This window comes from Dryas octopetala, chromosome 3, assembly GCF_963921425.1.
Source record: "Dryas octopetala chromosome 3, drDryOcto1.1, whole genome shotgun sequence".
Taxonomy (NCBI): Eukaryota; Viridiplantae; Streptophyta; class Magnoliopsida; order Rosales; family Rosaceae; genus Dryas; species Dryas octopetala.
In genome coordinates, this window is record NC_141368.1 from 6578587 (window position 1) to 6718984 (window position 140398).

General features: G+C 36.1%; 17 protein-coding genes and 3 pseudogenes across 28 annotated transcripts; 7 read left to right on the plus strand and 13 right to left on the minus strand.

Annotated features, from left to right (window-relative positions):
- The first annotated feature begins 741 nt into the window (after positions 1-741).
- On the plus strand, positions 742-1781 carry LOC147290207 (serine/threonine-protein kinase-like protein CCR1 pseudogene; annotated as a pseudogene).
- A 14656-nt stretch (positions 1782-16437) lies between these two features.
- Positions 16438-19809, minus strand: LOC147290208 (putative serine/threonine-protein kinase; annotated as a pseudogene).
- A 2354-nt stretch (positions 19810-22163) lies between these two features.
- On the minus strand, positions 22164-25273 carry LOC147290209 (uncharacterized). Its single transcript, XM_086235783.1, has 3 exons — positions 24989-25273; positions 23957-24591; positions 22164-23544 (listed from the first exon to the last, which is right to left on the minus strand). The coding sequence occupies exons 1-3, from the start codon at positions 25271-25273 to the stop codon at positions 22164-22166; spliced, it is 2301 nt and encodes a 766-aa protein (XP_086091909.1).
- Positions 25274-27304: 2031 nt separating this feature from the next.
- EMB1997 (para-aminobenzoate (PABA) synthase family protein) lies at positions 27305-35685 on the plus strand. Its single transcript, XM_086238615.1, has 14 exons — positions 27305-27520; positions 28353-28744; positions 29217-29348; positions 29557-29624; positions 30082-30146; positions 30327-30393; positions 30723-30983; positions 31071-31197; positions 31660-31988; positions 32343-32422; positions 32643-32745; positions 33366-33448; positions 34204-34821; positions 34929-35685. Exons 2-14 carry the CDS (start codon positions 28405-28407, stop codon positions 35407-35409), a joined length of 2754 nt encoding a protein of 917 aa, XP_086094741.1. The 5' UTR covers positions 27305-27520; positions 28353-28404; the 3' UTR covers positions 35410-35685.
- Positions 35686-36584: 899 nt separating this feature from the next.
- EMB1144 (chorismate synthase, putative / 5-enolpyruvylshikimate-3-phosphate phospholyase) lies at positions 36585-42736 on the plus strand. Its single transcript, XM_086235257.1, has 13 exons — positions 36585-36946; positions 37463-37613; positions 37986-38062; positions 38177-38235; positions 38943-39026; positions 39119-39211; positions 39866-39946; positions 40071-40202; positions 40348-40450; positions 40606-40700; positions 40867-40932; positions 41824-41908; positions 42270-42736. The coding sequence occupies exons 1-13, from the start codon at positions 36799-36801 to the stop codon at positions 42452-42454; spliced, it is 1359 nt and encodes a 452-aa protein (XP_086091383.1). The 5' UTR covers positions 36585-36798; the 3' UTR covers positions 42455-42736.
- Positions 42737-51393: 8657 nt separating this feature from the next.
- Positions 51394-58312, minus strand: LOC147290212 (patatin-like protein 6). 3 transcript variants are annotated; one of them, XR_015121333.1, is made up of 4 exons: positions 56736-58312; positions 54760-55060; positions 52428-52731; positions 51394-51652 (listed from the first exon to the last, which is right to left on the minus strand). XR_015121333.1 is itself a non-coding variant. In XM_086238012.1 (3 exons), exons 1-2 carry the CDS (start codon positions 57876-57878, stop codon positions 54791-54793), a joined length of 1413 nt encoding a protein of 470 aa, XP_086094138.1. In that variant the 5' UTR covers positions 57879-58312; the 3' UTR covers positions 51394-51652; positions 54760-54790. The 3 variants fall into 3 exon arrangements, 2 of the variants coding, with proteins under 2 accessions (XP_086094138.1, XP_086094137.1); XM_086238012.1 differs by lacking the exon at positions 52428-52731; XM_086238011.1 differs by lacking the exon at positions 51394-51652 and having other exon boundaries at positions 51665-52731.
- Positions 58313-63524: 5212 nt separating this feature from the next.
- LOC147290213 (uncharacterized) lies at positions 63525-66204 on the plus strand. Of its 4 annotated transcripts, none has more exons than XM_086237329.1 (8): positions 63529-63721; positions 63813-64044; positions 64233-64623; positions 64800-64937; positions 65030-65189; positions 65336-65489; positions 65587-65727; positions 65864-66204. In XM_086237329.1, exons 1-8 carry the CDS (start codon positions 63591-63593, stop codon positions 66059-66061), a joined length of 1545 nt encoding a protein of 514 aa, XP_086093455.1. In that variant the 5' UTR covers positions 63529-63590; the 3' UTR covers positions 66062-66204. The 4 variants fall into 4 exon arrangements, with proteins under 4 accessions (XP_086093457.1, XP_086093455.1, XP_086093456.1 ...); XM_086237330.1 differs by having other exon boundaries at positions 63531-63721; positions 63816-64044; XM_086237332.1 differs by having other exon boundaries at positions 63590-63732; positions 63816-64044.
- Positions 66205-66448: 244 nt separating this feature from the next.
- LOC147290214 (V-type proton ATPase subunit G-like) lies at positions 66449-68755 on the minus strand. Of its 2 annotated transcripts, none has more exons than XM_086237800.1 (4): positions 68704-68755; positions 67653-67765; positions 67166-67266; positions 66449-66760 (listed from the first exon to the last, which is right to left on the minus strand). In XM_086237800.1, exons 2-4 carry the CDS (start codon positions 67738-67740, stop codon positions 66617-66619), a joined length of 333 nt encoding a protein of 110 aa, XP_086093926.1. In that variant the 5' UTR covers positions 67741-67765; positions 68704-68755; the 3' UTR covers positions 66449-66616. The 2 variants fall into 2 exon arrangements, with proteins under 2 accessions (XP_086093926.1, XP_086093925.1); XM_086237799.1 differs by lacking the exon at positions 68704-68755 and adding an exon at positions 68497-68693.
- An 850-nt stretch (positions 68756-69605) lies between these two features.
- LOC147290215 (WPP domain associated protein) lies at positions 69606-73738 on the minus strand. The gene is made up of 5 exons (XM_086238036.1): positions 71078-73738; positions 70721-70963; positions 70379-70505; positions 70178-70279; positions 69606-70089 (listed from the first exon to the last, which is right to left on the minus strand). The coding sequence occupies exons 1-5, from the start codon at positions 73528-73530 to the stop codon at positions 70024-70026; spliced, it is 2991 nt and encodes a 996-aa protein (XP_086094162.1). The 5' UTR covers positions 73531-73738; the 3' UTR covers positions 69606-70023.
- An 877-nt stretch (positions 73739-74615) lies between these two features.
- On the minus strand, positions 74616-75974 carry LOC147290216 (caffeoylshikimate esterase-like). Its single transcript, XM_086238678.1, has one exon. The coding sequence runs from the start codon at positions 75726-75728 to the stop codon at positions 74742-74744; it is 987 nt and encodes a 328-aa protein (XP_086094804.1). The 5' UTR covers positions 75729-75974; the 3' UTR covers positions 74616-74741.
- Positions 75975-76061: 87 nt separating this feature from the next.
- On the minus strand, positions 76062-78320 carry LOC147290217 (uncharacterized). Its single transcript, XM_086238680.1, has 2 exons — positions 77967-78320; positions 76062-76250 (listed from the first exon to the last, which is right to left on the minus strand). The coding sequence occupies exons 1-2, from the start codon at positions 78232-78234 to the stop codon at positions 76213-76215; spliced, it is 306 nt and encodes a 101-aa protein (XP_086094806.1). The 5' UTR covers positions 78235-78320; the 3' UTR covers positions 76062-76212.
- Positions 78321-81609: 3289 nt separating this feature from the next.
- LOC147290218 (putative aquaporin PIP2-5) lies at positions 81610-84633 on the minus strand. The gene is made up of 4 exons (XM_086234747.1): positions 84245-84633; positions 83845-84140; positions 82145-82285; positions 81610-82049 (listed from the first exon to the last, which is right to left on the minus strand). Exons 1-4 carry the CDS (start codon positions 84537-84539, stop codon positions 81930-81932), a joined length of 852 nt encoding a protein of 283 aa, XP_086090873.1. The 5' UTR covers positions 84540-84633; the 3' UTR covers positions 81610-81929.
- A 7860-nt stretch (positions 84634-92493) lies between these two features.
- On the minus strand, positions 92494-96987 carry DCP2 (decapping 2). Of its 3 annotated transcripts, none has more exons than XM_086236808.1 (9): positions 96862-96987; positions 96000-96165; positions 95661-95812; positions 95334-95461; positions 95013-95108; positions 94051-94203; positions 93690-93793; positions 93541-93608; positions 92494-92937 (listed from the first exon to the last, which is right to left on the minus strand). In XM_086236808.1, exons 2-9 carry the CDS (start codon positions 96077-96079, stop codon positions 92753-92755), a joined length of 966 nt encoding a protein of 321 aa, XP_086092934.1. In that variant the 5' UTR covers positions 96080-96165; positions 96862-96987; the 3' UTR covers positions 92494-92752. The 3 variants fall into 3 exon arrangements, with proteins under 3 accessions (XP_086092934.1, XP_086092936.1, XP_086092935.1); XM_086236810.1 differs by having other exon boundaries at positions 96000-96097; positions 96862-96976; XM_086236809.1 differs by having other exon boundaries at positions 96000-96149; positions 96862-96976.
- A 1352-nt stretch (positions 96988-98339) lies between these two features.
- On the minus strand, positions 98340-101296 carry LOC147290220 (CASP-like protein 5A1). The gene is made up of 3 exons (XM_086237197.1): positions 101034-101296; positions 99950-100082; positions 98340-98803 (listed from the first exon to the last, which is right to left on the minus strand). The coding sequence occupies exons 1-3, from the start codon at positions 101252-101254 to the stop codon at positions 98612-98614; spliced, it is 546 nt and encodes a 181-aa protein (XP_086093323.1). The 5' UTR covers positions 101255-101296; the 3' UTR covers positions 98340-98611.
- Positions 101297-101824: 528 nt separating this feature from the next.
- Positions 101825-104810, minus strand: LOC147290221 (CASP-like protein 5A1). The gene is made up of 3 exons (XM_086236620.1): positions 104433-104810; positions 103402-103534; positions 101825-102306 (listed from the first exon to the last, which is right to left on the minus strand). The coding sequence occupies exons 1-3, from the start codon at positions 104651-104653 to the stop codon at positions 102115-102117; spliced, it is 546 nt and encodes a 181-aa protein (XP_086092746.1). The 5' UTR covers positions 104654-104810; the 3' UTR covers positions 101825-102114.
- A 206-nt stretch (positions 104811-105016) lies between these two features.
- On the plus strand, positions 105017-112463 carry LOC147290222 (Zn-dependent exopeptidases superfamily protein). The gene is made up of 13 exons (XM_086236619.1): positions 105017-105455; positions 105565-105803; positions 106046-106202; positions 106452-106529; positions 107112-107186; positions 107284-107403; positions 108274-108438; positions 108628-109150; positions 109254-109410; positions 109969-110078; positions 110219-110331; positions 111141-111498; positions 111985-112463. Exons 1-13 carry the CDS (start codon positions 105135-105137, stop codon positions 112314-112316), a joined length of 2748 nt encoding a protein of 915 aa, XP_086092745.1. The 5' UTR covers positions 105017-105134; the 3' UTR covers positions 112317-112463.
- Positions 112464-113072: 609 nt separating this feature from the next.
- On the plus strand, positions 113073-115362 carry LOC147290223 (Acyl-CoA N-acyltransferases (NAT) superfamily protein). The gene is made up of 3 exons (XM_086236989.1): positions 113073-113317; positions 113744-114140; positions 114722-115362. Exons 1-3 carry the CDS (start codon positions 113134-113136, stop codon positions 115008-115010), a joined length of 870 nt encoding a protein of 289 aa, XP_086093115.1. The 5' UTR covers positions 113073-113133; the 3' UTR covers positions 115011-115362.
- A 1381-nt stretch (positions 115363-116743) lies between these two features.
- Positions 116744-122940, minus strand: LOC147290224 (phosphoglucosamine mutase family protein). 3 transcript variants are annotated; one of them, XM_086236140.1, is made up of 18 exons: positions 122716-122940; positions 121534-121758; positions 121202-121268; positions 120912-121095; positions 120605-120657; positions 120340-120428; positions 119907-120140; positions 119603-119667; positions 119389-119449; positions 119191-119308; positions 119031-119112; positions 118855-118927; positions 118717-118778; positions 118000-118095; positions 117639-117793; positions 117443-117539; positions 117281-117358; positions 116744-117200 (listed from the first exon to the last, which is right to left on the minus strand). In XM_086236140.1, the coding sequence occupies exons 1-18, from the start codon at positions 122720-122722 to the stop codon at positions 117090-117092; spliced, it is 1857 nt and encodes a 618-aa protein (XP_086092266.1). In that variant the 5' UTR covers positions 122723-122940; the 3' UTR covers positions 116744-117089. The 3 variants fall into 3 exon arrangements, with proteins under 3 accessions (XP_086092266.1, XP_086092268.1, XP_086092267.1); XM_086236142.1 differs by lacking the exon at positions 121534-121758 and having other exon boundaries at positions 122716-122939; XM_086236141.1 differs by lacking the exon at positions 122716-122940 and having other exon boundaries at positions 121508-121752.
- Positions 122941-126000: 3060 nt separating this feature from the next.
- Positions 126001-129668, plus strand: LOC147290225 (putative L-gulonolactone oxidase 6; annotated as a pseudogene).
- A 5453-nt stretch (positions 129669-135121) lies between these two features.
- On the minus strand, positions 135122-138557 carry LOC147290226 (auxin response factor 18-like). Of its 2 annotated transcripts, none has more exons than XM_086236824.1 (4): positions 138301-138557; positions 136818-137994; positions 135630-136510; positions 135122-135502 (listed from the first exon to the last, which is right to left on the minus strand). In XM_086236824.1, exons 2-4 carry the CDS (start codon positions 137916-137918, stop codon positions 135463-135465), a joined length of 2022 nt encoding a protein of 673 aa, XP_086092950.1. In that variant the 5' UTR covers positions 137919-137994; positions 138301-138557; the 3' UTR covers positions 135122-135462. The 2 variants fall into 2 exon arrangements, with proteins under 2 accessions (XP_086092950.1, XP_086092949.1); XM_086236823.1 differs by having other exon boundaries at positions 136818-137997.
- Between the last annotated feature and the right edge of the window lie 1841 nt (positions 138558-140398).

The following is a 140398-nucleotide window of genomic DNA, read 5'->3' on the forward strand; positions in this document are numbered from 1 at the left end:
AAGTTTGAAAAATTGGCAGTTTCGGGTACCCTACTTTGGGGTCAATTATCTTGAGTTTTAGAATTCCAATTTGAATGATCTTTATATGGTTGTAAAGAAGAAATACATAGCTTTAAAACAAGTATATGTTTGCTAAATTTGGATAAGATTTGATAGGGTAAAAGACATGCCAAATTTGAGAAAACAAATCTGGACCTTTATTGAACAAGCGGAGCAATTAATGGACCAAAACATAACTTAAAAAAGATTGTGGACTAAAATTGAACTAGGTATAAAATAACTAGACTAAATCTGTAATTTCCTCTTAATTTTTACTGAGAAATTTGATGTTCAATTCGAGCCGTTAGATTACTCATCAACAGTTTTTGTATTAGTTGATTACTTTGTGGAACATGAAAGTGGTGATTATTCTACACTTTATTTTATTTTATTTGGGCCTGAAGTTGGTTTGGATTAATGGTGAATTGGTGATCAATATTGTTCTAAATTTAAAGATAATAAAAATAGGGACCCAATTGTTGTTTAAATTGTGAAATGTGTTTTGACAATGATCTTTTGCTCAGATGGTATTCTGTTTCTTTCTTTGATTCTGCTCTCTTGGTATGCAATTTTTGATCAAGTAAATTTTCCACTGCCTGTCTCTCCTTAAGTATCTATTAGACATGATGTATATTAAATTTTCTACCAAATTCAAGTAATTAAGCTTGAAACTAAATGATAACAAACTCATTTGTTCAGAATATGAGTGCTTTGATACGGTAATTAGATTGCATTGTTTCATAAAATCGACCCTTATTAGCTCACAAAAAAATAATATTTATAAAATTTGGAGATGGGTTTCAAGACTCACAAAAACTGATATGCGTTTGTAATTTATGTGGCATTCTCTGCTAAACCCTAACTTTGCATCAACCAATTGAAACATCTCTGCCTTATGAATGTTTCTGTTTTACAGTGCTACCTACTTAGTAGGAAGTTCGACACCCAATATTGATGGGACTATTTTGCCCCTTTTAATGAGCTCGGCCGGGGAAACTTTGGATTCGTCTACAAAGCTGTTCTTGCTGATGGTAGGCAAGTAGCAGTCAAGAGGGCTAATGCTGCCACTATAATTCACACCAACAGCAGGGATTTTGAAGCTGAACTTGAAATCCTCTGCAACATTAGGCACAACAACATTGTCAACCTGTTGGGCTATTGTGCTGAAATGGAGGAGAGGCTGCTGATTTATGAGTTCATGCCCCATAGAACCCTCCATGACCATCTCCATGGAGAACTCTCCCCTCTGGATTGGAACCTGAGGCTAAAAATCTCATTGCAGGCTGCAAGAGGGATTGAGTACCTTCACAATGAACTTTAACCCTCCAATTGTCCATAGAGATGTGAAGACTTCAAACATTCTTTTGGACTCTGAGTGGGTGGCAAGAATTGCAGATTTTGGGCTGCCAAGTGCCAACATTGATAGGGATTTGAATGGAGATATGGAGACTGATGTGTACAATTTTGGGATTGTGCTGCTTGAAATATTGAGTGGAAAAAAAGCTCATGACAGGGACTGCTCACCTCCAGACATTGTTGAGTGGGCACTACCATTGATAAGAAGAGGGAGGGCAGCTGCAATTTTTGATAGGAATGTGGCTCTGCCAAGAAATGTGGAGCCATTGCTTAAACTTGCAGACATAGCTGGCCTCACTTTGAGGGAAGATCCCAGCAACCGTCCTACCATATCTGAGGTGGTAAGTACGGTGGAGCAGACTGTGAAGAATAAATTGACATTTTAGCATTTGTAACATACATATGTTGCAAGCATGTGTTATATTTCATCATGTTGCCTCAGTGACATGGATTACCATGTAAATTAAGATACTTGCCATATCAGATGTTGTACAAAATATTTTACACTTATCAGTCCAAACTCCAAACACTGTATATTAACCATTCTCTTCCCCATTTTCCTTTTATTTCCAAAACTCATCATTCAATTGCTAAAACATGAAACGAAATACTCTAGATTTCCATTCCCACCTCCAACCCAGCAGCCCCACCCTTCCTATAGACATCCTTACCGGCAGTCCAACACCTTCTACCTCCACCGCCCGCGGAGCCTAACCACATAGTTCAATAACGAATCATTTATCAAAATAATAATAAAAACAAATAAACTCTGCACTAAGTATGAATCTATGTGAATTTTCTGTCATCTAGCTGTTATTTTCACATTGCAAGACGATGAATTCTGAAACTGTTTTCACATTGGTCAACAGTTTAGCATCCTTCACATAATATATGTTGAACTCAAGTTAATTTGCTGGTTTCTTGAGCAGAACTCAAAAGGGGTACAAGATTAATAGCTAATAGATAATGAAGAGGTATTGAGGTAAACAGGTTTTGATTATGTAACCAAAACATAATCACTTTTTTGACTACATACACAAAGAATCACTTTTTTGGCTACATAGACAAAAAAACAAAAAAAAACTGTAACTATATAAATTATATAAATGTATACGTTACATACACCAGCCAGAATGTGAGATCAGTTCATCATCCATGATTAACTCATTAATTGTAGCTAGCCCACAGATCAGCATCAGGACGAGCTCCAGGAGCTTCCCAAAAATGCCGGGTGCCAGACAGGCCCAAAGAGATCAGGACCGTGATGACAAGAAGGAGAAAAAGAAACAGCATGAGGAAACCATTAGAGAGAAGAGACTGAAAAAAGAAGAGAAAGAAAGACAGGCTTTGGAAAAAAAAAAAAAAAAAAAAAAATTCAGGCATTGTGATTGGAGCACAAGGGCCTTTCTCCTTGGTTGATTCATTGGTGCCGCCTTGCTACTCAGTCTATTATTCCTTGGCGCCGCCTTGCTCCCCCTCCCCAGACCCTTGTGCTCCATTCACAATACCTGAATTTTTTTTTTTTTTTTTTTCCAAAGCTTATCTTTCTTTCTCTTTTTTTTTTTCAGTCTCTTCTCTCTCATGGTTTCTCATGCTGTTTCTTTTTCTCCTTCTTAGTTCTGATCTCTTTGGGCCTGTCTGGCACCCGGCATTTTTGGGAAGCTCCTGGGCTCGTCATGATTCTGATCTATGGGCTAGCTAGAATTAATGAGTTAATGATGGATGATGAACAGATCTCACATTCTGGCCAGTGCATGTAATGTACACATTTATATAGTTACACTTTTTTTTTTTGTCTATGTAGTAAAAAAAGTGATTCATTGGCTATGTAGCCAAAAAAAAGTGATTCATTGGCTATGTAGCCAAAAAAGTGATTATGTTTTGGTTACATACTCAAAACCTATTTACCTAATGTCTAGTAAAAAAAGTGATTCATTGGCTAGCTATGTAACAAAAAAAGTGATTCATTGGCTATGTAGCCAAAAAAGTGATTCATTGGCTATGTAGCAAAAAAAGAGTGATTCATTGGCTATGCCAATAAGCCAAAAAAGTGTGATTCATTGGCTATGTAGCCAAAAAAGTGATTCATTGGCTACGTAGCCAAAAAAAAAAAAGTGATTCATCGACTATGTAGCCAAAAAAGTGATTATGTTTCGGTTACATAATTAAAACCTATTTACCTCAATGTCTCTTCATTATCTATATTACTTTAAAGTCACACTAATGGTTACACATCAAGATTATAGATTCATTTTCATAAGTGAATTCTATTCATGCCAAAACAAAATTAGTAAATTAATGCATGTGATACATTTTACATTAGTCATTAATTAATCAAAGAGATGATAAAAATTTATTAGCTATTAAATGTTTACTCAATGTTTTCAACTTTTCCTGCAAACTTTTTTTCTTTTTTCAATGTTTACATGAGTATTGATATTAACAATCAAAAGAAGAACTATTCCACAATGTATGTATGTATTCATTTTAATCAGCTAATAAAATCAGATCAAATATTAATTGTTCACAGGATATGTGATCAAACTAACATGTATAGGAAGTCTACATCCCTTTCAAACCGGCCAAGTCTATAAACTACCAATGCAAATCCCGGTGACACCTCTAGAGCTGCTATAGTCCAGACAAAGTGTGCTTCACAAGAAGAGCCATTATTTCTTCTCCAACCCATTTGTTTCCTCTATTTTTTTCACTCACACTTTGTGTTTAGTTTATAAGTTTTCAATTCATCAGAAACTAGGGGTGGGCACGAGATGGGGGGGACTGGACTTACCTCATCTCGTTCCCATCTCATGATTTGAGTTCAGGATCGGTATGAGACGGGATGAGAGTTTTGGGATTATGGTACCATCTCGTCCCGTACCAAACTGACTCGGTACGAGTTCGGTACCATCCCGATCCCAAACTAAAAAATAATAAAAATTCAATTATTCAATTTTTATTCAAGATTCATCCTCAAATAATAACCTGTAAACATAACAAATGACCTTGTAAACTTAGTCCATAAAACTTACAAAACAAATACAAACTTACAAAGCAAACCAAATAAAGTTTAAGACAATAAACAAAACATTACATGCTTCAACACTTTCATAAAATTTAAGTTCTTCAAGACAAAGTTCATCTTCTAAATCTAAGTTAAAAAATGAATTGGGCTTAGTGATATTTGAGCCTATTAAATTAAATAAATAAATTTTTAATTAAATTTTAATTAATTGGTACGGGATGGGACCATCTCGGTATTGAACCTTCAGGACCGATTTCATCCCGTTTGAGATCGGTACGGTACGGGATTGAAAAAAAAAAAAAAAACAGGATGAGACCAAACGATACGGAATGGCACGGAACGGTATAATTTCGGTATTTTCGATCTTAATGCCCACCCCTATCACAAGCACTGCCAATTAATATTAGGAAATATACTCCATTACTATACCTCAGAATCCCACCTAGCTATAACTAGACCACAATCAAAATATCAATCCCCAAGACAGACATCTTGAGCCAACTAATATGAAAGGTATCACATGCAAGCAGTGTACATGATATTACAAATTTAGCCTTGACTTTGACAACAATTTTAAGACAACCATAACAGAGAGAATCATCACCTTGGAAAAATCCTTGATAAAAGTTCATCCATTAACAAGCTACGTACCTATCATAAGGCAACAATTACAGCTGTCCATAACAGAGAGAAAACTAAGCATCAAGGCAACAACAAGCAAGACAAACCAATTTTTGAGGCTACAAAGTTCAAAATAATATTGAGGAAACTATTGTCGAGGCCACAGGTTTATGAGACAAGAATTGTCAGATAATGATCTGATGATAGCATTATGAAGCCACAATGCAATTTTAACATTGGAAACGAGTTAGGCAACCAATTTAAAAACGATTAATATGAGGTGACCAATATTAACATATTTCCAAATAATATGAGGTGACCATTGTCTAAACTAAAAGTTTAAGAAATAACGATTATAGGATGCCCCCATATGGAGATAAAAATAAGCATTGGCCATATGTTTGCGATAATGCAATCCAATTTGAGGCAACAATTCCTAATCGATCAAAACCAATTCAACCAATAATGAGTTAATTTTAATGAAGCAATCATTTTCAGAAATCAAGACCACAAATTTTCTGAACAATTATAGCAGAAACCTTCACCGAGTTAACAATCATCATGAAAACCAGGAAATTATCCAGATATTAACCATTAACAAAAACAAAGCTGCGTGATCAAATCATTAATCAGAACGACACAAGCAGGTTCAGTTACTTGGAAACGCAGACATTGAAATGCCGAATAAATTAATCTAAGAGGAAATAGCCAAATAGAGCAAGAGACCAAGAAGAAAAAATCACCGACAAGGACGATTGTACGAACAAGGAGATCATCCATGGCAGGTGGACTCACAAGCCAAATCCCTAATCTTTCGCTCTCCCGCGGTTTCGCGCCTTGGTTCCCAGATAGCCGTTGTTTGGAAATTACAAGGCGTTGGCCCATTGCTTTTTGTTTTGTGGAAGTGGGCCTAAGCCCAATGAAAACGGCCCATTGTGTTTTCCCTTTTGGAGTACTTTCGAAGGCCCATTAAAATTACACTTTGACCCAGGCAAAATTCACCACCCTCAGCTACTAAATTCACAACCCTAACATATTTTTTCCTATTTTTTTTCCTTATTTTACCCTCTCTTGCAAAATGATAATGAAATCACCAACACTCATTCGGTAGTTATCTACCAAAACCTCCACCAATGTTCAGCAGATAACTACCGAACAATCTACCAAGCTTGGCAGATACCTGTAGAATGACCATTCGATGGTTATCTACCGAAGGGTAAAATTTGAATTTTTAAAATAGGGTGGTGAACTCAGCAGTTGAGGGTGGTGGATTTAACCTGGGCCACTTATGGAAAGTTAAAAAATCATCATATAATAATCCATAAATTGCAGTAGAAATGAAAAAAAGGGAGATTTGCACTTTTTATTTTATTATTTACATTTTTTGAGTCTCGCATCATTTTGCATTATGCATTTATGCATACCCTGGGGGATACAAAAGAAAGAAATAATTTTTTTTCTCAAATCTTGGTGAGCCACATGTCACCCACGTCTTGCACAATCATCTTTGACCGGTCAAATATTGAAACTTGTAATTTTGTGCAATTTTTTTTTTCACCAAAATTTTATGAAAAATGCTATCTACCTTCTCTACCAACCCTTTTCTTATTATTCTCATTTCGCATTTCGCATTTGTGGGGTAATAGACTTGGCCAGTTTGAAAGAGATGTAGACTTCCTATACATGTTACTTTGATAACATATCCTGTGAACAATTAATATTTGATCTGATTTTATTACCTAATTGAAATGAATAAATACATTGTGGAATAGTCGTTCTATTGATTGTTAATAGAAAGAAAGGAGGGAATGTTCATGGTGGTCCTGTTCTTACATATTTGGGAGCTAATGGGCTCTCACCTTCTAGGATTCTTTAATTATTTATTTTTAGGCCCAACCCGGTCAGGAGTCTCCTGTCTTGAAATTTCGGGTTCTCAAGTTTAATCCCTATTTGTTTTTTCCTTTTGGAGCAAAAGAAAATGTGCCACTAGCCAAATTACAAAACGTTAATTCTGCCTTTATTTACTTGAGATTGCAGTTAGTGCACCATATATGGAAGTTTGAAAACACTTGGGAGTTTCTGTAAACTTACCAGAAAATTTTGAATTTTTTCAATCTGCATCCACTTATAAGATAGTCGGGTCAATACGAAATTAAACATTCATATAAACATTCATGATAATAGAAATATTCATGTAAACATTGAAAAAAAAAAAGCATGCAGGAAAAGTTGAAAACATTGAGTGACATTTAAATAAGTTTAAGCTAATGTATCCGGACTGCAAGAACACCTGAATAAGTGTAGATTGTGAAGGATCATCTTTATTTGCATATCTGTTACCATTTTAATATCGGGTTTCAATTTTTGTGCACCATCAATGTATTTTACTATCTAGGAACCCTTAATGATTCTGTAGTACTAGTACTAATTGCTTGCATCCTTGCACCAAAACCCATGAGTGGAGGCTGTGGAGCTGAAACCCTCTTCATTTATTTTGCTTGAAACCTTAGGTCACCTCACAGAAACTTGGATATGGGTTGTCAATTTGCATAATAGATCAAATAATGTACATATATAGTTAGGGTTTTGATCAGATGGGGGAGAATTAGTTAGGTTTTTGAGGTTGCAGTGGGTAGCTGGACACAATACAAAGCGTGCTGATTAAGAGGCAGAATTCTTCTGCATATGGGGAGGGTACAATACAATAACCACAACCCACAACATGCGTGCTGCTTGGGTTGAATTCGAGAAGCCAAAAAAAAAAAAAAACTTTTTTATTTTCATTTTTATTTTTGCAAAGCAATGAAATCACTACAGCTTGCTCTTGCTGCGCAGTAGTAGCACATGACACTCTGCACTAACTCTGCTGCAGCTGCAGCAGCCTCCATATATCACCATCCTTCTGATATACTAAAAACCCCAATAAGCTGCGTGCGTGAATGTGTTTGCTTGTGTGCAGTTCGAGGCGTATAGAAGCAGATTGATCAGAAGCTTACAAAGCCAAGAGGGTCAAGTCCACACTCCACAGCAGGTACTACTCACTCACTACTTAATTGGTTTTGATTTTTTTAAAAACAGAGACCAAGATGAAATATTTCTACTTTAATTAATATGGTATTGTCATAATGTGTAATGTTGTGTTTGTTTGTGTAAGATGGGGGTTGGAGTAGAATCTAACCGTGAGACACTTAAGATTAGGCACATACATACAAAAACCAACTGACCAACAGGAGGGAGAGAGAGAGAGAGCTGAGAGTGCACAAAACCAAAGGGGGCCAATGTTTTCTGACACCAGGATTCCCACACTTGTTGCTTCCAACACTCTACACGATAAAGCTTTTAGTTTTATTTTTTAATTTTTTATGAGTTTTTAATTTCATTTTGAATATATGGGTTTGGTCTCCTTTTTCCTCTTTTTCTTTTCATCCTTTGCCAACTTATACATACAAGGAAAGTTAAAGCCCTACTAATAAAGGGTCAAAATTATTCTTGCAGCTTTTCTCAGATATGGAAGATAGATTGCTCTCCTTTAAGGGGCCACACCCTCCCCTTCAATCTTCATCATCAACTTCTCCTTTTCGTCTTTTTTTGACTACCATTAGGTCCATTACCATTCTCTCTCAATCTCTCAATCTCTCTCTCTCTCTCAATAATACTACATGAATTTTTGTTGCATTCCAAGTGGGCAAATGGGGGTGCTCCCTCTAACCAGCTACAGCATGCATTTGAATACTCATTTTCCCATCCCTAGCTAGCATTCTCTTTAATTTATGCTCAGCATTTGTTTCTTTAACAATTATATATATAATACTATTCTTTTCTCATGTCTAGCTAGCTATACGTATTGTTTATTGTCCCCAATGGCATGTTGTACATTAACCGTTGTCCATATAGTTTAACTTTTGTGATGGTCATTGTATGCCCAAGAAGTATGTAGAGAAAGAGTACAGTTTCTGCTTTCTGCCCCATCTTATGTATCTGCCTGCCTAAGTGCTTAGCTTACTAATTTTGAATTTTGGTATTTTCAGAGCGACCAATGGGTCAGAATATTGCATTACAGGCTTTAATTATTAAGTATGGCACAACCTTTTCTATGTATGGGGGATTTCAACCTTTCATCACACTGCTATTAACCATTCAATATTATTTCAGACCAAAAATATTAACCATTTAGTATTTGTTGGGTTATTTTATTTTATTTTTCTTTCTTCTCTTGCTTTTGGTACAATTAATGGTAAGCAATATATTCATTTCCTCTGCTTGTGCTATGTAGGATGAGACTCAATTAGATGTCAAAGTTTGATTGATTGAATTGTATATATAGTCCTTTAATTACGGCCCAAACCCTTTATTATTTTTCTCATCCCGGCCATGTTTTCCAAATACAATCGATGCAAGACCTAAGTAAGGCGGGATATTTACTTGTGCTTGTTGCATTATCACAATAGTAGTATTCATTTTATATTTATTATGGGTTTCACATATATATTGTGAGAGAAATATTACATGTAACGGTCAAGTATAATAATTTTACAGTTGAAGTATATTTTTTTCCAAAATTAGCTTTATCTATATTAATTGCTTGCTTAATTTTAATATGCTAATTTAGGAATATATAAGCTTAAATATGGAATGTAACATTTGGAAACTATAAGAATGTATATAATGTTATAACAAACACTACCTAAAATCCAACTCATATATCATATTCATGTACGTTTATCTACAGTCCACGTCAATGGTAATATTAGGTAATCAAACAAAAGGCAATCCTTTCCTCTTTCAACTCTCGGTCCTCTTGAAAGGTCGCATCATTGCTCCTCCACTTGTGTACAACATACAAAGGTCCTGGACACTACTGTCAATTAATTTCTTTTACAGTGATAATATTTGGGTAATGTTAATATTGCTTGGCACTTCAATTCTAGTTCCTTGCATTTCAAAATTAATATAATAATAAGTTTTAATAGTCTTATAATGTGGACTGCTACAAGCTAGCATAGTGTGAATAGAAATATTTAATTAATTCTCTGATATTTAAAACCACTAATCAATATATATACATATATTCACACAATTCTAGATCACTTGGTCCCTAGCTATTCATCATAATGTTCATCAACATATTGGACTAAAATTTAATAGTTATACTTATTAATTTTAAAAAGTAAAATACATTATTGGGATTTGAATAGAGTTTGAATGGCAGGTATTAGATTTTGATCAAAGCAGAGCTAATTAGTGATTTTTTTTTTTTTTCGAAGAAGCTGGGAATCCAAACGGGTTGTGTGTGTCGAACTCGGTCCGACCCGGCCCAATGTACACATGGACGGTCCATACGAAAGATTCATGTCAAATTCGATCATCACATAATTTTATCCGTTAATTAATATTCATCAAACAAATTAACTAGTTCAATAATAATAAAAAAGATTACTAGTTACATTCTTTTTCTACATTCTCCTGTACACTTCTCTCTTCTCAATAATTAATTTTACTATATAACTGAAATAAGATGAGTTATGATCATAGTAATAATAATGCAAGACAATATGCATATATATTTTTTTTTGACAGCAGGGGAATTTTTATTTATATGTCAACCCTAAAATATTTGTGTTGGTGGTCAATTTGGACAGCTAGAGATTCTCATGTAGATATTGACTATTCGTAGAAAAATCGCATAAGGTTAGAATATCATTGCAACATTTGGCACAAATAGGGACATTCACTGTACGTGCTAACTCCTAAGCCATGCATTTTAAATTCAAATCTGCAAAATATTACAGAGCCAAAATAATAATAAGAATATAGAATTAACTATTTTATTTGCTATCAAAATCAATTGGCTTAGTGGCAAGTGGCAACTGGCAAAGTATATATGTAAGACATGATTAATTACTAATTATGAACACCAGTTTTACCTAAGGGACAAATGTTGAACACTAATATATAAACACCGGTTATAATTAATGGATTAATGAGTTATTAATTTTACTAGTTACAAATTCAATCCAACAATAATTATATATTTTTGCTCATGGTTCTCTAAAATTTATTCTCATTTGAACGATTTTCAGTAAAATATATATTGTGAGATAATCAAAGGTTTCTTTTGGGAAATTAATTATTAATTAAAAGTTGGTCATATATATTGGAGTTAGAAGTTGGTCACTCTAGATTAGATAACAACATGTATGTGGTGAAAAAGATCAATAATTAATAAATATATCAACAAGTTTGTTTGAATTAAGTGGCATGCTATGGGATTCGACCTGTATAGACAGAGGAAAAGGTGAATTAGGTAAGAGCAACATGTCATGGATTATTCTAATTTTAATATCTAAAACCAAAAAAAGTGGTTAAGTACAAATCTCTGTTGCACAAGCAAAATAGTAATGATTTAATGAACTAGTAATAAAATATATATATATATATATATGAAGGATTGAAGGGTATGAAAAAGGCAAAAGGAAGGAAGCTGATAAAAAGAGGAAGTGATCGATGGAGCAAAAAGAAAAAGATGATAAATAATTATGGTATGTTTTCTCCTTTTTCTCTTTTGCACTTTTTTTTAATGTTTATTTAAAGGAAAAGAATTAAAGTAAGGGGGATGAGGAATCCATGTCTTCCAAGCACTCCCAGACAAAGTGAGGTTCAGAGGGGAGAAAAGCAACCTCTGCTTTACGACCCAGAAAAGGAGATTTCAAACACCATAAGGCCTAGCTTAGGAAATTGCGTGGTTCCTAACCCAACCCCCAAGTCCCAACCCAACCCATGATTTCTCTGTCTCTCTGTCTCACGTTCTCTCTCTTACTTTCTCTCTCATCTTGTTGGTGCCTATATTTAGATGCAAAGAGCTGGGGGTGCCAACACTCAACTCCAACCCCACATTCCCCTTCTTTCCCTCTGTAAACCCCACAACAAAATTAGGCTATATGCATGCCTCCTCTAATCCCCTATGTTTAGGCCACTGGTTTGCTTGTTTTATGCCAATTCAAATGGGTCTCTGTGGGGCTTTGAAACTCTATTTTGATTATGACCCAATTCAATTCCCATCATCATCATCCATATATTCATCTCTCTCTCTCTCTCTCTCTCTCTCTCTCTCTCTCTCTCTCTCTCTCTCTCTCTCTCTCTCTCCCCCATCCCTCCCTCTTCAATATATACCTCTCTCCCTCTCACACTTGCTTTGTCTGATACCCACTATAACCATAGATAGGAAAGCAGGTTCTCTAGTTCTCTAGGGAAGCTAGTGAAAATCTTATTCGATCAGCCACATATATGCATCTTCAAATCCATGCATTATCTATTCACTCTTACAAACCCCCATGTTATATCCCAAAAAGCTTGCTACATACATATCCAAATTCATGGAGCTAGGGTGTGTGGGTTGGCTTTAGATTAGGCTTTATACAAATCTAGTAGATAGCTATACACATATACTTAGTTATATATACGTGTAAGCACACATACATGGATGGATACATCATGTTGTTGTTCACAGACACATACACATACAATTAGTATTATATATGTGCCTGGCTCCCTGTATGCCATTTGCAGAGCCCACCGAACTTCGATGGCCTCCGTGGATGGCGTATGAGGAGCCATGCATATAAATTTATGTATCCCATGGGTATAATATATACATATATATGTGTGTGTGTGTGTGTTTAATTCATTCATTTTCTTCTAATTTCTTCCCCAATTTTCCAGTAGTCTTCATTTCAAATCAAGGGGTACCCTTCATTTCATTTTGCAGTCTCCATGACCCATGTTGGAGCTGTACTTGTAATATACACTTCCACAGGGCCACAGGGGCAGCATTATAATTTGGCAAGTTTAATTAGTTTGTGCAGGTTCTGTGAAGAAGACCAAAATGTCTGAGAGACTGAGAAAGTAAAGGTACGCGCGTTATCTTGTTCCTTGTTCATAGTTTATTAGTAGATATATAGATGTTAGGGTTTTATCATGATGTGATGCTTAAGCTTATTTTTGCAGCAACAGATGAGAGAGAGAACAATGATAGCTTGCTTGTTCTGATGGGATGATCAGAAATGTTTTGGCATTACTGGGTTTGTCACATGTATTTCCCATGACACATTAATCATTTCGATCAGTGACCACACATGTAACGAGGGGGTGAACTCTGCAAAGAAACTGTATGTGGCCCAAATTACGGTAAAATAATTAGTACTTAAGAAGGGGGCATGAAGAAGCTGATCCCTGACACACATGGAAGTTACAAATTTACTCATCACATTACATAATACATATGTTGCTTCTCGATCATGAGGCATGAGATGATCGATCATCACAACTACATAGCTAACTTCTACTCATCATCATGTGCCTTCCATCTTCTTCTTTGCAAGCTTGTCCCATGCTTTTTACTCTTAATTAATTATCATATATTGACCTAAAAGGAGGCTAGTTAATTGTTTTTTTTTTTTTTTTTTAAATTCCTTGTGCTCATTTTTTACTTAGTTTTTGTTAAGCTTATGTTTCCATTATTATAGAGTACTTACTTTTGTCTTTTTGGTTACATGGGAGAGAACCAAATCTTAGATCTAACCTAATCATAATCATTACCCCACCAACTTTGTTTTTTACCCTAATTTTAAACCGACTTTAAACAAAAGATAAAGTTTGTTTTTTAACATGCAAAAACCCATTAATATACCCAATTTAGATGTTGGCCGGTTCAATATACATCTTGTATATTATTGCTAATTTGCTCGGCCACTTGCATAAAACGGACAAGCCCATTAAATCGAGGCCGTTAATTGGTTCATAAATCAATGGCAATGGGTTGTATTAAACAAGTCGTACTTTGCTAGCTCGATTGGCCTAGGATTTTTTTTCTTCTTTGTTTAAGGATGGGAGTACGTGTATATTTTAAACAAGTTGTATGTGGTGTCGTGATCATATTAGTATGAAAATCAAGGATTATTTAAAGAGAGAATTAAAATCTTTTATCGTAACTTTAATGGCAAAACTAAAAGTGGAAGAAATTAAATAAAGTAATTATAAGAAGATAATTTTGGGAATTAAAGAGCCCTCCTAAAAAAGCTTGGTGTTATCAACAAATTAATCGGATAAGATTTTCCTAGTTCCTAGACATTTGATCATATATGATTATATTCCTTGTCCTGCATGCGTACGCACAGCTAGTGGAATTCTGAGCTCATCTTCAATTCCTAGCTACAATATATATATATATATATATATATGAACAATGTATATATTATAGGGAGACTTAGCTACCATAATATATAATTATATATATAAATGTATAGCTAGGCTTATCTGGATGTATGTTATATTTACACCAGTAGGGTTAGGTAGCTTGGGGCTTGGCATATATATATATATATATCTCATAGTGACCATATATTGCTCTCTCTCTCTCTCTCTCTCTCTCTGAGCTCTGTGTCTGTGAGGTTTGTGAAGCACACATAAAGACTAGAGAGTAGAGACATACAGAAAGGTACGAATGGGCAGGGATTGAAGAAAGAAAAGTGGGTGTGGCATGGATTCCAGGAAAAGTAAAAGTAGTGTTTGCAGCTGCAGCAGAGGATTATCATAATGCCTAGCTATATATTAGGAATCTCTCATACTTTCTGCATGGACCACATCTCTCTCTCTCTCTCTCTCTCTCTCACATTTTCTCTTTTCCATTGGGCACCGGGGAATATGGTATACGGTCAAAGCAGGTCAAAAAAGGACATTCGTCTGCAGCTAGGCATCACAATGGACCACAATTCAGATCTCCTGGGAATTGAGATCAATTTCTTAGTTGGGCTTTTTGGGAATTCGATACGCATCAATGTTTCAATCAAAATCATTATATCTAATTTCTAATTTCTATTGCTCAAAAATTTAAAAAATATTATAATTTCTAATTTCAATTTGTAAAATCCTATTTACATTCTCCAATTTACTTAGCTTCACTACCGATTTTCTCCTTTATTATTCTTATTTCATTTTGAAAATTTATAATCGAAACCGTTTATTTTTTAGATTTAAGTATGAAAAACATTTTTGCAAAAAATTAAACAAATTGAAAATTGTTTGACTATGTAACTGTGATTAAATAAACATACGATTTTGATAACAATTTGATTCATCGTTAGTTTATTTGATCACGATTACATGACCAAATAATTTTCGATTTAGTTAATTTTTTGTAAAGATAATCTTTAAATAATTATCTAAAAAATAAACGATTCGAATCATAAAAATACACTTTGGAATGAAAATAATAAATAAAAAGATCCATAGAAAAGTGCATTGGAGAAGTTAGATATATAGCCTTCCTTTTTCAATTTCACTGCTTGCGTGCATATAGTCGAATTTTATGCCCTGCCTCATATAAATTCACACAAAAAACCAACATTCTCCTCGAATATTATTACTTGCCAGGGCAGGGGTGTATGGCTTATTTTAAAGAGTCAAAAAAAAAAAAAATACAAAAAAAAGAAAGAAGAGATGAGAGATCATGTGTACAGGTACTGGCTAGTGGGACGCACCTATATGTACGTACCTTCTGGTTCTGGGTTTGTGCTCCTCTAGTTGTATATGCATATATAGGTTGTACGTACGTACGTGTACACTCAAGAATAGATTCTCTCCTAATTTCTGATATTGAGTATAGATCGATCAAATGATGTTTTTTTGTTGAAGAAGAGTATAAAATTAATGATCATTAAGTTAGATTGGTTTTCAAAAGAATTGGTAAGAATCGATCCTGTGGTTGAAATCATAAAAAATCTCTCATTATTAATTACTTGCATAATTATATATAATTAATTTGCTTCCTCACATGCACGCATATAAGATTTGTACATTAACTTGAGAGGAAAGCTGAAAGCCCAGCTGACTAGCGAAAACCTAAAATATATGCGTGCACATGAATCCTCTCCTAATTAACCTAATGTTAGAACACCAAATTTTTTCATCAAATATCTAAGGATGTGTGGTACGTAATAAGTACGTGCACATGTCGGTCAATACTAATATACTATAGTAGGAAATAAATGAAATTTGAAGCTATATATGTAACCCAAAATAAGTAAGTGATCGAAAGCAGTTCCATGCATGCAGATTATTTGGTGATCAATTAACGTGACTTAATCAGCAAATTTAATGTATTACCGATACAAATTTTATATACATATATATTAATTAAAATCTAAAAGGAAATATTTGTGGGCTTTGCATAGTGGTAATTTGTGGTGAGCTTAATTGTAGTACTTGTTAGAGGAGTACTAGTCAAGTGAGTTTGACATGCTCCAACGGGGCATCTCTCATAATGAGCTGAGTCCCATGTGTTATAGTCGGGACCTACTTTATTACGAGAGATGCGGCGAGACTCCGGCAAGCATTCTAGTCTATTTTTGGTTGGCTACAATTTTGAGGTCCATATTGCTGGTAATGACTCCAGGCTGCAAGATCTCCATGTTATCAATGTTGATCTTATTCGTCATCATCATCTTAATGGCCATGGACATGCGGGGTCTGAGGCTGCTTTTCTCTTGTACGCAAAGCAGACCCACCTTCAGAAACTGGAGGGCCTCTAATTTTTCAGCTGACGAGTAGTACGTACTTATCAATTGCTTCAAGAGTAGAGTCCACTAGATCTGCAAGCCTGTTGCCCTTTTACATTAATTTCCCATGCCTGCATCAATCAGTTGTACCATTTATGCCAATGTCTCAGTACTTACTTAATTAGTACATATATCTCATCAAGTATATATAAGCTAGAAATTTGGATAATTAAACCACCAATGCAACAGTTTTAATTGAATAGATTTGGATTTTTTGCTTGTCTTGCATGTATTTTCTTGTTTCAATTCTAACCATATGAAATAAATTCAATAGTTGATGTAAGTAACTGATCACCTTAATTTGACAATAACACCACATGATGGTGTAATAAATCCACTCATTGATTATAACACCTATATGTACAATTATAATGGTATATAGTATTTAAAATTTAGGGTTTTAGATATTAGTTATTTTACACGTGTTATAACTTGTATGGATTAGTTATACCACCACATGGTATTATAGTCACATAGAAAAATTTGTCATTATTGAGTGGCACAACAAAAATTCTCCCAAAAAGTGTTATAAATCTATTTCATATTTTGAGAAAACCTCAATGTCCTCAAAGATCTCACTTGATAATAAATATATGGTTAATATTAAAAGTCAAACAAAAACAAGTAGAGTACTACCAAGTAAAGAATCTAATCCCTCTTTGTGTAATACGTACATATATATGTGGTAACATTACAATATTCTTTTTTGTTTTTGGCCACCAGCTAACATTACAATTTTCAAATGTGTATATTACAAACATACTATATATATGTATGTCTTCAGTTATTTTTGTTATATTAGAGAGAATTGAACTCTAAAAGTAGCATAATTATATAATATTTATTCCACGTACCCTCCCTCACCACTTGGGCTAACTCAAAGGCTTCATGTCTTCAGTTATTAAAAGATCGAAAACATGTCTTGCAATTTGATGTATCTATGAAATAATATACAATGGAATTATTAGATATATATATATATATACATACATACATGCTTGTATTTTGCATATATTATTATAGCGTACCTTTTGGACAAGAAAGTGTTCTCCAAGCTCTAGGTCGAAGTCAACTGCCGATCTTCCATAGATTATTTGCAGAATAAGCACACCAAAACTGTACACGTCTGACTTTCGCGTTAGATGCCCAGTGATTGCATACTCCGGAGCAAGAAAGAAACCCTCTTCCTCATCATCAACAACATCAAAATTGGACACAACTACTATCAATACCTTTGAGAATTCATTAATCATGACCAAATTAAAAATTAAGAGCCAATTAATTAAGCTATTGGGACCGATTGACAAATTAATTACTATTATGTTTCCACTTACAGTGTTCCGGCGACTCGTGTAGTGATGTGAGAAATGTTTTCTGGGAAAAGCTTTGGACAGTCCAAAATCTGAAATTCTTGGATTAAAATTCTTCACCAAAAGTATGTTGCTGGCTTTGATATCTCTGTGCACAATGTGGGGTTTAAGCTCCTCGTGAATGTGGACAAGCCCCGTTGCAATTCCTACACGTACAGATTTCTCGCCGCACTCTCCAACCCAATCTGATTTTCTCCTCACCTAATGAACAATCAAGTCATGATCAACTACACACACACACACATACACATATATATATATATATATATATATATATATAACCCATGTAGGTGATGATAATATATGTTGATTTATTATACCATGACTCTGACTAATACATTCAGTCGAGAGCAAATATAATCAATTCAATATTGTACGTTAAGTATGTTGTTAGAATGTCCCGATGGGAGAACATTTTTGATATTTTTATATGTTGTCACATATATATGACATATAACATTGTCAAATTAACTACCAATCATGACTGTATTTTCAGATATTAATTAATAGTTCATATTAACTGAGATAGCATAACATGTTAAACTGTTTAACAAAATAACATATAGATTTATAAACAAGAAGAAATAAGCTAAGTTATGTACTTAACAAGATGTGAGCAAAGGCTTTTGTGTTCCATGTAATCATAAACAAGAATTCTGTGGCGGCCTTCGATGCAACCGCGGTGCAGCCTCATCAGATTTTGATGGCCGGCGAATGTTGGAGAGTGATGCTAATTCCGACATGAACTCTCTATCTCCTTGTTTTGATTCTGCTGAAAGCACTTTCACGGCCACATCCCTTCCGTCATTTAATCTCCCCTTTTAATTAAAACCATATATACATGAATATCAGTGATCGATCAGTATGCATGCATGCATGGTAATTCATTTTTTTCTTACTGATCGATCCATACTTAATTTTAGTAGATTTAATTATAATTAATTACCTTATAAACAGAGCCAAATCCACCTTCACCTATTTTATTGCATGGATGGAAATCATTGGTGGCGGCTTTCAATTCCTTGTATGAGAAGGCGTGGACATTTTGAAGAAATTGCACACCTAATTTTATTTAATTCAATAATCAGTAAATATATAGCCAAAAACTCACGCTATAATTCTATCAATAAATATAGGTACCATTTGATTTAAAAAAAAAAAGAAATATTAATAATAACATGGGCAATGCATGATGCATTATTAATTAACATTTAATGTCAACTACATATAATTCCAACTAATCAATTATTTGAAAGGGATATTATCAATTAATCAAATATAAGACATATCATTCTTGCTACAAAAAGTGAAGTTTTGACAGTTTGTTAGAATTGTAACATTCCAAATAGTAGTATTACTATTGGATCATACTCTTGGTGGTGGAAATTAGAGCAATGAAAACCAAGAAATCCAAAAAAATAAATAAATAAAAAGTGAAATTAGTTGGTCTATGATCGGGTTCATAGTTCTTTTCACTTGGTTTAATTAATTATGATGAATCAGTGAGAGAAAAATAAAAAAGTATGATATATTATATATATATATATATATATATATATATATATATATATATATATATATAGCTTGGGAAAGAATAATCTCACAAAATGAAAACCAAAGTTCTTTGGGCTTCGACCCCCACTTTACCAAAAAAAAAAAAGTTTGTGAATGCAGAAAATTAGTAGAGAAATTGTATATGTATGTGCTCACCATGTATCTTATTATCATCGATGATTCCAGGTGAAGAGAAACACTTTGAGCATGGAAAAGCGATCAAGTACTTCATTTCTAGAAATGTATATATGTTGATGATCGATCGATCGATCTCTGTCCTGGCTAATTAAACTGACTTTGATCGATTTTCTCAAACCAGCACACATGCATGTCACTTCTGATCGATCAAGTTCCATATATATATATATTAGTCATATTTGATGATGTCATTTAAAAAACAAACGTAGATATATAATTAAGGCTCAATTATAAATGCACCCATCAATTATAGGGGGTATTTTAAATTGGTTTATGAACAAAAAAATGTTTCAAATTAGTACACTAACTAATAGAAAGTTACAAAATAGCACATATGTTACAAATTTCGTCAAGAAAGACGGTTAAGTGCCACTTTGGACAACAATGACGTTAATTTTTTTTAATGATGTGAACACCAAATTTGCTCTACATGGATTTATAATGTCATATTGATAAAAAAAACTTAAAAAAGAAAACTACAAAAACTTTTAAGCCCTTAAAAATAAAATAAAATATGACATCATTAATCTATGTAGTGTAAATTTAGTGTTCACATTATTCAAAAAATCTTGTTAATATTGTCTACACTAGTATTTAACGCCCTTATTGAAAGAATTTGTAACGTATATGCTATTTTGTAACTTTCTATTAGTTCGTATACTAATTTAAAATATTTTTTTGTTTATGGACTAATTTGAAATACCCCATAGTTAGTAGGTGCATTTTGTAATTGAGCCTATAATTAATGTCCTGAAATTTGGGGCACTTACATCTTGCACTGATATATATATATATATAAAATTGTTGATGTGTATATATTTAATGCTATTATATACAATTTCCATATATATGGAGAGCGTGGGGCGGCTGGAGTACAATTTATACTACTTTTTTTTAGGTCAATGGAACATTCTCATTCGGGTACTGCAATTTCTACTTACGTATTAGATCGACAAAGGGGTCTGATATATATTCTATTCAAAACTGCGGGCTCGTTTGGCACTGCTTTTAAAATTGTCAAAAGCGCTTTCAAATTTGTAAAAGCACTTTTGATAGCGTTTGGCAAAAATAATTAGAAGTGCTTTTGAGTTATAAAAGCACTTCTAAGGGGTTTTTTGAGAAGCACTTTCAAGTGCTTTTGCATAAATAATTTAGAAGTTTTATAAAAATTTATATGTGCTTCTTAACATAAGCGCTTCTGATAAAAGCGCTACTAAATAAAAGTGCTTCTAAGAAGCAGTGCCAAACGGGCCCTGCATGTGTTCAGAAATTTTATTCCTTAATTATTAAAGATAAAAACAAAAAACTGTTTTTTAAATGACATAATACAGAAATATTCACCAAAATACAGGGACGAATCTAGCTTTTCATACTAAATGGGCTGGAATATTTAGGTAGACTGAGCTGGGCTAAATTGGGATAGGATTATAATGAGAATGGGTTGACACTTAGAAAAACTTGAAGAACAATAAAAAAATTGCATGGGCTAGCTAGATCCCATGCAGCCCTAGAGCTAGATTTGTCCCTGCCAAAATATATCCAAATGAGTTAAATTGACCATTACTTTTAATTCCATTATTGACCTAGAAAAGCAATGAAATATTTCACAACAAAATCAAATACTGTGATTTTACACAAGCCAAAGTTGCTTCATCAGAATCGTGAAAATCAAACCCCTTATAACACATTGGTGTTCCATTAGCATCTTTAATTGAGCTGTCAAAAATTTTAATATATATTACTGAACATGGCCGATTTAACCCAATCTTAGTTTGCATTATAAAATTATAATGCAGGTGGTTTAATTAGTTGCATAATCATCATTGGTGACGGAAATAAGCTGTGCATTTTTCCATATATAGTAATTAATTCTTGTTCTTCAAATATATATATATATATATATTTTACCAGTATAAGGCCTTCCACTATGGTAAAGCCATTTTTTGTGACCCAAAACCCATTTTGGGTCACAAATAGTGCTGTGACCCAATTCTCCCATTTATGGTGCTGTGACCCATTTTGGGTCACAGTGTTTTATACATATTTAAAATATGTCTAATATTGATTAAGTGATATTTAATTGATAATTTTAAATTTAAAGTATAATAAAAATGATTCTAGTGATCTTATTTTAATGAGATCTTTAAAATAAGGTCAATATTGAATATATTTAAAATAAGAAAATTTCATAAATTAGACAACATAAGCCTTACAACATCGGGACTTCAACAACCACAAACAAGAAAAACAACACGATGATTTAAAGGAAAAACAAGTACAACATGATCACTAAAAGGAAAAAAAAACAAGAACAATACGATAATTTAAAGAAAAAACAACAACAACAATCATAATGAGAACAATATTGACGAACGATGATCCAGGTCGTCAATATGTTGGGGCAAGTGGTGGGTTCCCCTCTCGGATCCAGATGTGCTCAATCAAATTAGTTTTTAGGGATTCGTTGACATTTCGGTCCCTAAGCAAATTCCGACGAACATTCATCTCAGGTAATGATGATGGAGCGGCACCGGTCGGACATGGTTCTACACCTTCGTATTCAGTTTCTGCCCTTCTAGTGCTCGCTTCTGGGTCTATTGGGTCATCCCTACCGTCATCCTCAGGGCGCTCATCCTCCACGATCATATTGTGCAATATTATGCACGCCTTCATGATATACCCAAGCTCAATCGGACGCCAATAACGAGCAGGTCGTTTTATAATCTGCCACCGGGCTTTTAAAATTCCGAACGCCCTCTCCACATCCTTCCTGTATCCCTCCTGTCTAGCGGCAAACAACTTATGGTGGGGAAGAACGGGACTGTGCAATGTAGTGATAAGAGTTGACCATTGAGGGTAGATCCCATCTGCAAGAAAGTATGGAATGGTGTAGTCTATCCCATTCACAGTGAATTTCACCCTGTGGTTTCGGCCGGAAATCATATCATCAAAGAGATGAGAACAGTCCAGCACATTGATATCATTATTCGACCCAGGTATACCAAAATTTGCATGCCATATCCACGTGTCGTACCCAGCAACGGCTTCAAGGATAACTGTTGGGACACGATAATGCCCACGGTACACAGCTTGCTCGGCCATTGGGCAATTTTGCCATACCCAATGCATGCAATCCAAGCTACCAATCATACCTGGAAATCCTCTACGGCTCCCCTTTCGCAAAAGTTTCCTCAAATCGGCCGGAGTAGGCCTCCGGAGATACTCTGGTCCGAAGACGTCAGTGATGGCTCTCACGAACTTCAAGAATGATTGTCGTATGGTGGTTTGGCTAATGGTCATTGACTCTGAGACCAAATCATATGGAATGCCATATGCCATCACCCGCAGTGCTGCAGTCACCTTTTGGTGAGGTGTGCAACCCACTCTACCGACGGCATCAACTGTTGGCCGGAAATACTCATCCTGGAGGCAGACCGCTTCGAGAATTCTATTGAATAGCGGTTGGTGCATGCGGTATCGCCTGCGGAAAGTCACGGTGTCCTCGATTGGCGAGGGGATGAAGTAGTTGTCCATGAGACGTTCGTGGGCGGCTTCTCGATTCCGGTGTGTGTACCGGCGATTTGAAGAAGTACCGCCATGCCTTGGTGTACCGGCGACGACGGTATGACCCATTGACACAATCAACTTACCCACCATCTCCCTTCCCTCCTCTTCCCTATCCCATTCAGCATCAGAGTCCGAAGACGAGGAGGAGGATGAATACACATACAAAGTATTCATTTGGGTGTTTATGGAATGAGAAATGATCCTGAAATAAGATTGAGTGTAACATGGTAAATATAGTGGTATTTATACTGAAACCACTTGCATTTGAGATAAGGAATGAATGGTCCACATTCATTTGCTTTATGATGGTGTAGTCATTTCATGCATCAGTCTTATCTACTGTAAAGCATGCATCAGTCTTATCTACTGTAAAGCATGCATCAGTCTTATCTACTGTAAAGCATGCATCAGTCTGTGGTTAATAAGGGAGAATCCAATGTTGGGTGGAAATGTAAACATTAATTGAATAAATAGCAAACCATGACTTAAAACAAGATTGACGTTCAAATTAAAGGATACAATTAAAGAGTAAACATAATTTAAAACAAGATTAACATTCAAACTAAAAAACACAATTGAAGAGCAAGGTCTAATTCTAATTATTAGGCGGGTACCCCTGGTTTGAGTGAGTGAGGTTGGAAAGATCCGGGTAGTATCCAGATGGAGTGGACTCCGAATGGTGGTTAGCACGCATTTGCCTCCTTGCAATGACTTCAGCCATCTTTTGCTCCCAATACATCCGTTGCCCATCATTCATTTTGGAGAGGTCTTGGCCCATAATATTTTGTTCTTCCCATTCTAGCTGCCTCTCGATCCTCATCCTTTCTCTTGCGTCCTTTGCGGCGTCTCTTTCACTCCTTGCACGCTCTCTGTCAACTCTCGTTTGTATGAAAATCCTTGAATTTTCATTATAATGATCTACTGCCTCAACCATATGAGTTTGGACGGGCTCGGCTGCCTTGGCCCGTTTTGCATGGTTTCTCCCTGGTGGCCTTGGCCGCGAGGAACCGCATGGTTGGAATGGTGGTGGGTTTTCGTCCTCGCCAAGTGGTATGACTGGATCGGTCTCCTCGGGATCATCATCGGCGGGAGTGTCGGCATCGTCGGTGGCGGGGGTCTCTGAATCACTAACCCGAACAGGAGCATGAACGGCAGCATACTTTGCACTTTCCTTTATTTTTTCCCAAATGTGCACCCATGGAAACTTGAATCCAGTCTTGTTTCGAAAGCCTTCAAGTGCTTGCGTAAACTACAATAATAAAATAAAAATTAAAATATATAAATTTTCTTGTGGAAATGCAAACATAACTTACATAAATAGTAAATTTGCTACATTTATAAACAAAACAAAAACCAACATCATACAAATATATAAATATGCTTGATAGATAAACAAAATAGTGGAAATACAATATAATAATATCATTATACAAATATGCTACATTTATAAACACAACCAAAAATAATCATACAAATATATAAATATGTTTGATACATATACAAAACAATAAAATAGTAATACCATTATATAAATATGCTTCATTTATAAACAAAACATATAATAATTATACTACTATATAAATATGCTTGATAATTGGAGGATACAAAAAATAATCATGCAAATATATAAATGCATAAAAACTTACCACATTGGCATCATTTGCACCGCTTGCACGCATTCGCTCGGCCTCCAATAAGCAAGCATAAAATTTGTTGCAATCACGCGCAATATCTTTGAATCGTGCTTTAACACCGCCAACCTTACGAATTGTTTCACCCCCCATGTTACGCTTGAAAATTTCATAAATTTGTTCCCAAAGCATGGCGGCTCTAATTTGGGCACCAATACAACCGTCGGGAGACCTCTCTAGGTATGCCATCACTAGGGCTTCATCTTCAGCTACCACCCAAGCACTTCCTCTTGGAGCCATGACAAAGAAAAAAAAATTTCCAATCAATTTGGTAAACAAAGGTTGTAAATTGTGATGAAACCATATGAGTGTTGTGTGATATATATAGACATCCTTGAAAATATAGCTGTTGGAGGGTTTGGGGAATTTTTTAAAATTTTTTTGAAATTTTTTGGCAATTTTTCGGATATTATATATATTTTAAATGATTTATTAAATATTTGTTTAAAAAAAAAAAAAAAAGGCCGATCTGGACCGTTGATTATCAACGGTCCATTAATCCCAGCCGTTAGATCCATCCCCGGCCCATCTAAAAAAAAAAAAAAAAAAAAAAAAGCCCAAAAAGCAGCAGCCGTTGATCACCAACGGTCGGCCGATCTGGACCGTTGGTGAGAAGGAAGCCAGCCACGCGTCAAGCTTCCAATTCCCCAGCGCTGCAACCGAGCCAGCACGTGACGTCATCCGACAGGCGCGTCAGCAACTGCAGCTTCCGTCAGCAGCAACAGGCGCGGGCCCCACCTCCTGTTCAGCTCAGCAGCTCTCTCTCTCTCTTCACGTGGGCTGCTTTTTGGATTTGGGTCACAACACAATTTGGGTCACACATGAAACCCACTTCTGAGTTACACTTTGGGTTACACCCCATTTTGGGTCACACATTCCGGCCCGTAGTGAGGAGTTGTGACCCATTTGTGGCCCAAAATGGGTTTTTGGGTCACAAAATCCGGTGCATAGTGGAAGGCCTAAGTCTACCTATATATAGAACCAGCAATCTATATGATTTCAGATAACGTGTTGCATGCATTGATTCATATACATACATATGCTCTAAATATATGTGTTTATAATCGTATATAAGATAATATTATTTTCTCAATACATACCGTTTGCGTTTGAAGTCACCTGATATATATATATATATATTTCAAGAACAAGAATTAATTACTATATATGGAAAAATGCACAGCTTATTTCCGTCACCAATGATGATTATGCAACTAATTAAACCACCTGCATTATAATTTTATAATGCAAACTAAGATTGGGTTAAATCGGCCATGTTCAGTAATATATATTAAAATTTTTGACAGCTCAATTAAAGATGCTAATGGAACACCAATGTGTTATAACTTATAAGGGGTTTGATTTTCACGATTCTGATGAAGCAACTTGGGCTTGTGTAAAATCACAGTATTGGGCCTCAAAAAGGGCCGATTAGGGTTGAGATGGACTTTACCATTTCTAACTGAGGGATACCAATTTGGGCCTTTGGAATCTGTCCTTAACAAGCCTCCTTTTTGGATCTGTGATAACGTGAGTGGGCTTGTAGCCTTGTACTTAATTAGGGGCTTTGGAGGATTATCACCCAACAACGTTAATGTCGATGTGTATAAACTGATGACCAAAGAGCTAAAGACAAATACAAGGGTCTGCACAATAAGTCCCTGAAACTGCATCTTTGTAATGAAAGCTGAGAAGTAATGGACATACAAGAGTTTCTTGATCAAGAAGTTAAAACTTAAAAGCAGCCCAACATATATATATATATATATATATCAATATCAAAGTAGGTTATATATGTTTTGTTTTTTTTCGTTTTTTGGTGTTAGTAGGTTATATGCTGGGAGACAAAGATTTGGTTAAGGTCACATTTTAGTTTTAAAATTTCTCACAAACAACTTGTCTACGTTTGGTTGAATGTTTGGATCCAAATATCCCATAATAAAAAAATAGAATAATATATTAGTCCCGTTTGATATGATACTCAAATTTTTTTTTTTTTTAAATTAAGATTTTTTTATTAAATATGAATTTTCAAATTAATTTTTAAAATTTGGAAATGTATTTGGTATGAAATTTAAAAATAATTTTTAAATTTTAAAAATGATGACAACTTTTATAGAAAGAAGTGTAAAAAAAAAAAAATCTAAACAGAGAATCTTAGAGATTAATTAATCTCAGTAAGGGACAGTCCAAATCATTAAAAAGAAAAAAAGAGAAAAATTGTGATAAATGATAAAATGAAAAACAAAATATAGGGGGTGCTCTGGCTGCGGCCGAGGATTCGCCTAGAATGAATCTTGTTTCTGGACTGACTGGTTCAGTCTGTCCGTGTCAGGAAGATGGTGGGTCCCACAGTCGCACTCCTTACGTTCCTCTTTCCAAGTTTAAATGGGCGTCTGCGTCTCTCTTCCTATCTCCACAACTGCTCCCATTACATAGCCCAACAAGGATCACAACTCTCTGCAGCTTCCTCTGACTGACTCTCAGGTTCGCTTCTCACCATTCTTCCTCTTTGCTTTGCCTTTTGTTGTGCCTGTCTGTTTGCAAGTATTATGTTTATCAGTCTGGGCCTTAGAAACAAATAGCAGAATCAAATAATGAATGGTTGTTTTAGTAAGCTTTGTAGTTTGTTTTCACTTTCCTTCTAATGGCTGAATCTCAAGCATGGTCATTAAGTGTATCAAAGTGAATATGTTGATACTGGGTGATGGAAGTAGATGAACCCATTTGCCCATTTAGTTCATTGGTTTACCAGTCTTCAGTATGAATAACTGCGTTTCCAACCAATCGGTTTCACCAATTCAAAGCCGTAGATACTGCTAGATAAATGTTGCTCCATTTTCCAAGTTTGCTCCATTTAGTGGTGCTTGAAGAGTTGGTTTTGTATTGTCCTATAGAATGAGTGTTCATTGATTCATCTTCATGTTGCTGCAATTTCATATCAACCTCAAAGTCTAGAATTAATCCATTTGAGACCAATTTTTCTTACCACCATAGGTTTTTTATTAATAGCATGCGGCATATGTTGAATGGAGAGGTAATTTCATGTGGTAATGCTATACTATACATGCATGTCTTGTGGTAATGCTACACTATTCATGCATGTTGTGTGGGAATATTACACTATACATGTATGTCCTGTGGTAATGCTATACTATTCATGCATGTGGTGTGGTAATCTTACACCATTGAAGTGGCCATGCTGCAAAAGAATAATTTTTTAGTACATTAATAAATTCATATAGGTGTATAGACAGAGACTTAAAAGACCAAATTTCTTTGCATGGCATATCTGATTGTGTACATTTCCGTGTTGCAGAAGCTGTGTTTTGTGTCTTGTGTATAATTTGACATTCTCCATCATAAATAAAATGAATTTCACTTTGTGTTCGTCATCTTCTGAGCTGAGACATCCTTTTGTTGAGGGGTTGCGATGTACAAACAAAAATATGCTAGAGTCTGAGCCTTCTGTGAAGATTGATAATTTCATTAAGAAGGAAACTACTCAAGTTTCTAATCATGATGCTAGAAAGCTGGTGATGTCTAGCAATTTGATGCCTCAGCACTTAAAAGGATCCTATGTATCCCATGTAGGAAAGAAACACCTGGAGGAACCTGGTCGGAAGCTGGAATTTGTGAGGACATTGTTGATTGACAACTATGATAGCTACACATACAATATATACCAGGAGCTGTCTATCATTAATGGGTGTATGTTAGCTCTCTCTCTCTCTCTCTCTGTATCTATCTATCTCCTCAATGTGAAACCACTCATTACTGCTTGGGGCTATAATATTTATTTTTATTATCTGTAACCTGCTTTGATCCTCTCTGATTATGCATGATCTGATATCTCTAATAGATGAGGATATATTTAATGTTTGCCTACTGAAGTCTTGGCAGATTCTCCTAAGGAGCCCTGATGAGGTATGCTGAAAAGTATTGAAGAATGTCAATCATGCTACCAAGATAGCCATAAAGAGGACATTGCTTCTTATATGAGAAATTTTTTCCTTGGCTAGATATATTAATATATTTCTTCATAAACCATATGGATAGATAAATAGGATTGGGCAGTAATATAGTTGACTGACATTTAATACAGATATGCGTGATTTAAAATTAAAATTTGATTTGGCCTTAATTGTTACTGTTCTGACATTTTGGCTTCTAACTATGCCAGTGCCTCCTGTGGTGGTGCGAAATGATGATTTGACATGGAAAGATGTCTGCTATTACTTGTATGAAGAAAATGCGTTTGATAATGTTGTTATATCACCTGGACCTGGTTCTCCAACATGCCCAGCAGACATAGGTGAGAATGTGTATGCATTTGATAATGTTGTATAATTTTGACGACTTGTATTGCATTCTGTTTCTGTTTTTAAATGAAGTTTTATTTGGAAAAACATCAGCTTTGTAGAGTTCGTTTTTGTTCCCGATTGCAGCCCTTTTTGCTGTTTGCTTTAAATATTCAAATTCTATTATGATTTTTTCATTTAGAAACTATTTGAATCTCTCAGGAATATGCCTTCAGGTGCTGCTTGACTGCTGGAATATCCCTATTTTGGGTGTCTGCCTTGGACATCAGGTATTTTAGTTTTATGCTTTAAGTTAACATTCCGTAGCTACATACTTACTGAGATTTTTCAGGGAAGCTTATAATATATCAATTGAGTAAATGACTCTAAAGACTACCTTAACAAATACATACATGCAAAGGGATCTTGACTCATTCTTTTAAGAGTTTTGTATCCAAAGTTCCATGCCAAAAAGGAAAGTTGGCTCATATACAAATATTGGGGGTTTGCATTCACAATTTCTCAATCCGAAGAGATTTTAGATCCTGCAGGAAGGTTTTCCCTTTACGTATGTGTAAATAAATATTTGGTTCTGGTGCGTTACTTATATATTATATTTGATCTGAATCAACAAATGTTTGCATGTGAGTGTAAGAAGGGGATATCATAATGCATAGCGTCAAGAATGATAGTTCTCCTAATGTGATTTTATTTTCACCTTTCTCCTGGATGACTTTGATTTAACAGGCTTTAGGTTATGTGCATGGTGCTAAAGTTGTCCACGCATCTGAACCAGTCCATGGACGGTTGAGGTATGGCTGTTTACTATTACGAGATCTGGTTTTGTGAGTGTTTCCTACTGATCTCATAATTATTAATCTGAAACATGCTTTATAACAAAGTTATTTTGGATTGAAGCTTTGGTATTGTGATTTTATGGGTTCCCCTTCTATTAAATTTCTACCCCTTTTTTTTTTTTTTTCTGAATACAGTGAAATTGAGCACAATGGGTGCAGACTTTTCAATGACATCCCTTCTGGCCACAACTCAGGATTCAAGGTCAGTCTCATCTTAAAATTTGAAGTTGAAATTAATGCTTTTCAGAAAAAAAAATGATAAGAATACTTTTCAGAACAAATTAATACTTGTGAGATCTCATACTTTTCTGTAGAACCCAAGTTAGTCATTCTTCGAATTTCGAATAGTGGATCTACACTTGTCAGGAAAAAAATTCTTAAAACTAGAGAAGGTTGAACATGTTTTCTTAGAACTTTGATATTTTAGTGTGGTTTTGCAGCAACTGCATGCTGCAGCTTCCATGGACCTTTAGGGTGATTGTGAGACTTATTCTTAACTCTAGTTAGCTATATGCCTATACCTAATTGCAGGTGGTTCGCTACCATTCACTTGTCATAGATGCTGAATCACTCCCAGATGAACTCATTCCTATAGCATGGACTTCTTCCATGGATACACTTTCTTGTATTGAAACCCAGAAGTCTGATGTTGCCTCAGAATTTGCAGCGGGTTATTTTTCAACAGAAATGAAAAATGGAAATAATTTGCCTTTCAGGCATTCTGCTAGAGTGCAGAGCAAAAAGGTTCTCATGGGCATTATGCATTCTACCAGGCCTCATTATGGTGTGCAGGTGTGCTGCATGGTTAATGCATTTTTGATTGTTGTGGCTTTGCTTTTCCGTGCAATACTCTCTTGACTTTATGTGTTGACCCTTCAGTTCCATCCAGAGAGTATTGCAACCTGTCATGGAAAGCAAATATTCAAGAATTTTAGAGAGATCACAGAGGATTATTGGGTGAATTCGAGGACATCATTCATCAACCATGGAGATTTTCATCAACCTGGTAAACTGGAGCTCTTTTCTAGAAATACCTGTTTATCCTTCTTCTTCCTTGGTGAACTACCTTTATCAATACTCTCTCTCTCTCTCTCTCTCTCTCTCTCTCTCTCTCTCTCTCTCTCCTTCATGCAGTCTCACTTGCTCACACACATGCTTAGTCTCATGCTGACATTACATACTTTCATATACATGCCAATTACCTTTTCTGACCACTCTTGGAAGACACCTAATTTCAGTTTCTATGAGGATGACTCTGGAATGTCAGGTGTTTTTTATGAACGTTTTTCTGAAGAAAATTTTTTGCTTTACAAACCTGAATGTTATGTGATGGCTTTTATTGTAAGGAACTAAAGATCTCACAGAGGACCTTCAGCTTTGCTAATGTCTGCTGGTTCTAGTTTTATATGCTTTATAATAAATTTTTTTAAAGAATAAACTGCCTGTAATTTACAGTGAACTTTTTTAGCATGCATGCAGATGCCCCATGTTAATCGATTGTTCACAGAAGTTCCTAGACATAGGCAACTAGTAAGTAATGCAGATGCTCAACTATACAGCAAGGCTTCTAGAAGTGGCCGTTTAGTGAACAATGAAGATAATAGAAGTTTTTCTGGAAAGGCTGATATGGTAAACCTTTTGCATCCAAGCATTGGTAGTAAATATCTGAAGTTGAAATGGAAGAGATTTAAGCACTTAGCTGGTCAAGTTGGTGGAGCAAAAAATATATTTTGCGAACTGTTTGGACATCATAAAGCTGAAAACACCTTTTGGTTGGACAGTTCATCAATAGAAAAGGTCTGTTGCTTGCTCAATGACTTCTCTTTCCAATTAAACAACTCAATAATACGTCTTTTATCTTTCTTCTGCGGCTTTGGATTTTAAATGTTTACTATCATGCCTATACCCATCTTAAAATAATAATGTTAGTCCAGCTTGTTTTGTAAGTTGTTTGGTAAGTTTCACTTGCTCTTGCTTGCTTGTTTCAACCATTATGATGATTTTTCCTTCTCTCATGAATGTGTTCCGAAGGTTTTAGTTGAAACATTTGTCATTTACATAATCTTTTACTCTTTTTATGGTGGTTTGAGAATGTTCATAACACTACTATTTCTTACGATGGCTATTGTCCCTGTTTTCTTGAATATTCAGAGAAGAGCACGCTTTTCATTTATGGGAGGAAAAGGTGGAACTCTTTGGAAGCAAGTGACCTTTAAATTGTCTGATAAAAGGTTTGACTACACATTGATTTTAGAAATTTTTATCATCAATCATTTTAATTCTTTTTGTTTTTTTGGGCCAATGGTGGTTTTAACATGCAACTATCAGTGCATAACTACCTTGCTATTCATAATATTTACTGATAGAACTATTTATAATTCTCTTTTAGAATAAAGCTCTTATGAGTATTGTGAATCTTTGAATTAAAATGATATATACTGCAATTTTCAGTGATATGACTTTGAAGGGCAGAGGTCTTCTCTCTGTTGAGGATGCTCAAGGCTCTACCAGCAACACATTTTTGGAAGAAGGTTTTCTTGATTTTCTGAAAAAGGTATTAGTGGAATTACAACTTGTGGTGTAATCTTCATGTGTGTGCCGATGATATCTTCTTAAATGACATTTTTGTTTTTACCAATTTAAGTCTACCTATCAAGTTAAAAACATTATCATCTGGGAAGCATGAACGCTTTGCCAAGTATCCATGGCAGTGTTGCAGTGTCATGGTGTCCATGTGTGTTGTACTTGTACCAGTGTCACGTGTTGACATCTGTGCTTCATAAATTATTGTGTGTATACTTTTCATTGAATGTAGCAGATACTGTAGTGCACCAATTGAATATACTTGTTAGAACAATGAAAACACATTTGGCTGTTAATCAATGGTAGTGTTTTAAAGAGCTCATGAATGGTGCTTCCAAATCATAAGGTTGTTTCTGAATGCCTCTGAAGTGTGTCTTGATTTTTTGAATGCCTCTGAAGTGTGTCTTCAGTGTTCTTGTACATCTATCTTATTGTATTATACTTTATACAGAGATCATCTTAATGATCAAAAACTCATGACAGAATATACTTTCTGCTGTTCATTTGAAAATAAAAGTTGTTTCTGATTATGTTACTATGTTCACAGTGCCCTAGTTTTAAGTGATATTTGTTGCTTGATCTGTGTTTCAGGAGCTCCTGTCATTTTGTTATGATGAAAAAGATTATGAAGGGCTTCCATTTGATTTTCATGGTGGATATATTGGTTACATTGGGTATGCAGTTAATTTTATTTGAATGTAATATCCTTGGACCATTGTTTCCTTCTTATCCACTACTCCCTAGTGCATGAATTGAGTTTTTTTTTTTTTTTTTTGGTTTTGGCTTGTGGAAACCGGTTTCTCGGAAAATTGATTTTTTGTAAAAGCATGACAGAAAAGTTGTCATTAAACTCTACCAATGTTTTCATTGGCTCTCTTCTGCTTTTCTGTTTTTCACCACGCTCCGCGAATACTTTTGGGGTAAAGAAGTTTTAATCAGTAGGCTTGGTTGTTCTAATATATGTCATATTTGCACGATAAATTTATGGCCAGCTGTTTCTCAATCACAACCCATTCAACTTAAATGGAAAATGCAGTTTCAGTTTGTCTATGCTCTTGTGTTTCCTTATGATTAATTCAAGTCTGGCATCTTTAAAGAAAATACCTTGGAGTAATGCAAGGACCATTCCAATAAAATGCTGTCTCCTTGATTGAGGAAAAAAAAAAGGTGCTGATGGCTCAGGTAGTAAAGGACTGTAATCCCGAGTAAGAGTGTGACTCAGAAGATTTTATAGTAGACATCTTTTTACTTTTTTAGCTGTCCTGATTGCAGTGCGGTTGTAAGAAGTTATCATCTCTCTCTCTCTCTCTCTCGGGCTCTGGACACAGATGCTTAGATTGAAACTAGCACACAAATATTTCATTGCCACGGCTTTTTTTATATGGCTCTTAAATTTGGTGGCTAATGTTATATATCTCTTGTAATGCAGGTATAGCCTTAAAGTTGAATGTGGTGTGGCATCTAATCGCCACAAATCCAGGACTCCAGATGCTTGCTTTTTCTTTGCTGATAATCTTGTAGTTATTGATCACTACTACGACGATGTTTACATACTTTCTATAGATGAAGGATGCACAACCATGACACCATGGTTGGATGATACAGAACAGAAGCTTCTCAGCTTAAGAGCTTCTGATACAAGGGAGGGAGAGGGGCCAAGTTTACAGGCTCAAAGATCTTCGCAATGTCAAGGAAGTTTTCTTGCAGATAAATCAAGAGAGGAATATATAAATGATGTTGACAAGTGTCTGAAATACATAAAAGATGGTGAAAGCTATGAATTATGCCTCACAACTCAGATGAGAAAAAGAATTGGGGAAATGGACTCATTGGGACTTTACCTTCACCTTAGAGAAAAAAATCCAGCACCATATGCTGCGTGGCTTAATTTTTCAAAGGAAAACCTATGTGTCTGCTGTTCTTCCCCAGAGCGGTTTTTACGGTTGGATAGGAATGGTATACTGGAAGCAAAGCCCATTAAGGGTACTATGGCTCGTGGTGCAACACCGGAGGAAGATAAACAACGCAAACTACAGCTGCAATACAGGTATTATAATTCTCTTCTTTTTCAACAGGATTAAAATCATAAACGCATATCTATGAATTGATATGCTCTGCCCTCTAATATTGTGAGTTTCTTTCCCTTGCTCTCAGTGAAAAGGATCAAGCTGAAAATCTGATGATTGTTGATCTTCTAAGAAATGACCTTGGTATTGTCTGTGAGCCTGGCTCTGTTCATGTGCCCCATCTTATGGATGTGGAATCATATTCTACTGTTCATACCATGGTGAGCACAATTCGTGGGAAAAAGCGGTCAGATGTAAGTGCAGTTGATTGTGTGAGAGCTGCCTTTCCAGGTGGTTCCATGACAGGTGCGCCGAAATTGAGATCAATGGAACTTCTTGATTCAATTGAAAGTAGTTCGCGAGGTATCTACTCAGGCTCCATTGGGTTTTTCTCATATAACCAGACATTTGATCTAAATATAGTCATTAGAACTGTTGTTATACATGATGGTGAAGCTTCAATAGGAGCAGGAGGAGCCATTATTGCTTTATCAAATCCTGAGGATGAGTACGACGAAATGATTTTGAAAACTCGTGCTCCAGCAAATGCTGCAATGGAATTTCTTTAGGGATTGGCATGTTTTCCGTGGGAAATGTTGTGGTGTTAAAGAACAGCTCTTTAACACCAGGCAATATAGCTTTACTGGTTTCATGATTGATTTCTCATACAATAAATGGTTGTTTCTTGTTATCAAAAAAATAAAAGGCTGTTTCTTATAAATCTTATTCCAATTTCACTTGGTAGTTGACTGGTACAGAAAACAAATCTGTATGCAGCCCCGGAGGATCATAACTTCATGGTCATATGTTAGTGACTAGAAATAAGAAACTTTTGCTTGTGAGTATCTTTTTTTCTTTTTGATTACTCATTACACACAGTTCTCTTAAAATTTCCATCCACTCCCATTTATAAAATTTACTTAAAACCAGCCATGGCCAGTATTACCCTTTGCTCATATTCCAAATGATGTAAAAGTCCATTTTGCTTCACACTAATAATGCTAGAAATATCATATTTTGGAATTATATTGTGGTACCAAATTGTTGTATCCCTAACATTACTCATACCCAGATCATGTTCCCAGAGGATTGGAGCTGGCAAAATGTGACAAAATCAAACATACCACTCCTCACCAGTACACTACCTACCCCACAGTCCCACACAAAGTACCAAAGCACCAAACAAAAGAAATTAAATAATGAACTTTTGAGGACTTTGGCGTAAAACGGAAATTTGGCTATCAGAGCAAAAACAACAAAAGACAATTCCTCTATCAAGGATCATTTAGAAATTATAGAGGTATTTCGAGTAAAATTAATTTAAACTTTATAAATAATGTAAATAAAATGTAAGTGTGTGGATGAATTTAGGTCTGTAATTGTTTGGTAACTTAGTTGAAAGACTCGTATAATTATTTCCAATTTATTCAAGTTCAATTCCCCTCCCAACAACTGAAAAAAAATAAATAAAAAAAGATGAATTTGGGCCGGTATGATTTCTAACATCCCCTATTGACCGTAAGTTGTAATTGAGTAAGATTAGGTGTCTAGTTCCAAAATAGTTCCAATTAAAAATATAATTGCATTTCTTGGTAATCAAGTTTTAATTAAAAATTTTGATAATTAAGTTTTAATTAGATTTGTATAAAAAAAATTGTAGTCCTATAAATACCGGGAAGAATATTATATTTATATCTGAAATTTGACAGTACCAACCAAACCACCAAACCCCGACGGACAAAAAAAAAAAAAAAACCACCACCAAACAAAATAGTGAAGGAAAGGAATGAGAGGAGTGGTGGGTAGGTGAAGTGGGTTGGTGGGTTTTATTGCATCTACTTGTTTGTTAATCTTCTCAAACACATCGGTCATCAGCAGCCATTTTGTTGATTTTGCTTCCTTCTTTTGTTATTGTTGTTGTTGTTGGTGGTGGTGAGCTGAGAATTAGTGAGAGTTCAATGGCGTCGTCTCTCTCGACCAAACCATTTCTCGGCACATCTAGGACCGATGGGCTTTCTGGGTTCTCCTCTCTCCCCTCTGATCTTCGAAGCCTCTCTTCCCCCTCCGTACAATTCGTCATCCGCCCTCGAACCCTCAAGAAGCTCCGTTAGTCTCTCTCTCTATGATTTTCATTTGATTTTGCTTCTGCCCGATTTGATAATTTTGTTTCTTCAAATTTCCATTTCGCTGCGTTTATATTTAATGCATCAATCATATATTTCTTATTCTGTTTCATTGCTTATAATTGTTTAGCTACATCATTGAAGGCTCTACATGCTGTGCGTTAAGCTTTTTTCCGTTAGCAATGTGTTAGAGATTTATAATATGCAATGCAGCTCCTGCATTTACTTTCTGCTTACCGTATAATTTTCAAGTAATTATCATGAATCATTCTCTTAAATAATAAGTCATTGGTATTGTGGTGACTTTAAGTAGCTTCTGCAAGTACTACCCAAGTTCTAAAAATTAAGCATCCATGTTTTTCATTTAGTCCAATTGAGCACGGGACTGAGACACGGTTAGTTCTAATGGAATTTTTTAAATAAATGGGGGTTGGTATGTGAGGGATTGTTGTAGTCAGTTAGAACTTTTAAATCTGAAATTTTTGCTGCTGAATTTCAGAGGTGCAGGCAGCTGGAAATACTTTTGGAAATTATTTTCGTGTTACAACTTTTGGAGAATCTCATGGTGGCGGTGTTGGTTGTGTAATTGATGGGGTTCCTCCTCGGGTCGCCCTCTCTGAAGCTGATTTGCAAGTGGACCTTGACAGAAGGTATGTGATAGAGGGCTCCCCCTTTTCATGTGCATTTTAAAATTTTTTGGGGAGTTGGAATTGGAAGACTCTCTTAACTTGTGCTGCGGCATTTGTATGGTTGATATTGCCTATTTCATGCTCATTTTCAGGATTTTTGATACTAGTATGTCTTTTCCATGTTCATTTTCATTTCAAAGTTTTTGAGGTATTTGATCTGTGCTCATCAAATGCTGACACAATTAGTTTCCTTGGATATGGACTGTTTATATGGTTTATATTAGTTTAGTGTATTCTCCGTGATAATCATGGAAAGCTTCCTTTATAATTATTGGTTTCTGATTGTTTTGATGCAAAAATTTCTATTGTTAATCATTAGAGTGCTGTTATCAGGAGGCCAGGTCAGAGTCGAATTACTACGCCTAGGAAGGAAACTGACACATGCAAAATACTATCGGGAGTTTATGAAGGTTAGATCTTTGTGGACTTCGTTGTTTGTTCCTTTTGTATTCTCTCTTCAGCTAAGAAATTTCATCTCAACTCATCATTGCGTACTCTGATTGGTGATATATAATTAACTTCAGGAATGACTACTGGGACACCAATTCTTGTGCTTGTACCCAATACTGATCAGAGAGGACATGTAAGTATCTAGTGTCATGGGACATATATGAATTTGTTGATATGGTAGACTAATCTTTCTTTGCCATGTGCTTTCTTTTTACCTTTTTTTGGGCCTTGAAAATTATAATTTTCAATTAGGTTATGAGTGACTCCAAATACTTGAGAACCTGTTAAGTAGTCTATTTAATCATATAAGTATTGCTTAAAACTAGACGAAGCTTAAATTTGTTTATGTGCATAGCTAAATATGGATGTCTCATGGAGACATAATCCCTCCAATGCTTCTTAGTTCTTACAGTCTATACAGCATTTAAAATGATTTTATTTTGAATTTCGTAGCTTTCAGAAGAATCTGTATCATTTACTCTGTAGGATTATGGCTGAGATATTTCAAATTGATGCTATTCTAGTATTACATAGATTTTTGCCCTTATGTGACACAAGCATATGATGGATGCCTGGTGCTTCTTTGGGGTGCCCAAATACTTCTGATAACAGATTAGATTAGTTGGTAAACACAATGTGAGGGCTGTAGAACTGATTAAGTGGTTTACTGTAGTGTTTGTATATGATTTACTGACGCATAATATATAGGATAATTTAAATTGACTATCGCATTTATACTTTTACAAGCCAATGACTTGTACATTTGAGCAGTGTTGTACTCAATTCACATTGTTTATGGTGCATGGGAGGTTTCTGATAATTATTTTGTTGGATTCTTAGGATTATAAAGAAATGTCGACAGCTTATAGGCCTTCACATGCAGATCTAACTTATGATAAGAAGTATGGTATCAGATCAGTGCAGGTAATGTCTTTAAGCTTAAAAATTAAATGTTCACAAGCATACATGTTTTTGGAATTGCATATATTTAATCTTAACCTGATTTGTAATTGAAGGGTGGTGGTAGATCTTCAGCTAGAGAAACAATTGGAAGAGTTGCTGCAGGAGCAGTTGCCAAGAAAATCCTTAAGAAATTCTCAGGAACTGAGGTGCGTATGTACTAGTGTGTGTGGGTGCATATTTTGCTGTTAGGTGGGTGAACTTTCTGGTAATCTTGACCTACTGTTACTTGGTACTGAGTAACTTACGATTTGAGGACACTTCTTCCTTAAATTTTTCTGTGTGGGGACACAACACTCATGTCCACCCATGTCAGATACATCTTTTGACGCACAAAAATTTGCAAACTTATCTATCTTTTAGCATGTTTGCAAGAAAATTAAACTTTATTATTCTTGTAGTCTAATAATATGCCTCTTCTACAAGTAAAGGTGTGCTTAAGAATAGGTGATATTTGTATGACTAAAAAAAGTACACATATGTATTGGCATGACCACATGTATAGATTTTTGGAAGTGGGTGTGCCAAACATGCCATGTCTGTATCAATACATAACACCCATGTCTTGTCCTCAAATCATAGTGAACAAGTAATTGCAATTTGGAGCTTTTAATACCAGTTGTCTTGCATGTTGATGGAAAAAGTTTCACAACTTCTCTTACCAATCTTGCCTGTCATAGCTTTAAGAATATTATAGGAAACAGTGAGTCCATAAGATATTATTTGCACTTACTTTTACTGATTGAAACTCATGTTGTTTTGTAATTTCTAAACCTTTTCCCTAATGTTTGTCACATTTTCAGGTTCTTTCTTATGTTTCAAAAGTTCACAAGGTTGTTCTCCCAGAGGATTTGATTGATCATTACTCTTTGACACTTGATCAGGTGCAATAATGGATATGACACATGAATAGCTAACTTTTTTAGATGTCAACTAGGAGGAATTACATTCCAAGCTATGTCTCAATTCCATGTTAGCTTATCTGTTCTTTCTCATGAAAATTGCCAGATAGAGAGTAATATTGTTAGGTGCCCAGATCCTGAATATGCAGAGAAGATGATTGAGGCCATTGATACTGTTAGGGTGAGAGGGGAATCTATTGGTGGTGTTGTCACGTGCATCGTTAGGAATTGCCCATGTGTAAGTTCTCTCTCTCTATGAGCTTTTGTGCATGTATGCATATGCATGTCACAACTGAAAACTTAGTTTATTGCTCTTTTATTAATATTCTAAATCTTCATTAAGTTATCTATAGAGTATTGAAAATCTAATTTCTTATTCTCAGGGTCTTGGTTCGCCAGTTTTTGACAAACTTGAAGCTGAATTTGCTAAAGCTGTTATGTCATTACCTGCAACGAAAGGTTTTGAAATTGGAAGTGGGTTTGCAGGTTAAGATTCACAAACTTGTGCTACTTTTGGATGGTGGTTGCCTATAAAGTTCTTAAATTGGACTTGGTGACTGAAGAATGATTTCTAGCATTCTCATTATTATGGATATTTTCCCTCCCGTTGTATTTTGAGTAGGTTTTTACTGTTGATGCAGGTACCTCTTTAACGGGGAGTGAACATAATGATGAGTTCTATTTGGCTGAACAAGGACAAATCAGGACAAGAACAAATCGCTCTGGTGGGATACAGGTAGTTGTTCTACATTTCAAATACTTCTAAATGTAGATTAAGTTGGTAAAATGTTTGTCTTGAGTATGTCCGGTGATTTCAAATAGTTACTTCTAAAAGATTAAGTTGGTAAAATGTTTGTCTTGAGCATGTCTGGTACACTGACATTGTATATGCTGACAATCAGGGAGGAATATCCAATGGGGAAATCATAAACATGAAAATAGCTTTCAAGCCAACAGCTACAATTGCAGTAAGTCTGACATCTCCTCACCTCACCCCCCTGGTGTCTCTCTCTCTCACCCACACACACGCACACACTCTCCCTCACTCACTCACACGTACACAGAGACTATGACACTGGCCACTATATGCAGTTGGCACTGCTCACTTCATGTGAGAGGCTATAAGTGATTTTCTGTTACTAATATGTGATAAAGATGTGTTTTGGGCCATTCGAGTACTAATTTGAAAGGGCTATTGTTTCCTCCGGCTACTTGTTCATTTCTTATATTACAGCCTGGATTTATTCCTGTTGTATATATGCTCCAAAAATTTTACACAACTTTTGGTGCAAAACTAGTTAAAAACTTCCTGCTTGACATAGATGATAAAATAAGCTCTCCTGTTTTTTACTTGTAATCCTGGGCTTATAGAATATAAGTTCAATGTGGTTATGTGTATATTCTTATTTTTCTTTTTCTTTTTTGGGCAAATAAAGTTAGAAACACATCACCTTATTCCCATTTTCAAAGCAATTTTGTGGCAACTATATAAGAACTGGCCCTCTCACATGCGCTTCGTGTCTCTAACATTGTTTAGGGTTTTTAAAAGAGAAAGTGTGCAGTTATGACTGAAGGTGGGTGATTGGTCTCCTTTGTTCTTAGGTTTTTTTTTTTCTTTAATAAAAAGGGTAGGTAAGCCTAATTTTAATAAATACTTGTCTCAATAAGGGATGCTTTTTAAATTTTAAGCTTGTGAGATAAGTTATTTAGTCAATGGGAGAATCTTGAACCAAATTCAGGTCTTTCTGTTTTTTTTTTTGGTCGAACCTCAGGTGTTATCTTTATTATTTGTAATTATTGTCGCAACAAAAATTGTAATTAGCTGACAAAACTGTCATGATTTTGTGATATTTGTGCAGAAGAAGCAGAATACAGTAACTAGAGATAAAAAGGAGATAGAATTAATAGCCCGTGGCCGTCATGATCCTTGTGTTGTCCCACGAGGTATGTTTGAATGATATGTAAACTCTCATACATCATCTTGGCCTCTCTTGTACATTCCTTTTTTCAGTAAAGTAATCCTCAGATGCAAATTATAACTTAACACATAATGGTGATTTTGTAACTTGTTTTCTTTTTTTCCTTCCTACTATTATTATATTACAATTGATTATTCAAAGACAAGACAAGTCCTTGAGAAATGTGATTTGGTCTTCTATGGTTGGGTTTTAATAGAAAAAGTTATATTGATACATTGTATATACGCCATATTCTATTCCATATTTTCACTTTTTTTTTTTTTGGCTTACATATGTTTGAGAACTAAAGATATCTCACAACAATTTGTTTGGTTGGAATGGTGCAGCGGTGCCAATGGTGGAAGCTGCTGTAGCCCTGGTGCTTGTGGACCAATTAATGGCACACTATGCACAATGTAATCTATTTCCTCCCAATCCAGATCTTCAAGAACCACTGTCATTGCCAATGAGCGAGGAAGGCGAGGCAGCTGAGGCAGCTGAGGCCGCTGAGGCAGCTGCTCTGCACAGTTAAAAGTTGACAAAACTGCTGTAGCATTGTCTACATTTTGAATCATGTAGTGAATATTCATTGTCGTGAAACATTCGCATGTGTGGGATGGCAAGGTCAACGTTTTCTTTTCCCTGTTTTCCATATGTCATTTATCGGTTTATGCAAAAATGAGTTTTGATTATATGGGATGTGTTGACAAAGGTTTACCTTATGGTGAGACACTAGCATTCATGTGAGATGTGTCAACTATCGATTTGTAGAAGTAATATCAAGCCAATAAATTTTTCTTCATTTTACAATTAATTTTAATGTGTTCATTGTGAAATAATGTTTAGCTCAGTCAGTTAAAACTCTTAACCATCTTCACTGTTGGGATAAAGAGCAGATGCTATCTCTATGTATGAATCACAGAGAACCCAAAAGGATCAAGCACAAAATAAAATGAGAATATAGAAGACAAGAAACACCGGAAAATTTATCGTGGAAAACCCTCCAGTGTGGAAGGGAAAAAACACAGGACAAACTCCGAAAAACTTCCACTACAGAAAATGGGATTACAAGCACCAATCTCTCCAGATCACTAGAGGAAAAACTCTCTAGTTGAGGAGTGCTGTAAAAGGATCTCACTTTTCTCTCTTTTACAAGGAGCTCTCTCTGCTAGACAGCCAAACCACAAAGAGATATAAATCTTGTTGTCTTCCAACGCCAACCCCTTTTCTGGAGAAGATGAAGGGATATACAACAATCAATTGCTTGAGACGTTTCTTGTTCCCAATGACAGCTGCACTCTTACTCAGTTAAGGCAACTGAACATATCTCTTTCTTTTTTTTTCCTTTTCTCAAGACAGTCCCATAAAAAATATGAGTCTTAAAAAGTCATTTAATTTGAAGGAGTCATGCATGAGGAGGGAACTTCCAACGGTCCTACTCTGTTGATGGTTACGGGTTACCTTTCTTTTGGGGTCAGAAGTTGATGGTTACCTGAACATCCTTTATTATATACAAATTATGCTTCAGGTTTCATGTTGAAACAATTTATAATTTGCGATTGCAGCTTGTTTTTTTTTCTCTAGACCTCATATTTTGTTACACAAACACAACCTTGTGGACGAATTTGTTTTAGGTTCTATGGTCAATACTTCCATACTCTTAATTCTCAAGCAATAGTAAAAGAAAAGGCACTTGTATTCTCTCACTTAGAATCATCACCATCACCAGCTATCTATCATTTTCATTTGGGAAAATTTAAGATACCCCTGAAAGTTTCAATTGATTGCCCATGTTTGCACTATGCCCTTGTCAAATCCCATCATGTAGTGAAAACCCTATTAACTGAAGATTGGTCACAACCAATTTGAAAGTGAAAGTGAAAGAACACTATGACATCTATTTATATGCTCAATTATTATGGCTTTATTATTCTTTTCAAACTTTTCTAACTCCATGCCAGAACCATGGTTGCAACCACTGTATAATAAAAAGCCCATTTGATTCATGTTGTTGTCAATTTCACTTAATGTCCCAACAGACTGTTTAACCACCTGATTTGATCTATAAACCCAAGCTAGTTGCCTTTTTTTATTTATTATTTGTTATCAGTTTCCAATTGGTGTACATCCAGATATAATATGCACATTCCTCTATATATATAAATAGATTATCACCAGCATCATCATTATGAAAGTTTGTTTTCTACTAGTTGTCCCTTCAATCATCCTAATCCATTATGCAAGGGAAAGGACAGGAGAGTTGAAGTGTGAATCTTTCTCCAAAATATTGAGTGAAAAGGAGCAATGTGTGAATAGGGGATGAGATGTGCAAAAGCTAAGCCTATTGTATGGTAATAGTGGAAACAAAGCTAAAGCAGATAGATTCCTTTATAAAGTTTGGTCATCCATTGTGGACGAAAGCAAACCAACTTTAATTTTGTCATACATAAAATGGGCAACCAGGCATTGTGTAAGATAGGTGACTAAACAATGGCATTATTCAACCTTCAAGCAAGTTCATATTAGAAAAAGAAAAAGGGAAGAGCAAATAGAACCAGACAATAAAGAATTTTATTAACTTTTTGTAGGGATTTAAAAACAGAAAATTGACTTTTAGACTTTTAGTGGTGGATTATATTCAGGCATTGTTTAATTGTTGAGACTAGACAACAAGATTATATTTCTTGAATACATTGGTTGGGATTAGAGTAGACTTTGAGAGCTATGTTCCGACCCATTTCTCAGTTTGAGACTTTGAGTCAATTAAATTAAAATATTGTGTACTTTGATCTAAAATTATAGTTCAGCCCCCCTATTTTTTTTTTTTAGACAGTCCAAAATCTTATTACATGCATCAAAAATGGATTATGATTGTTATCCATTTAATTGAATTTAGCATGTCTAATTCGAACTTCCTAAAGTTTATACATATATATATGTAGTATTAATTTGATTCCTAATCCTTATTTTACAATGAATAGTAATGTGATGACTACAGAGGGCATACATATATAGTGCTAATTAATGTGATGTGAATGAGATTACTTTTAATTTGGCCGTGTCCAATTTCACATTTGTGAAAGAGATGGTGTTGCTTTAGCTCTCAGACTTTCTACAACAACAAAATCCAAAAACCCAAATCCAAATTCATTTTGGCCCTCAATTTTGGGTAGAGTCCTTTTCTACCCAATTAATAATATCCCTTTTAACCATATATTTTTTTGGTCGGTTGCTTTCTGAATCTGAATGTCCACGCATGCAAAAATATCCATTGAATATGTAATGCTAAAAATAGATATATATGTGAGGTAACAACTAATTATGCAATGTTACGTGTTTGGACTGATCGAATTAATGTTGTTATCCTTCATTTGAAGGAAAAAAAAAGTCGTTATCCTACATACAATTAGGTTTATGATCTCCAATTTATATTCAAGCTTTTTATTAATTTTCAAAATAAATATGATATTAGTCCCTTTTAATGAATTGATTGATTAATTGTCCTGTTGAATATATGTTTTAACGGAAAATTACTGTTAGCTAGCGACACTGACATACTAATGTGCATCCAATTAATATATAAATCTATAAATATATGATTTGGATATATATATATATATATATACATGGCCCAGCTCTTTGATTCAATGTTTGTCACAATTGTTGATTGATCGATCGGTACATGGCAATTAATATATCAATATATAAGAAACTTAATATATCATGCCCCTTTTATTAGAAGATTCTTTAAATAATTTCATTTAGGATTCATTATTAGGCATATTCTATATTATATTTCAACGATCCGAGCCGTCTATTTTGTAGGTTTCTATTTAAGATTATCTATGTAAAAACTTAGACAAATAAAAAACTATTAATATATCTAATTTTGATTAAATAAATAGGCGAACAAAATATTTTTGATAAACACTTAAAATGATGATTATTTAATCAACGGTCAAATATTTTTGATTTACCTAATTATTTGCAAAGACAATTCTTCAATAAAGACAAAAATACAATAGACCGTTCTAATCATTAAAATACAATGTGAAGTGAATTCTACAAAAAATCTATTAAATAAGTTTATTTAAGAAATCTCTCAGAATTTGCTTAATATATATATACACATATATTTAAGAATATGACCTAATTTAATTTGTATGAATAGAAAAATTGATTCATTGTTCACAAGTTAGTTAAAAGTGTAGACAGCAGCACCAGGCATGCATGCTGCATGCATGCTCGGTTTGAGCAAATAATTAAATGATCGATATGAAGCCAGCCAATTAGCCAAATATATACGACATTAATTAATTAATTAGCAACTACGGCACGTAACTTAATCGTAAGATGGTAAGAGATATATATATATATATATATATATCACACATGATTCATTTCATGATTGTCATGTTTAATTATTAATTGAGATTAATATCATTTTGTTCCCTAGATTTCTAATTTAGAAAATTAAGGATCCTGACTTTTTTCAATTTTACCAATTGAAGTTCTTTCGTTAATTTACACATTTTTCATTCTAAATGTCGGGAATGATAAACCAAAATTTTGCGAGAAATGAAGGAGAGAAAAATGATATATGAGGAAAAAATTGTAAGATTTAAATAGAAGATACCATTTTGCCCTCAAAGATTTGGATGAAAAATGTGTAAATTATCAGGAGAATCTCAATTGGCAAAATTGAAAAAGTCATGATCCTTAATTTTTCAAATTAGAAATGTAGGAAGCAAACTAATACAAGTGTAATAATATGTGGAACAAAATGGTATTAATTCTAGTTTTAGGTTGTCATGAAACGAGTCCTCGATCATCATTTTAATTTTATATGTTGTTGGTAATGATGGAGTTATTAATGTCATGGCCATCGATCTTCAGCACATATAAGTGGCATATAACATCTCATTAATCACATCGATCACTAAATTAGGTGTTATGGTTGGGAATTAGGATCATTTTTATTAAATTAGGTGTGCCCTGTGCAAAACAAAGCGTCGACCACATAATTAATGTACGTCCTATTTTTAATATTTAATTATATATGATTTGTGATTCGTGTAGCTAGCTATAAGCCTATAACTAGCTAGCAAAGATAGCTAGTGCTCTTATTTAAAGTAATTATACATATAGATGGCATCAATTAGCTAGGATGTGGATAGGGGATGAGGTCAGAGTCTATAGCTAACTAATAATTGATTGGATATATATGAAAGGAAAGCTAAATTAAGCAGAATTCCCATTAATTAATATAAATTAGTATATATGTGGTCATCAGCTAAGTTTTATACTTTGAAGATAATATTATACATTGGTGAGAAGAAGAATATGACAATTAGAAGGAAACAAGCATGCATAATTGATAATACCCCGTATTTTGTTGGTTTGGAATAAGGACTTGGCACCCAACTAATTAAGAAATGACTTTCAAACAAGAACTATGTATTTGGTCCATACCGTTGCCTATAAGTTTGACACATGGTTCATGTTGCTACATTTACATTAGAAAAAAATTTATAACCAGGACACATATATTGATGGTTGTTTTATTTCAGAACACTAATTTTGTTTTGTGTTAATGAAAGACATATACTTTCATTTTGTATTAATTAAGAACCATATTTTTTTTTCCAGTTTTTATCTCAACTTTGGCCCGACGTTGGACCCATCAAAACTCCATCAAATTCAGAAAAATTATACTAGGTTTAAAGATATGCATCTCTTCTTTACAACCATATAAATATCACTCAAATCAGATCTCTACAACTCTACATAATCAGTCTCAAAGTAGGGTACCCAAAACTATCCGATTTTCTAACTTTTTTTTTTCAAATATCCGTTTGAATAGTTTCGGGTACCCTACTTTTGGGCCAATTAACTGGAGTTGTAGATGTCCGATTTGAGTGATCTTTATATGGTTGTAAAGATGAGATGCATAACTTTAAACCAAGTATAAGTTTGCCAGTTTTGATAGCTCCAATATCGGACCAAAATTGAGATAAAATAAGATCATTAATTAACACAAAATAAAAGTATGTGACAATTATTAACACGAATCAAAATTAATGTCTTGAAATAAAACAACCATCAAATATGTGTCATATTTGTAAATTTTTTCCTTTACATTAGCAACCCATATTCCCATCTGAGAGAGAGAGAGAGATAGAAATTTAATTATCTTCGTATATAAACTCTTCTTTGTTTCTACTCTTAATTATATTATTATAGGGTTAACGGTCGGTATATTTCCACATAACACCACCGATAGATACAAATAGGACCCAATTTCTTTCTACATGCATGCATATATATGTTACTTTAGCCATAGTGGTTGAGCTCCTTTTGAATTTTGAGTCTTTTGACACTCCCACACCGTGTGAATGATTTGAAATTAATCCAAAGAGGAAATTACAGATTTAGTCCAGTTATTTTATACCTAGTTCAATTTTGGTCCACAATTTTTTTCAAGTTCTGTTTTGGTCCATTAATTGTTTCACTTGTTCAATAAAGGTCCAGATTTGTTTTCTCAAATTTGGCCTGCTTTTTACCCTATCAAATCTCACCCAAATTCAGCAAATATATACTTGTTTTAAAGCTATGCATTTCTTCTTTACAACCATATAAAGATCATTCAAATTGGAGTTCTAAAACTCAAGATAATTGACCCTAAAGTAGGGTACCTAAAACTGCCAATTTTTCAAATTTCACCAAATCTCAATTCTCTTAGATTATAATACTCCAAATTTGTTTTTATGACTAAGAAATAATGAAATATAACTTATACTTCAATTATAATTGAAGAAAACACAACCCAAAAGATTTAAAGTCACAAATCTGGACCTTTATTGAACAAATGAAACAATTAGTGGACCAAAACAGAACTTAAAAAAGATCGTGGACCAAAATTGAACTAGGTATAAAATAAGTGGACCAAATCTGTAATTTCCTCTTAATCCAAATTAATTAAAAGCCATGGTATTATATATATATATATATATATATATATATATCTTTAGCCATAGACATTCCTTTTGATAAGAAGTAAATAGGGTTACATTATTGGGACATCCGCAATTGATAATTCAACTATTATAACCGTCTAAATTTTAGATTTTTTTAAAAATTATCCTTATGGTAAAATTTAAAATTATTTGACAATTTAATTATTATAATCATTAATTCAATATTTATAGGAAACAATATATTCATCTATTTATATTGTGATAGCTAGATGAGTAAATGATTTTCAATTTAATTGATATTTTTTAAAAATAACAATGCTTGATTAAAGACTTAAAAAGTGAATTTTTTGAATTATTGGATTACATTGAAAGTCGTGTCTACATTTTGTTATTATCAAAATGGTTCCCTCTTTTGAAGTTTTTCATATATAATAATATATACATGTCTCTCAGTTAAATTTTAGGTTTTAATTTTCTAGTTTTGGGTTATTCGAGTATTAAAACCTAAAAGGCTAAAACATAACCTCAAACAATAATTATATACTCTAAAATATTCCAAATCTACCTTTTATTACTGTTGAATTTTATTTTAATTATCTTTCAGCAATGATTATTTTTTCTTAAATTCTCTCATCATTATTTAAAAAATAAAAATAAGTAATTTTCTCTCCCCCTCGTTGTATCTTCTTCATATTGCATCTCTTTGCCTTCTAAGCCATTTTTTTTTTCATTTGTGAACCAGTAGTATTCGTGTTTTCGATCATCATTCTATACTTTCATTAGGAAAATATTTAGTCTGTCATATTTTTTTTTTCGTTTTCTTCAGGAAGGTGATGATTTATGTGAACCAATTTTGTACGTGTTTTCAATCATCATTCTATATTTTCATTAGGAAAATATTTAGCCTGTCATATTTTTTTTTTCATTTTCTTCATGAAGGTCATGATTTATGTATCTTCTTCTTCTTCTTTTAATGGTAGGTTTTGTGTTATGAAATTAATTGGGGTTTTCAATTAGTCTACTCCCTCATTTTTGGGTATTTTGACACTGCATAGCAACCACTACTAATTTGTAGCATATTTGATTTAAAAAAAAAAAAAGAATGTCACATGATAGCTTAATAAGAAAAGAGAGCTAGGTGTACTATATATCAAGAAGACGAACATAAGTGTAGAGAATTACATAAGTTTTTCTTCCTTTTTAAAAAGAGAGTTATAAAAATAGATATATTATTATGACAATTTTAAAAAATTAAATGCGTACGATTTAATGTTGCATAAGTGACATTCTATAATTAAAAGCTAAAGGATATATGTGGAAAATATATACGAACATTTAAAAATAAGGAGTGCAAATGGAGAAAAAATGAGTGCGAAAATCATATTCCATAAAAAATAGTAAAAAATCATTAAAAAAAAAACCCCTTCATCCGTTCTTCAATCATCCTGTCTTGAGAAAAATTGTGTATGCATCTACATTAACATCTAGGCATCAATAGGCATGAAAAAAAGGGTGCCAAGGCCAAAAATGGAAAAAGGTTTGACCCATCATTTCATCATATACACACACACACATATATATTAATTAGTGGCGAAATTTAAGGTCATGGAAAAGGATAAACTATCAAGGAGTGGAAGTGGATTCACTTTTCATACGTATAGGCCGGAAAGGGAAATAGCCTAATAGGGTATATGCTTGCAGTCTTGCACTTTGAATAATAATCTTACTCAAAATGCAAAAGGGGAGGCGCCCACAATATTTTTGTGACTACATATATACAGCAACTATTTATTGGTTCAGGTGAATTGAAACTACTGGGTCTGGGTCATCATCATGATTGATTAATTAAATCTTCAAAAAGCCTGTTTATGTGGAGTAATATCGGTCTATTCATTAATCTTTGTGTCTTTAATTGTGTTGAATATGTACCCAGCATACTAGCCAGGCATGCTATAAATAGTGGACAACTTTTATGTTATGAAAAGATCATTTAGCTAGAGCCATTACTTTATCACAAAAGTTTTTTTTTTTTATAAAAAGATCGTTTAGTGGAGGCATGGAATGTGAAACTGTGAAAGCATTATTACTCATTTCACATAATTAACGATGGCATGTATGCAACAAGGTTCCTTTTCAATTAAGTCCAACCACTTGCATTTTGTTTTCCTTGGTCATGAATCATGATCAAATGGATGGTGAAAGCCACTTACAATTTGCTAGCTATCAACTTTTCACTTTTTACTTTTCCTTTTTTTTTTTTGTTGGAAAATAACTCTTGATTTTCTCGTTGATCAACGAAACTCCTCCTCTATAGTTGGTCTCAACTGAAGATGAGCTGAATAGTACTATATGTCAATAGTTCTGAAAACTACTTAAAAGCTACATAAGTTCCATCAACCAAAATGTACCTAAAGAATTAACAATTCATATGAATATATCTTTATTTAACTCCACTTATGAAGTGATCAATCTTTGCTTTGAGTTGCAGTGTGAACTTCACTATGGTATATTCAAGAATGAAACAATATTATTGAAGGCGAGCCGTCAGTTAATCCCCTCACAGTCACATTTTAGGATCATGATCACTCTTGTATTACAGGAAGAGCTGAAAACCACTCTAGTGTATAAGGATCACCTGGTGTGGAGAGTAACTGACTGTGGTGATGAATTTTGTTGAGTGTGTGAATAAAATCACTCTTGTGTTAAAGGTAGGGCATGTTTGATTGTTTTGTGCAGCAGCTGCGCTGACCCTTCTACATGAAGATATAAAAGCCACTTATTATATATACATGTAAATAGCTCCTTCATCAAAAGGTGGGAAAAGCCAAGTGAGAAAAGTCTGAAACCAACCAACCCCTATCATTTGCTATTAGTCAATAAGGGGCAAAGTAAAAGCAAACCCCATGAAAGCTAGCTGCAAGAAAAGTAAAACACAGCCCAAGGGAACAACCAAATTTCATGCACATAAATACGTAACACCCACCAATAGGCACCACCACTTAAATTACAAACATGTACAAAAAGAAGTTGAAATTTTCCTTCTTCAAACAATCATGAAAACTTCAAGCAGAGGACCTCCATTCCTATATTTATACACTTCAACATGCAAAAACACTAGTTTGTTTTCTCCCTCTAGAAAGTCCCTCCCAACAACTAGTCCCCCATGAAGGCCCACCCAGGAAATATGCTCAGTTGGCTTGAAAAAGATACCCATGCTGAAAAACTCCTCCACCACTACAATATTCTAATATTCTATATTCAAAAGAAAATATATTGAAGAAAAAAAAAATGCCAAAGACAGGACAAAGAGCTTTGGCTGTTTTTCATTCTGGGTTTTCATCAAAAGGTAGCCCCCCACCACCACCCACCCACCTTCAAGTTTCTCGAGACTAGCTAGGATGAAAAGACAGAAAATGGGAAACATTTGGGAGAACTGGAAAATATAAAATAGAAAAAGGGTATGGGAAGAATTATGTAAACAGTTTTCCCACCCTGACTACTCTCAATTTGAAATCAATAGATTCACACCTGAATATATATCTGATTCTTGTTTGTTTGACCTTAAAAGCTTTTAATCTCTCTTTTGCTTTTTCTCCAACTTAATTTCCTTGCCATTGTAGAAAGGTAGAGTGGAGACCACCATGCATGTCCTCTGGCAGGCAAAGAATCCCACTAAGATCTTCCACCCTTTTACAAACTACTTGTCCTTTTCACTCAATCCCCTGACTCCCTATTCTCTTACCATCTCCACTTACAAAAGTAAAAGCTGTTACAGTTACTTTCCTTGTCCTTTTTTTTTTTTTTTTTCTTCATTTGATGACTCTATATTCTCCTGCAATGTTTGGGACAAAATTTACTGTTATATTAATTTCACTTGCTGAAGATAAATGTAAAAAAATACATTTCACTTGCTGAAGATAAGTGAAAGAAACAACAGATAGCTTAAAATCAGAAAGCCATATTACTGTGATGTTCAAACTTTGAGCCAAGGTTCACACTTTATGTTAATAATTACTACCTTCCATTTTGGCTTTTCCACTGGTTTACCCCTTGTCTGTTAAAAGTTAGTTGGGAAATGTACTGACACATAATTGCTAGTCTTTATCCGGCTACCAACTCTTTAACATTTTTTACTCCAATCCATTGGAATGGATGCACTCCAGCACCTTCTGGACAGTGGACACCACCCAAAACTGCTTTTGAAAAAAAAAAAAAAAAAAAAAACGCGTGCCTTAGTTTTTCATTAATTCGACATTTCATTATAAATAACTTATTTGAAGTGTCATACAATTGGGTTACTGCATAAGACTCCTTGTATGCAATATCTTTATGCCATGCTCTACCTAACATACGATTCTTAAAGGATTTTGATTAAAAAAGGTCTCTGCATGGTCCAATGATTGTACACATAAAATAACATTTCCTCTATGTTAAGCAAAGAAACTTAATTATTATCCTTAGATATTTGAAAAATGCATGGACCAGTGGACCACAATGCACTACGTGTACAGATATTGAGTGTGAGTGACATAAATCAAACTCGATTATTTGAAGCAATATATAAATCTAAGGAGGAGAAAGTTTGAGGGGTAAGGAAAACGCAGAGGAGGCATCTAAATAATGTAAAGAAGATGATGTTTGACATTAGTTAGTTGGATGGTGTTCACCCAAATAGGCATGTGTGATTCTGTAGACCAACATCCATGGCAGCACAGCAATGAACTTTGCTACATTCAAACCATATATAATCACTAGCATAACCTTTTATTTTTCAGTACTACAGAAGTGCCTTTAGAGTTAGGACCACAATGATTTGATTCCCCTCCAAATGACCACAACACCCTTCCAAGTTCCATGCCTTTTCATTTTTCATCATTGAAATATCCAAAATGTCCTTATATCTATTCAAAATTGAAAAAACAGTGTCGGTAGGCCGACGACAGATGGGGCATTGAGTTTGAGCAATCATCTATTTTTACCCCTCTCTCTTTGTGTTTTTTTTTTTTGGTTGAGCAACAAATAGGTTGGTATAAAGAAGGACGAAAATGACAAGACCAACCCACAGAAAGAAATTGAAAATGTTGATTACCCTGCTGGTGACTACGTGTCATGATAATTACTTAAAGTCACTGTATTTGAAGGAGAAAGTCTTAAAAAACAATGGACATCATCGCGCTAAGATAATATAATAAACCAATAATGAAATAACATGTAATTACTATTAATAGACCCGTATTATCTAATAACGAGATTCATTCCAGCACAGATTTCAAAAAATTTGAATTTATTAATATGAGGCATTATTAATTAATTTGTTGTACCATGCTAGCATGATGACATAAAAATTAATTAATTTGTGGCATTATTAATTAATTTGTGGTATAAAAATGTGATAAGTGTAACATTACTGAATATATTAACATTTTATCTATCTATGACTTTCTCCATTCGAACAGTACTGCTATTACAAAATTGTTTCTATAAAACTTCTTACCGGTAATCGTATCAGATCTAACCTAAATTTGAGTTGTTTAGTCAGAATTGGTCATATGTAATACATGAGTCCAACATGGTACAATCAATTGTACAAAACGTAAAATAAGTGGACATGGCCATGTTTAGCCGATAGTCAATGACATGGACTGATGGACATTCCTTTTTAATTCCAATGGGTTGGAATTTCAATGTTGAAACATAGTTTAATGATCACAAGGAAAACACTGTTGATTTTTTTTTTTTGTGACGAGAACATGCATCAAAATGTTAGGTTAACTTCAAATTTATGAGGCATCTTTGGACATATGTATAAATATGAATGAAGTTAATTTGAACATAAACAGAGAGGGCAGTACTTAATTACCTTTTGGTTTTGTTGGTGGTAGCAAGTCTGTCTAAGTGGTTTTAGGAGCAGCTTGCTTGAAGGCAACAGTGGGAGCTATTCTGCAACTCCTCCTCTGATGCTCCAGCACCAGTTCTCCGGCAAACCAGTCGAGCTTCTCGAAATTGCTCTGCTCACCAATCCTCTTGCCACCAAAAAGCACAGATTCAACATTCTTCTGTTTCAGCATTTCCTCTGCTAGTCCCACCAGCATCTTAACATTGTTGGGGCTTGGGTCTGTATCTACATTTGGTCCACACCTCCCCAAGCTTGTCCCATTTGCCTGGCACATACCAAAATTGCCAAAATGCGAGCCTTCAATTACACATAATTAAAGAAAAAGTAATAACAATTTCCAAATAGTTTATTAATTTGTTAATGCTTGTTTGAACATTGATTCAGAAACTAGACATGCAGTAAATAAAATCAGCTCCTAGATGTGTTGCGAAAGAATAAGCTAGCCCAACCTAACATCAGCCCCACTTAGAATTTAAACATGAATAAATAGGCATGCATAAGTGGGTGTGGATCAAGATATTCCATACAAAAATAAACAGGCATGCATAAGTCATTAGATGGGATCATATTAAAACCAAGCAATGCACAAATTAGGAAAGATCCAATTTGATTGAATGTATTGCTAATAAAAAAATGTACCTAACAGTAGAAATCATTGGGGTGGCAGCTCTAATCTAGGACCACCTCTGAAATAAAATATACCCTAAGAGAGAACAGAATATGACAAAAACGTTGTGGGTCAATGATGGTAACCTTTTTATCCAAGAGTTGGAGAAGAAATAGATTAGAATAATGTCCATTTTACTTGCCAAAATGAAGAGAAACCACCACAGCCAGGCTAGAGGTTAACCCCACATTGTTTCTATAGATATTAAGATTCAAGAGCCTCAAGCAGAGATATGCAAAATCAGAGACCTAAGTTCTGATACTTGGACATTACATAAGTAGAGTCTTAATAATAAGGGCTAAATCTAAATCTAAATCTAATAATGGGAAGTTATATTCCCTCTTATTAATCAGATGCAAGCAAATTGTGACCACGGGTCCACCCCTACCCCAGCTAGCTATCCAGCCATTTGTATCAACTTAGTACTTTCTGCAACAATGGAGGGTCAGGGATCCCCAAAAGAATGGTTAGGGGGTTTCCACAGCAGGACAAACAGGCAGGCTAATGGGTTTAGAGAAAGTAGACTAAATAGTGAATAAGGAAATGCTTCCTAGTGTGGGAAAGCAAAACCATTATTAAAACTTAAAAAGAGCCTACCCCAAGAACCAAACGAATTAAAGCCAGCAAGCTCATAAAGAAACACAAAGAAAATCTTTAATTAATCAGGAAAAATGGAAGATCAAGAGAATGCAGTGGGACCAAAATTGTAAAACAAAGCAAAATTTTAAAGAAGTCAAGAACCAATTTACCGAGACAATGATTTCTCAGACAAACCCCCGTCAACTTTAGCCTTTAGGCCTAGACAGCAGCTATATAGCTATATAGCTAGTTGGGTCTAGAAGACAGAAAGTCTTAATCAGCTACGCCGGACCAACCAGAATCCATTTCTTGGTCCCAAAATTAATTGAAAAAATTAAAGAAGGAAAAAAAACAGAGGTCCCCCAATTGCTTCACTTGGTCTGTGCACTTGCAGCATATAGTATACGTTACAAAACGCACCCACATTTAATTGCTTGAACCCAAACTCCGGCGCACGTTAGCCATTTGAATTCTAGTGTGTATGTATGCTTTTAAATTTTACAATGTATTTTTCTATCAGATTAACGAAAAATTATCCAAATATCCGAAACAAAGCACAAGTTGGTCAGACCAGACTGGCCAACAGTGTCTCATGCACCAGAAACGGCAAAACCCAGACGCAAAAATAAAAATTTCCATGACACAACAAAAAAAATTAAATGCGCACAGTGCGCGCGTTAGCAAGAAACATTACCTGAATGCGCACGTAATTACTGCTCCCGGACTGGCCGAACGCCATGGCCACCGACTGGTCCACCAGGTCTGCCGACCCGTCGCCGGAGATTCGGGCCATGGGCCGAGCCCATTCCTTGGCCTTCCACTTCCGGACCTCCTCGTACTCGTGGCTGGCTTCTAGAAACTGCCCGCTCCCAATGGAAAGGACCAAAAGGTCCTCCACCCCCCGCACGAACGGGAACTCCTGCTTGTTGTGCAGGACGTGCGTGATCGCCGCCGCCGCCGGGTTGCTCATGGCTAAGCCGCCGTCCACAGCCACGCACCGGGTCTGGTCGTTCACGGACCGCATTTGAACCGGCTCGAACACCCCCGGCTCGGCTGACGTGGCGCGGCACACCTCCCAGAGCCGGAAGTCGTAGCTGTCGGTCTCGAGCGCGTCGGCTCGGGAGAAGAGAAACGGCGCCGTACTGGACAGGTCGTAGCAGGGGATTAAAACCGGCTTCAGCGTGTCTTTGAGAGTCAAGCTCCGGTCGCCGTCGTTGAAAGCCTCTTTCATCGCTTTCTCCAAACCGGTCGTGCCCGAGCCGGTCGAACCGGAACCGGAGCCTGAACCGCCTCTGATGAACTTCCGGAGGAAACCGCCACCGGAACCGGCGGAGGAGCGGTGCTTGTAAAACCGCTTGCCGTTATCGACGAGAAAGCGCCACGTGTCGTCGGCTTTGAACATCGGACGGGAGTGGTCCCTGGTGGCGAAGAGCATGCCGGTGAAGATGCCTCCGACGCCGGCGCCGGCGGCAACGTCGAAGTAATCGGCGATTCTGGCGTCGGGATTGCCGGATTTGAGCTTGAGCGCGTGCTCGAGGTAAGCCAAGGCCTTGCCGGAGAGGACGCCCCGCATGCCTCCGCCGTCGATGCTGAGAATGCAGATTTTGCCCCTCTGGTTCTTGATGGCGGAGACGGCGGCGTTGTTCTGATCGGGTTGGGGGGGCTGGGAATCGGGTTTGGGGTCGGAGGAGGGCGGCGGAGAGATCTGCTTGGGGACCCAGAGCTTCTGATCGTCGTAGCCAAACAGGAACTTGCTCTCCAATATGGAGAATATCTCGTAGCTCAGCTTATCGGTGTCGATGCTCGGCTCTTGCATTTCGGACCTGGTGGAAGTCATTTCGGGTGAATGTTTATTTTGTGACAAAATTAAAACTCGGTCCTCCTCCTCAGTTGCTTCTCGTAATATCCATATATAACAAGGACCCCTTGTTTCAATTAGACAAAAGGAATTTTACCCAATTCATGAAATAAACGAATTTCAATTTGTCACAACCCACTCACTCACGAGTCACGAGTCACGACTCAGTACTCTCACTCTGGCCCATGCACCCCGGAAAAGAGAGAGAGAAATTAAAGAGGACCCTCAAGGCCTTGAAACGAAAATGAAAATGAAACGCTTTTGGGTCGCTTTGCTTGTCCTTTTAACAGAGCACGCCGAAGCTAGAGTTACACACAGACATACACAAACCATGAAAAGCTCAACCAAAACCAAACCGCACCGAAACCCGAGAAAAAGCCAATGAAGCAGAGGAAGAAGAGGAGGAGCAACACAACAGGCAAACACACAGGTTGTGCAGAGCATGTCTGTTTTTTATATAGCTTTTATTTTAAACATCACTCTCTCTCCTTACCCACCTTAACGAAAAACGACACCAAACGACGTCGTCTTGGCTCATAAAAACCTGATTTATGTTACCAAGAGGTCACCGACGGCTGAGGCCGTTCGTATTTCCCGTCTCGTTGATCCAACGGTCAGAGTTGGCGCTCGCTGTTGGTCCGTGATCAACGGTCAAATTGGGGCCAAAAAGAAGATTTCCATCTTTTCTTTCGCGCCCTATGTCGTGTTACTACGCGTGGGGCCCCCCGTCTTAGCGCCACGTCCGTCGGTGAAGGAATGGAGACGCACTACTTCTACAACTACGACTCTCACTGCCGTTTCTGTTTTTCTTTTAATCACGAATTTACCCCTACTCAGACTAGGTACGGCATTCGTGGTGGGGTCCAGTAGATTTGTCTTACGTGATCAGTTGTGGGCCCACGTTGGGTCGTGGCCTTGAACAGTGGGCTTTGCCGGTTGGTTGGGGCCGTTGGGCTCATAGGTGAAAGGTGAATTGTTTCCAACTGTCAAATGGTAAACATGGATCGGGCCGAAAATATTAATACTATAGTAAAGAGGATAGTGGATAACATTTGTTACCCAATAGCAATAGATTAAAAAACAACAAGGAATTGAGTTGACTGAGTAATAATCAACTGGACCATGTGGCCCGTCAGTTATGCTAAATTGACGAGAAACTATTGTGTGAGGTAATATTACGTGAATAATGATTTGGTGTTATTTATCCAACACGTTTATAATTATTAATTCTAAAATTATACACGTGTTATAATATAAATAAATTAATAATATTACGTTATCATGTTATATGATATTACGTTCATATATAATAATTTTTTAAATTTGACAACTTATATAAATTATTTGACAGCAGTGAATTGTGAAAATTTTTGTCAAAACCCAAATTAACTATTTACAACGTTTTTAGGATGTCAGAAATTACATAATCAAATAATTAAAACGTTGTGGATCTATACCTACATATGTTGTGGCAATGAAAGAGAAGAAGAAATGAGCCTTTCATTAGTAGTGATCTTTATTAGTTGTTACATTTATTTCTCAAATCTCTCAAATGCATGCTCCATTTTCTTCACAAAAACAATAAAGAATTCAACATTTCTTATAATTCTCGCTTCCTCCTTTAATGGTGTTTGTCAATCATTTTTTTAATTTAAGCACTCTTTATAATCGCTACATTTATTTCTCTAGCTATTTTTTTATATTTTTTCTTTTCCTTTTTTTTTTTATTTGCAATTTTGCTATATATTCTGTCAAGTTTTAGATAGAACAAAAAACCCTTGTCTATAAGCAAAAGCATATATTGGACAAACTTTTTCCTTCAGTTTAGCTTTTGTGTACTGCATTTCACTCATGCTTATTTTCAAAGCAAAGGAACAAATTTTATCCCATTAGAAATCTTTTTTCACAACCTATATACGCAATCACTCTTACATGGTAGTGACCATATATAAAACCAAAACCAAAAACAAAAACAAAAAATAAAAGGTATTAAACAATTTAAACCTATCGTTCTCTCTTACATTTGATATTCCATAGCACCAAAAGTCCAATCATATATAAACTAAAAAACTTAAAAATAACACCAATATATAAACAAATTAATGTCGGCATTTAATATGAATTTAATCTATAATTTTCTCTCTTCAAATACATATATATATTTGACTTTTAATTATTCTCCTCTAGCAGTCTAGCTCTCTATCTGTGTCTCCAACTCTCAGCATATATATATATATATATAGACTATAGTAGTTGTGGCCTTCAACTAGAGAAGGCCAAATGGATGATTTCAGGACATGTATATTATTCTTAATTCTTTAATTACTTCTTTGCATGTTGTTTATAACATGTTAAGCAAGAGATGAAGAAGTAGTTTCGTCGAAATCACACTAGTGTCACCTCGTTAGTTTATATATTTTGTTTCGTAGGTTTTTTTTTGTATTATATTTGTTCGGCACTCTAAGCAGCTCATCCAACACACCAACTTCACCATCCAAAGTAAACTTTTATGACTCAGCCAATTTAGAGCATTAACAACACTTTTAATTATCAAAAAACATGTATATATAGTAATAATCAATTGGTACAGTATAGTAGATGACATGCATAACTCATAGACGATAGTTACTGATTATTTAAAAAATATATATATAGTAATAAAAAGAAAGTATATTTTCTCTTTGGGTTAAATACAAAAATAGTTCACAAACTTTAAAGTGAATCTCAATTTAGTCCACTAACTATAAAAAGTGTCAATTTAGTCCATGAACTTTTTCAGTTGTACCAAAGCAGTACAAACGTTAACTTTTACCGAAAAATTTAACAAAAAGTAGTCATGTGCAGAGCAAGTGACCAAATTTTCAGAGACATTTCAGTCCGTTCATCACATTTTTATGTGACCAATTCCGTTAATTTTTTTATGAAAGTTAGCATTTGTACTACTTTGGTACAAATTGAAAAGTTTGTGGATCAAATTGACACTTTTTATTTAGTGGACGAAATTGAGATTCACTGTAAAGTTCGTGGACCATTTTTGTATTTAACCCTTTCTCTTTTATACCCATAACCGAAATTACTTAGGTAGTGTTTTGAAATACAAGCACACACTTGTGCGAAAAATCTTGTTTTTCATTAGATTAGAAGTCTATGAAATTATATGGGTGCTTATTCTTCTTTTGACTCTCGTATTGAAAATCAAAATAGGTGTACTAGTAATTGTATGATTAGAAATAGAAATATCCGCGAGTTCTTTATTTATATATATAAGGGCAATCTATGATGGATCTTGTGCTTCAAAAATGTGGTCAACTTAATTAAATGACTTATTTTTGTGATTGGAAACATAGTCACCGCAGCTCATCAACCTGAAAGCTGATTGTGATTTGTGAGAGGGGAATCAATCCACCACAGAAAATGCGGGCTAATTGTCTCATTGTGTTGCCAACTGATAGGCTTTGTGTTTGGATGGGAGGATAAGTCTTGGAAACACTAATTTGTGTTATGAAATATTTGCCCAAAACCTTGAAACAATATTGATCAGCTTAGCTAGCTAGGCAGTGCCATTATGTCTTAAATCAAACAGTTGACAACTTTGATCTTATCTTCAATTGTGAGTTTTGTTTCATAGGTGGGTTGTTGATTAGGCACTTCCATTATGTCTCCTCAAAGACTTTGTGATTGTAATTAGAGATAAGGAATTAAGGGAGGGACATAATTGGCCCAAACTCGATCTTTGGAATATTTCATTAATAAACCTGCATTTGAAATAAACCCACCTATGCAAGGATTGATTGAGAGACCTCTAATATTTCACAAACATCGTTTTAGTGTTCCACTATTTCTTAGTGCTTGATAGTGCTAACCTAATCCCATCATGTGGATCATGAAGCAAATAAGGAAGATCTTTGTACATGATTAATAATTGAACAAAATAACTTATCATAAATCTATGAGCTAAAAACAAAGGATTTACTGTCGATAGTTGTCCATACACATATAGATCACTCATATACATTAATAACTGATAATCGTTCATACACAGTGAACGAGTACTATCATTGGCATTCACCGTGTCTTCTATAACCTGAAAACAGGGTTTATGTCTTCACTTCCTGAAACTAACTATATTTCTAGGTTGATCCAGTTGCCTAGTTAACTCATGCATTAGTACGTACAGTAAGTGTTGTGCAATCCAAAACCTTGACAAACCCAAAACATGAAGGATATATGTATAAACTAGCCACAGGGAAACACTAGTGTAAGGATTATAAATGTGTTTTGGCCTCTAGTGAGAGCAGATTGTGAGGCCATGGTAGTGACTGGCCAGTGAGTATTTACTCAAGGGGACAGAAAAACAAGCTGTAGAAAAGTTCAAAGCTAGCAGCTAAACAAACCCTGTATATACACATACATGCCTCTCTCTCTCTCTCTCTCTCCCTCTCTCTCTCTCTCTATTATATGTTGTACTGCATTAACTGCCTTTCCCTCTCTTGGCTCTCTGTGGTTGCAGCCTCATGTTTGATTGTCACAATCCCCCCTCAAATTGCTACCCATAACTCTATGGTCCTTTTCATATTTATCTCTAACCCATTCCTCTCTCTAGCTATATATTCACCCATAAATCCCATGTCATTTTGCTAGCTATGGCCTATACACCACCATACATTTACATTTCACATTGATATGCCTGCCCCATCATGGCGCAAAAATTGGATCTATGCCTCAGCCTTGCTCAATAGCAACCTAGATAGATATGTATATGCCCTTTTCATCACAATTAAAATGGGCAAATTAATATGATAGGCAGGCAAGGCAACAAAACTAGGTAGTAGCTAGCTCTATTTTAACTTGAATATCTTCTTTCATATTTTCAGTAGAAGGGACATAGCCTATTGTTGGTAGCTAGCTACTCCTCTCCTCCCAATTTAGAGGCTATAACTTAATGTTATGTGTGTTACAAAAATTGGTGTTGACATGTTTATCAATCAACTTGGAATGACAAAAAATAATTCAAATAAGATTATCACACTACGTGACATGCTGATGTAATAAAACATACAATCAGTTCGTGACACTTATCAGATTCAGAACCCCTCGTTCTCTAGTTGGAGAGGCAATTTCAGTTTTGATATCAATGGGTCAAATGATGATGACGCAAATAATTGGTGTAATTTTTTTATCTCAATGTTAGGAACCCAAAACTTCTTAATAAGTTGGGCTGCGGCCCAAGGTCGTGACAGGCCATTTAATTGATTGTTAGAAGTTCATCTTGGTATATCTGAAATGAGGTCCACAAAGTAATGTGGCTTATGGCTATATCTTGGAATAGAAGTTCATCTTCATAGCCTTTAGTCCATACTTATGGGCTTACATGAAGGTTGGCCCAATCAACTTCTATAGGGCTGCAGGGCAGTATCAAACCAAAAGCAGATTCTTATTTTCATTGTTTTTGTACATATACCAACACATTTTCCATGCCAAGAATGACATCTTAGAGATGAAAAATATCTTCAAGTGGACCTCTTTTTCTTGCCTTATTTAAGATCTACCATAGAGTGACCAATCATGTTGTAATAATAGGGTCCACCTCCAAGATTATTGGGGAACTTAAACCTCAACTTATAGTTCATCTCCTGAATATCTCTCTGATCTCTCTCTCTCTCTCTCTCTCTCACAAACACACACAGACATATGGACTCAAAATGCATGACTTCATCTACCTCCTTGCATCCCAGAACCTACATAAACCCAAAGACAATTATTCAATCATGGGCAAGAGCACTTCAACAGAACAACACAAGTAATTGCATAAAATTCAGGATGTATGATGCATGTAACTCCCATTCTCTTGTTCCTTTACATTCCCATTCTCTTCATTTCAAATGCTTTACCATAAACATCTCTTCCTCTCAGCAGTAGCAGCTATCATGCTTGCTCCTATCACCAACAGAAGCTGCAGCAGCAAAAGTCATGGTTTACTCAAAAGGCCTCTACAAAGAAGGCAAAGACAAGTCTCATACATATGACAGTAAAGCCTATCAAGGAGCCCAAGAAGAAAGGGACTATTGCTGGGGCAGTTGCTTTGATCATTGGTACTAGTATAGGCTCAGGGATTCTTGCTCTCCCAGAGAAAGCTTCTCCAGCAGTAACTACCTCCCTCTCACTCTCAGCTAAGAAATATATAGTCAATGCTTAAAGTTTAACATAATTCTTAAGTGTTTCTGAACAAATTTAATAGACATCCTGTTTGGTATTTCTTCAAAATTTTAGTATTATCAAAAGGAGAATCAAAGTTCAAGTAATCACAAATCCATTTACATATATATATGGTAGGGGTTGCTTCCAAGTTCAATATCCATGGTGGTATGTTGGGGCTTTCTCCTGATTGAGGCACTTTTGCTCATTGAAATCAATGTAAGCATGAGGAGGAAGAAGAGAAAGGAAGACAAAGAGAATGAGTTGGAGGTCATTTCCCTTAGGACTATGGCCCAAGAGACTCTAGGAGACTGGGGTGGAACTCTAGCCACTGTGATATATATTTTCTTGGGCTACACTTCCATGATTGCTTACAGTTCCAAGTCTGGAGAGATCCTCTTCCATTTGATCAATCTTCCAGCTCCAGTTTCAGGCTTCTTTTTTACTTCACTTTTTACTCTGCTCATCTCCATTGGTGGAACTCGAGCTACTGATCAAGTTAACCAACTGCTCACTGCTTCCATGATAGGTTACCATACAAACTAATTTCTAGATTATATTGTATTTCTGTAGAACACATTTTATTTTCATAAATCACATGATTGTGTTACATGTATATACCTTTCAACTTTATAATTTTCTAGTTTCTAGTATTTTCAACATTGCCATATTATCTCTAAAACTGCACAATAATATGATTCACAGGCTTACTATTAGTAATAGAGGTGCTAGCAGTTATGTTTGAAGGGTGGTCAGGACTAGAGGGAAGTGGAGACTGGGGAAAAGTCCCAGCTACAATACCTGTGATAATCTTTTCTTTGGTGTATCATGATCTTGCGCCTGGTAAAGGAGACCATTTCTTGATGAATTGAACATTCTCTTGTTGAGCAATATTGACACCTCCTGTGCCATATGATATTTGTCTATCTTTGCAGTTCTTTGTGCTTATTTGGGCAGTGATCTCAGACGCATAAGGATTTCAGTATTTCTTGGCAGTCTTGTTCCATTGCTGGCACTGCTTGTTTGGGATGCAATTGCGCTTGGCCTCTCTGCTCAGGCTGACCAAGTTGTTGACCCTGTTGAATTGCTTATGAGGTAGTCCAATTCATGGAACACGATCATATTTCGACACAATATGGTTGACACACTTTGATAAATCCAGTTTAAGTTAATATTCTCTGATATAATTCATGGGACAGTGGCCCACTAAAGTTAAATTCCCTACTTTGAACTTGGTTTAGGGTGAGATGGAGTGGGGTTTCATATATGGTAGAAGCTTTCTCACTCCTTGCAGTTGGAACATCACTCATTGGCACTCTTCTTGGCTTCTCTGAGTTTTTCAAGGAACAACTTAATAGTTTTTCATGGAATTCTCCCCCCACCCAAATGCTACAGGTAAACTTGAAGTCTCCCCCTATAATTAACAGTTCTCTAATTCACAGGTTGAAACATGCCTTTAACAGCACTAACACACTGCTTAACTATATTGCAGAAACCAGACATGCTCTTTGAGCTGAGAACATGGTGGGGAAGAAATAAAATTAGCTTCACAGCAGTGGCAATGGCTGTTGTTCCGTCTCTTTTTGTGTCGACTACTGTTCCAGATGCATTCTCTACTGCCACAGACATTGCTGTAAGTAGAGGAGAAGAAGGATTAAAAATTGTGTAAACTGCAAAACTAACATATAGAAATATATAAAAACAACCAAATCTTTTCTTCCACAAGATGGAAACACTTGCAAACCTATGCTGACTTTGTTGTGGACTAGGGAGGGTATTGCATGACAATGCTATATGGAGTTCTGCCACCAGCAATGGCGTGGGCAATGCAGAACAAGGAACGTGAAAATACTGATCAAAAGACTTTATCGAGTGCAAGGCCTGTACTTCTTGGTGTAGGACTCTTCGCTTGTGCAATAGTGGCAGAGCAAATCCTGCAGGATATCCTCACATTTCATTCTAGTTAGGCCGGCCATGAGAATCTCAGTCATTTTGTATGTGTACAAAGTAATATACTAATATGGTATATTAAGACAACTTTTAACAGAGACTTTCCAAGATTCAAATTTTCAGCTCTGACAAATAAGGGGTAATTTCAGCTTTTGCTTTAGTTTGCTATTGATAATGATGGTAAAATGTCCTGACATAACCTTGATTAAATTGGGTCTGGTTTCATGAACATTTGCATCACATCAAATTTCCACATTTACTGTTTGAGCACATCTAAGGAATGTCACCAATTGATTGCCACACTACAACACCAATTTGAAGCCCTCTGACAAAAACAAAAAGTGTAAATGGGCTAACTGGGCTAACTGGGGAAAGAGAGAGAGTGCTGGTAATGTTGAGATTTCATAAAATGATCACAAACTGATCTTTTTATTTTACAAAAAGAAACATAATCAACCAATAAAAGTTATTAATGCATCTGAAGCATACGAGCACAAATCCACTTCCGATTAGGGAAAAAATACAAAGAAAACAATAGGGTATTTTAGAGGTCAACAAGCTTTTGCAGGGTCTTAGTTGTTCACAGTCGTCACATATTTCAGAAGCATCTGCACAATGTCATTTGATATTCTTGTAGCCTCATTCTTCACATGATGGATCTTTGCCTCTGTTTCATGCTCAAGCTGCTTCACATTAGCACCTGAATTCCCAATTCCCTGTTTGATGCACACAAAGTAAATTCTAATTACCATGTGAAACATACATATAAGTAGCATTTACATTTTCTAGAATTCACCAACATCATGTGCATGAACTAATCACACTTGTAATGACCAGACTTCAAATTTATATTGAACTGGTGACAAGCCACATTGTTCATAGTTGAAAAATATAAGATACTGAAAAGTTTGGCCAAAATCCAGGAGTTATTTAAGACACTCAACGAACCAGCATATAATACTAATCTTCCAAAAATTCAGAATTTATGCTGATTTCCATGAATCGCTCAGAGTAAGCAAAATTTTTAATCCTGGTGATAGGTGGCATTAACAATACTATGTTGCTCCCTTATACATGCAACTTACCAAATAATTTTCTCTCATTCTAACTTATGTGCCTACCTCTGCAAGTTTTCTCTGAAAGTCAACTTCCATTTGCACACGAACTTCAGCATTCTCCCTCTCAGCTTCTTCTTTGGCCTGCTTTAATCTAGCCATTCTAGCTGGAGAGAAAGAAGCAAGCAAGTTTAGATCAGTTGCAGTATCCAGAACAAACCATTAATGAATGCTAAAATTGTAGCAGCAACAGACGCACCAAAACACATATGTCATGTTCAGTTTTAGACCTTCAAAGAATCATGGCAGCGCAAGACAAATGTAATAAATATATTTAAGTATCTTAGATAATGGGTGACTTAATTTGAATCAAAGGAACTAAAAAGGACAAGGACAAGGATGTCAGATGAAATGTGATCAAAGCAGAGAAAAATAAAAGAGTATGCTCCTAACTAGATAAGCAGTGTGACTCTGCAACTGCCCCCCTCCCTCAAAACACATATACACAAAAGAAAGAACTGTAAAGAAGATAGCAACTAAAAGTTGTAGTTACCATTTCTGGAAGCATTCACAATATGCTGAGCTTCTTGTTCCACAGTTAGTAGTTGTTGAATTCCATTCTGTCCCCTGTTGACTTCCATTGCTGATTTCACTAATGTAATGACACTGAAATATAGATTAAGATTAGTACTTGCAGAAACAAGATGCTTCCTGCAGTAACGTAATGTGTAGGTACAGTAGGTTACTGTGCAGAAACAAACATAACTCAACTAAACCATCTTCAACGACCAAAACAAAAAGACATGTCAACTATGAGAATTTAGATTTTTTTTCCTTTTAAAGTAACCTATTCAGAAAACGAGGTATGATCAAATTGCTTCAAGCCATGTACAAACATGATAGCAATCCATGCAAACCAACAGATCACCTCATCAATCGAGTTTTTCTACTTGAATTCCTTTGTTCACAAAATGACAGTTATATAATTCAAATACCATTAGATTATTTTACAAAGCAAATGATGTCCACAACAGACAGTAATTCTAAGTACAATATAGTTCTAGAAAACCATTTAAATTAGAGTTTTTGCCTCCCATGAAGCAGCAGAATTTGAGAAATTAAACCATCCTGAAAACTAAGCTCTCTACAACCTTCTGATAAAAATGAACCCAGTTTGTGAATTCTGATAATTTCATTACATTATTTTTATTTTACTTTGAATGTGATTTTTCATGTAACATATATCTGATCAAAAGATTCTATCACCGATCCGACAAATTATCTTATCAAAGAGCATACATTATGTGAACATCAATGAAGTAATGTCAAAGACACAATATTCACGAAAACCCATCAAATCTTGGTCGAAAAAAACAACACCCATTAAACTTTTTCACCTCGAAAAAACGAAGAGCTCACAGTTGCAGTCAAAGCCCATGAACTGAATTTAGATCACGGGGTCAAGAAATGCTTCATGACCTTCCATTATAGAAAATGGGAATGAGAGTAACAAAAAGTTGCTAGTAATAGCAGAGCTGCACGACGATAAGAGAGAGACGACACCGTATAGGCAACAGAGAGACGGAGAGAGAGGGAAGACGTACCTGTTACCTGAGGAACGACAACGTCAGCCACACTTACGTTGGACTTGCCGACTTGGAAACTTTATTTACACAAAACAAAAAAGGATATTCAAATAATTATTTTATCATTATGTAGTTATGTTATTATTTTCTTTTCTTCTTAAAAAGACCGGTCATGAAGGCGCTACCATAGCTACTACGACCAAATTGCCATGGCAATAGGAAGGTGAGAGTATTTTATTTATTCACCATTTGACTACATTTTGAATTTTATTTATTTTTAACAGATAGAATATTAATATGTTTATTGACATATTATTTGGTGAATAAATTTAAAGAATAAAATGGGATCGATGTGCTGAGTTGAGGTAGCTGGAAAATTCATAAACAAACTAATATTAATGATATGACAAGAAAAACAATTAACGCAAAATGATTGTTAAGCTCATGGCAAATGCAAGTTCTTGACTATTGAATAGCAATCAAAAAGCCTCCATACAAACATGGAAAACAAAACTTGAATTATTAACGAATGTAGATGATGCATGGTCTCCCATCTCAATTTTCCAACTATGTAAAGATGTTCAAAGAAAAGCTCTCCTGGCTGCAGCTCCATAGCGCCCTCTTCTGGTGTTATCATGGCGTTTCTTGTACACCACTCCAACAAACCCGAGCAGTGCTACCCCTATCAGCACTCCAATCACTATCCCTGCCTTCTGTCCACCACTCAGCCCTCCTGATGAAGACCCTTTTCCCTTGGGAGGTGGAGCTGGATTGACTTCTGGATCGGTTGCTGGCGAAGGTGGTGGTGGCGATGGTGGTGGTGGCAGTGGTGGTTGCCCTGATGGTGAGTCATTGGGTGCAGGGCTCGGTGAGGTCACATAAGAGGTTACAAGGTTAATATAGAGAACTGAAACTAGCAGAACAGAATAGAAGCAGAGGTGAAGCAGGGTGGCCATGAGAGCTTGGAAATGAAACAATCAAGAAACTTGAAATGGGGGTTCAAATATGGGGTATAGGACTTTAAGAAATGCTACTGAATCAGAAAAAGACAAGAATTGGACGGCGGACAAACCTGTTTGAAAGCATCGAGATTGAATCATCAATGACAGCTTGTTTTGGTTTTGCTCTTGAATCTTCCTAGATCATAGTATGGTTCGCCAGCTTATATTAAAATGGAGAAATGTTGTGTTTCTTTTTTCCTTTTCCTACTTGTCTTCTCCTGCAGCCTTGTGTTTCTGTTTGTTTTGGCTGCCTTCTCATTAATAATTCCATTTTCTCTTTTTCTTCCATGCAAAATATAAGGATGAAAGGCATAACATAAATGGTTTTATGGACATGTCAGTTCTTAGATGCATTGACAACTCCAATTAACTCCTTCTTGATCGACTGTAAGATGTCCGATACCTGCACGAAAATCGAGTGAGGATCACTACATTTCAGTGTAAAACAGAAGGTTGTCTACTTCAAAATGAGAAAAAGAAGCATTGCTTACCTCAAAATACTGCTGCAGAACTGGGGAATGATGATACAGTGTCTTGTATATTTTCTCAAGAAGGGCTACAAGCACATCCACTTGATCACCCAGAAGATCTACCTATATATGACACACATCAAATTCCAACCAATATTTAACTCAATGTGATCAAATTCACAAACAAATCAAAACCAAAATGCTATTACTAAAGCTCAGAACCTCGGTTTCAGCCTTCCGGAGATTTTGACATCTCCTGATAAAAGCATCCTTATAAAGTGATTCCTTTTCTCTCAAGGAGGAAACAAGTTCAACAAGCATATCTAAATGATGCTTCATCTCGTCCAATCTGTAAAGGAGTAGCAGAGCAGTGCAGTCTGCTTAGTCTACAAGAAATACAATTATTTCCAGGAAAATATAGAATGCAGGTTAATATAAGACACCAAAACTGCTTTAAGTTTTGAAAATTATCAGATAAGGCATTAGCAACCCCACAATTTAAAACTATTTAGACTAATCAAAACTTTAGCGAGCAATTACTTGTTAATTGTTGCAGAACAATACCTCAAAAAGTTCATTTGTAACTTTTCTTTTGTTGTTTGCTCAAAATCCACCAACACTTCTGAAAATCTGAGGACAAGTGTAAACATAGAATCAGATGGGTTTGATTCCATCTCTTTGTTTGCATTTGGTTGGCAATAAGACAGCTCTCTGTAGTTTATGGAACCTACTGCAGGAGTCATTTGATTACAAACTTTTTCTGAATCACCAACTACTGTGCCTAAACTAGATCCCAACTGACCTACCAGAGCCTCATTCATTATTAACTGCTGCAAAGGCTTCTCTAGCTTGCTACGCTCTGAACTGAAAGTGTGTCCTTTAGTTAACAACTCTTTCGAAATATCGCGCTCATTGGACTCTTCACATTCCAAGACTACAAGATCAAGTTGTGCATCAAGTTCTTTCATTTCAAAACTTGCACTTACCATCAGATCTTCCTCCACTTCCAAACAGCTTAATAGAGAATCTACCTTTTCATTCAAATTCTCCTCTGCACTGACCTGTCTACCATGGTGTAACTTGTTAGCAGAGAGCATGCCTTTTGAGAATTTGTCTTGATTCTCAGACTCAGCTTCTCTAAACAGAATAAATGCATCTTTCACTGCCTCAACAATGACAAATTGATATATTTCTTCCCTAAAGAGATTCTCCATCTTAAAAGCATTTAACTCCATCTTCCATTCCTTTATAGTTTCTCTGATGAAGAACATATAGATATCCTCCTTGAAAAAACTTTCTGTGCTCTGAAGGAACTCCCTGGTAACAATTTCTTCATATTGAGCCGATGAATAACTGGTAAAAGCATTTAACTCCATCTTCCAGTCCTTTATTGTTTCCCTGACAAAAACCATATAGATATCCTCCTTGACAGAACTTTCTGTGCTCTGAAGGAACTCCCTGGTAACAATATCTTGATACTGAGCCAATGAATAACTGGCAGTGTTAACAAAATCTTTGATGGTCTCATTAAAAACAAGCCGGTCTATCTCTTGTCTAATAAGGCTTTCAGTTTCATAACCATCTACGCATTTATTCCAATGCTTAAGCATTTCATGCAAAAGGATCAAACATATATCCTCTCTTATTGTGCCTTCTAAGTAACATAACTTGTCTATGAATGCTGATTCTTCCAAAGAATTATTTTCAGCCCTCAAATTCTGACACTCAGCTAATAGAAAGTTACTAGTTGAGCCAGAATCCTTGATTGCCTCGCCGAGGACAGTGCAGTATATCTCTTCCCTGGTTTGAGATTCAAAGTTGTTACTTTCAATGTTCTCCTTCCACTGATTGATCACTTCTGTGAGGAGAACCTGACATATGTCCTTCCACATCAGGCTCTCTAACTCATAATTGTGTAACTCAATATAATTTTCTTTGATTAAACCTTCAAGAAGAGCAACATAGGTGTTTTCCATTATCACAGCTTTCAGATTTTCTTCTTCTTGTTCTTGCTTCAGCATCCTCACTTCATTTTGTAGTTCTTCATTTGCTGCATAAGGTGCTTTATCCATCTTCTCCCATACATCTGCCAAAGTATCAAGTTTCAAATTTTCATCATGGTTTGCATCAGATTTCAGAAACCTTTTCTCTGAAGGAGTACCTTCCTCATGAAGAAACTCATAATTACCAAAAGTTTCACCCAGCCTATCATCCCAATCTCTTAATTGGTCCAGTCTTAAAATAATTTCTTGGATCCTTCTTTTCAGGTTACTTTCTTGCATCCCAATCTCTTCTCTCCTGCTAGCTAAACTCCCTTTTTGTCGAAGAATTTCTCGCTTCAGCAAATTCAGCTCTTCTGCCTCTACACTTTTCCTCCGGATGATGGATTCATGATTCTTTATCATCTTAGAAACATAGTTTCCTCCCTCCTCTTCTGTTTCCTCTTCATGGAGTACTTGCATGACCTCTTCAGTCCTTAAGGACTGCTGCTTTTCAGGCTTCCGATGACTAAAATCTTCAGGTGAATGCTTTTCATTTGCTTTATTTGGAATTTTGCATCCAAGGTTTGCCTGGAATGAATCATTACTTTTCACTTGCACCTCATTTTGATCAACGAAAGACTCTAGCTCATGGCGCAAGTCTGCAACCTCATTCATCAAATCAGACCAGTACTCCATCAAGCCAAGAGAAACCAGCTTCTCTTGCTTCCACACTTGTGCTTCAACATCTTCTTGGAAATCCCTCATGAACCCTTTTAGCAAAGTAGACACTGTATCTTTCTCAATAGTCCTTCTCCATTGCTGCTCCATTGGCCCAACCTCAGATGAGAAAATGGCACTCTGCATTTTCCCAAAAGCAAGATCCAAAGTCTCCTTCAATATCCCAATGTCTGACCCCATCAGCTCAATCTTTTTGTTGTTTATCCCTTCTACCACTTCAGGGTTTCCTTCCTTATCTTTGAACTCATAATCAGGCTCAAGCTTCTGCCTGATATTCCAAACCTGCTGATCCACAGAATTCTTCAACTCACAAAACTCACTATCACTATCACCATTATCAGGCTTGATGTTGGCTTGCAGAGAAACCAATTCTCTGTCCTTCTCCTTGATAGCCATCTCACACTCTATAACTCGTCCCTGAAGGCGGTTTCGAATCTCAGTCAAGTCTTCCAAAAGCTGTTCATGGCTGCTCTCAAGGATGTAGCTGTCTGTCTCTTGTCTAACAAACTTCAAGCAGCCATCTAATTGCATGACTGCCAATTCATAGAATTTGGATATCCCATTCAAGCGCTCGAGAACCCCTTCTTTGGATTTCATCTTTTCATGAGCATTGTTCATTGCATGGTTCACCATCCACATCATGGTCGAATCCATTGTTCTTTTGGTTCAGAATGTTGCAGGAATTAATCAGCAACAAATAAAAGTGAAAGGAAGAAATGAACTTGGAGCTTAAAAGCAATGTTGAATGACTTGCATCATCATAAATATCATGTATAGCAGCATAGAGACGAAGTAGATGAAATTAACACAACCTTATTGACAAATGACATGCACCTACGAGTAAAAATCTGGTTTGTAGATGCTTTTCAGGACTCCATCAAAACCATATTAGCGACAAAGAAATTAAGTGGTAAGTTTATATTAGCAAGAGTAGAAACTGTTATTTTTCTCATGATGATAATGAACATGCCCAATAAACATGGGTGATCTACTGATCTGGATCAGTATGACCAATTCTCAGATGGCATACATACATTCCACACGTCCCTCGAGCAGCTTTGGCTCTATCCCTCCATCTCACAATACATGGACGTATGGATATCTATGTTGGATTGTTCATATAGACATTGTGGACACAAATAAATGGGATTCCCACCAAATATTGCTCATTTCTACTACTAAATACATTATTATAGCATGTTACGTGTTGTTACATTAACTTTTTTTAATGAAGTTCACAATTCACATGAGTGAAACCTTCACCTCCACCTCCATAAGTAAGTATATAGGGCCCACATAGGTATTAGACCCAATTGCATTTGTTTGTATGGAAGTCAATTCTAGTTGTATTAGGCCCAATTGACAGCTTGTTCATTGGAATTTGAGAAACTACAAGAGCTTAGCCCAGGATTGGGTTGGTCTTTTAACTTTCTATTGCATGACCACATCAACATATTGGAACTTTGATGTCTCACCAAAATACATTTCTTTAATTCAAGTTTCATCAATTTCTATGGCCGTTGAATCCAAGACTAGTTCTCAAATTGTCATTATTTGGGTCTTGGTTAGTTGAACAAGCTTAATTCCACCAATACTAGCTCTTTAATTTTAGTTATAGCATAAAATTCAGGATTATAAATTTTTGTGGCATTTTAGAATGTCCAGCAAATGACGACTGGACACGTGCACCGTATACAGATGACATTATTATGGTATAACGGTAAACCAACCCATACCCATTTTCAATTTTAATTAATATTCTTATTTAAACATCTGTTGACATGGCATGTTGCGAATGGCTTATGCTTCTTCCTCATACCCCACCTAATTAACAACGATGTCATCACTCACGAAAACAACTAGGACTAGGCGCCACCATTACCCGCAGCGCGTGAGGCGCGTGAAGCTCGAGTACGAAGCCAGTCCACCATTTCTCCGAAAACCAACTCAACGTTCTCCGGCTGCTCGCCGACCAACTGGTGCCACATGCCCGGGTGGATCCTCAGCGTCTTGTCCTTGCTCGACGCGCGTCTATGGAGCTCCTCCGCGCACGCGGGGTCGCAAACGACGTCGTCGCCGCCGTGGACGATAAGTAGCGGAACCTCCACCTCCTCAAACCTCCCCTGCAGCTCCTTGCACACCCTCAGCAGCTCGAGCGCGGTAGCCGCGCGAGGCCTCGCCACCGTCCTCCTCGGGCTCGCCAAGGCCAGCTTGCGCTTCCACTCCTCCTTGAACGACAAGTCCGGAATGGAGCCCCGCGTAGGAACCACGCGCCACGTCGGAACCACCGCGGCGACGAGGAAGAGCAAGTGCTCGAGCGGCCACGGCGGCTTGAACTTGGCGCTGATCCCGCACATGGCGCCATTGAGGATGAGGCCGTCCCAGGGCTTGTCGGAAGGACGGAGCGTGATGAGAAGCGCGATGGCGCCGCCGAGGGACTCGGAGTAGAGGAAGGAGGGGAGCGACGGCGCGTGGCGAGCACGGAAGGCGTCAAAGAAGGAGACGCAGTCGTCGACGACGGGGTTGATGTCGGGGATGTGGGCGACGAGGCCGTCGGAGAAGCCGTGGCCCTGGTGGTCGATGGCGCAGACGGCGAAACCGGACTTGGCGAAGTGGACGGCAGTGAGCTGGACGAGCCAGCTGGACTCACCGGTGAAGCCGTGGACGATGGCTAGGGTTCCGATGATGGTGGCGGGAGGGAGTGGGGTCCACCACTGAGTGAAGAGCTTGAGGCCTCTGGGGTTGGTGACGTAGTCGGAGGCGTGAGAGACGGAGTGGCGGGAATAGAAGTCGTCGGGAGTCAAGGAGCCGAAGGGGCTCTGCTCGTTGGCCTCCGCGATCGGGTGCACCATTTTCGCTACAATACGCCGGGTGCTGAGGAAGCCAAGCGAAAGAGAGTGTCGGAGTGAGAGTGATTGGATTGGGGTCGTTGGAGTTGCTTTTATTGCATGCTTTGGGTGGTTGGCTTGGGCTGGGGTGGGCTGGGCCGGGCCGGGCCCGGCTACCAAACAACCAAGAACCAACCTCTATCAATACTCAATAGCCTCCTCCATTAATAACATCTAGACAACCTGAGTGACAAGATTTTTGAATTTTGGTACAGACAAATTTATGTCTACAAACACATTTAATAATAAAAAATTGTGGAAAGATAAACCCGTCAAACCTTCAAAGGTTAAAAAGGATTTGCATGTACAATTTTCTTGATTAACTTTCATTCAACAATCAAATACTACTAGTAGTAGTTCTCTTCACAAATGAAGACTGTACATGATATCTCCTTAATATTCAATTCCTAAAATTCTTGCTTGTCATTAAAAGATAGGATCAACAACATTATACTACTGTATAGTTCGCTTCTTTGTCTTCACAAGCTGAAAGAAGAAAACCCTTGTATCAGATGACCCAATTTTTGTAAATCAAATCATTTCACACCAAAGTAGGCTTATTAAGAAGTTAATATTGGGAAAGACCAGATGAGAAGTTACAGCTAAACAGTGGGTTGTTGTAAGATAAAGAAACATGTATAGGCAAGGAAACTGATTTAGTGTGTCATCTGAAAAACAACTGCTGTGAATAAAAATGGACATGAGCAGACATCACCAATTTGAAGATAATAGATATACAATTGTATTAGCAAACAAGAAAAGAACCCCACACAACCCCCCAACAGAGATAGACCGAGAGAGAGAGAGTAATCATAAATCACAAGTGTTTGAGAAAGATGCATGCTAATTGTTATAAAACATAGCCAATGCAGAAAATTCCATGTTCATCCTCTGCTACATGACAAAGCAAAAACAAGAAATTTCATAATATATATCCTTAATCAGGACCCAACCATATAACCTGATCACTGATTCACTGTCAATACTCTGCCAATACTATGTTCTCTTCATAGAACACCCTGCCTCTTATCATTACAGTCCCACAGCTACCCCTCACACATTTCATTTACTACATCCTACAGATTTAGCCAAAGAATATCATTCATATTGTTTTCCTACTGCACCAAAGATCGATATACGACCATACAGACTATTCAAATTAGAGGCTTCTTGGTTATTCCTTCTTTGTATATATGCAGAGATGCTTTAGGGGATAAATCCATGGGAACATCAATGAGTTTTGTGAGGACAAAAGTTTTGCATTGCATCAAGATCCTCCCCAAAAGTTAGACTCAAAACTGTTAACCTCTCTAATGAAAACTTCTAATGTTCAGGCATAACCCAGAGCCCATGCTATACTCCTGAGTCCTGAATGAAGCTTTTGAAGTAAATCTGTATCTAATTTTAACTAATGATATCTCATCTGCTCACCTTAGTAACCAGGCTCTCAAACAAAACACTTTATTTCATTCTTTATTCTTTAATATAAACAAAGCATCCTTTATATAAAACCATAGACACAAGAATCGTTGTCAAACTGATGAAGTCTTAACTCAACAAGCCAGAGCCCACCTTTTACAGACTCCCAAAAGAAGGTAGAACCGTCCAATTGATGAATTCCTAGAACTAGAAGATTGGACTGATCTTTCTGGGTACTAAAAATGACCTTATGTTTATACTAAGTTACTAACCAAGATAACATTCCTATAAGAAAACTAATGAAGAAAATATATGAAATGATAGGACAAAATTCCAGCTGCATCTTCTATTCAAACTACAAATCAATATGAAGGCGCACTGCTTGAATCTGCAATACTTTTTCAATTCTAACGCACGCAAGTAGTTCCACTCCCCAAATTAAATCCCATATCCGATACAGAAAAAAGTTCAAGTATCCATTCTACAGTATGTGCTTAACAGTGCCTTTACTATCAAGAAATGTTCTTTCTCATAGAAAACTAAGAGAATTTCACATTAAACTCCCTAAGCATAGAGTATTTTAGCATGAACCCTCAAAAAATTAAACCCAATTTTTCTTGACAAGTTAAAAACACTGGTCTCTAAAATTTAGCACATACCCCCCACAAAACTAAAGACACATACAATGAAAACCCATATCATAAAACTTCAATTCCAACACAAATTTTGAAACAAAACCATGTGAAAGCAAAAGGGGTTGAGAATTGAGATAAAATAAGTTACCTCCACAGCAGAAACAGCAGAAACAGCAGGAGAGAAGCATCAGTGTGTCTCTAAAAAACACAAGGACCATTTTATGAGCCTTTGGTGAATTTGGTGTTTCTGGTACGTTTCCATTGACTGCTGCACCTTCTTGGCCGTCCAACAGGTTCTGATTGATTGAACGTGAAGATTCCTTTTCGCGCTTCATTCTCTGGAGGTTCCATTCGAGCTTTCTCAGGTAATCAAGCTTGAAGGAGTCTCTGATCCTCGTTGAGGGCCAGAGATGCATCTCTTCTTTCTCTGTCTTTCCACAAGGTGATCTTCAGCCTACGAGAGAAAACAGAGGATCAAATGGAGGGAGTGAGTTGGGTTCTAACTCCAACCAATGAAAAGACGCGTCTTTCACGTTGGAGACTCGGTCATAGGCAATTGGCAACTTGACAGGTTCCTCCAAACGACGTCGTCTTCCTATTTCCTTATGTTTTTTTTTTTTTTTTAGTTTTATTCACATTTCACAGGTGTTTTCAACTCAACATACTTAAGGAATTTATGAAATTTCTTAAACTTTCCATTTTACTCATTAATTTTCAATCTTTTTAAATTCTTTACATTTATTATCACTTTACTACTAGTTATTAATCTAGTGATATTTCTTGTTGAAAAAAAAATTTGAAAAATTAAAGTCTTGTATAATAGTTTATAAGTTGTTGAGCCTCTCCACCCTTTATCAATTGATTTAATTTAAATTTGGCGCTTAAACTTTTTCCATGGTACAAAGCATGCAATCCACATAAACGGAGAAGTATAGGTAAATTTTTCTTGTTACCCACGTGTACACATCCAAGAAATTAAAACCTTACATACACCTTTTCATTAGGTGTTAAATTACATAACAAGAAAAAAAATATACATAACAATTTGTTCTTAAACATTATGGTATGAAATTGTATAGTGTTTTGAGCAACAACTTGAGTACAAATAGAATTACCCTTCTCGTTTCTTGGGCATATTTCACTTTACCCACTTGATTATTAATAACATATCAGCGCCCTCAAACTTAAATTTTGTTACTTAACTTATCTGTGTGATTGTGGAGTACTAAGTTGAAATGTTAGATATTCCTTTGAGACTAAAAAAAGGTAGCTAGAAACTTGTGCATGATAGGAACTCTGCTTGTTTTTTAAACTCTCACCATCACAATTTCTTTTATATATGTTATTTAAAGCAAACCCTACAAAATTCAAATACCTTGAGTGGATGGACCCCTTAATGTGGATTGAGATAACCATGGGCGTGGCTTTAATATGGGCATGGATATGCAGGTTTGGGTATGGAGGTGGGGTATTAGTTTAAGTTGTGAGTTTGGGTTGATTTGTAATTGGGTGTTGGAGAGATATGAAACCAGAAGAGATGGTGAGATGAAGCATGGTGTGGAAGTGATGGTGCACAATTGACACTTTGACAGTGATGTGGCATGACTTGATTGGTCAGATACTTCACGTGTACCACAGTACCTCACATGCATGCCCATACTGAAATAGAAGCTGACCCTTCATTTGAGTCTATGATCACTACAAGTCTACAAGCTAGCTAGGTAGGCCAGATACAAATCAAAGCTTGAGTTGAAGGTGGTGAATGGTGATGTGTAGTTTGGCCTACCTAGAGGGTGGTATGGTAAGGTATAGTAATTAGCTAGCTCTTTGCTTTTTCTTCTAGGCAACTTCATCCTCATGCTTAAAGCGAAAACAAGGTAGTGCATATCTAAACTCAAATTGTCATAATAAGAATCAATCTGAAATATGAATATGACCCAATGGAGGATTGGAGGAAGGGGGTGTAATTCATTACAATAGTGCTTGACATTTACATGGTGCATAAAACAAATCCTATGCATAAAAATACATTTATATGCTAATCACTACACCACCTGCAGCTCCAAAACCAGATTAAACATGGCCTTCATCAAATTCAAACCCATGTGGAACCAAGAGATCCTAGAAGTCCATGAATGCTTTTGAAGCTAGCTAGCCAACTATTGCAGCACATAATTACACAAGCATTGTTAGATCAGGGTGTGCAAAACCATAACCCAAAGGGGAGAGGCCAAGGGGATTTTCATGCCTGAAATTGTGGAATGTGGGTGTCCAAGGAGTCATTAGGAATCGAAAATGAGTGAGAAAGAAGAAGAGAAGAGTGGTGATGGGTGCCATGTAGATATGTTGGTTGCAGCAGTTGATGTTTGAATTGCAATGATATTCTAAATTGCTATGGGGTTTTATATATTATGCCTGAGGAGTGAGGAGAAGAAGTGTTGGTGGTTGCTTGCCTTTGAAGGGTAGATGTGCATATATATACATAAACATGCCGTGTTATTAGACGCAATGATAGAAGCGTGCACACCACAGCAGCATTGCTTATTCGAATAGGTCTATTAATGTCTTAATGAGAACATTATGGAGGGGGTGAAAAAAAATGAATTTGATCACAGAAAGAAAGTGGGTCGGTCCACTCATGAGATGTACAAGTAACATGCCAAGTACCACTAATACATCAGAAAAAGAATGATGCATATGTGAATGTAGCAGATGTTAAATTTTGATAATATTTTGATAGATAGAATCTTGCATCCGAAAATTTATAAGATGTTGCTGTTCTTTATTTCGTTATTAATTGATTTTAGGTTAGATATTCAAAATTTTTTTTATGGTATTAGAGTCAAATCATTTACGTATTGAGTATTTGAGTCAAACGGCCACACATACTCTAATTTTAGATTAAATATTTTAATTTCTTTCAAATATATATGTTTAATTAAAGAGCAGAGATTCTTACCATAAGTAATGGGATGTTGCCTTTTGGCTTTATCCATAGTCTAATAGTTCAGTAATTCACTTCTGGTATCCAAATATTTATTACTTTGGTTGAAAGCTAGGTACCAACGTATCTGATCTCTATGTCCCTCTTTTGGCATTTATAGAGAGAGCTCTTGGATTCTAGCCTGATCTCTCAAAGAGAGAAAACCCAATGGCAACTCAGACCCATAGTGGCTGAGGCAGGATAGAATTGTTGGCTAGCTATAGCTAGCTTGATCCAAAAACAGTTTGCTACTGGCTACTGCTAGCTGCTTAATCGAGATGGATGATATGGGCCTTATGGCCTACCTACATTTTGGGCTTTTCAAGGCACCAAATTAAATGGACCCTACAACCACATAAGACCTATCCCACAGTCCCAATTATAGCTTAACAAGGGCTGTGTATGCACCCAATGATCTGCTCATTGTATATAGTACCTAATTTTTTGTTTTTACCCCAATATTTATTGAGCAGAAGACTAAATAGAGTATTAGAGCTCATGGGCTGATTAGTTATTATCTTCATTGAGGTCGGGCAGTACTATTTGCACTACCAGAAAACTTCTCAGTCTCATTTATATTTGAGATGATGCATACTGATGTGATATTGACTTTGAGGTGCTGTTATTATTATTACCCTTTTTCCTTTTGGTGGGTGCACACTATCATTTCCCTTTCTGCTTTGGACAGTGCCAATGCACCATCCACTATAAGCTTCAAAGTTCATTGAGAAATTAACAAGCAAGACTGACCCCATAGTTTTAACTTTTCTTGAAAGCATAATGAGTACAGAGAAGAAACAAGGAGAGATTAAACCAGAAAATGACAATAACATTAATTGAGAAGTGAATACCAAGGCAGGTGCTTAATTTAGAGAAACAGTAAAGGGGTACAAAAAGCTCCCCCTTCTCAAAACCTGACTATATCTACAATTTAATGGCCCTGATGATCAACCCCTCTTCTAAAAGGAAATTGATCAGAGAGCAGCAACAGAAGAAAAGCTTCATACACAAGCATAAACCCTGTTATTCTTCTTGAAATACCATAGCCTTTGTTCCAATGTTTCCCACCCTTTAACGCTCAAACCATGATGAAGGAAGAAACATGCATTAGTAGTCTCTGAAAATGTTTCAAACATGAGGGTTGCTCCTGAAGGACCCAAGAGCTTTGGCAGCTCCTGCTCTCAAGATGAATTGGTGGTAGAAGGCTGCAATTGCTGCACCAATGAAGGGTCCAACCCAGAAAATCCACTGCAAACAAAATGGAGAAGGTATAAGACACATTAATTAGAACATTTACAAGGAAAAGAATTAAAAGATAAAAGTGGATAATAATGTATACATACTTGGTCATCCCAAGCCTTGTCTTTGTTGTAGATAACGGCAGCTCCAAGACTTCTAGCAGGGTTGATGCCGGTGCCGGTGATTGGGATGGTGGCCAAGTGAACTATGAACACCGCAAATCCAATTGGAAGTGGTGCCAAAACCTTCAAATTTAGAGCAGTACACAATTTAGTTCAACACATGATAAAATCAGTTCAAGAAAATATATCACATAAGTGAACACAGTATGTTATACAAACAAACTTTTAACCCTTAAATAATAAGGGGTTCACTTTTCTACTACTAAATATAAACCCTGCATACGTTAAGACATGGAATGGAACATAAACTAGAATCTCTTTCATTTTCATGTTATGAAAATGAGAGTAGATGGATGTCTATTCTTTCTGTCAAATCTGAGCAGGGACTAAAATCAGCAAAAAGACACTTGGAACAAAGTGGAATACTCGGGAAGGACCATAACAGTACTCAAAGACATGACCGTGAGTCCGTGACTTAGATACACAAAAATTGACAACTTTCATTCATTTGGGACTACTATTTGAACTGTGTTAATAATACACTTACACTGTTACACATGAAACAAATAGGACTTTAATCCAACTTTAACTATTAAATAAACCTAATGGGTCCTCAAGTCACACAAAAGACATTTGCCTTTACAGGAATGTGAAGGACCCACTGTTTGACGTTAAGACCTTCAGTCATGACTCATGAGTCGTGACAAACTGACAATACTTAAGAAGGCAGGGCACGTCAGGAGGATATATACAGAAGAAAGTAAAAGTTGGGCAACAGAAAATGAAAAAAAAAATAGAATCAACTTATTGAAATTTGAAAGCAAACAAAGTTAGGTGACCCCCCTGAAGCATCTATTGCATATTTGCATGCCCCCTATGAAATGCTAACCACAAAAGCCACTTAGCTAGGCCAGCCCATGGTTTTATCCTACTCATTTGGGACATGTTACGTCTACACTCTACATTATGATACAATCGTTAATCATGGGTGATTAATTTACAATCGTTGTTAATCGGTGTAGATCTTACAATGAGCACTGTATGGCTAACTATTCATCCAGGTAATTAAGTCAATGTGGTAGTGTGGGGCACACCTATATTTGTCCATAGATTAAATGATACTTCAACAGCCTTATCTTTTGTATGAGGGTATATTTTTCCATCAAAACAAGTTGAAGGAAAATACAAGCGTTTTTTTCTCCATTCGTAAATGACTAAATGATGTTGGCTTAAAGTCTTTGTACAGTTAAATAATGCACTGAACACTCAGCAATATGCCAATATACACATATATATATATTATTAGATACAGATATTTTATTTCCTATACAATAAAACATCTCATGAAAATCCAAAGGAGGCAATTTTTGACCCACTCACAAAGAAAAAAATGAAATGAAATCTCAAAAACCAAAAACATGTAATTAATTTTTCCAATCCTCTTGGGCTAATTATATCAGCAAACTCTAACCCAAAACAATTCTCCCCCAATTTAAGATGGGTTGTAAGAAAACTTATCACAAACACAAATTAAAATCCGAAAACATGTTGGTGGTGTGGATCCTTTTCTTTAAGACCCTAGCTAAAGCGAACACACCAATATACTAAGAAAAGCATAAAAAATAGCTATAAATGTATTAATTGCATGATGAATAATAGAAGGAAGGCATGAAAGTATGTACCGGAACATGGGAGTCTCTAGCACTCCTCTTGGGGTCAGTGGCAGAGAAGACAGTGTAGACCAGCACAAAGGTCCCAATAATCTCAGCAGACAATCCAACCCCCTTGCTATACGCTTTATCGAGCTCATTCGCCCCACCACCATGCTTGGTGTACAGAGCCGATTGGAAGGCCTTGACCAAAGCCACACCAGCTATGGCCCCCAACGACTGAGCCACCATGTACATCACCGCTCTCACCAGAGACACCTTGCGCGCCAAGAAGAGCCCAAATGTCACCGCCGGGTTAATGTGACCCCCTGCAGAAATAAACCCAAACCAAAATGAATCAACTATATATTTTACATTTTAACCTGAGACGGTTACCTCCTTCGCCTATTATTAAAGTTACACGTGTACGGACCTGAAATCCCGGCAGTGCAGTAAACGAGGACGAAGATCATGCCGCCGAAGGCCCAGGCGATACCGAGAACGCCAACGCCGCCACAGGCGTCAGCTTCGGACTGGCTCTTGTAGCCAATGACAGTGAGCACAGTGATATAGAGGAAGAGAAGGGTGGCTATGAACTCGGCGATGAGAGCCCTGTAGAAGGACCACTTGGTCAGCTCCACGGCGTCGAAGAGCGGAGCAGGAGGTGGGTCATGGTAGTCCTTGGCGGAGAAAGAGCCCCGCTCTGCAACTTCCACGTCCTTGGTCATAGGGAATAAGCTTAGCTCAGCTTAACTTGAACAGAGCTTTGGGTGTTAGAGAGAGAGAGAGAGAGAGAGAGTTGGTGTTGGTGTGGGAGAGGTGGTGAGGAAGGAGATGGGGTATATATGGTGAAGGATTTAGGGACTCCGGACTCCGAACCCAACCCCCCACTATTCACTATTCACTATTCACTATTTTTTTGTTTCTTTTCTTTCGCTTTCACCGACTGTGTCCCACCACACCACCTCCCCTTCCACTTACTCCAAGTCTTTACCAGTTACCACACTCTAGATTTTTCTTCTAACTTCTAAGTTCTAACTTCTAACAAATGTTTATTTTCCTGTCATTTTCGTGTTTATGATATTTGAGTATACAATTTCTATTTTTGAGCTTCCCTAGGCAATAAAATTTGTACCATGCAACAATGCATGTGTATTCATTACACCTCCCTCTCGTTTGACCAAACAGTGGACGGAGCTAGACTTGGATTCTACATATATTGCCACTATTTCCCAAGTGGCATGAACCTATAATACAAAGAAAAAAAAAAAAAAAAAGTATGCATGATTCGATAAATGGAACAAGAAAAACAAAGTAAAGGTCAGATTAAGCGGGTGCTGTGCAGCACGTGAAAAAATAAAAAAGTAAATAAAGGGTGAGTATGTATGTAATAAGCACTATGAACCAGTGGGCAAAGGGCCAGACCCATTAGTAGACAGGAGATAATGCAGAGAGTGGCTGCTGTCCCAGTGTCCTTGCCTCCTCCTGCTGGGCGCAGAGCCGCAGACCCACGAGCCACACGTAAATGACTGACCACTGTACCACAGCAGATGACTGAGTCCACTTGCCTGACTTAGAACCTCACGTGGCGCCTCTCTATTGGCTCTACACATAACGATGAGGGTTTTGGAAGGAAGGACACGTGGAGTGCTGTCAGCCATACGTCCCACGATTGATCCCCTCACATGCTGCTTCACCGTGAAAACAGCTAATTAGCCCAACAATAAATGGGTGGTATGAGATGGCTTGGCGGATCTTGAACGTTAAGGGGCGCGGGGGTCAGGGTCTGGGTGGGGGACCCACTCATGCCTTCTAAGTCTACTTTAGTCAGTGTCTTTCTTACGGGATAATGGTCATATAGTAAGAGTTATTTGTATGTACGATACACTGAAGTGTATCGACCCGACTTTTCACATAAATTTCGTAAAATTTTAAAAATTACACATATATTTTATAAGTTTTTAAAAAAAGTTATTATTTACACATGTTTTGTTTTCTTTTTGTACACTCTTTATCACTTAATTAGTAATTTTATAAATTTATCTCATTGTGAAAATACCTTAAAGCTCTCCCCAATACACCCCCCCATCTTCTTTCTTCCTTCCCTCCCAATTAATCGTGTCTTGCCCAACCCTCTCTCCCTTGCAATCTTTGTCTGCGACCACCCCAGTCCAGCCCAACCCCTTTCTGGCTCTTTCTCTCTCTTTCTCTGGCTTTTCTCCCCTTCTGCTTGCATCACCACCGCTCGCAGCAGCTTCCTCCATAGCACCTTCCAGCCACCGCGTGCAGCACTGTTGAAGCCACCCTACCATCTTCCACAACACCTTCCGGCCACTGCGTGCAGCACTGTTGAAGCCACCTGCGCATAGCATCGTCGAAGCCACCCGTGCGCAGCACCATCAAAGCCACCGCGTGCAGCACAGTCGAAGCCACTCGCACTCCCTTCTGCTTGCACCACCCCATCAAGATCAGCCACCACGCCACCCCCTCTCTCTCTCTCTCTCTCTCTCTCTCCTTCCCTTTCTCCTCTCGCCCAAGCAAACAGCCAAAAATATATATATTTCTAGCTAGTTTGGAAGTATAGTGTCGAACATCAAGAAATCATTCGAAAGTATAGTGTCAAACACTTTCAGTATGTTCGGCAGATGACTGTCGAATGAAGAGAAAAATTTCAGAAGTGCAATGTCGAACGACCTGTGACATTAACAATCATCCACATAAAAATTAAACCCTAAACTTTAAAAAACCCACACTCCAAATCATCTCAAAGATACCAAATCATCTCACATACAAAAAATTAACCAAAGGACTCTTAATTTTTGGTGTTGCGGGGAGTGGAGAGAGAGAGAGAGAGAGAGAGAGAAAGAGAGAGAGAGAGAGAGAGAGGAGTTGGGTGTGTGTGTGTGTGTTTTTTTTTTTTTTTTTGAGTAGATGGGGTGTGTTGGATAAAATGGGGGTATTGGGATAATTGGAGGGGTGTGTTAAAAGATAAATTTTAAATTTTAGAAGAGAGTAGGGGTGTGTAAGAGAAAAATGTGTGAAAAAAGAAAAAAATTGTGTGTAAATAGAAACACTCTTTTTAAAACTGTTGCATATAATTTCTATAAGAGAAAATAATAAATAAACAAAGAATACAAATATTAAGCTATTATATCCTTTAACAAGCTTTTTTATATATTTTTTATTATTTTTTATTTTATTGTAGAAAGTTATATACTTATATATAATAATTTTAAAATTTTTAAAAAAATATGTAAATAGACTATAAATTTTAAGAGAAATAAATGTAAATAACTCAATATAGTAATATACGACGTCGCTTTCCACCTTTCCAGCAATGCAAGAACCTGCTGAGGCTTTTAAGCCCTCATAATTACTCCTTGTCCCTTACTCCCTTACTCAATTAAAGCCAAGAAACAAGAAAGAAAATCAATAGCGAATGATTAGCAACTGAGTTATAGAGAGTAGAATAATGCTATACTTACCACATTTCTTATACCACATTCTTATACCATCTCACGTGTCATTACTTTATTGGACAGAGTTTTTATTTTTCTTTTTGGGTTTTTCTTTTTATTATTTAGTATCCAATGTATGAATGCCATGTAAGTTGCCACATAAGGTGGTATGAAATTATGGTATAAAAATGTGGTATATCTAGCACTACTGATAGAGAGTACGCCTGTTCTCTAGAGCAGTTGTTTGTACTTTGTAGGGTATCCACAAGAGGCCGTTCAATTCTACACTTTATGGTGTTAAATTCATCGGAAAACAAAATTAAAAATAGTAATCGCTGCAAATATTTTAGAAATGTAACACTAAAAAATCGGAGTGCTTATCGATCACTTAGTAGTGGGAATCCACAAAAAAGAAATGTTGTTAAATGTACTTATGTACTTGATCAAAATTCTTCTATAATTAGAATAGATTAAAAGTTTAATTTTCTATAACGTAAAAAACAAATCAAAACTACAAGCATGATGTAGAAATGAGAAAATGACATTTCAATTTTTTTTTATTAGCTAAAATGTTTCTATTGTTAGATTGTATATCTAAACTATGCATTTAGAAAAAATTTATTTCACACGTCATACATTATCAAATTATTTGACAATTGAGTATTTGAGTATCTCAATAAAATCACATTAAAAAGAAGAAAGAATATTTCTACATAATTATAATAAAATAAAAAAACTAAATAAAAGCCACTATAATAATTTGATTAAAAGAACTCCTCGTCCCTCGCACATTTATTTAAATATTATTAATTTTGTGGCCTACCATTAATTAAAATTAATGCTAGTGAGCTTTGGGAAAGTGGAGGAGATTCCTGTTAGGTACCAACGGACTCTCCCATGTTACTTCCTAGAAATAGAAATTAGCAAAACTCATTATAAAAATAGTGATGAGGTTGAGGCCTTAAACTGTATTAAAAAATGGGCAAATCAAGTGGTGAGAGCGAGGCGCAGACTTTTTGGAGTATCCCTCACTAATTGACCGGTATCTTCTTCTTCTGTCCTGATTACACAAACTTACGTGGATTGGTAAACAAATCAGATACGGACAGCCACACAGAACAAATCAGACAGAGCCATATGTCATTGGTCGGTTTAGCCAGCGGAGCAATGACTTGCACAGCTCAGCTTCTCCCAAATTATTTTCAATCACAACAATATTCCATGTTTTCTTTGAAGCAAAATAGATCAATTTGAAGTATATAGAGTTGTTTTAATTTTTCATTCAACTATATATGAGGAATTTTCTATCAATCACATGTACAATTGTTGTATACTTGTATGATATACAATTATTTTTAGATATTGAATATTTATAGACGAAAATACTAACATGCGAATACCACATGTGATGCACACGCATTTTTTACTTTTGCATTGACGAATTCACATTTTTCATTTTGAGAATATAAATTTTGGGATCACTAGGTCTAACTGATTACAATGCGTTGTGTGTTCTATAATAGCTAGTGTCGTTAATAGTTTCATTTTTTTAATATTAAAATATATATTTTTCACTATCAAATATAATTGTATGTTATCTAACCATTGTATGGGCTACCAAAGACTGAAACATTAATGAATAGGACAATATTGAAAAGAATGAAGCCAGACATGGATGTTCCACATCCAATCAATGTGAACCAGAAGGTCCCCAACAACGTGACCTAGGAAAATATTTTTTGCCAAAACGAGAGACATAACTTGAGGCAATAATATTAGGCCTGTTCTAGTGTATTGATTCTCTATGGTAGGTGAATGCATCATGCATGTATGTGAAAGAAAACTATGATGGATTCATAAAAACTTCTTATTAGGTATGCATGTGGGCAAAAGTGTGAGTGCATTAATCCGGTACCAACCAACATTGCATGACCCCACTACTTGTATTCCAAAATTAGTACGGACATTGTTCCAACTTAATCACTTACACGGTTATGTCTAGTATGAAGTTGAATTTCAAAATATTAGTCTTATTAATAAGATCACTCAACTTATATATTATTAATATTGCAAACTTTTTTTATTTTTTATGTGGGAATAAATTCATCAACATCCACATCTTGTATCAACCCACACAACTTTAACAAGAAATATAATTTGTTTTTTTGAGGAAAAACAAGAAATATAATTCAAGTTAATATACAAATGCGCTTTCTTACTTATTTTCAATCTTTTAGAATAGAGTTGTGGTCCTGTGGAGTAATTTAATAATAGTAAATACTTTTAAAATTCATTAAAAAAAAAAAACCATGAAAAATAAAATTAAAAAACATTTGGACCATTTCAACATTTCTCTCCTATATCAACGATAACCAAAATTTCTTAGCTCACTTTCAAAAAATAATTAGGGTTGAATACAAAAATGGTCAATAAATTTTATAATAAATTTTAATTTAGTCTATTAATTATAAAAAATATTAATTTAGTTAATAAACTTTTCAAGTTGTATTAAAGCAGTACAAACGTTAACTTTTATCAAAAAAATTAACAAAAACTAGTGATGTGCACAGCAAGTAACCATATTTTCAAAAATATTTCAGTCCGTTCATCATATTTTTATGTGACTAATTTTATTAATTTTCGTTTGCATTATTTTAATACAACTTGAAAACAGTTTTTATATAAAATGAGAATCAAAGAACAGTTCCATAAACCTAAAATAGAGCAGCTCCATACTTGATACTTGTCGACTGGTTTCCTGATAAGCACAAAAATCACGTTTATGATGTGATGGACCGACCAATGATCATCATTCACATATCGACCGCCCTGGTGTAATTTACATAAATTAGTCACCCAACCAATTAACGCAAGCCACGTGTGGCGGCACACCGGCTTTGTAATATTTCTTGTGCAATTATTGCATCACGGACGTCACAGCCGAATTTTTTTTGGTCTTTGTGAGAAAGTGAGAGGAAGAAACTGTTCAATGCAATGATAGTGCATGATCTCACCACGTGTCAAGAAATCAGACATATCTCAATCAGCCGTCAGGTTTTAATTTCACTTTGTCATGGCCCGGAATCTGCGGTTGATGTTTTTTCTCTTTTAAAAAATAATTTCCGCTTTTCTTAAAGGTAAAATTTTATTTATAATTCTTAACAAAAAAAATAAAAAATTTATTTATGATTGCGTTCATGATCATCTTATTATTAGCAATTATCTATTAATTTCACTCTGTCTTTGTCAGTGATTTAATGGCTTATATAACTATATAAGTCATTATAATTTTATAAATATCAATTCTCAAGAAGAAAATACTTTAGAAAATATATTTTGTTGTTTACTTTTAAATATGTGTGGTACCTTTCAATCACTATTTGATTAAAAAGAAAAGAGAAAAATAAAATAAAATCTTATGGCACATGACTGAATCACACAAACTACAGAAATATTGGAATAAATGAATAATGAATGAACAAAAGTCGCAACTAGTTTATGTAGGCATAGACACTAACAAGGAATAAATCCTACCCTCTTAACAATTAACAAGGAATAAAGTATACATAGACACTATGATTAAGCTTAAACAAACCATAACCAACTGATTTTGCAAAGTCATAAGAAAATGTTAGGTTTAACTATGACATAGTCGTTAACAACTTGATATTGTATTGTCATAAGCATAATGCATTGTTCTTGCAAATTAATTATTGTGGTATAGGAGAAACAAAAGACATTATGCGTATTGCAGTGCACATGTGCAAGAGAGAGACCTCAATAAATTTGAAGCCAAATTTTTGGAAAAATGGTGTGTTTCACAAATTTGGCAGCCACAAAAATAGAAAAAGTGAAGGCCCAAAACTCTTCGCAACAAAACGTCCCTTCTCAAGAAAGCACAATAAGGAAAGCAAAATGGGTATTTTCAAAATCATCAAAGTGATCCTACATGTCTCTGCAAAGTCCAAAAGAACTGCACCACTTCACAGTGGGGCACCAAAAATCAAGGTTGTAATGTGCATGATACAAAAGGGAATAGTAATACTATGATTTACCCCACTAATAAATGGACATGAATTCTTGGACCACTTATATATTCTAGGCCTTCTCTCATTGTGGTGGCCAAGGAATTAGAAAGAGCTTTCTTAGCAGTCTCACCTTGGACTAATATAAGCGACTTATATCAAACATCATTTTTTAATCCTTATGTGGCATAGACATTCAATTCCTATACTCATTTTCTCTACTCCAATAATTTTTCCCTAAAGGGAGTCTAAGTTTGATTATATATATACTGCATATTCAAGGATGTTGGTCCATGATGCAGATGGAGACATAAAATAGAAGGTATAGCATCTGCAATCAATTTCATATAACATGCCCATCAAACCCAAACAAAAATGAACATGTAAAGCCAAGAACTTGATCCCGAATTGGGATAACCAAATCCAACAAGCAAAAGGCAGTACAGTAAACCATGAACCTCATGGCCAACCCCACAACTCAACGCAGATAATATCCATCCAAAAATTGGTCCAGGGACACTGTATACCACAAGGACAGTGGTCAGTAGCATATCCTCACATGGGTGACAAGCATACCATTGTCCGCACCTTCATTGTAGAAGACACAAAATGGCCAGCCCTTATAGAGGTTGATAAATGCTATATGGCTAACTTTTCTATCTAATGGCCAATGAAATTCAGCAAAGCAGATTGGTTATTTAACTTTTCATTATTAAATGTCAAAACAAGCATCCTTCCTGCACAAACTCACGAATCCATCCCTAACTATGACTTGAAAAACATTTTAAAAGACCACAATCCACAAACATTTCTAAAAGACAAAACACAACACCAATCCACCATATAATGAAAGAACACAAAATCATGTCCATGTTGCTGCAGATATAATCTGGTTTTCTCATTTATCATATCTATATCTGAAAGCCAAAGACCATACTGCATACACCATTTGACTACAAAGTACAAAATCAACAATGATCATGATGGACGTATGAATAATATGCACAACAATCATATAACCAAGTTTTAGAAGCGCAGATATACAATATTATAGCAATCGGATCTGTTAAGTCAGTAAGTTTTGATTGATTTATCCAATTGCCAACTAACCGCTACAGCCATACTGGGTCCGCCAGAAAACAATCCCTTTTCCCAGTGATGGTGAAAAAAAAAATATGCCCAGAAAACCCAAGTAAAACTTCTGCAATGTCCAGCTAATTTGCATATGGTGCTTTTCCCCCATTAACAATTCATTTACTAACAAAGAATGAACAGGGAAAAATGCATGTCTTTTGCAACAGATGGGTTTCTATACAAAATATACATAAACCCAAACCTGAAAATCTGACAGAAACAATGTACATCATCTGACATGAGGGCAACTCCATGGTATTCAGTAATACAAGTGAAATGGGGAATTTAACCCAGCTGAACCACTTTACAAGAAGTCAGTTATATTCAAGCAGAGAAATCAGCTTCCATTGCTTGGAAGATTGGACCAATGTCAAACCTGAAGTTTTTGAAGCTCTTTCCGGGTCCTGTGTCAGGAGGATGAACATCAGGTTCTGGTTTAGTTGATTGGCTCTCCATTATTATGCTGCTACTCCCTGTTGAGTTGTTTTTTGCTTTCCACACGCTGATTCCTAAAATGGATGAAAATGAAACTCATCAGCAAAAGCAGAAAAGAAATTTCCACTACCACCTGGGTTTCTATAAAGATCAAAGACAACTTGGTATCAAAACAAATATGCAAATGTGCTGATGGAAACATCAGAGCATTCAGTTTGGGTGCTAAGCTGGATGATCAACTCAACCCCAATTTCAGGATACACTAGTGTGATTCTCCTCAACACTAGCTTAATTTTCTCATCACTAGGATTTCAATTCCAATAACATATATGACTCCAGTAAGGGTTCTGTAAGTTAAGCTGTCAAATGATATGATCCATTTAAGTATATGTTTTTTGCTCTCATTTTTCTACAACTTTCTAATATGGACACGAATAGAATATTTATAATTTCTATAGCATAAAATGAGAACTGTATACTAAAATAGACCAGTACCATTGTATATGACACTGATAAGAAAACAAACACATATCTATTGGCATGCTATTCAAGTTCATATGCTTTGGTTTGTCTAAGCTTGTTCCATTCATCTTTCTTTTTCCTTTTTTCATCCCGCGAGTTAAATATAAACTAGAAGCTTATAGGCAACCAAAAGACTTTAAAGGAAGGGAGAGAACCTCTGAGAGGCATATCAGGTCTTGAAGCAAGAGGGGACTGATGTGCAAAAATCCATGATTTCAATGATCTGCATGAAGACATTGGTCCTATTAGACATTATAAAAAGTGTTGGATCACTTGAGTAACTTTATATGCAAAAAGAACTTACGCCAGAAAAGGAGACACCATGTAAAGCTTGAGGCCAGTGACACCACGAGATATCACATCATCACTTGCTGGCTGAAGGTCATCCAGCCGGTGCCACGCGATTTCCTGCAAACAGATAACAAAAGCTGTGAACTTAAGATATGAACACTCTTTAAAATGTCCATGAATCCAAGTTCAAAATTCTTAGCCACAATGACAGTAAACCATATCTTGAGTGATCAATATCTCACTACCAAATTATAACTTTAAATGAAAACTACAAGTTGCTTTATTTTTTTTTCAAAAAAAAATTACACCAAGTATAAAGCTGTATGCAAAAATAGAATCAGTAGATAAATGTCGTTACAACAAGAACCACATACACTGATCTCCTTTTTGGTCAGTGGTGCAAAGGCAGTATCCTCCCTCACACCAGCAATAATGTAGAGCCGCACCCTTTGTTGTCCAAATATAACTTCAATGTATTCATCTTTGTTAAGAAGTTTTGTAACATCAAAACCTGTTTCTTCAAGGACCTGCATTCACCACAAAGAACCAGGTTATCTATAACAGAAGGGGGAGGAGGGGAAGAACTGTCTAGGTTAGGAATGCCTTCAGAGGGGGCAACACTTACTGATGTAAAGTGTCATCCAATAAAATTCCTCATATCCGTAGAAAAAATAAGCAAAGAAGCAAATTTATCAATCTAAAATTTTATCAATAGTCCCAAATTCATTAATCTCAAAAAATTATACCTAGTAAATTATGCAATTGCCCATAGGATGCTGCTATAAAACCCAACTATGTTGTCAACCTTTAATCCAACTCTCTCACATGAAGAACGTCCCACAATATCATGGGTCCTGCCCCATGTGAAAGATGGAAAAAAAGTTCGGTTCTAAAACAATTTCCTTTCCCATCCCTGCTCCTAGTGTGACACAAAAGAATAGGGAAGAACATTGTTATGGAATGGATACGAATCCTCCAGCCATATCACAAGTAGGTTTTTTTTTCCTGCTCTGCCTAACAGCAGTTGATCTTATTACCTCGTGAAGATGAACATGCATATGTCATGCAAATATAAGATGCAAGATTAAAACTACTAGTTGCGTTCACACCACCCACCCCTCTCCCCTTGCGACATATCCACAGCATCATAGAGAAACAAACAGATATATTATCTATTATCTCACTAACAAATTTGTGCACACTATTACGGCAACTAAATAAGAATTCAGAGTGCAAAAATATCATTTACAATATTCATTTTCACTGGTTCAGGGCTGTGAAATCTAACTGTAAATATCAAGAAAAAAAAATGAACTAGATTAAGAAACAATCTTACTTCTCTGATGGCACATGCATGATCTTCCTCATCTTTGTTCTTTTTACCACGGGGGAAACTCCAGCTTGATCCTTTCCATCCCTTCACTAGTAAGCACTGTCAATTGGACAAACCCAAAATGTAAATTAGTACCAGATGAAAAATCATACTGCTTCAAGAAAGCTCAGACCACACAAAAGGTTGTGCATGCACATAACAAGAACTTATGAATCTATGATATCAATTGGTCATCAAATTAGAAAAAAAATATTTAAGAAATATCGGTCTTGCTAAAAAAAGGTTAACATCTAGAGTTCCAGAATCATTCAAAAAAAGCCTCACCCTTTCATAGGTTTCATCCAAAATGATTGCTCCAGTTACAGGAACTTTAACCTTGTAAGAAGTGAAGTCCTTAAATATGTCATCTATATGGGCAACATAAGGTTTGAGAACATCACAGCTGTTAAACACTGCAACACATTAAGGAAAATAAGGATGCACTAATAAAGGAAACTATGGGGGGGGAATATAACTATGATGACCCCCATTTGGCATGTGAAAACAATATAAATGATGCCAAAGCAGCTTGCTTTCCTATAAAGTAGATGTTGTAGATACAAAAAATTTGAGTCTGTTAGCATTGACTTGACGATAGATTGCACAGGATACATAAAGAAGTGAACTCCTTCAAATTAAATGACTTCAGCGATGGATTTTTCTCCACAGAGTTGTCCTCATAAAACCAATGAGCATACTCCACGAGAAATAAAATCCTCTCAAACGATTGTAGGTCTTCTTTTGGCACATTTAGAACAAACCGACTGCAAGAAAATTAGTAAGGAAAAGGATTCAGATGTATATCAAAGGGAGTCAGAATAACATATATAATTGTGAGTGACATGAGGCCAAACAGAAGCCAAAAGAAGATTGAACCCAGTTTGTCATTTTTATTTTCTAACAATTTCTCCAAAGCCAAAGAGAGCATAAAGAGCCTGTATTCATGCAGACCTGCAGAGATCGTCAAGGAGTTCTTGGGGAGGAAGGCCGTTTTTCAGTGAAGCACTTGAAGACCGGGGGAGGCCAGACATGGCTTCCCAGTTTAGTTTCTGAATACAAGCAAACCAAATGTATGTTGGTACACCAAGCTACGCTCCAACCCTGCAATACTTGCAACCTAGTTTCAAGTGAAAGTTTTATTACTTTAAACTAGGAATGGCAAGGAAGAAAGTAAGTTTTTGGTTGATTTTTATATTTTTGCAATGCTCTTCTTCCCCTAGCTATTATATGCATTAAAAAACAGGAAAAAAAATTAACTTTAATGATATTGTTTTCATGCATTCATCACATACAACTATAGACCATATTGCACAATCATAATATTGGGGATAAATTCTGTGATGAAATAACCGCATATGTATTGTTTAAAGATGACAAGGCTAATAAATTAATAATGCGTAGAGCCCTAGATTTCCACCATAAGTACAACCACCTAAGTAAAGTGGTCGAGATCTTGCTCAAGTAAATGACCCAAATTGAGTAAAGTGAGATTATCAATTTAAGCTTCTTTTGTCAGAATATTATCAGTTTAAGTTAATTTTAAGCATGTTTTTTTCATAAAAATCCCCAAATCTCCAATGTAAGAGTTTCATTTCCCCTTAAAACCACTTAGAACAATCCCTAAAATTCACATACAAAAAACCCCAAAGATTAAAATTCGAAAACACATTGTTAACGATGAAAATACAGATATTGGAAGACCTTCTTTTGCGTTTGAATCTGCATGCCCTGGTGTTGAAATTGAGAGAAACTGACCCACAAAACTATTGCAGAGAGAGAGTAATTAAGGCGATTTAAGGGAAAAAGAAAGTACCTTTGTCGAGTTTCTTTGAGGGGGACTTGAAAGTTGAAGCTGGAAACGAGTGAAATGCAAATTGGAGTTTCTTTTGGATTCCAGAAGGTGGGACTGTGTCTGTGTCTGTGTCTCAGTCCCCCTAAGGACTGTGGGAGTAGAAAAGACTTTTTTTATTCCTCTTGACAAAATTTATTTATTTTTTTGAGTTTTTTTTTTTTTAAGTTCACTTAAAAAATAAGGTTGATAATCTACTCCACACGCCACAGTAAATTTCAGTCTGGTTCACTTTAATGAAATGCTCGCTACACTGAATCCACCTAGTGCTCGGTTGCTACTGTGCAACAGTAACTATTTGAACTATATAAAAATAGTATTTATAGATATAACTTATGTCTTTTCTTACATAAACATGTCAAAAACTAATAAAATCAACATAAAACATACAATTTAAGCTTATGAAGTCACATTCATCCGTATTATAACATAAAAATGACTGTTACTAATTGCCACTATCCGACAGTGGCAATTTGTCCAGTTTTTTTTTTTTTTTTTTTAAAACATGTCGAACGCTTAGTACAAAAACATGAAGAAATTGTAACGTAGGTTTTTTTGTCACAAAGTAGACCTATTTATTATTGCAACCTTTTAAGTGAGTTTAATTATCATTAAGGACTGTAAAATGAGCTTTAAAATAATTTACTGTATTTTTTTCTTTTGGTGGAAACAAATTTAATTTTGACACACCATTCTATAAAAACTTAATAACAACACTTCATTTTTAGTAATTTTTTCTTGTATAATGTTAAAAAATAGAAAACGAATTTCACCGTAAAAAAAAAAAAACCACATTCAATTGAGAAAATCTTTCATAGAACGGTCCTTTATGCCCAATGTATCTATTTTTTGTCCTTTATGCCTAATGTATCTATTTTCTCTATTATCACGCCACTTATTATCATCAACAAGTAACGTAATAAGAGAAATAAACACAAAAACATATAGTACCATCACAAAGAAGTTTTTCTTCTTCAGTCATGACCAAAGATTATGATATGCAATATGGCACGAGTGCTCACCGATGTCCATTGATATTGATCATCAATCATTTTTTTTTTTTTTTTTTTGGCCATGATCAATCTTTTTATTTTAATTCTAAGTGTCTTTTGGAATTTGAGAGCGAAAAAGTATAGAATGCCAATTTTATTATCTTCAAACAAATAATATCCACAATGTCTACAGTGAGTGATTTGGAGTGTGGGATAATAGGCTCCTACTTCATGATTTAGTTTTGTTCTTTTTAAATTTAGGTTGTTGTGGATTTGTGTTTTTTCCAAGTTAAAAAAAAAAACCTAGTATGACCTTATTTCTGGACAACAAAAGCATGGCTTCTTTGTTTGGCTAGAGGAGGCTTGAATGCTTGACATTCTTAATCCACAGAACACAGGATTTTCAGAAAGCATTATTTTATTCTATCATTTATTGTGATCTGAAATATCTTACAGAAAGCAATATTCTTTTGTTGATCCTTGAGCAGAGATAAAACTAATCATATTGTGCAAGATTTAATTCAACATGATAAATCTTTCATGCTCCTATATATATATATATATAAAGGTAAATCTTTCATGCATTTGTATTTTGTGAGCTTTAGGCCACGCTATTTGATTGCTGCTGAAGGGATGATATAAGGTGAAATCACTGAAGCACTTTATGTAAGACCACCTGAAGAAATTCTGCCAAAAACATAATGGGAAACCCTTCAATGCTTTCACTTGGATGCCAGTGTCCAGAAATTCAGAAGGAATGATGGTGTAACAGAAAACCAGGCCATAAAAGCCATAGCTATAGCTGATTCAAACCTAGTGCATTTGTTTTCAGTACAATCACTCATATCATTGCTAAGCAGGATTGTGATACCAGCAGATGCACAGGCTGCAGAAAATGTGAGCGTGGAAGTGATCTGCAATTAGGATTAAGAAAATATAAGAAACGAGTTAATAAAAATAAGCAAAGAGCATGTGCCTACGCATTTATCATTGGTTCATTAGTTCCTAAGTCTACTTACGTGACCGTCCAGCAAACATGGCTGGACTTTAAATAATAAAGCCAAAAGAATAGCACTTAGTCTTGCTCTTGCACAATACACTGTTTTCATAAACTTGAAATAGAGAGTCAATTAACTAATTTACATCTATTTGTTAATTGTTACTATGTCTAGCAAGCATCTCACATTTCGCTTTCCAGGACAAAGTGGTCAAATTTTTAATTAAACCCACTAATCAGAAAATGACTCAATTAAGTCACAAATCCATGCTTAGAATGGCACAGAAACTTCTAAAAAAGGATAGCATTTACAAAAGAAGATGTTGGTCAATCAAATGGCCTCTTCTGAACAGGGAAATCATTTCCCTCTTACCTTTCCCGACAATGGGAGCTGACCTCATTAAACTTCGCTTCATTCGAGAGTATTATATCAATTCTCAGAAGTAAATATACGTCTGGATATCTAGTTAGAAAGGCCATAAAATAGTATCCCTCTCCCTCATCTATCTACCTCTTCAACAGACCCCTGAATCATACCATCAGAAATTCAGTCTGACACTTATCAAGCTTACTTGTTTATGAGTTCATTCTAGAAGGGCACCTAGTTACCTGAAAAACCATAATTAAACAGCTATATCTGTGCAAAGAGTTTTGATATGCGGAAGAGCACTTAACTAGTTCCACTCAATTTGATGCAGAAGGTGGTATTCACTTTTGACAACATGGTTGTTGATGTGCAACTAATACATAAAATGGTCATTGGTAAAGCCTGCATACTAAAACGAAAAAAAAGTACTGTGACTTTTCTTCTAGACTAGACAATGCCACCACAGTCAACTAAGAATAGTCCTTAATTCCATTTGGGTGCAAATAATTTCCATGGTCTAGTATATAGCTTCCAACATAATTTGACAAAAGTAGAGACAGGACAACATAATGGTTGCGACTCGTGAGTATCAGAAATTTCCCTTAGTTTGACAAGTCACTCAACTATGGCTCACTCTCCTCTCCTTTTCATAATAATGGCTCATTTTGTTAACACAGTCAGAAAACTGTTTCTTACCGCATCACCAATGGCAAACAGGCTGACAACTTTGGCATTTCGCAAGCTGCGCTTTACTAAAATGGCATAGAAATCAATCATGGCAAGAGAAAGGCTCCACAAGCTTTGCAAACTGACAGCAGCAACAAGGTAGCTGGCACAGCAAATACCATGGGCTTGTTATGCTACGAAAAGAAAGAAAAAAAAAATCAAGTGATTTGACTCCATATATGATACTATATATTATTACTTTTCTGGATATTAAGAAGAGACTTTCAGCAGTGCAAATGTGTTATTAAAGTAACTCTTGGTTTCAGAAACAGTACACATAACAGAAATTTACATGAATACAATGTTTCTCTGTTCATTGATCACGATCAACTTGAACAAATAAAGCTCATATGCTGGTTCTTCTTTTCTTTCTTAAGAACATAGAGTTAGTAAAATCATGAATAGATAGACTTGGGTTGAATGCCTACTCTAAGCATTTGAAAGGAGTTGTGGTGTGTTTGATTGAACTGTAGAGTACCCTTCTCAAAAAATAAAAAAAAGTTATGAGGCTTTAATATTTGTAAAAGGAACATATGTCAGAGCAGGTGCCTAACTCTGTTATATTATAACCACACTATTCTTATTTCTATGTTATCACTTATCAATTATGGTTCTGGTAAGATTAGCTTGAAATAAGAGAGAACCAAAACGTATGCTTATGCTGAACCTGGACATTGCAAATAAACCCTTTAAAGAATTCACTTTCCCAAAAGAAGTGTGACTGTGACGTTGGGAAGAAAGATAAAAATCTAAAAATGGTGAAATGAAGTTGGTTCAATGGGGTCGTCCCAAACAGCTGAAACAAAAACCTGGTTGAATCACAAGTGAAGACATGTGGTGCAGGACATACAGAAATTCTAAGGATCCCAAACATCAAATGCCAAAAAAAGGAGCAATTTAGCATTTGGCAGTAATCCAAAGTCCAAAAGCAGCAAAAGAAAAATACAGCATACCCAATGAAGCAAAACAAGGAAAAGCCACGGTAGGAGCAAAATTGAATATGGAAACTCAGATCAAATCGAAGAGAAGCAAAGAGAAACAGAGAGATGGGTACCGGAAAGCGGAGACGACGGAGAAGTAAGAGGTGGTAGTCATGACGCATAGGGAGATGACTGCGAATGCGAACTGGTAGAGGCGCAAGGTGAGGCCTCCACGTGTCCCGGCCATGCCCGGAATGTCCTCCATCCTCCCCTGAGGCAACGGAGTCTCCGCCGCTCCGTTGGTCTGCGGCGGTGGCGCTTCTATTGGGTGCACTGAAGGCCGGCTCGCGATCATTGCTTTAAGTCTTCAACTTTGCTCAAAATTTTACTACTTTAGTCTTTTTAACATTTCAGACAGGGTGATTGGGAGGTTATAAATACCACGTCATTTGTAGCTTTGTGCGAGTCAAACACTCAAAGGCTAAGGGTCCTCTTCAAGGGTGACAATTTATGACACAATATTTCAATAAGACACTATTGGAATATAACATAACCCACTGAACACAGGAATATGATATTTATATAACCCACTAAATATGAAGAATAAACAAATAATATCCAAAATGTCTACAGTGAGTGATTTGGAGTGTGGGATATAATAGGCTCCCAACTCTATGGAGTGTCGGCTTTCAATTTTGAATCTTTGATGGTTTTCAATTAAGGTTGTTGTACACTTGTACTTGTGGCCTTGTGGGTTTGTGTTATTTTCCAAGTGAAAAAAAAAAAAACTAGTCTAACCTATTTCTGGACTACAAAAGCAGGGCATCTTTGTTTGGTTTAGAGGAGGCTTGAGCGCTTGATGTTCTTAATCCACTGGACACAGGATTTCAGAAAGCTAGATTATCATTATTCTATACCATTTCTTGTGATCTGAAATATCTTATAAAAAGCAATAGTCTTTTGCTGATCCTTGAGCAGAGATACAACGAATCATATTGTGTGCAAGATTTAATACAACATGAAAAATCTTTCATGCTCCTATCAAAAAAAGAAAACAAAAGAAATGGAAAATCTTTCATGCATATTTATTTTGTGAGCTTTTAAGCCAAGCTATTTGATTGCTGCTGAAGGGGGAAATACGGTGGAACCACTGAAGCACTTCATGGAAGACCTGAAATTCTGCCAACAACATATTGGGAAATCCCTTCAATGCTTTCACTTGGATGCCAGAGTCCAGAAATTCAGAATGAACGATGGTGAAACAGCAAACCAAGCCAAAAAAGCCATAGCTATAGCTGACTCAAACCTAGTGCAATGATTTTCTGAACAATCACGTAGATCATTGCCTATGAGGACTGTGATGCCCGCAGATGCACAAGCTGCAGAAAATGTGAGCGTGGAAGTGATCTGCAATTAGGATTAAGAAAATGTAAGAAATGAGTTGATAAAATATGCAAACAGCATGCACCTATGCGTGACCGCCCAGCAAACATGGCTGGCTTTTAAAATAATAAAGCCAAAAGCACGGCACTTAGTCTTGCTCTTGCACAATCTCCTGTTTTCATAAACTTGAAATAGAATAAGCAAAACAGTCAATTTAACTAATTCACATGTATTTGTTAATTGTTACTTTGTCTAGAAAGCATCTCCACTTTTCACTTTTCAGGACATAGTGAACAAATTTGAAATTAAACCCACTAATCAGAAAATTAGTCAATTAAGTCATAAACCCATGCTTAGAATGGCACAAAACTTCTAAGAAAGGATAACATTTACAAACAAAGAGGTTGGTCATTCTACTGGCCTCTTCTGAATAGAGAAATGACTTCCCTCCTACCTTTCCACACAAAGGAAGCTGACCCCATTAAGCTTCTCATCCATTCGAGATTATTATATCAATTCTCATAAATAATGCTAGTTAATACACTTGATAATTACTCAGAAAGGTCATCAAATAGTATTCCTCTCCCTCATCTCTCTATCTCTTCAACAAACCTCTGAATCATACCATCAGAAATCCTATCTGGCACTTATTAAGCTTATTCAATTATGAGGTACATTCCAGATGTGCACCTAGTTACCTGAAAAACCATAATTAAACAGACTTTTGATGAGTCGAAAAGCACTTAACTAGTTCCACTCACTTTGATGCATAAGGTGGTATTCATTTGAGACCATGGGTGTTGATGTGTAACTAATACATAAAAGGCCATTAGTATAGCCTGCATACTAAAAAGAAAAAATGTATTGTGACTTTTCTTCTTCACTAGGTAATGCCACCACAGTCAACTAAAAATAGTCCTTAATTCCACTAGGGTGCAAATGATTTCCATGACCCTATATATAGCTTTGAACATAATATGAAACAAGTAGAGACAGGACAACATTATGGTAGCGAGTACCAGAAATTTCCCTAGTTTGACAAGCCACTCGACCATGGCTTGCTTTCCTTTTCATGATAATGGCTCAATTTGTTAAAACTCTCATAAAAATGTTTCTTACCGCATCACCAATGGCAAATAGGCTGACAACTTTGGGATTTCGTAAGCTGCGCTTTACTAAAATGGCATAGATATCAATGATGGCAAGAGAAAGGCTCCATAAGCTCTGCAAGCTGACAGCAGCAACAAGGTAGCTAGCAAAGCAAATACCATGGGCTTGTTATGCTACGAAAAGAAAGAAAAAAAAGCAAGTGATTTGACTCCACATTTGATACTATAAGAGTATACTATTACTTTTCCTGACATTAGGAAGAGATTTTCAGCAGCAAAAAATATGTTATTAAAGTAACTGGTGGTTTCATACACAGTACACATAACAGAGAATTAACATGAATATTCATAATGGGCTTCTTCTTAAAGTACCCTATTCATAATTGCGCTCAACTTGTACAAGTTAAGCTCATCTGTTGATTCGTCTTTCCTTTCTTAGGAACACAAAGAAAGTAAATTCATGAACAGATAGACTTGGGTTGAATGCTTACTCTAAGCATTTGACAGGAGTTATGGTGTGTTTAATTGAACTTAGACTACCCTTTCTCAACAAAAAAGTTCCAGTTTAATATTTGTAAAAGGAACATATGTCAGAGCAGATGCCTAACACTATTATATTAAAACCACACTATTCTTGTCACGTTTCTATATTATCACTTATCAGTCATGGGTCTGGTAAGATTGGCTTGAAATAAGAGAGAACCAAAACGTTTATTATCCTTAACTTGCACATTGCTATTTTGCTAATAAGCTCTTACAAAATCCACTTTCCCAACAGGTGTGACTGTGATCTTAGAAAAAGCAAATTAAAAATGGTGAAATGAAGCTGGTTCAATGCGGGGTCCCAAACATCAAATGCCAGAAAGATTAGCAATTTTAGCATTTCCAAACTCCAAAAGCAGCAAAAGAAAATTGTAACATACCCAATGAAGCAAAACAAGGAAAAACCATACTAGGAGCAAATTTAATGTTATATATGATATGAATATGAAAACCCAGTTCAAGTTGAAGAGAAGAGAAGAGAAGCAAAGAAATGGGTACCGGAAGGCGGTGACGGCGGGGAAGTCAGAGGTGGTAGACATTACGCAGAGGGAGATGACTGCGAAGGCAAACTGGTAGAGGCGCAAGGTGAGGCCGCCACGTGTCCCCCCCATGCCCGGAATGTTCTCCATTCTCCTCTGAGGCATCGCATGCTCCGCCGCTCCATCGGTCTGCGGCGGTGGCGCTTCTATTGGGTGCACTGAAGGCCGGCTCGCGTTCATTGCTTTGACTCTTCAGTGATTGAGCTGCTCAAAAGTCTACTACTTGAACATTTCAGACAAGGTTATACGACGTCGTTTGGAGCTTGTGTGAGCCAATTTGAACCCTATACGACATTCGATATTCCATTCAGACTTGATTAAAGTCGGAGAGTTTAGGTTGACCCTATTCCATTCCAACTGCTAAGGCTTTAGAGCCCCATGCCACCATTGCTAATTTCGCCGATTAAAAGAGAGACAAGCATACTCTGCTCTGCCTGTACGGCTGTACCAGTATTCAAACCAAGCTAGTTTGATAGGATTCCTAAACACAAACATAATAGGAATTGTCACAACACAAAACACGATTAACTAACACCAATTGTCAACCCTTAATTATGGCCGTACACGTGGGAATAAAAGAACCTAGGTGGGCTGACTTAGATTTATACAGGCTGCAGCCAAAAACCCAATCACATCTCACTATTTTCGACGAGTTTTCACGATGCGACGGAGGCCACAGAGCTCGTCTTCTTCAGCTACTCAACCAGCAGAAGTGAGTGAAGAACCAAGTGTTACTTCATCATGGGTTGTTGGACAGAGGCCACAGAGGTCATCCTTTGTGTGGCTCACCTTGTTCGTGGCCATCACATACAGCTCTTGGGGCGTTTACCATTACCAGTTCGAGAGCATGCCTGCCCCTCTGACCGCTGAGCAGGCAGGCAAGAGAGGCTTCTCTGAATTTTCAGCCCTCAAGCACGTCAAGACCTTGACCCAATTGGGTCCTCACGCTCTTGGCTCTGATGCTCTTCAGCTTGGTCTCCAGGTTCTTAGTTCTCACTGCTACATGAACCCCGTTACCCAATTACCTTTGTTTGTTGAATTCTTGTGGAAAAAACAATCTGGGTTTGTTTAACATGGTTTTTTGAACACAGTATGTTTTGGCAGAAGCTGAAAATATCAAGAAGACAGCTCACTGGGAGGTTGATGTTGAAGTGGACTCATTCACTGCCAAATCAGGAGCAAATCGTTTGGTCAGTGGCTTGTTTAATGGGAGAACACTTGTTTATTCGGATCTAAATCACATCATTATTAGAATCTCGCCAAAGTATGCAGCTGAAGCAGCAGATAATGCTATTCTGGTCTCTTCTCACATTGACACTGTCTTCTCAACGTAGGCTTTCTTCATCTTATCTAATCTCAAAGTTCATTGCTTTTTTGCTTTTTTAAATCAAAGTGATTAATTTTTTTTGTTTTTTTGGTCTAAGTACCATGTTGGCAAATTGTATGAATAAGAACTACATGGTTTATTGGGTTTCCAATTTAGCATGTGATAGTAAGATTTTGGAACAAGTCATGGACTTTGAAACATATTTTTACTAGCTGATTTTGATGGCATAAGTTTCACGGTTTCAGGGGAGGGGCTGGAGATTGCAGTTCTTGTGTAGCTGTTATGTTGGAACTTGCTCGTGGAATTTCCCAGTGGGCTCATGGATTTAAGCATGCTGTTATATTCTTGTTTAACACTGGGGAGGAGGAGGGTCTGAATGGTGCTCATAGCTTTATAACTCAGGTTAGTGTGGACTCTCTCTCTTCCCCTGTCTCAGGTCAATGTGGATTCTTAAGAATTATGATTATGAACACATGCACATTCATAGTGACATTAAAACTTTCCATTGTTTATCTAATGAATTACAGTACTTGATAGATTTTTACACTGTGTAATGCTCAGAATGCTGTAGCTGTGTTTGTTCTTTAAAATTGTCTTTTCTTTTTTCAGTAACTCCTCTCTCTTACACATTGTCTGAATTTAATGATGCAGCATCCATGGAGTAAAACAATCCGTCTGGCTATTGATTTGGAGGCCATGGGTATTGGAGGGAAGTCTGGCATATTTCAGGTAAGGTTTGTGCTCAGAACTCACTTTTCTAGTTCCAAAAACTGTAGTACATGATGACATTGCTAAATTTGTCTGGATTTATGGCATTGCTATATCACTGTGTCAAAGACGGTTTATCTAGTTTGGGATGGTCATGCGTCCAATGAACCTAACAGAGAAGAAATTAGGGAACATTTTGTAACTGAAACTTGTTTTTCTCTCTCTCAAATTGGCAAGCCCTGATATGGGCGTGTCAAACACCAACTACCTATAATCATGTTGTGCTGTGCCTAACATGGGTACTTCATGCAGTGTAAACTTCGAACTGCTTCTGCATCATCATGATCTGAAATTGAGCAGATGGTTCACTTGTGGTTGTCCATTATGCATTGTTTAATTACTAGATAATGCTGGTAATTTAGCTTTGCTCGTTTTATTAGGAGTATATAGCTTACTCTACTTCCAAAGAAATATTGTATGATTGATGTGATCTATTGACTATAAATCTATCTCTCTTTATTCCTTTTGAAGTTAGTTCATAAATCCCCAAAATGTGTTTAAGCTTAATTTTCCCTTTCTTACAAATATTTCTTCATATAATAGGCTGGTCCTCATCCTTGGGCTATTGAGAATTTTGCCGCAGTAGCAAAGTACCCGTCTGGCCAAATTATAGGACAGGTTTGTAATTATCCTTTTTGATTTATTTTTTCTCCTATATAGTCGATGTGTATTTGTTTGGGAAAATTACTCAAATCTTAGTAACTGAGTGCTGCAGGATATATTTTCTTCTGGAGCCATAAAATCTGCAACAGATTTCCAAATATACAGAGAGGTTGCTGGCCTTTCGGGGCTTGACTTTGCTTATGCAGATAACACTGCGGTCTACCATACGAAGGTTTTACTTCTCTTCCTTTGTGCCCATTTTTGGTTTTGTATTTCACAAATCACAATTGAAGAAGGAAATTCTAACATCTTTTTTTAATTGATTCTTGATGGATCTTTGCATTCTTAATGAGGATATGTGTGGGGAGCTCCATTAAGTTGGTCTGGTTGCACATATTGTTAACAGTGCATGCTAGTTTGTCTGTTGATGTACATAATATATTCTAGGTAATTAGAATACTGACTTTACCCAAGCGTTACATATACTATAGAATTTATTAAGATAAGTTCCAATATTAGTTCACACATGGGAAATAGAGTAAGCGTTTAACTTTGAAGCAATGAAGCTATTCGATTTACTGGGAGTGATTAGTAATTTAATCAGTGCTTAGCCTACATGTAGTATATAATATATGTCACTGTATCTGCTTTTGAAGATGCGAATGGTTTTAATGTTCCGGCCCGTTTGGCACTGCTTTTAGAACTGGAAAAAGTGCTTTCAGATTAGTAGAAGTTTTTTTGGTAGCATTTGGCAAAAATAAATAAAAGTGCTTCTGGATTATAAAAGCAGTTTTAGGGGGGTTTTTTTGAGAATCTCAGGAAGCACTTCCAAGTGTTTTTTCATGAACTGCTTAGAATTTTTTTAAAAATTTGTTTGTCCTTAGCAGAAGCGCTTCCAATAAAAGCACTACTAAATAAAAGCACTTCTCAAGAAGCAGTGCCAAATGAGCCTCCACCTAATTAAGTATTAATGTTAACAAAGAGTATTGCCTGAAAAAATTGGATACTGACTAACAGCCTGCCAAAGGGGAAGGCCCTGAGACTTAGTTTGGTTTTCCTAGTTGATTCACTGTTTATAATCTAAATTTTTCTTATCATGCAGAATGACAAATTGGAGCTTCTTAAATTTGGATCTCTTCAACATCTTGGAGAAAATATGCTTGCATTTCTTCTTCGAGTTGCTGCATCCTCTCATCTTCCAAAAGGCAATGCAATGGAAAAAGAGGATAATGCGGGCCAGAATACTGCCATATATTTTGACATTATGGTACATTGTAACTGCAGAAGCTTTATCATTCTTCTTGTCTTGATTCTTGACACTCCATCCTCTGCATTTCTTCTTCACTTTTTTCCTTTGTTTCTTTGCTGATATGGTTCTGATTTTAACCCTTGCGGCCTTCAGCTTCCTTGATAGTTCAAGTTTTTAATGTGGTTCTAACCCTTATGACAATCCCAGGGAATATATATGGTTGTCTACCATCAACGCTTTGCAAATATGCTTCATAATTCAGTGATAGTGCAATCACTTCTGATATGGAGTACATCATTGCTTATGGGTGGTTATCCAGCTGCAATTTCATTGGCCTTGTCATGTTTGAGTGTCATCTTTATGTGGATATTTGCATTAAGTTTCTCTGTTCTCGTTGCCTTCATTATACCCCTAATATCTTCATCACCAGTGCCATATATCGCAAACCCATGGCTGGTAATTGGGTTATTTGCCGCACCTGCTCTTCTTGGGGCATTAACTGGTCAATATTTGGGTTTTCGTGTTCTTCAAATGCATTTGTCAAATGTATACTCCAAGAAAAAGCAGCTCTCACCTGTTATTCAAGCTGATTTGGTTAAATTAGAGGCTGAAAGATGGCTCTATAAAGCTGGTTCTGTTCAGTGGCTCATTCTCCTCATTTTGGGAACCTATTACAAAATTGGATCATCCTATTTGGCTCTTGCTTGGTTGGTTCCACCAGCATTCGCATGTGAGTTTCTATTAAAACTACCTTAACAGTGTGTTTGACAGGAAGCGTGTTGATAACTAACTTAAGATTTTTTTTCAACTATTTTGTTCACCGTACTATCCAGATGGCTTTCTCGAAGCGACTCTAAGCCCAGCCCGATTACCCAAGCCACTCAAACTTGCAACGCTGCTGATAGGATTAGCTGTACCAATTTTAATTTCTGCTGGTGCATTCATTCGGGTGGCTGGTACGATAATTGGGACTCTGGTTCGATTTGATAGGTAAACTTTGTGGTCTAGTTAATCTAACAACCATGACATGGCTCTTAAGACAACTTATATATTTTTATGGCATAATAGGAGTAAGGTTAAATAATTAATTTCTTTGCAAAGCTTAAGAATTGAGATGGCTTATTTCAAACCATGGACAGAGATTGGTGATGTGTCCTATGAATTTCTTTCAAGAAGTGAAATCCAATCAAGTCATATTTGTGAGAACCTTCAAGTAATTTTGAGTGATTTACAGTCCATGCCACTAGATTCTATTTGAAAATGAAACAATTAAGATAAAGGTTGAAAGTTGGCTGCCTCTTGGTTTTTATGAAAGCCTGCATAGCAACTGCCTATAGTGTTTTTGGACTCCTTGCCTGCGATGAAATGCCATAGTCTGTTCGTGTAAGCAATTGTTTGCAGCTATTTACACATTTAGCAACCTGCTATCCTCAATTTTCATTTTCCACATTGTGATCTCTCCATGCTGACGTTGACATTTAAAATTTATTCTTAATTTGCTAGACGTTTGGAAAATAACTGTTTACCTTGCCTTGTATTTGCTCACAGGAACCCTGGCAGCACTCCTGAGTGGCTGGGAAATGTTATAGTTGCTGTTTTTGTTGCTGCTGTCATGTGCCTGACTTTGGTGTATCTCCTTTCATATATTCATCTTTCAGGTTTTTGTTTATCTCAAGTAGTTGGGTTTTTACAGCATAGTTGAGTTCTTGGGTCTGTGATGCCATATGCAGTAAATTAACATTTAAGGAGATAACTTATTTTAAGCTAACTAGGGTGCTTCATTACAATTGCCCTCTAGGTGCAAAGAGATCTATTGTCCTTTCCACCTGCATGCTGTTTGGCCTCTCACTTGCTGTTGTATTGTTGGGTATCGTTCCACCATTTACCAAAGACACATCCAGAGCGGTACACGTAAGTTTCTGTTAGGGCCTAGTTCCTATAGTGTCTTTACCGCTTAGGTACTAACTTTTATGTAGGTCAATAAATGCAATTTTTGTACCTTGTATTATATCCATTAAGCTTCTTCGTAATCCATGATGTTATTGAAAAATAACTAGTTGGGAGTTCTTTGCTTGTACAGTTAATTGGATATCCAATATTTCATTTACTTCATTCTAATAAAGTCTGTTTCTTATTAATAAAAAAAATTTAAGATATTTAAAGCTTTCTTCTTCAGTGTTTTTGAAAATAAAAAAATGCATGACCAATTGCAAACCAACTTTCTTCATTTTCTATACTTGATGATGATTATAAAGCTTGAATTGTTAAATAATTCCTGATAATCAAAAAAATTGTTTAATAATTCTTGAGCCCAGATGCAATGAGGAAAAAAAAGTATTATATGTGTTGGAATATCACATGCCAAGATCAGTGCCTAACTTTTATTACCATGGCTTAACAAAAAACCAAAGCAGTTGGAGGGTAAGACTATATATTTTCAATGAAGACAATTCTAGCCAAAAAAAAAAAAAAACTTTAGTGCTTTTGATTGCCATTAAGGGGCTCTGTAGTTTGAATTGGATAGCCATGAAATAGTTGGGCTTGAGGTCAACCAATTGAAAAGTGTTTGTTAGGATGTTGTAGCTTTCCGATTTACCAATTTCACTGAATGGTGCAGTTGTTTTATTATATATCCCTGGGTATGTGAATTTATGTCTGTGCAGACTCATGCAAAATCTCATCCAGATATATGAATACTATAAATACTTTATTGTTCTCAGGTTGTGCATGTTGTAGATACGACAAGAAGATTTGATGAAAAACAAGATCCTAAATCCTATGTGTCTCTGTTTTCTTTAACTCCTGGGAAATTGACAAAGGAGGTTGAACAAATTAATGAAGGTTTCAGATGTGGTAGAGATCAAGTTGTTGATTTTGTTACTTTTTCAGTCAAATATGGTTGTTGGACCTACGATGACACTGACAGTGGGTGGAGTGAGTCAGATGTTCCCACAATGCATGTTGATAGCGATGCTCATGGTAATGAAAGAACAACACGAGTTGTAATTGATACAAAAGGTTCAAAACGCTGGTCTCTTGCTATCAACACTGATGAAATAGAAGATTTCACATTCAAAGGTACAATGAACTCCAACTAATGCACATTGTTTTCATTTCTCTTTATTTTCATACTTAGCTGTAAATAGCATTGCTAAGTTGAAAATTTCAAGTTTGCACCACCTAATCCTATAGTCTATAGATAATGAATACTTATATGAAAAGGACTCTGCTGTATATTGGACTGATGCTCCATATGATCCGGATGTCATAGTTTAAAGCTTACCGATAAATGGGTTGCCTGCAGCCTATCTTACTTCAATATGGACTTTGGGATTATGGAAATGGTTAGCAATCGCAACATAAATTGCATCACAGATGTGGTATTAATGTACAAGTTAAATTTGGTGTGGAGCCATTGTATCTTGTAATGAAGGTCAAATATTGACCCTCTTCCTAAGTTTCAATATTTACTTGGACAGTGTATGAATTAAGTGTGAAGACCTCCTCTGCTTCCAGAATTATCCTTTCCTCTTGTTTTTAGCTCTGTCATATTTTTATTCTCAGATGCAGGAAACTCAGAGGAATTGATTTCAGATGGTGACAAGAGCGGCGTAGATGGATGGCACTTTATTCAGTTTGCCGGGGGAAAGAATGCACCAACAAGGTTTGGTCTGACACTCATCTGGATGAAAAACTCTACCCAGTCGGCTCACAAGGTGGAAGGGAAGAAAAGAGAGGAGCACGGTGACCTTCTAAAGTTAAGAACTGATATGGACATATTGACACCAAAAGTTGAAAAAATTCTTTCAAAGCTTCCTTCTTGGTGTTCACTGTTTGGCAAGTCCACGTCCCCCCACACCTTGGCATTTTTAAGTAGTCTTCCTGTTAATTTTTAGGTACTTGGAAATTGGAATCTCATACAACTGGAATGTAACATATATTTGATTTAAAATTACAAAAACGTTCAGAGTCAATAAATCAAAAGGAATTATGTATAAGTAGGCATACGAGTTGATATATGAAGGGATATGGTTTTATATTCAGTAGCCATTGCACTTTGGTCCGTACATAAACGTGTTTATGGTGACATGTTGATGTTGGTGGTAAAGAGATTTGGATTTTATGGTCCTGGAACAATATTCTTCTCAAGCAACCTACAAGCATAATAAATTTCTTGTAAAAATAAAACTATTTAAATAATAACTCAATTATATGAATTTCACTTTTGTTCGAAACGTGGTCTGGTCGGTAAATATGATCCAAGTAGCAAAATTTCAATAGCTTTGTCATTAAAGCCTTTGGCTTCTCTAGAGACAAGATTTATTATCCCTACACTTGTGGTCCAAAGTTGAATCCCTTAATATGGTTTGATAAAAAATGGACAAGATTTGTTCACATACAACATTTGCATGTGAAACCCACAAAAAATTGTTGTGTTATTATTTTTACAGGCTTACACTCACACCACAAAAACATGTTTTCTTTTTTTCTTGTTTTATCCGAAGTGAAATGAAACAAGTAGAGGTATTTTGGTAGGGTGAGTTCCCACTTCCCAACACGTGTGGAAGGAAAGTTAGGTAACTTGGTTAATTTTGGTGTGAACAGAAGAGTACACTCAACACAGCTGTGCGTGTTATCAGTTGTAACTGAAACAACCCCCAAAATAAGAAAGAATCTGCGATTCTTGGTAGAGAGAGAAAGACAGTCCAAGAAATGCGGACCGTACCGTTGGGAATCTCAGCATCCCCAACCGCCATAAACACCTCCTCCAAAACCAGCTTTCTCAACACTCTCAACCCCAAGAGACCAAACCCTTCCCCCCCTCTTCCTACTACTACTTCTAGGGTTTCTGCTTCCACTGATGACTTCTCCTTCCTTTCCTTCTCCAAATCTGCTGGTGGGTACACCCAATTTTCTCTCTTTTACAGTTATATATATTTTAAATTCCTTATTTTCTATGTAAGATGATGTTGGTGGTTGTGAACTACTAGTATTGGCACTTCTGGGTATTCTGTCAATTTGGGTTTTGTGTTAGCTACTTTATTGGCTTACAGTGTTACACACACATCTGTATATGATTTCCAACTCTACAGATATAATGAAATTGTTGTTTGTTCATCTGCAAGACTGCAAATAACCCTGATTTCAATTTTGTTAACAAGATGAAATGACCTGCCTTTTGAAGTATTCATCTATTTTTTCTTTGGTTTCCAAGATTAGTAGATGTGAAAATTGGAAACCCACATTCAATTCTTATAATTGAATGGTGGCGCTAAGTCATGGGAATTTGGGTATTGAGGATAATTCTGGTTTTTGGGTGTAGGAGTATGCAGAGCCAGCCAAATGGTTGATTTATTTCCAACTGTGTCTCCCGAGATTGTTGTTCGGGAGGCCAGGTTAGAGGACTGTTGGGAGGTGGCTGAGACTCATTGCAGCTCTTTCTTCCCTGAATATGCTTTCCCTTTAGATTTTGTTCTAAGGATTGACCGGCTGGTAGCAATGCTAGCGGGGTTTTCTCTACCAAATGGTTGCAAAAGGACTTGTCTGGTTGCTGTCATTGGCAACTCTGTTGATGAAACTTTCCTCTTCGGGAGTGACGATTTCAAAATTGGTGGTTTTGACGGGAAGTTTAGTCTCAATAGGAGGTATGTGGCTGGAATATTGACAGTGGATACTGTAGCTGATTTTCTACCTAGAAAAGGACCTCTCCGGCAGAGAAGGTGAGTTCATTATTCTTGAACTTCTGCAGGCTGCAGCCATCTAGTTTATGAGTACAATTAATGTTTAGGTGAAACTTGTTTGTTAGCCATTACACAGATATGATGTTTATTCATGCAGCAGGCTATCGTCTATGAAAAAGACAGTTTTCTCAACTTTGTGCTTATCATCTAATTATGGAGAATATTAACTTTCTGAGTTGACCTTGATCCAGAAACCTTTCATATCAAGCAATTATTTGATTGAAAGAGGACAGAACAACTCATTCATCTGTTATGTTCTTAACTGATTAGTTTGGAACCATAGTTAGCTTTTCTGTATCTGCTTCATCAGCTGGAGTGCTGGACAAAGTAAAGCCCTTGTCATCAGCATTATTTGGTTCCCCATACTTTTCACCTCCAACCATTAGGCCTCAAAGATAGTAGATAAGAGCTGAGCTGTTATTCAGTTGTAATTAATGAGAATTTAATTCTAGTTGTAATTAATGAGAGTTTAGATGTTCATTGTAAAATATGCCAACATAAATATGGTGCATCTAGTATGTAGTCTTATTTACATACATGCACGGATGTTTTAATTGCAGGACCGGAATTGCATATGTATCAAATGTTGCTGTTCGGGAGAGATTTCGGCGAAGAGGAATAGCTAAAAGGCTAATAGCAAAAGCAGAAGCTCAAGCCAGGAGCTGGGACTGCCGTGCCATTGCGTTGCACTGCGATTTGAACAATCCTGGGGCCGTAAAGCTGTACAAAGGCCAGGGTTTCAGACCAATTAAGGTGCCGGAAGGAGCAAACTGGCCTCAGCCCAAGACCGCTCCGGATGTTAAGTTCAACTTCATGATGAAGCTTCTGAACACCACCACTGCTGCTTAGACTCTTTAGGAACATGTGAAGAAGTAAAAGGAAAGATGGTAAAAAAAAAAAAAAAAGGTAGGATGTTTAAGAATAGGTTGTATATAAGTAAGCAAAAGGATGCATCTGTGTCAATAACTTTTTTTTATCTTGTGGTTAAAAAATGATTTTGTAAAGCCCGGCAACAAGTTTGGGAAGATGATATTTGGTGGCAGGTGTGGGCATCCTTGCCCCGTTCCTCATCACCTTGTTTTTATCCTTTTATTTGGAGCATCTTCATATTCTGTGAAGATATGTATCTGCCCAATTCATATTTGTCCAATTTATTCCACTGGCCGTATTCATTTATGATCATTTGTCTACGGTTGTCATTCTTAGTTCTCCAGAATTGTCTGTTACATGGCCGAACAGAACAGTGTAGACGAGGAAAAAAGTACATGCAAAAGGTTTATTGAATGAGCTCTTGGATGCATTTAACATATGGTTGGAATCGAATGATCGACCACATTGCATACTACATTACTAGGTTAATTACAAATAAATCAATAAAACTTTTTAAAGTTACATATTAATCAATACATTTTTTTCATAATTTCATGTTAATTACTATTGATTAAAATGAAAAAAAATAAATTACAATAGATCAATAAACAAACATTGCTATGCAGATTTAGATTTGTATTTGTATTAAATTTGTGTTTGATGGCTACGTAGCAAAACGAAGATTTAGTTCCCATGGCCCAAAATTCAGGACCTAAACCTTAAGTCATAAGCTCCAGAAGGGGGGGGTTATTCACACCACCCAAATGTGCTGAGTTGACCACCCCCTTAAATTTTTACCCATTTTGCCCCTGCATAAAAAAAAAAAAAACTCACCCTCCAATTTTGGCCGGCCACCACTCCCAGCCCTCCCCGCCGCCGGCACGACCCGCCCAGCCCTCCCCGTCGCCCGATCTCCCTTCTCTCTCTCTCTCCCCTCTGTCTGCCTCCCTCCCTCACTGGACCACCAATGGTGGTCCGGTGAGGGAGGGAGGCAGACAGAAGGGAGAGAGAGAAGATGGCAGAGAGAGGGAAGAGAGAGAGAGAAGGGAGATCGGGCGGCGGGGAGGGCTGGGCGGGTCGTGCCGGCGGAGGGGAGGGCTGGGTGGGTCGCGCCGGCGGTGGGGAGGGCTGGGAGTGGTGGCCGGCCAAAATTGGAGGGGTGAGTTTTTTTTTTTATGCAGGGGCAAAATGGGCAAAAATAAGTAAAAATTTAAGGGGGTGGTCAACTCAGCACATTTGGGTGGTGTGAATAGCCCCCCCCCCCCCCCCGGCTCCAGAAACCTAATTTTAAACTCTAAACTAAATCAAGGGTAACATCATAATTTTACGCCCATAAATAATAAAAAAAAATGGAATAAACAAATTGATATTTTTCAAGCATCAAAAAACATGACATCAACAAGTATATTGGACTTAGTGACTAAAGAGAAAAAATTTCAAATTTCATTGACCTTTATAAGAAAGAAAATTCATATTAACTATTATGTAATATTGAAATATTTTATTGATTTAAATATAATTTGCTAACCTCAAATATGCCTATTGATATTACACCCAAAATTTTATCACTACACCCAACCTCAAAAAAAAAAAAAAAAAAAAAAAAGGGAAAAATTGAAGGCCTGTCGCTGGCCTCAGTGGACAACCATGATCCCAAGAAAAGAAGTTGCTAGTACTCAAAATATGGGGAAAAAAAAGGGAAACGGACAGAGTAAAAGAAGCCATGATTACTAAAACATAAGAGTTAAGGCTGACATTGCAAGCCAAATCAAAATTGCAACGTATTAGTTATTACCATGGACGAGCAGATATTACTCTCAGAGAACTCCACGTTATTATGTGTCTAGGATTCTAAAACCCCTCAAAGTTTGGTAAACACAAAATTTGTACAGTGGTATTCTAGTGCCATTGGTGGACAAACGTCTTCAAGACCCTATGGTGCCTTAACAAACCAAAGCCAAAGTCGCAGAACAACTCCATTACAAAACATAAGTCCATCTCGAGGCATGAAGATGCCAAAGAAGTCAAAAGGATTTTCCACCTGGATGTACCTAATGTTTATGATGCTTGGAAAAATTTGTCCAAAGCAGATGTATCCAAAGCTGAGAACTCCTCCAATGCAGCACGCACAACATTCCCAAGTAACACAGCATCATTGTTGCTTGGTGCCTTCAATGTAAAAATTGTATCAGTTGCAGTACATTGGAAAAATGGTTGCAAGTGATGAGTCGTCATTGAGTTTTGCCTACCTCTATGTTCAGGGGAAGTACAGGATCATGAAGTGAGAGTCTAAGTAGAAACCAACCACCATAGCCAGAAACTCGGACCTGTATTGGGGAAATGTGAGTGAAAGAAACTAAACAAAATAGAAACAATGGCAATAGAGTCAATGTTAACATATATAAACTTACCCCTTCATAGTTAACAGGGGCTTTTTGAAGCTTTAGATCCGAGTCGATATAGTTCTCCAAATGTTTCAACACTGCTTCTCCATAGTCCCGGAAAGATCTGGAAACATTAATTTATCAGCAACTTCAAAGGAATCACCCATGCACATAGGCACACAGAACTAACTCTTAAAGAGAATAAACATATACAGTAGCATACCCTCCTTTAAGATCTTGATGGCTTTGATTGATCTTTAATCTCAATTCCACTGAAAATGCTGGTTCCTGCAGACCTTCTAAAAGATCATTCAAAACTTTGCTGCCACTACCCTGCCCAGAGACTCTTGCTGAAGCAAGTTTATTTAAAATTTTGACCTGCAAATAATGCCTCGGAGGGTTAATTCAAACTACAACAGAAGCAGTAGGGGCAGCAACTGTTAAACCAATAGGCGCTTCCGCCACCCCACCAGAAAAGATAAAGACTAGCAAATTCCATACACCACAGGATTGTATGTCAATCAATGGACAATCAATCTAACGGGTAAAGGAAACCTTACTGCAGTGTTACATTAAAAACCTACCATGAGGTAAGCACCATCATCAAGCCAGCGGTTTTCCTTGAGAGCTCCATGACCACTAGTTTCAATAGCCAGATGTGATTCCTCACCAATAGAGTTCTGTAAGCAAAATAAGATGCACAAAATGATAAGAATTATTAACACAGTGCTGGCTACAAAGAAAGATGGCATGTCACAGTTTATTCTCACATGCATGATTAGAATAAAGAAAACAAAATACATAGGGAAAATACTATGCACAGAAAGATCAAAAGGAACATAAAAGAAAGTAAAAAGGAATAATTGGAAGAGCATGCCGAGGAGTTAGGCAGAAATTTTTTACAAAAAGGGGACGGAGTGTAAAGAAAAGAAGATAAGGATCTAGTGGCACTGCCAAATTATCTGTTGATTTCATTGCCAGGTACCATTCTAATTGTCAATGGGTGGGTGGGTAGAACTTGATAGCCTAGAAACTTTTGCTGGGCCCATTGTTTGTTCCTAGATTCTAGTGCACAAACCATGTCAACAAGGGAGTCCATGGTTCATAGTGCTCCTAATGCTAGCGCTAGGATGAAAGACCCCGATGAGTCCTTCCTTTCTAATGTGCAAACAATGTCTACAAGGTCCATAGTGCTCCTAAAGCTACAAGCACTTGGATGCAAGATCTTCCGTGATTCCTTCCTTACTGATTTTCATAAATCATAAACAGTATAAACAAGATAACTTGACTGTTTTTCTTACCAATCGAATAGCTTCATCAATGACATTTTTGTAGCCTCTTTTGAAACGATGGTGCTTCCCCCCTACAAGAAATTTCTAATTACCAACACATTCAATACAACAAGAAAAGAAGTATACCATTTTCAGTTTTCCTCATACCAAGTTTCTTCTCAATAAATGTGGTGAGACCATCTGAAGTCACGCTGTCTGTAACAATAGTTGTTCCAGGATGCTAGGAAAATGACCAAAAAAAAGTCATAAGAAAAGAGGAAATAGATAAAATGTCGTATTTGTAATAAAAGAGCCTTGGTGCAGACAAGAAGAAAAAATCTTACTTCCTCAAGAACAATGGCAGACATTAAGGCAATCAGACGATTCCGATTGAACTCAAGGCCGGTGGAATCCACAGCAGCAGATCTAAACGAAACACTTATTAGAAAGAGGCAACAAAATAGAATGTACAATAATAGAATCACGGGTCATATGAAGAACTACCTATCAACGTCTGTATCAAAGATGATCCCCAAATCAGCCTTGTTATCAAGTACTGCCTGGGTGATAGCTTTCATTGCTGTTTTGTCCTCTGGGTTTGGAATATGATTTGGAAACATACCTGATACGAGAACAATTTATTAAAAATACCAATTCTGAATAAACAACTTAAATTTTCCAGAGTTCAATAACCAATATTACCATCTGGCTCCAAGAACTGACTACCAGAAGTAACTGCCCCAAGAGGTTCAAGCACTTTTGCCTGATATCATTGAAATAAAAAGCTATAATCAACATGAGTATGAGTTGTAACATTTACCAAACCTTTGTCATTTTAGGACATATTTCCTATGGCACATCAATAGAGCATTACAGCCATGAAGTAAAAATCAATGTTCAAAATAAGCAAACTTACAGCAAAAAACCCTCCTGCTCCATTCCCTGCATCAACAACAACATGGAATCCTTCCAATGGCTTTTCTGGGATTATATAACAACGCAAACCAAATTAGAAAATAGGATTAAAGCACCTCAAAGGAAAATCCATTAAAAGAAATAGCTGATCACATAAAATTAAAAGGAAGAATAACAGCATCTTTAGAAATGCAGGAGCTAAGGGTGTTGGATACTGAACTACAAGTCAAGTTCCACCAACATTGCACTTCATATAAGGATCTCCAATACATTTCCACCAGATGAAGATTTCATAGAAGTGGTACCTATATTTCCTGCAGCTTTGCGAACTGCCTTTACAAGATCAGATGTATATACACTCATGTAATCAACTCTCGTTACAGAAGCCGCTTTTCCTTTTGAATTTGTCAAACCTTCTACTGTAAACTTATTGTATATATCTGAAGCACGCTCTAAGATGTTTTTAATGTCAGCTTTCCCAAGCCCTCCAGAATTAGTGAAAAATTTGAATCCATTCCTGTTGTAAGGCAAATGACTTGCTGTTGAAAGAACACAATATATTAGACTTTACATCAGGGGAAACCAACCTTATAGATGAGATAGCCCTAAGGAAAATATAATCTCCAAGAGTCGGCAAGAATTTGCTAAGCCTGCAATCTCTAATTATGGAGAAGTGATAACCAAGAACTCTAGATGGTATGGTATCACATAGTTTACACATGAACATTTGTAACCTACCTGTTATCATAATAGACCCATCGGCGGGGCATAGAAAAGCAGCATCTTCAGTAACTGTGCTATTAAACATTGCTGGTGTAGATGCCAATCTACATAAAGCAAAAAAAAAAATTCAATCAACAAATCCAGAGCAATCAACACTTAACTGGTCATACATAAGCCATCTATCTTCAACATGATTACCAATCCAAATAGTCTTCGCAGATGCAACATTGTCTAACAACATTAAGATAAACTATATTAAGTATAGAAGTTCATCACCCACCCATATTGAACAACATCCAGACCAGCACCAGCAATTCCTCGTGAAATTGCATCCTGGAAGTTGATTAATCAAATTCCAACCAAATTGTCAATAATTAAAGAAAGTACTTTACAGCAAAACTTTCCAAATACATTTTTGAAATAGGTACTGTGAAACTATTTTGATCTGCTTTAACACATAGGGGGGAGTAAAGTATCTTTCCAAAAGTCTGATTCTGTTATATTTCATACAACACTGAAACTTTCAGAAACTAAATATAGTAAGACAAGATACGACACTCAAATGTATTGTTACATTTAGAACATACCTCTAACTTTTGTGCAGATATTCGAGAATCATGGCCAACAGAAATTCTCAAACGTTGAGAGGTATCAGCTTTCTTCTTTTCCACCAACCATGCAGCAAAAGCAGCTGCTATTGCTTCTGAAACGGGTTCAGTCAGATTGACTGGTTCTCCTTCAACCCCAGCAACAGCAACACCTCGAATATCACTGTGTAAATATGTATCAGACCAATAATGCCATTTAACTGTTATGTACCCAGAAAATTGGAACATTTTTAATTGTAAGGACACTTTATGGTGGCATCATTTGTTACCTGCCATTTTGAAGCTTCAGAAAATCAACTTTGTCAAGATATGGCACCGCAGTGGTAGATGGAGCAGCTGCAACAAAAGCCCAAATGAATATGGTATATAAATCCAAAAGGTAAAAGTGGATAATAGCACAATGGACAAGTTGATAAGAGATCCAAAATTTAAGTATCATTTGAAACCTAGGCTGTCCAAACAACTAGAATAAAAATACCCACCATGCCGAAAAAATGATTTTTATGATGAGCACAAAATAAAAGATTAAAGTATCTTAAGGAAGTCTAGAACACTAATTTTCATCTGATAGCAACCTGAATAATGAGAGTCTAGAACAGACCATTGCAGTGAACAGTTCCTCGGTTTACAAAACTGCTCTGGTATTTTGATAAGTTGCGCAATTGCATGGAAGGAATGGAAGTCCATGCTAACTTCCCTCGCTGTAAGGGAAGCATGTTGCGCATAAAAGGGGCAAAATAGTCCCTTCGATATTGGGTGTCGAACTTCCTACTAAGTTGGTAGCACTGTGAAACAGAAACATTTTTGACAATCTGCCCTGACATTGCTGCATAGAGGTTTTGCACTTTTATCAGATTCCATGGTCATAAAAGTTTAATCAAGATAGTTTCTTGTGTTATTACTATTGCATTTTGCCCAGGAGTGTAAATAGTCGTTTGTTATTCACCATTCTTATGTTATTACTATTGCATTTTTTCCCCCAGGAGTATAAACAGAGAGGTTTCAATTGTTTGATGCAAATTTAGGATTTAGCAGAAGAATAACACATAAATTACAAATGCATAACAGGTTTTGTCAGTTTTGAAAGCCATCTCCAAATTTTATTAACATTATTTCTTTGTGAGCTAAGAAGGGTTGATTTTATGAAAGAATGCAATCTTTGGTATTTTGAATTACCATATCGAAGCACTCATATCCCGAAGAAAAGAGTTTGTTGTCATTTACTTGAATTGTTAGGAAAATTAATATACATCATGTCTAATAGATACTAAAGGACAGACAGGCAGTGGAAAATTTACTTGATCAAAAATTGCATCACAAGAAGGCAGAATCAAAGAAAGAAACAGAATACCATCTGAGCAAAATATATAAACCCAAGTTCATGTCATTGTCAGCAAAACACATTTCACAAACCAATACTGTACTCATTAAAAACAATATTGATCACCATTAATCCAACCCAACTTCAGAACCAAATAAAATAAAATAAAGTGAAGAAAAATCACCACTTTCATGTTGCACAAAGCAATCAACTAATACAAAAACTGTTGATGAGTAATCTAACTGCTAGAATTGAACTTCAAATATCCCAGTGAAAAATTAATACCAAAACATTCAACTTTCTATTGTCTAACTACGTTAATCCCCAAAGAAGTAAATCAATTATGAATCAAAATGGTCTCTGCCGTAAGCTAAGTCACAGAGCAGCGAACAACATTCAAAAGAAAAAATATATATACATATATATTACTTTGAAAATTGATACAAAGAAGCAAAATTTCACCTTCCATTGCGTAACCCAAATTGTGTTTGTTCAGAGAGAGAGAGGAGGAGGCGGAGAAGCCGATAGGTAGCAGTAGAACGCAGTGGAAGAGTTGGTGGATGTATTTGGTTTGGCTACCGCCAGCTTGCGATTTTCTATGTATTTTTGTCTAATTTTTATTGGCCTACAAGGCTACAAGTATTTGGTTTCCAAAAGCGTCGAATTTAATACCACCTGTCGCTACAAATAGCAACTTTCCCTTAAATTGAATTTCTTTGGAAGTGTTTTTTACGGAAGCGTTCGCCTCATCTGCAGTTATATCGGAAGCGCTTTGCCACTCTAAACTGCTTTTAAACCTTAAAAGCACTTTCAAACATACCTTAGGCTATTAGAATTGACTGAGAGCTCTAACTAGACTTGTCAATGGAATAGATTTAGATCAAATCCACCTAAATCCATATCCTAATCCATTTATAATTGGATGATCATATTCAGATTATTGGATTGAATATGTCATTCCATGTCTGATTTGGATCGGATTTATTTAAAGACCTATACATTATTAAAATTTTACTATTATTAGGTTTAGTGTCATTTGTTGCTTGTATATTATTTTTAATGTTGAACTTATATAAATAAGTATACTCATTTAAGTGTATTTTCATGAGATAAAAAACCTCAAATTATTTTACACACATATGATGTTTATTGAAAATATATAAAAAAATAAATTAAATATTATATTAAGTTGGATCGGATTAGCTATAATTCCTATTTGATTTGTTAAGTTAACAAATTATCATATTGAAATCACAAATCCATATCTCGTTAATTACATAAAATTCAAATAAAATTTGGGTTAAAATCCGATTTATTCATAGGTCTATAGCTCTAACACTCTGCAACAAAGTTAGAGTTTTAACCAACATTACTCGGAACCTTCTTTATCAATGGTGTGTAATATTGAATAAATAAAGCATGCAATTCAAAATTTATTAGTAATGGATGGAAATGCCATGACACAATATTATCAAGTCTTGAATACCCTTTTGTCTTGTTTCAACGCTAATGCACGGGTCTTTAAGTTTTGTCCACATGTTGGGCTTGAACTCTTGAAGATAATTTAAAGTTCTCCACTCTATAATCCAAAATCTTCATATATATTCTATAAACAGAGTGTGTGTTTGTGTACAAGAAGCCTAGTTTATGCTGAACTGAAATGGAATATACCCAATTGGTGGACATCAGAACAAGACTGAGGTTGGTTTAATCCAGAAAATGAGTCCACAAAAAGAAAGTGTCTTATCCTGGATTGGCCAAAAATACTATTAACCAAGAAGGCAACATACCCAATTGGCCAAATTGTACTAAACCTCTAATGGGCTACTATGTACTCTGTTGGGCTGTTGGGCTGTTGGCTGCTGCCAACAGTTCTGACCCAATGATTTGTTTTGAGCCCTTAGTTCCAAAAGTACATTTGATAAGGTAGAAGTCGATCTTATTGCTGACTGAACCATTGACTAAGACTTCTACCTTATCAGTTTTAGCCCTTCGACCAAGGCTAAGGTTAGCTCTGTGGACTCTGGGTGATGTTATTTAGAAGCAGCTTCATACATATGCAAATTTGCAGACCAAATTGAAGCTCATTCAATATAGTTGAAGGGATTTCTGTTATGAAACTGAAAGCTCATCTGATTGGCTCGAGTTTCAGTTTTGAATTCAAATAATGGAGTTGAAGCTAAAACCTCATTTAAATAACAAAGTAAGTTTAGTTTAATAACCGCTAAAATCCATTCAAGTTTTAAGGAAGTAGTTTTGGTTTATCAACAAATTTTAAAAATTTACCACCGTTCACTTTTAAAACTTATCAATGTTATATATATTACATTTATTGATTACATTATCGTCAACATTTCTTATAAATGTGAAATTTAATTGCATGTGTTGATATCAGTTGTGAACTATCAAGCCATGAGCCATATGATTCATACATGTTTAAAAATCACTTAACTAGGAGTTACATGTTGACTATAAAAAAAAACACCAAGAACCATTTTGATTGGTCCTCAGATTTGTTGCAGCAATAAAATACTATGGCACATGCCAAACCTTGCTTCACAGTCCACTGTAAATATGAACATAGAAAACAAGTATAAGCAACAGCAACACGATGTTGTTTGACAAATTTGAGTTGACTTGAGATTAATATTAACGTCTGATGCTAAACCGTATGCAATGCGTGCGGGTGGGAGGGTGAATAGAAAAAACAAAGCCAGAAAATGAAAAAGGGTTGTTTGGGTTTGAGTGTTAACAAATACCCATGTCGAAAATTTGATTTAGAAAGTTGACTAAAGGGGACACATCTATGGAATCTTGGATCTTGGTCACTAAAATAACATATTGAGAAGCACATCACATAATCCCAAATGGTGAAATGGTTTTCATTTTCAAAACTATCTAATATCGTTGATCAATCTAGTTTTTTGTGTCACCAAATTTCTTTAAATTTATCTATATTAATATTATCTTAATTATATCTCGTATCTCACTTTACGTCTCAAAACTCCTTTTAATTCACTTAATATTTTAAATTAGTTACATTTGTCTATTATTTCGTTAACCAAATTGATATGGCGTCCATCACAATAACTAAATACATAATAGATAACAAATCTACCGAAATGAACACAGAATTTTGGAGTGTAAAAAGAGCATAGTTTAGGGGCATATATGTAATTAAGCTTTTTCTTTATTTATTGTGCAAAGGACAACCTTTTGTGAGTTTGATCTCACACACATACCCCAAGCAGATTTGTCAATGAGGATCCAAATTCCACGCACAAAGAACGTGTGATGTCTGCAACTTTGCTGTCTTACCAATTTGTTTGTCTCTTAACTTAAGCTAGCTTAATTCCAACTACATTCTTAAAACCCAATATTAAAATAACAGATATCGATCCCCATTTGCATTTGTTTCAGGCTCTGCCACACAAATTTATACAACCTACCTAACTAGTCACTATCAAATTATACTCATTATAGACAAAATAATAATTAATGTTAATGGTACAAGCAATAGACCGACAGTACTAGTTAATGCATTGACTTCAAAGCTAGCATTCGAAACCTAGCTTGAAAGTTTTTACACTAATCCTCTTGCAACATATGAAAATAAAAACCCCACAGTTAAAAGCCAAACACCTATATATTTACACAGAAACCATAAATAATGTACATATTGTATGGTGCAATACCAAGAAATTAAGAAAAGCACCGACAAGATCAACAAACACTATCTTGTCAGCCATGTCTTTGGGGCTCGTACTCCGATTCATTTGTGTATTGCTGTTGTCAATCTCAATCTATGTGTGTGCTACTCCTCCAGAGGACCACATCCAAGTGCTCATCATCATCATCATCACCCAACAACAACACAAACTGCACCATCACAAACTCCTACGGGGTCTTCCCCGATCGAACGGTGTGCAGGGCAGGCAGTGTAGCCTACCCAACCACAGAGGAAGAGCTCATTTCAGTGGTTGCCAATGCGACCAAGGCCAAGATGAAGATGAAGGTGGCGACGCGTTTCAGTCACAGCATTCCCAAGCTGGTCTGCCCGAGCGGCGAACATGGGCTGCTCATAAGCACCAACTACTTAAATCGTGGGTTGAAAATTGATGTTGAGGCCGCAACTGCGACTGTGGAGAGTGGAGTCACGCTCAGGCAGTTGATCCACGAGGCTGCCAAGGTTGGCTTGGCCTTGCCTTATGGACCGTATTGGTGGGGGTTGACCATTGGAGGCATGTTGGGGACTGGTGCACATGGAAGCACATTATGGGGTAAGGGAAGTTCTGTGCATGACTATGTTCTGGGGCTTAGGATTGTCAGTCCAGGAGGGCCTGCAGATGGCTATGCCAAGGTCAGGACCCTCATTCATGCTCATAAAGACCTCTCAGCAGCTAAAGTCTCACTTGGAGTGCTTGGAGTAATTTCACAGGTAAATTTTTTTATAATTTTCATTTTCTGCTATACTTGTTTTAAGGGATTAATGATATTTTGTTTCCCATATTTTTAATTTGAAAAATTACGAATTTTGACTTTTTTAATTTTGCCAATTGAAATTATTCTAATTTTTTCAATAGTCTAGAAGCAAGATAACATTAATTCCTTATTTTAACTTATTTCAATTTTTGTAATGTATATTGCAAATTTAATGAATGGAAAATCACAGTAATGCGATATCCCAAGCCTATTGGGCGATTGAAAGCATGTTTATGAAAATTGCTACCTACGAATTAGGAGGTCTTATGAGAAAATTAAAAATGGAGCCCATATATATAAATCATGCATAATTCTTGGCTGCAAATGACTATTTTCTTCAAATCAAACCATTCTACCTCTAAATCATTTATAAAATAAGATTGTGTAGCATCTTAAATAGAAAAAAAAAAAAATCAATTCAATTGGGTTTAATTTTGAAAAGAATTGGGCATATAGAAATTTCGGTTGACTGAATGAACCCACAATTAGCAATATTGAGTTAATTAATGAAGTTTGTTATCCACAATAATTTGCTTAAAAAGTAAAAGCCAATAATTTACTCTAAAATAAATTAATTAAGCTAGTATTTAGAGTAAAGCAACTTTCTAATTCCAGTTTTATTGTTTTTGTTTTTAAGCAAGCAATTGTGTTCGGACAAAAAAGTAAAAAAAAACAAGCAATTGTGAATGTAAGTTTGTTATCCACGATAGTTTGCTTAAAAAGTAAAAGCCAATAATTTACGCTAAAATAAATTAATTAAGCTAGTATTTAGAGTGAAGCAACTTTCTAATTCCAGTTTTATTATGTTTTAAGTTTTTAAACAAGCAATTGTGTTCGGACAAAAAAATAAAAATAAACAAGCAATTTTGTATATGCGTGTAGTAGGGACTATCTAATATAATAAAAAACACTTTGAAAGAAAAATATAATAAAAAAACATTTAAGACCAACACACCGAAAGTGGGGTCCTTAATAGCAACAAAAGTTACAATTCAACAATTTAGGGCCCAGCAGCAGCACAAAGAACTGTTCAAAATTTGAGGCCTTTTTTGATGGGCCACGTGCGGGTGCAAGCCTGAATTTTTTTTTTTTTATCTGTCTCTAATACAATTTGATCAAACAAATTCAACGAACTATTTAGCTCAAAAAACAAAACCAACCATGACAGATCATGTGAAACAAAATTTTGTATAATCCCAAAAACAACAATCATGTGAGGAGTATTATGGGGATTATGGAGGGTTATGAGAAAAAATAAAAAGTTTAAGGTGAAATGAGTATTTTGATGGGTGTTACGTACTGTTAATAGAAACTCCCAACATATGTTATAAGCATGGTTATTCCTGTTGAAATGAAAAAAGAAACAAGTGTTAGAGACTAAAAATTTACCTCATTTTCTTTAGTCTACAGGTTACTCTAAATCTGCAGCCTTTATTTAAGCGATCCATCACATATTTGAAGAAGGACGATTCAGACTTGGGAGATGAAGTGCTTAGGTTTGGGAAGCAGCATGAGTTTGCAGACATGACATGGTACCCCAGCCAGCACAAGGTTGTCTATCGAATCGATGATCGTGTCTCCTCAAACACCTCCAATGGCTTATATGACTTCATTCCTTTCCGACCCACATCTTCAACTGTACTAGCAGTTCTCAGAGCCACAGGTTTGCTCATACTTCATTAATTACTTAATTAGTTCATATATAATTTCACATGATAATCAATTTGGATAATGTGAATTAGTCTACTGAGAAGTGATGTCTTATTAGATATCTAACATCTTATGTTGTACAAACTGTAAATGATAATCAACGGTACTGATTCATAGTCAGGCGAAAAACATACCAGATAATCTAGGAAGAGAAAATCACTCTTACTCTAGTTAGATATAATGCTTAGTTTGCATTGCCACCATAATAAGAACTTATAGTGTTTAATCTAAGTCTTGGTTTTTTTACATGTTATATATTATGACAGAGGAGAATCAAGAATCCTGGAATGATGCTGATGGGAAATGCAATGGTGCAAAGTTGACCACGTCTGCACTCATAACCAGTGCTTATGGTTTAACAAACAATGGTACATATACATTTTTCTTATGCCAAATCATTTTGAACTTCATTTCTAAAGCAATAAATGAATAAAAGCACATCCAAATTAAAGTACTTCCAATTAATCCAAATTGCTGAGATTTGTGATTTAATTTATGCATTAATAGGTGTGATCTTTACGGGTTAGCCTGTTATTGGATATCAACACCACCTTCAATCGTCGGGGACTTGCCTGGATAGTCTTGAGGATGCAAAGATCATGGCTTGCGCTTGGTACCCTAGGATCAAGGGTGAGTTTTTTCATCAAACAGCATTCAGCATCAGCTTGTCTATGGTCAAAAACTTCATTCAAGATGTGCAAAAGCTGGTTGAGATTGAACCTAAAGCCCTGTGTGGAGTAGAAAACTACAATGGAATCCTAATGCGCTATGTGACGGTCTCAAGTGCCTACCTTGGCAAGCAAGAAGATGCAATAGACTTTGATATCACATATTATAGAAGCAAAGACCCCATGACTCCTAGGCTTCACGAAAACATACTTGAAGAAATAGAGCAAATTGGGCTGCTTAAGTATGGGGCATTGCCCCATTGGGGAAAGAATCGGAACATAGCCTTCGATAGAGTGATCAACAAGTACAAGAATGCCAAAGATTTCTTGAGGGTTAAGGATGTGTATGACCCAATGGGGCTCTTCTCTAGTGAATGGACAGACCAAGTTCTTGGACTTAAGGGTGGGGTGACAATAGTCAAGGAGGGGTGTGCACTAGAAGGGTTGTGCATTTGCTCACAGGACATTGATTGTGCCCCAAGCAAGGGCTATTTTTGTAGACCTGGCAAAGTCTTTAAGGATGCAAGGGTTTGTACTCTTTTGAGTAAGAATTAACCATGCATGATTACTAAGTGGGTGATGCCAGTAGTGTGTTTGATTGAGAAGGTTTTGCTTGCAGTTGTGAAAGAATTGACTTCTGTTGAACAAGAAAGATATGAACAAGGTACTGCTCATGCTGCACAATACAGCCAGTTTGAAATAATAAAACAGAGGACAATGATCAGATCAGCAGTGTATCATTGTAGAGAACTTCATGTATACACATAGGGAGAGTATAATCTAACATATAATTTATTTTGTGGTATAATATATAATCTATTTTGTAACATTTTGTGGTATAATGTACATATTATATGCTGCAATAGAACTTAATAAAAGCACCAATTAACAACAAACAAACGCTATCTTCTCAACCATGTCTTTGGGGCTTGTTCTCCGATTCATTTGTCTATTCCTGGACTGGTGCACATGGTAGTACGTTATGGGGTAAGGGAAGCTCTGTTCATGACTATGTGGTGGAGCTTAGAATTGTGAGTCCAGGAGGGCCTGGAATGGTTATCCCAAGGTGAGGAGGCTCAGTGATGGTGACAAAGATCTTAATGCAGCCAAAGTCTCACTTGGAGTCCTAGGAGTAATATCACGGGTATTGTGTTTACCAAAAATGTTTTTTTGTGTGACTGTTTTGGGCTTTCTTACACAATGTGTCTTTTTCCTGTTTTCTTGTTCTGGCTATGTATGAAACCTGTGTTTTGATAAAGTTGCCTCTGGCTATATATGAAAACTATGGGACTTGATGTGTAGCCCTCTTTTGGGTACATTAATCCTGCGTGTTGGCCGTTTCCACTGGTAATATAAAAATTTTATAAGAAAATGAAACCCCAACCATGACTGACTCTCTTGGGTTGGTCCAGCTTGTGAGCTTTGTAAATGTCAAACCCAAATCTTAATTTTAATCATTATATAAGATTGTTTTTCTTTGCCATTTTTTTTCTAATTTTACTACGTTAATCCCAAAGAAGTAAATCAATTATGAATCAAAATGGTCTCTGCCGTAAGCCAAGTCACAGAGCAGCGAACAACATTCAAAAGAAAAAATATATATACATATATATTACTTTGAAAATTGATACAAAGAAGCAAAATTTCACCTTCCATTGCGTAACCCAAATTGTGTTTGTTCAGAGAGAGAGAGGAGGAGGCGGAGAAGCCGATAGGTAGCAGTAGAACGCAGTGGAAGAGTTGGTGGATGTATTTGGTTTGGCTACCGCCAGCTTGCGATTTTCTATGTATTTTTGTCTAATTTTTATTGGCCTACAAGGCTACAAGTATTTGGTTTCCAAAAGCGTCGAATTTAATACCACCTGTCGCTACAAATAGCAACTTTCCCTTAATTTGAATTTCTTTGGAAGTGTTTTTTACGGAAGCGTTCGCCTCATCTGCAGTGATATCGGAAGCGCTTTGGTACTCTAAACTGCTTTTAAACCTTAAAAGCACTTTCAAACATACCTTAGGCTATTAGTATTGACCGAGAGCTCTAACTAGACTTGTCAAGGGAATAGATTTAGATCAAATCCACCTAAATAGGCTAAATCCATATCCTAATCCATTTATAATTGGATGATCATATTCAGATTATTATTGGATTTAATATGTCAATCCATGTCTGATTTGGATCGGATTTATTTAAAGACCTATACATTATTAAAATTTTACTATTATTAGGTTTAGTGTCATTTGTTGCTTGTATATTATTTTTAATGTTGGACTTATATAAATAAGTATACTCATTTAAGTGTATTTTCATGAGATAAAAAACCTCAAATTATTTTACACATATAATTTTTATTGAAAATATTAAAAAAAAAATACATTAAATATTATATTAAGTTGGATCGGATTAGTTATAATTCCTATTTGATTTGTTAAGTTAACAAATTATCGAATTGAAATCATAGTCGGATTATCGGATTGAAATTACAAATCCATATCTCGTTAATTACATAAAATTCAAATAAAATTTGGGTTAAAATCTGATTTATTGATAGGTCTATAGCTCTAACACTTTGCAACAAAGTTAGAGTTTTAACCAACATTACTCGGAACCTTCTTTATCAATGGTGTGTATATTGAATAAATAAAGCATGCAATTCAAATTTATTAGTAATGGATGGACATGCCATACACATTATTATCAAGTCTCGAATACCCTTTTTGTCTTGTTTCAACGCTAATTTAGTTTTGTGTTGGGCTTGAACTGTTGAAGATAATTTGAAGTTATCCACTCTATCATGCAAAATCTTCATCTATATTCTATAAACAGTGTGTATTTGTGTACAAGAAGCCTAGTTTATGCTGAACTGAAATGGAATATACCCAATTGGTGGACATCAGAACAAGATTCAGGTTGGTTTAATCCAGAAAATGAGTCCACAAAAAGAAGAGGAAATTACAGATTTAGTCCACTTATTTTATACATAGTTCAATTTTGGTCTATGATCTTTTTTAAGTTCTGTTTTGATCCACTAATTATTTCATTTGTTCAATAAAGGTCCAGATTTGTGACTTTAATACTTTAGGTTGTGCTTTCTTCAATTATAATTGAAGTATAAGTTATATTTCCTCATTTCTTAGTCATAAAAACAAATTTGGAGTATTAGAATCTAAGAGAATTGAGATTGGGTGAAATTTGAAAAATTGGTAGTTTCGGGTACCCTACTTTGGGATCAATTATCTTGAGTTTTAGAACTCCAATTTGAATGATTTTTATATGGTTGTAAAGAAGAAATGCATAGCTTTAAAATAGTATATGTTTGCTGAATTTTGGTGAAATTTGATAGTGTAAAAGGCAAATCAAATTTATAAAACAAATATGGACCTTTATTGAACAAGTAGAATAATTAGTGGACTAAAATAAAACTTAAAAAAGATTGTGGACCAAAATTGAACTAGGTATAAAATAACTAGACTAAATCTATAATTTCTTTACAAAAAGAAAGTGTCTTATCATGGATTGGCCAAAAACACTATTAACCAAGAAGGCAACATACCCAATTGGCCAAATTGTACTAAACCTCTAATGGGCTACTATGTACTCTGTTGGGCTATTGGGCTGTTGGGCTGTTGGACTGTTGGCTGCTGCCAACAGTTCTGACCCAATGATTTGTTTTGAGCCCTTAGTTCCCAAAGTACATTTGATAAGGTAGAAGTCAATCTTATTGCTGACTGAACCATTGACTAAGACTTCTACCTTATCAGTTTTAGCCCTTCGACCAAGGCTAAGGTTAGCTCTGTGGACTCTGGGTGATGTTATTTAGAAGCAGCTTCATACATATGCAAATTTGCAGACCAAATTGAAGCTCATTCAATATAGTTGAAGGGATTTCTGTTATGAAACTGAAGCTCATCTGATTGGCTCAAAGGAGTTTCAGTTTTGAATTCAAATAATGGAGTAGAAGCTAAAACCTCATTTAAATAACAAAGTAAGTTTAGTTTAATAACCACTAAAATCCATTCTTACGGAAGAAGCTTTGGTTTATCAACAAATTTTGAAAATTTATCACGGTTTACGTTTAAAACTTATATATCACATTTATTGATTACATTATTATCAACATCTCTTATAAATGTGAAATCCAATTGCATGTGTTGATATCAGTTGTGAATAGACATATAATTTATAAATGTTTAAACATCACTTAATTAGGAGTTACATGTTGACCATAAAAAAAAACACCAAGAACCATTTTGATTTGTCCTCAGATTTGTTGCAGCAATAAAATACTATGGCACATGCCAAACCTTGCTTCACAGTCCACTGTACATATGAACATAGAAAACAAGTATAAGCAACAGCAACACGATGTTGTTTGACAAATTTGAGTTGACTTGAGATTAATATTAACGTCTGATGCTAAACCGTATGCAATGCGTGCGGGTGGGAGGGTGAATAGAAAAAACAAAGCCAGAAAATGAAAAAGGGTTGTTTGGGTTTGAGTGTTAACAAATACCCATGTCGGAAATCTGATTTGGAAAGTTGACTAAGGGGGACACATCCATGGAAGTCTTGGATCTTGGTCACTAAAATAACATATTGAGAAGCACATCACCCTTGTAATCCCAAATGGTGAAATGGGTTCTCATTTTCAAGACCATCTAATATCGTTGACTAACTTAATTCTTGTGTTATCAAATTTTTTTAAATTTATCTATGTTAATATCATCTTAATTATATCTCATGTCTCACTTTACTTCTCAAAACTCATTTTAATTCACTTAATATTTTAGATTAGTCACATGTTAAAAGATGTCACATTTGTCTATTATTTCATTAACTAAATTGATATGGAATCCATCACAATAACTAAATACATAATAAATAACAAATCTACTTAAATGAACACGGAATGAGTTAGGGTTTTGGGGTGTAAAAAGAGCATAGTTTAGGGGCATATATGTAATTAAGCATTTTCTTTATTTATTGTGCAAAGGACGACCTTTTGTGAGTTTAATCTCACACACATACCCCAAGCAGATTTGTCAATGAGGATCCAAATTCCACGCACAAAGAATGTGTGATGTCTGCAACTTTGCTGTCTTACAAACTTGTTTGTCTCTTGGGTTGGTCCAGCTTGTGAGCTTTGTAAATGTCAAACCCAAATCTTAATTTTAAATCATTATATAAGATTGTTTTTCTTTGCCATTTTTTTCTATTTGTTGCCTATGAATCATTCAAAGTAGCATAGGGTTGGAATTACTTGGCTCACGAATCTTTGTCTGCTGGATGCTAATTTTTTTTTTTTAAAACCCATTTTGACTAGCAAGGCAAGGGTAGTTGAATATTTATGATCTCGAACTTAGAAGTAAATGAATTCAAATCCCAATGGATCCCCTATCAGACCTTCCCAGTATTTGCGGCACAATAGTTGATTAAATTGGTTGCAATTATGGAACTAACTAGTCATCTTACAATCATCAAGAGTATATTGGGATTCATCATTCATCCAAAGATATTGGGTATTGTTAATATCTTCACAACATTGGCCTTTTCAATGCCCCCAGACCCGGATCGTGAATTCAATTTATGCCAACAAAAAAATCCTCAGAGATTTGTAATATAGTAACAGGATCCACCATTATCTGAAACTAGTTAAGAGAGGTACTCAAATGGTCATACTTCAAAAACTCTCACTAAATTGAGCACTATTCAGTGTTTATTTGTTTTCCTTTTCCCTTTATTTTCAGTTTTGCATACCTGACTAAGAATAATGGGTGCAATGCAGAAGAACAAGCTCTATGGGGAAAAACCATATGAACTTTGTTGCATTTGGGTTAAAATATTGCCCCAACCTTTAGCAGACTTATTAACATGACATGCCCTTCACATTAAAAAATTCAAAGTATTATAGATCCATGAAGCATTTGACAAAAGAGCTTTCATGTTCGTTTTCATATCATTTGTGAAAGAAATTAGAACTTCTTATAAAAATCTATATATCAAGAAATTTGCAGGCTGGAATCTGGCTTTTACAAGGAATACACAACCACTTTCCTTGGAAAATAACTTAAAATTTAACTAGAATAAACCACAATTTAGTGGGGGAGAGATTTTTCCCAGAATTTACTACAAAAAAGTTAACACTGAAACAAGTATCAGGAAATTAATGCAACTGTACAATGGTGTCAATAAAGGAGAGTTTCTCATTCTCTATCTTCCTACATTGTAAATGCCTGAATTCTCTAAGTATGGCTATTAACTATAAGCCATATAGATATACCAGAGAAGTCTGTTTACTCCTATGATATCTTCAAGATCCATTGGTCCTCAAGGCAAGCATCGTAGTTATAGACATCATACCATATAAAGTCTTCTTGCACTCTTCAAAAACTCACTGCCAAAGCAACCAAGAGAACAAAACATCATAAATATAGTCTCACATACATCTTGCAAAGCCAAGAAAAATTATTGCTTATAAAAAGAAACAGAATTCTAAACCAATAAAACATGCACGAAACTACCTGAACGGTTCATCTCCAGTGTGTTTAACAGCACCTGCTGCATCCCGGTAGACCACATTTCTCAGCATCTCTGAATTTTCTATGCCAAACATGTTGGCCAGCTTTCCATACAACTCTTGGTATGATCCAAGGACAGAGAGATCAAGGGTCCCCACATCCCCTGATTCAATGAACACCTTGCAATAACCAGTCTCCAAGCTAAGATCACTTTTCTTCTGATCTTTTATCCAGGGAGACCCTCCATCAGAAGAATTTTCCACTGAACCATTCTGATGTAATGCAGAACCAGAACCATCAGAAAAATTTGCTTTTTCTGGATTCCCATCTGATGAACTATCATCACCAGAGCAGCTCTTAGATAACTGCTGCTCCGTAAGAATTATCTGACCAAACAATAATATGTGAGGTGTCTTTATCTGATCACTATCCTTCAAATTCTGGGAGGGAATTCCCTTTCTCAGGAAGCAAGAAATATTCTCATTGTTTTCAGCGCTGTGCATGAAGTTACCTCCAGGGTTTCCAGGAGGGGCAATATGACCAAGTTGCTGAAAACCAACTGGAAACAGACCTGACTGCACTTTGTTGAAGAAGAGATCCGATGAAGATAGTCCAAATTGAGCTTGCCTGGCTCCCTGTATGCCTGCAGGAATACGGTCTGATATACTACTGAAGGGGTTGCTGGAATTTAGGAAATTGCTGCAAACTGATGGCAGCGGAAGTTGGCTGACAAGGGAATAGTCTGGGTTCTGTTGAAGCCGCAACTTCTTTCTTGGAGGCGAGAAGGGAGAGAGATGGATGGCTGGTATGCTTGATACCAATTCGACCAACCATGGGCTAACCCGTTTCACATTTTGCAGCAGATCTGGCTCGTCCCATGCAACCTAAAAGATGATCTTTCGTTTAATCTTTGACAGGATGATAATGTCTTATTTTTTGTATACTCACAGTTGTAGGCTAACAATATCAGGCATGTATGTAGAAGTAGAACTATGATCAATTTTTACAGAATTACAGATTTTTACTTGCCAAAAATGTTATAGCATTAAACACAAGAAGATGCATTTTAATATGCTAGGCTAACAATTTAACAATGGTTTGGGAAGCAGTAATGAAGATGAATTACTACATGTAGGCCTTGGAAAGTTAAAGTGGATCTAATAAAAACCGTGGTATGTATATATAACCAACCTGTAGAAGGCGCCATGGAGAATCAAGCCAATGAATGGGATCTGCAACCTGAACAGAAGATATGGTTCCCATGAACCAGCTTATCCGAGAAGAATCCTCAGTTTCAAAAGGCATTTTGAACCTCATTCCTGAGCACCACCGAATTTGCATTGCAGCTCTCACAGCTGAGGCCTTGACGCAAAACTCTGGTGTGCTTGCGCGTGGATAGTACACAACCTCAAAAGGCTGGCCACTGACAGCAAGAGTTGCGGCTTCTATAACAGATTCAGCCCTGACTCTTGCCCTCATACCCCCACTAGAATTTCTTTCCATCAACTTATTGCCATTCTCCCTTGGAAAGCCATAATTACCCCCATATTGAGAGCCAGAATTTCCAGCTGGAGTGTTCCATCCAGATGGGTATTCAGGTCCACCACCAATTCCCCTTTTAGCCCTTCTAATTCCAACACAAAGATCCCCATTTTCTGCTCTGAAAAACACAATGGAATCCCCAGCAACAAGCTTCTTCTGGTTCACAAAATTACTCCATCCTGTTGTCAGAAGGTGACGACGAGGAGTACCTCTATAAATATGCCTAAACTTCCAAATCTCACCATGCACATCCTTTGCAAGAATGGTCTGAACAGGAGGTTCAGCCGTGTAATCCAAGCGTGGAAAGATAGTCTCTGCACAGTAGCGAGGCACAGAGAACCCTCCCCCATTGTTAGCATCAGATTGGGTCAATGTCTTGGCAAATGATGTGGGTTTCTCCGGATTCTCAACTATTCCATTGTTTCTCACAAATCCATCATCCTCAAGATCAAAACCACTTTCTCTCACCGGAATCAGCCTCATCTTCACATAAACCTCATCAGTTTCAGGATCTGCCATGTATCTAATAGCAGATATCCTAGAAAGAATGAGTGAAGGAATTCGAGAATTCCCAAAATCTACGTTCCCATGGGCATACTCAGCATGACCCTGCGGGAAGTAGAAGACCTTAGAGTTAATGGGTGGCATTTGAACCATGCCACCAGCACAGGCATGCCAGAATTGAGAATCCAAGGATTTCTCTGAGTTGATCTTCATTGGTTCTCTCACAGAATCCATGACTGTAATCATAGTGTCACACAAACTATGACCCTTTAAAGCATAAAGATGATTCCTTTTATGGCTTATTGCTTTTGTCAGTGTGCAGCTGCTAACATATGAGAATTGCAAACACAATAGAAGAAAAAAAAAATTAAGTTAGATATCTTATTGGTAAGGGAAAGAAAAAACTCAAAACAGAATTTAAAAAGTGAAAAAAATAACTGGAAACTAGAATAGGAAAGTATTGATCACAAATTATTAATCAGCGGAAAAATTCAGAACCTTTTTAATTAACTTTGATTGTTGGATTTATGAGAACACAAAAAAAAAACAACCAAATTTGGAAACAAAGCAATAACTAACAGGGAAAGATGAGATTTAAGAGAGAGACAAGTGAAAAATCCATGATTACCTCTCTTCCAAAGCAAGAATCAGAATCAAGCTGAAGTATGAGGAATGAAAACTCCACCAGGATTTGGAATTGCCCTGAAATACGAAGTCCCGAGACTCAGAACTGTGAAGGGTCGATTTCTCTCTCCCTCTCTCTCTCTCTCAGTGTTTGTTGGTGTAAAGCTGCAGTGGGTTCTCACAGAGACGCACAGAGCAGTGAAGGGCTGTGAAGGGCTGTGAAGCTTCGCTTCGTTGCCGACCAGAGCAGACTGTGTTGGGAGAGTGTGAGAGAGATTTAGACGACAAGGGACACATACATACGAAAATACCCAATTTTACTTTTATTTTATTTATTAATTTATTATTTAATATCTTGGAGGCAGAGATTTACGTGCTTTTCTCGATGGTTTCGGATCGCAAAAGTCCTAGTGTCTTTGCCAAATTTCAGGTGAATCACCTTTCCCTTTCTCTTTATTTATATTTTATTAATAACAGTTAATTCTTTTTCTAATTTTGGTCTCAACTCTTTTGTTTTTTTACTTGTTCGAAACTTATTAAAGCCAAAATCATAATAAAGCTCAAGAAATAAAATCATCAAGGAAAATACTAATTCTCCCAACATTTTTTTTCAACTTTTGCTTCCAAATACATGGCATCAAGTCTTCCGACATGGTTTATTTTTTTCTTTTTTAGCTTTTTTTTTATTATAAAATTCAGTACATGAATGTTATGTAAGTTAGAAAAGACTAATTGAGAAAAAATGTTAGAACAAATAGCATCTTCCCATCACCGAACCACGCTACATCATGCCACGTATATAACATGCATAATAAACTCAAGAAATACAATCACCAAAGCACACTAGGTCTTACCACGTATGTTTTAGGCAAGTCAGAGTAAAAAAATTAAAACAAATTACTCTAAAGTATATTTTATAGCCTTTAATGATAAATAAATTTACCTAAAAAGTTAGAATGATGAATATGTTCATTTTGTACAAATAAACTTCACATTATGTTTTGTTCCATATTTTTTACGCCGAGTGCTTGGTGAGTTTTTTTTTTTTAAAAATAGGCAAATTGCCACTCACAATGGCAATTGATACGGTGTTTTTGCAATTTAAATAGCTACTGTCACACAGTAACAATGATTACCACTGTCTAATAGTAACAATTTTCGAGTGCTCGGTGGATTGTACCGAGTGCTTAGTAAAGGTGCCGAGTGCTCAACTCATTAAAGTTGACCGACCTGTCACCGTGTTTTTGTAGGTGGGCCAATCAATTAGGGTATTTTTCATTTTGGACTTAAAAAAAAAAAACCAAAAGATTATATATGTTTTATTTTTCCTAAACCCAACACACACACACACACACATATATATATATGTGTAAAAAGAAGTATCCAATTAATGAGAATAGAAATATAATTGAGCGTATACATCACAAAATTGTTTGCACAGCTCTAAAATCAAGGCATCACTAACAAAATTCATGGATTGTGGTCAAGTTTATGTTGTCTGAGGCCCTAACTCTTCGGGCTAACCAGGGTTAACATAACAAATTGTTGCCACCAGTCCAGGTTCGTTGTACTAAACCATGGTCAATAGTCAATTCTTACAAATCTCATATCTTCATGTTTGTTATGTCACTTATGTGTTCCTGATTTTTTGCAGCATGGCATGATCTTGTCGTCCTAACTATAGCACTATGTAGAGGACAAAATGGTAAACCACCCGTTCATTAAAATGGATACAACACGAGTTGGTACGGACGCAAAACGGATTGGTTCGAGCACAACACAAATAAATGAGCTGGGTCGGGCCGAGGTTTTTAACCCATAAAACATGAGTACGACAAGCATGGGCACGAGTACAAAATAAGCTCAAGTTACGCAAAACTTGTATGACATTGTTTTTTCTCTTTTTAATAAACTTTTCTACACAAAATTAATTTTTCAAGCAAAAAAAAGTTCATATTTGATTGTAAGAAAGAAAAATAACATGTGATAAGTTTTCTAGCCTTCAAAATAAAAAAGGCTCATAGGCCAGCCATTTTAAGGCATGACACGAATACGTCACAAGCACGAATGGGATGCGAGCCATGTCGTGCCTATGTCTTAGT

Coding starts and splice junctions, on each gene's coding strand:
- LOC147290212 (XM_086238012.1), bottom strand. CDS start 57,878: ATGACTTCCACCAGGTCCGAAATGCAAGAGCCGAGCATCGACACCGAT. Junction 55,061..56,735: donor GTAATTACGTGCGCATTCAG/GTAATGTTTCTT, acceptor GGTATGTGCCAG/GCAAATGGGACAAGCTTGGG.
- LOC147290217 (XM_086238680.1), bottom strand. CDS start 78,234: ATGCATCTCTGGCCCTCAACGAGGATCAGAGACTCCTTCAAGCTTGAT. Junction 76,251..77,966: donor CTGCTGTTTCTGCTGTGGAG/GTAACTTATTTT, acceptor TTCTTCTTTCAG/CTTGTGAAGACAAAGAAGCG.
- LOC147290220 (XM_086237197.1), bottom strand. CDS start 101,254: ATGATCGCGAGCCGGCCTTCAGTGCACCCAATAGAAGCGCCACCGCCG. Junction 100,083..101,033: donor TCCGTCGTCTCCGCTTTCCG/GTACCCATCTCT, acceptor TTGCTGTGCCAG/CTACCTTGTTGCTGCTGTCA. Junction 98,804..99,949: donor TGTTTGCCATTGGTGATGCG/GTAAGAAACAGT, acceptor TCCTAATTGCAG/ATCACTTCCACGCTCACATT.
- LOC147290215 (XM_086238036.1), bottom strand. CDS start 73,530: ATGGATTCGACCATGATGTGGATGGTGAACCATGCAATGAACAATGCT. Junction 70,964..71,077: donor CTTGTAGTCTTGGAATGTGA/AGAGTCCAATGA, acceptor GAATGAGGCTCT/GGTAGGTCAGTTGGGATCTA. Junction 70,506..70,720: donor TTACAAATGAACTTTTTGAG/GTATTGTTCTGC, acceptor ACTCCTTTACAG/ATTGGACGAGATGAAGCATC.
- LOC147290226 (XM_086236824.1), bottom strand. CDS start 137,918: ATGATTACAGTCATGGATTCTGTGAGAGAACCAATGAAGATCAACTCA. Junction 136,511..136,817: donor CTCCATGGCGCCTTCTACAG/GTTGGTTATATA, acceptor ATCATCTTTTAG/GTTGCATGGGACGAGCCAGA. Junction 135,503..135,629: donor ACTGGAGATGAACCGTTCAG/GTAGTTTCGTGC, acceptor TTGCTTTGGCAG/TGAGTTTTTGAAGAGTGCAA.
- LOC147290221 (XM_086236620.1), bottom strand. CDS start 104,653: ATGAACGCGAGCCGGCCTTCAGTGCACCCAATAGAAGCGCCACCGCCG. Junction 103,535..104,432: donor CCCGCCGTCACCGCCTTCCG/GTACCCATTTCT, acceptor TTGCTTTGCTAG/CTACCTTGTTGCTGCTGTCA. Junction 102,307..103,401: donor TATTTGCCATTGGTGATGCG/GTAAGAAACATT, acceptor TCCTAATTGCAG/ATCACTTCCACGCTCACATT.
- LOC147290223 (XM_086236989.1), top strand. CDS start 113,134: ATGCGGACCGTACCGTTGGGAATCTCAGCATCCCCAACCGCCATAAAC. Junction 113,318..113,743: donor TTCCTTCTCCAAATCTGCTG/GTGGGTACACCC, acceptor TTTTGGGTGTAG/GAGTATGCAGAGCCAGCCAA. Junction 114,141..114,721: donor GGACCTCTCCGGCAGAGAAG/GTGAGTTCATTA, acceptor TTTTAATTGCAG/GACCGGAATTGCATATGTAT.
- LOC147290218 (XM_086234747.1), bottom strand. CDS start 84,539: ATGACCAAGGACGTGGAAGTTGCAGAGCGGGGCTCTTTCTCCGCCAAG. Junction 82,286..83,844: donor CTAGAGACTCCCATGTTCCG/GTACATACTTTC, acceptor CTAAATTTGAAG/GTTTTGGCACCACTTCCAAT. Junction 82,050..82,144: donor ACAAGGCTTGGGATGACCAA/GTATGTATACAT, acceptor TTTTGTTTGCAG/TGGATTTTCTGGGTTGGACC.
- LOC147290213 (XM_086237329.1), top strand. CDS start 63,591: ATGGACTCAAAATGCATGACTTCATCTACCTCCTTGCATCCCAGAACC. Junction 64,624..64,799: donor GCTCACTGCTTCCATGATAG/GTTACCATACAA, acceptor TATGATTCACAG/GCTTACTATTAGTAATAGAG. Junction 64,938..65,029: donor GTATCATGATCTTGCGCCTG/GTAAAGGAGACC, acceptor CTATCTTTGCAG/TTCTTTGTGCTTATTTGGGC.
- LOC147290209 (XM_086235783.1), bottom strand. CDS start 25,273: ATGGCTCCAAGAGGAAGTGCTTGGGTGGTAGCTGAAGATGAAGCCCTA. Junction 24,592..24,988: donor GTGCAAATGATGCCAATGTG/GTAAGTTTTTAT, acceptor TTATTATTGTAG/TTTACGCAAGCACTTGAAGG. Junction 23,545..23,956: donor CTCACTCACTCAAACCAGGG/GTACCCGCCTAA, acceptor ATCTTATTTCAG/GATCATTTCTCATTCCATAA.
- LOC147290222 (XM_086236619.1), top strand. CDS start 105,135: ATGCGACGGAGGCCACAGAGCTCGTCTTCTTCAGCTACTCAACCAGCA. Junction 107,187..107,283: donor CTGGCCAAATTATAGGACAG/GTTTGTAATTAT, acceptor TGAGTGCTGCAG/GATATATTTTCTTCTGGAGC. Junction 107,404..108,273: donor CTGCGGTCTACCATACGAAG/GTTTTACTTCTC, acceptor CTTATCATGCAG/AATGACAAATTGGAGCTTCT.
- EMB1997 (XM_086238615.1), top strand. CDS start 28,405: ATGAATTTCACTTTGTGTTCGTCATCTTCTGAGCTGAGACATCCTTTT. Junction 29,349..29,556: donor AACATGCCCAGCAGACATAG/GTGAGAATGTGT, acceptor TGAATCTCTCAG/GAATATGCCTTCAGGTGCTG. Junction 29,625..30,081: donor GTGTCTGCCTTGGACATCAG/GTATTTTAGTTT, acceptor TTGATTTAACAG/GCTTTAGGTTATGTGCATGG.
- EMB1144 (XM_086235257.1), top strand. CDS start 36,799: ATGGCGTCGTCTCTCTCGACCAAACCATTTCTCGGCACATCTAGGACC. Junction 36,947..37,462: donor TCGAACCCTCAAGAAGCTCC/GTTAGTCTCTCT, acceptor GCTGAATTTCAG/AGGTGCAGGCAGCTGGAAAT. Junction 37,614..37,985: donor CAAGTGGACCTTGACAGAAG/GTATGTGATAGA, acceptor TGCTGTTATCAG/GAGGCCAGGTCAGAGTCGAA.
- LOC147290214 (XM_086237799.1), bottom strand. CDS start 68,537: ATGGGCTTTGACTGCAACTGTGAGCTCTTCGTTTTTTCGAG. Junction 67,766..68,496: donor GAGCTCTTCGTTTTTTCGAG/GTGAAAAAGTTT, acceptor TCTATATTTCAG/TGTCATTACATTAGTGAAAT. Junction 66,761..67,165: donor TTCAGAGAAAACTTGCAGAG/GTAGGCACATAA, acceptor TGCATCAAACAG/GGAATTGGGAATTCAGGTGC.
- LOC147290224 (XM_086236140.1), bottom strand. Junction 121,096..121,201: donor CTGAAGCTTCAAAATGGCAG/GTAACAAATGAT, acceptor ATATTTACACAG/TGATATTCGAGGTGTTGCTG. Junction 119,668..119,906: donor CAAAGCTGCAGGAAATATAG/GTACCACTTCTA, acceptor ATATAATCCCAG/AAAAGCCATTGGAAGGATTC.
- LOC147290216 (XM_086238678.1), bottom strand. CDS start 75,728: ATGGTGCACCCGATCGCGGAGGCCAACGAGCAGAGCCCCTTCGGCTCC.
- DCP2 (XM_086236808.1), bottom strand. CDS start 96,079: ATGTCTGGCCTCCCCCGGTCTTCAAGTGCTTCACTGAAAAACGGCCTT. Junction 95,109..95,333: donor TGGATGAAACCTATGAAAGG/GTGAGGCTTTTT, acceptor TCCAATTGACAG/TGCTTACTAGTGAAGGGATG. Junction 94,204..95,012: donor ATGCATGTGCCATCAGAGAA/GTAAGATTGTTT, acceptor TGGTGAATGCAG/GTCCTTGAAGAAACAGGTTT.